Source organism: Anopheles cruzii, chromosome 3, assembly GCF_943734635.1.
Source record: "Anopheles cruzii chromosome 3, idAnoCruzAS_RS32_06, whole genome shotgun sequence".
Taxonomy (NCBI): domain Eukaryota; kingdom Metazoa; phylum Arthropoda; class Insecta; order Diptera; family Culicidae; genus Anopheles; species Anopheles cruzii.
In genome coordinates this window covers 14,324,921-14,443,590 of record NC_069145.1, presented here as the reverse complement: position 1 = coordinate 14,443,590, position 118,670 = coordinate 14,324,921, and the positions used below count along the sequence as shown (strand labels likewise).

General features: G+C 49.9%; 7 protein-coding genes across 10 annotated transcripts; 3 read left to right on the top strand and 4 right to left on the bottom strand.

Moving 5' to 3' along the window:
- The first annotated feature begins 6,006 nt into the window (after nucleotides 1–6,006).
- On the top strand, nucleotides 6,007–20,397 carry LOC128274570 (alpha-actinin, sarcomeric). Of its 2 annotated transcripts, none has more exons than XM_053012807.1 (11): nucleotides 6,007–6,082; nucleotides 7,229–7,718; nucleotides 11,380–11,541; nucleotides 14,862–15,116; nucleotides 15,207–15,360; nucleotides 16,714–16,799; nucleotides 17,248–17,340; nucleotides 17,417–17,946; nucleotides 18,021–18,825; nucleotides 18,900–19,229; nucleotides 19,307–20,397. In XM_053012807.1, exons 2-11 carry the CDS (start codon nucleotides 7,596–7,598, stop codon nucleotides 19,463–19,465), a joined length of 2,697 nt encoding a protein of 898 aa, XP_052868767.1. In that variant the 5' UTR covers nucleotides 6,007–6,082; nucleotides 7,229–7,595; the 3' UTR covers nucleotides 19,466–20,397. The 2 variants fall into 2 exon arrangements, with proteins under 2 accessions (XP_052868767.1, XP_052868766.1); XM_053012806.1 differs by lacking the exon at nucleotides 16,714–16,799 and adding an exon at nucleotides 15,509–15,594.
- Nucleotides 20,398–20,856: 459 nt separating this feature from the next.
- LOC128269903 (uncharacterized) lies at nucleotides 20,857–21,361 on the bottom strand. The gene is made up of 2 exons (XM_053007306.1): nucleotides 21,074–21,361; nucleotides 20,857–21,003 (listed from the first exon to the last, which is right to left on the bottom strand). Exons 1-2 carry the CDS (start codon nucleotides 21,359–21,361, stop codon nucleotides 20,857–20,859), a joined length of 435 nt encoding a protein of 144 aa, XP_052863266.1.
- A 1,533-nt stretch (nucleotides 21,362–22,894) lies between these two features.
- Nucleotides 22,895–28,411, bottom strand: LOC128275631 (uncharacterized). Of its 3 annotated transcripts, none has more exons than XM_053014197.1 (6): nucleotides 28,365–28,411; nucleotides 26,071–26,778; nucleotides 25,918–25,997; nucleotides 24,783–25,852; nucleotides 24,305–24,716; nucleotides 22,895–24,171 (listed from the first exon to the last, which is right to left on the bottom strand). In XM_053014197.1, the coding sequence occupies exons 2-6, from the start codon at nucleotides 26,744–26,746 to the stop codon at nucleotides 23,026–23,028; spliced, it is 3,384 nt and encodes a 1,127-aa protein (XP_052870157.1). In that variant the 5' UTR covers nucleotides 26,747–26,778; nucleotides 28,365–28,411; the 3' UTR covers nucleotides 22,895–23,025. The 3 variants fall into 3 exon arrangements, with proteins under 3 accessions (XP_052870157.1, XP_052870159.1, XP_052870158.1); XM_053014199.1 differs by having other exon boundaries at nucleotides 24,389–24,716; XM_053014198.1 differs by lacking the exon at nucleotides 28,365–28,411 and adding an exon at nucleotides 26,863–26,949.
- A 5,129-nt stretch (nucleotides 28,412–33,540) lies between these two features.
- On the bottom strand, nucleotides 33,541–93,793 carry LOC128272390 (homeobox protein unc-4-like). Its single transcript, XM_053010190.1, has 4 exons — nucleotides 93,418–93,793; nucleotides 53,233–53,411; nucleotides 35,914–36,053; nucleotides 33,541–33,889 (listed from the first exon to the last, which is right to left on the bottom strand). Exons 1-4 carry the CDS (start codon nucleotides 93,791–93,793, stop codon nucleotides 33,541–33,543), a joined length of 1,044 nt encoding a protein of 347 aa, XP_052866150.1.
- Nucleotides 93,794–100,629: 6,836 nt separating this feature from the next.
- On the bottom strand, nucleotides 100,630–103,286 carry LOC128272626 (lipid scramblase CLPTM1L). Its single transcript, XM_053010463.1, has 7 exons — nucleotides 103,009–103,286; nucleotides 102,755–102,947; nucleotides 102,330–102,686; nucleotides 102,205–102,273; nucleotides 101,730–102,139; nucleotides 101,416–101,667; nucleotides 100,630–101,352 (listed from the first exon to the last, which is right to left on the bottom strand). Exons 1-7 carry the CDS (start codon nucleotides 103,269–103,271, stop codon nucleotides 101,217–101,219), a joined length of 1,680 nt encoding a protein of 559 aa, XP_052866423.1. The 5' UTR covers nucleotides 103,272–103,286; the 3' UTR covers nucleotides 100,630–101,216.
- Nucleotides 103,287–103,781: 495 nt separating this feature from the next.
- LOC128272804 (leucine-rich repeat-containing protein 57) lies at nucleotides 103,782–104,850 on the top strand. Its single transcript, XM_053010682.1, has one exon. It carries the CDS (start codon nucleotides 103,873–103,875, stop codon nucleotides 104,587–104,589), a length of 717 nt encoding a protein of 238 aa, XP_052866642.1. The 5' UTR covers nucleotides 103,782–103,872; the 3' UTR covers nucleotides 104,590–104,850.
- Nucleotides 104,851–105,621: 771 nt separating this feature from the next.
- LOC128274417 (innexin inx2) lies at nucleotides 105,622–114,433 on the top strand. The gene is made up of 3 exons (XM_053012613.1): nucleotides 105,622–105,722; nucleotides 105,964–107,853; nucleotides 113,303–114,433. The coding sequence occupies exon 2, from the start codon at nucleotides 106,217–106,219 to the stop codon at nucleotides 107,291–107,293; it is 1,077 nt and encodes a 358-aa protein (XP_052868573.1). The 5' UTR covers nucleotides 105,622–105,722; nucleotides 105,964–106,216; the 3' UTR covers nucleotides 107,294–107,853; nucleotides 113,303–114,433.
- Nucleotides 114,434–118,670: the final 4,237 nt, after the last annotated feature.

Below are 118,670 nucleotides of genomic sequence, written 5' to 3'. Positions count from 1 at the left end.
CGCCAATGCGGAAGGACGAAAACCATCGTTGTTTTCTTTGCATGCAATTCAACATTTTATGTGTTAATTTAAAATTACCTGTGCCTTGCGCCACGTGCACCAATACACACCAACATCGTACATCGTGCAGCGATTGTTTCGCCAGTGATTGTTTCGATCGGAACGCCAGTTAACCCGAAGTGGACCACGCAAACCCGTTTTAGTCTTCGTGCATGTGTTTTCAACATAAAAAAATACAAAAATAACACTAAAATCGTCACTTTTTGAAGTTGGTTTATGAGCGCCTTTTCCCCATAGTGCATTGAATCGAATAGAGCCGTATAACAGTGAGAGAGTTCGCCGCAGCTGTAGCACAGTTAGCCGGCGCGCGGGCCAACTGTGCTACTAGTGCGGCGAAATAATTTAGCGTCAAAAAACCGGTTGTCATCGGTGTGTGCGTGCCGGGCCGTGTTTCCGTGAACCCGTTGACAGACGAGACGTTTTCGGTGGAAAGGTAAATAATTCCTCGCTTTGTGTTCAGTTCCGCCGTGGAAATCAAATCCGTCTCAACCGTCCGTAAGTTCGTGAGTGCGTGTGTCCGCAACTGGTGCCGAGCCTCGAGTGTAGGCTCTCGATCGGAAGCAGAGCCCCCCAAAGGCACCAGATACCGCCGCCGCCGCCGAGAGTGAGGTGAATAAATGGGTCACTTTATCGTGCAAAGTGCAGCGTGCCTAATGTGTGAATCATTCGCGAATTCTGGTGCGGCAGTGTCATCGGAAGCGCGGCCAACAGGGCGTTCCATGGGCAGTTGTGCGTAGTTTTTAGCAAGAAGCGCGAGTGCGGGCAAGTGGGCGGCCGTGGTGACCGAAAGTGCAGTTGCACCAGCTGCGAAAAGTAGGCGACGACGAAAGAGAAAATTATCCAGTTTTTGACATCCGTGCGCGGTCGTGTGCAGCTTCTATCGGACGCGGCGAGACACGGAATCTGGTGGCGGCGTCCGCAAAATTGGTCCGTCGAAAATGGCACGCTAATTGCGTTGCGAACGCGAGATTGTGTGGTGGCGGTTGGGATTGTTTTCGTAAATCATTTCGTATATCCTCATCGCCACCTCGGAACATCGTCAGCACACACCACCACCAAAAAACGTTGAATGCTCGGACTCTCGGGTTAAGTGGTGCGAAATTATTGTTTTGATGCCCGACGCGAAACACAACGAAAACGAAAACACAAACATCGCCGCCGTGGAATCTGATGACCGGTGGCGAATTTTAAATGATGTGTCGCGCATTGCGCACTTTGCGCGCCCCGCGATGTGTTTCTATAGCGACCCCAGTCTTTTGGGGGTCAGAGGGACGGGCGGACGGATGGACCGCGGTGCTGGACGTTATTCGCAACCGCCTTCGAAATTGACGCCATTTGCTTCCAATCAATCCCCTAGTGCGAAACAAAAAAAAATGGATAAATTGTGGGTTTTACAATAATTTACCGAACCATATTCGTAAAGGAATTCGCCAGCCCACTATGTCCCTACCATTTCCTAGCCTTTAGTTGCTTATCCTCATTGCTTGAAGTCCGTGTGGGTAACGGTTTGCTAATTGGCTCAAAAGTTGGCAAAAAAAATGGACCATCGAGTCCAGTCCGACGGTGTGATCTTGAACCAGTCTGTCCTGTTATTTTGTCTGTCCACTGCGCCGTTCGCGTTCCTGTGGCTCCCATTACCGCCGTCCGGGCGAGACTGGTTTGCCAGTGTCGTTCTTCACTGCGCTCCGTGTGTCTGTGGCATGTCATCCCAGTTTTCCTCGATTTTCCACTCGCAACCCAACGGCTTACGCCGCAACATCGTGTACACCGTTGCCGAGCGGTGGTGGCTTTGGGTTGACCTGCTGGGGCATTACAGTTGTTTTTACAATTTATGATAACCTTGGTCTCGTACCGTACTTTACTGTAAAGTGACCAGAGACTACTTTGTCTGTTTGCGACTTGTGCTCTATTGGCCTTGCTTCTGAGTTGGAGGATCTGCTGGGTTGAAAAGTGTCTGGCATATACTATTTGTCTTTAAGGTTTTTTTTGTTGGTCCATGGTCCATGGTTGGTTGGGTTCCATAGATATTTGTTTACCAATGTCCTTGTTTTTTCAACGCCCATTTTATCGAACCAAATCTCCACTACTCAGTAACATTTATTCTTCTACCATTTGTTACGGTATCCAGAAGTCAGCCGTTTCCTGCACACGGGGGTGTCATCGGCCCGAGATGTTTTGGTGGAATCGTTTTTATTGTTTTCTTTTTTAGCACTTTTTTGTTGCGATCCGTTTGTTTGCGTACGCCAATAACGGGGCGCGCTGTCCGCGCGCGCGTCCTATAAATAATCCCATAAAGTATCCACCGTGAGAAGATGATCTATTTTTGCGATCCTCTGCACAGGAAAAATCAGAACCCTAAAAATAGTGTTGGTTTAGTTTTGTTGGCCGACTGGCAGAGCATGAATTCATAATTTTTGCTTCTTTCGCCACACCGCATGTGCAGACCGCCCGAGCAGATGCGATGCTTCAATTCTCGCTAGGAAAATAACGGCCACAGCAAAAGTCACAATTTAGGAGGCAGACAAACAAACGGTGCCTCGGCTGGATTAGTCCGTCCGGAGTCGGGATAAAGTGAGGTCAAAATTCGAATGATTAAACAAATGGCTCTATTAATAATGTGTGGAAGTGGTATGAATCATTTAAGCTTTGACTCGGACTTTGCTTGACCACTAATTGGAAGCGCAGCGCCGCCGTTTGGGCTGTCAAGTAGGGGTTTTGGTATAGAAATAGGGCCAATGTCGGACAGAAATAAAAACTTGTCCATCGAAAACCGTCTTAAATATCCATGAAGATGCAAGGAGAATTATGACAGTACCGTCCCGGAGTCGAGGAGGTGGAGTCCGACCATATCACGACCGATCGTTGCACGATCTATTTTAGTCCGTGTCCCGCAGATTTGTGTCGATGTCCACGATGTCGGTTTTGCATGCTGTTTGGTAATCCACCTTAATAACGGGCCGCGGAGGGAACCTGATAGGTGGTGAGGTGGGGTTCTGTTGAACGGCTTGTCCTCGAAAAGAAGTGGTCCAAGCAAAAGTAAAAATATGCTCGAGAGTAAGAAAAAAAAGGCGAACGAATTTATTTTTACACAAATTTTGACTTGAGCGGCCATCTGAAAAAATAGTCCACCACAACAACGGGAAGGGTTGATGTGAGGAGCACAACACTCCATAAGAGTTGTTACATCTGTTGAGTCGTGTTGTACCTTTCTGGCATCGTTGGGGTGGTGCTCGCGAAGGAAAGTCCCCTGCCGAACGATTAGTCATTCAGTCCCGTTCATTCAACACCACCGGGCGCCAAATGAGACGCCCTTTTGGCTCAAAAACTACACACCAAGCAGATCAAAGCGATACAATTCTTTGCACCTTCATTATTGCTCGCACTTTCGAAGCGCATTCGGTGTACATAAATGGATGTTACATAATCCGTTGAACTTCGATTACACGCATCAACAGTCGAGAAATTGAATACAGCGCAATAGAATACGCTGCATGTGTGATAGAAAATGACTAATTACTTTTAATGAATAACCAATGAAACGATCACGTGAATTTTCATCCAGTTTAGCGTGAAACCCAAGGGCACCATTCGTGGAACACAACACCACAGGATCACGTTTCCTTTTGCGGTATGACGTGCATTTGCATTTGCGTTTCGATCGGCTCAGGTACGATCAGCCTTATCGTACACTATCTATGGGCACGATCACTGAGGGGTTGAATTTATTGCTATCACTTTGCTGATTGCAATAATTGTCACACTTCGAAGGTGTAAATAAACTTGAGTTTGAATAAATCATTGTCAAAAAATGGTATTCTTTACCAGGAACCAGCTGAGCTGGTTTCTTCTACTTTCTGTCGCTTTTGTTTGAAGTTTTGTTTTGATGACGCTACGATGCGATGACGCTGTTGAAATGTCTTAGCTTCCCTCGCTCGTGTGTGGAAGTGACTGAGAAATTGTGCGTGACACATATCTGGTTTGTCTTCTCCCTATTTGGCGCTCTGCCACCCGGGACAGTAATGTTTTTACCGGATGCGAAACTGTTGACGCACTATCACTGATTGTGCAATTTATGAATCGGTTGCGTGGTGTGACTCACGTTCGACAGTAATATTTCTTGATACTACAACATATTCCTTTTGGCGCCAATTGTAATCAGTTTTCGACATCGATCAAGTAAAATCGATTGCATTAATTGTCATTAAAATCAGTTTCGAAATGCTTCTATTTCCCTGGCCCAAGGTTCGATCCCCAGTGTTCAATCGTCTACTTATGAAGGCAATCCATTTTTCGCACCAAACAGATCGCGATCTGATGGCCAAGCATCCCAGCTACTTGATGCGATAAATGCCCTGCTGTTCTCTCTTTCTTTCACTCGCTCGGAATGTCGATTCGCTCTCTAATGATTTTTTTGTGACTTTCGATGAAGCCACCCGACGAAAGTGGGAGATTCGGTTAAACAATTCACTGGGCGCGGACTCCCGATGCTTATCAATCGTGTACGATTCCGTATCATTTGGTGGGACTGTAGCAAGTGCAATAAAAAGTAACCACAACACCACCACGAAGGTACAGTAGACGATACTAACCTGTGCTAAACGCGTAATAAATGGTTCTTTCTTTGTAGCTAAGGAACTTGCACAACCCGAAAAACCCTGCACCTGGTGCCTGCATATTGGCAGCAGCAGAAAATGGGAAGACCATTCTTGGCTGAACCGGTTGAACCGTTTCAGAGTTAGACGTCACTCGTCGCAATTTCACGCTCCAATGGCCTAATCTTGCCACTATGCTAATAGAAAAGGGAATACAAATTTGGCCACGGAATGTGCAGACGAGCAAACATGGATTGCGCTTACCATATCGCGGTCGCGTGGTACCCCCAACGGCAGAATGGTAGATTCCCGGACGCCTGTGTGTGTGTGGCATGCAAAACTATGGTTTTGTAACGACGGCGCACTGTTTGCTGAGATTGAACCGAACCGTAGCATAGCCGAATCGAATCCATCCATGCTCTGCCGCTGTCTGCCGGAAGGTTTAGAGGTTGCTCCCTCTTTTTTGGTTGGTTTGCGTATGTTACCGCACCATCCGCCAATTGGGTGTTGAAGGTTCTTCTCTTCTCATTTTAAAAATAGCACAACTGCGTGCGAGCGTGCGTGAGCGCTGAGCCGTCGCACCCGCCTGCATTTGCACGGACACACGAACTGCGTGTGTATCCAAAAGCTAATGTGCTAATGTGCTTCAACTCCCGCCACGGCGCGGACCGCAGCGGTACCAGCATGATTCTGTTACTTGATCTCACAGCAGCAGCAGTGGCGCTGCTGCCGCTGCGTGCATGTCTCGGGCTAATTGGTGTGTCTAATGTCAAGAATTCGGTTACCCCCCCGAGAGCGATGCGTATGTATGCTAATCGGTACTAGTCACCGTTTTGAATGGCCATCCCCCTTTTGTTGATTTTCCGCGTGCTATTTTTGAATCAATTTTCGGACAAACATAGTTAGCCATTAGGTGTTTGTTGATTGCGGACACGTTGTTCCGTTATGCTTTCGTTGAACCTCGCACTAATTTTCACCTGTACGCCATCCCTCGCGAACGCGACCTTCATTTGGTTCATGGGGCTATGCCTCTCTGCCAGAGACGGAGAGAGAACCTGCGCTCTCGCAATGATGTGTTGTTTATGCGCCAGCGCAGTGTCAGTTCCGCTCCAACGTTCGAATGCTGCGCCGCTGTTGCCACTAACCCTATAGAACCACCCGTTGTCTGCAGTTCCGAGCGCGCACTAATCTAACTTTACCTTCTGCGCATCCACACGGACTCTCGGTTCGAGAGAAAGGACTGCCGGTGAGGATATATGTAGCGCGAGCGCATCGACTGCGATTGCGCAAACTGTCAACCCCGAAGTCGTGCTGCCCGTGGCCAGCTGGTCGAGCTGTATGGTGGCGGGTCTTAGTTTTGGGTTTGCTTCCAACGCGAACAGTCCGCCGATCGAAAACTCATCTCCATTTCTCTCGTCCCTGAGCAGACCGTAAGGATCCTCTCTTCGTGTCCTTCGATCTCCCGTGCGTGTGTGTTCCAGGATGTGCATTGCTTGAAGGATGGAGAATCTTGTGCTTGCTCCTTGCTCTGAAGAGTCCGAACCGACAAAAATCTACCAAACATCAAACTCAGTGCTTGCAGTAGTGTGCTTTTCAAGTGATCGCCGATATCAACTAACGACACAGCTGTGTGGCAGTCAGCAGTTATGGCTAGAAATTGTTTTCTCTTAGCTTTTCGACACCATCCTTGGCTTTGTGCGGGGTTTTATGGTAGCGTGACGCTAATGCCAGTCAATAGGTGGCCCATAACTTCGGGTCTCTGAAAACTGTTCCTTTGGGCACCCACCTGCTCTAGATCATTTTAAGAACCTATAAAATGTTTTACATTGCATTTTAATAAGTTGCACTTTCTTACTATTGGTCTGTGCGGACGGCCGTTGGAGGAATTATCCTCAGAAAGTTTCTCTGAAACTAGCTTATGTAATGATGCGGTGGGTCCGTGGGCATCTTCATGGGTTCTACGTTCGTTAAAATCGCTTTTCCAACTGCCTTTCGGTACCATTGCCGAGCTTTGTGCGTGAGTGACTTCTGACGGACTCGGTGGAGTTGTTGCTCGTGGAACTTGTGGTAACTATCCACGACGACAAATGGCGAGATCCGACATTGGTGAGAAAAAAGGATAATAGCACAGCCTCGCCAGCTTCGAGTCGTTCGTCCATTGAGTACTTTCAAGTGCAAAGTGACACTTGGCAGTCGCTGGTGCTGAGATTACGTAGCGAAGATATGCTTATCGTGCGTCCAAACTGTGTAGGCAATACTGTACAAGTGGTTTTCATCGTTTCGCGCACGGCGAGGATCGTGCTTTATACGGCACGCGGCACGAAATACTAAGGATCCCGCCGTGCACGATCCGGACGGATATGGGAAATCGAGAGAAGATCGGCGAGAGAGAGAAAGTGTGCACGGGTGTCGGAAAATTCGGGAGTTGGTCGAAGTAGTGAGAGCAACAGACAGAGAGAGCAAGCGAGAGAGAGAGCTTTAAGCTCGTGTGTGTTCTGTGTGTGTGTGTGGGTAGGGTGTATTGTTGGCCGCGGCGAGAGTGAAGCATTTTTCTCATGTGTTATTTTTTCACGCAGGCAGCGAAGGAAAGGGTCGCGAAAAACCCTGAATCTCGTCTCCCGAGCCGAGGATCAGATCTCTCTCTCTCTGTCTCTTTCTTTCGTTCTTTCTCTCTCTGTCTCCCTGGCGCTCCGGTGAGAGAAAGCAACAAAGGAAAGCAGAGCAGCCGGTGGTAGAAGAAGAAAAGCAGGGAAAAGAGGCAGTAGAAGCAACCGCGCGGAAGCGATCGCGCGCGGTGCGATCGTGCGGGCCCCGTGTTGACGGGTTAGTTGCCTAGTGTGCGCGATAGCGAGTGCCAGTGCTAAGTAGTGTGCCTAGTGGTGCGCCGGTGTGCCATAGAAGAGCGAAGCGAAACGAGCGAACCGACGAGTCGACGGCGACGAGATGATGGAGAACGGTGGATACGACGCCGGGCAGTACGGCGGCGACGACGGCTACATGGAGCAGGAGGAGGAGTGGGAGCGGGAAGGACTGCTCGATCCGGCCTGGGAGAAGCAGCAGAAAAAGGTACGTATGAGCGGGCGGACCCGAGCGGACCACTCCAGCGGGAGTTCCAGGATCTCCTAGACGAGGTGATGACGAACGTGATGACACTGACGATGATGACGTAGCGGCCACTATCGGTGACGTTCGGTGGCAGCAAGGATGTATAAAAAAGGGAAGGGTTAGCTGTCTGCCCAGTCCATGCGTCATCGGTCCCAGATCCGGCACTGGACCGGACACGACAGGGCGGAGCCCGCCACCACCGACCTGCTGATCTCGACGATCTGCGGCGATCGGGTGTGATGTAACACGGTCGCGGCGCTTGCTTCGCATCTTTGTTGCCCCGCGAGAGAACGTTGCGCCCTGTGGGTAGAGCGGAGTGGATCTAGTAGTTCATGTGCTCAAGGTTGCGTGCTTGAAGAAAGCGGCCACTCGCTTGCGCGCGCGCACACGCCAGACAGTGTGAGAGAGAGAGAGAGCGGATGGGAAAATGCTCGAGAGTCATCTCCGGGAAATCGGTTCCACGAAACGGCTATGGAACGCATTGGCTCCAGATGTTGCTGTCGTTCAGTCATCTCGACCCGAGAAGTTGTAGAGAGTTGTGCTAGAAGAGGAAAGCGTCCGGCGCCGTAAATCAATCGACGGAACGTGCAGCAACGTGTGGACCCCGGACACCGTAGCCCGCCAGCGAGTCGATCCATTTTCGGGCGAGAATGTGACAGACTGACAATAAAATGTAGCTGAACTGGACACGCTCCCCGGGGCCGGCCGGATGATATGGCTGGCGACCGCCACTGTTGCGGCCCCATCGCTCACTCCCACGGATCCGTTCCGCTTTTCGGGGTGTGAAGGACTGATCTATTTTCGAAAACTGTTAACAGCGCGCATCGTCCGATGGCGGCGGGGCCGGTCTAGCTCGTTGCGACCGTCGTCGAAAGTCCTCCGAAAGTCCTACGTCGTTTCCTTGCGCCGGGTTTTTTTTTCCTTTTCTTTTCGGGGTCGGTTTGTTCAACATCTTTCTTTTCCGTGGCCCGTGGACTGTTGGCTGTATTTTTGCTTGCCAGCGTGCCACAGTCCCGCCAGCTAGTTTTTGAACGCCCCTCTAAACGAAAGCGCCCCTAATGATGATGCTTACGCGGCGTGTCGTGCACGCAAGCGCAACCAAGGCGCCAACCTAGTGCGACGAGAAGGACTGTGCGCCTCCATTTTTTCCTCTCTGCAGCGCCGGCAGCGTTGGGGAGACTCGACACCGAACCGTCAATGGGGGCGAGTTGACCGCAATTACTGTGGATCGTGGTAATTTACTTGTTAATAAAATAGTTTCGACGAAAAGTCCACCACGATGCGAAATATTGCCTGTTTATGCTTCCTAGGGTCTTTCAGCTTTTAAAGATTAACCGAACTGGACACGAACTGGCCCCGAATTTGACTTACCATCTCGAACTGGTGGTTTACAGTTCAAACGCCAAGGTTGCTACGATCAAAATCTGGCGATCTTTGATTCTGTTGCAATTTTATAGCATCTTCTATAGCAAGTTGTGTCATGGTCGTTTTTAGTACTAAACGTTGCCGAACTCAAAGCGGAGCAACGTTGACAGAAACGAACCGTGGAGTATAATAGAGACGCCACAAGTGATGCCTATTAGACGACAATTATCTCTTTCCGTCGGGAGTGGCAATTAAGATCGAGTAGCAGCAGTAGGTGCATCTCCGACAGTTCGTCGCCCAAATGTCGAGCGTCTTATCTCTAGGAGGGGGGTGCGCCGGGGGTGTAGTTTGAGGTCACAGTCGACGAGCAGAGGGCCGTCGAGCGAAAGAGGAACTTGTTGGATCGAACGCGCGCATATGTTGGCGCCTGCCCCACAACCTCGTTCTGCGCGGCATCGACGGGTTGCATTATTTGGCTCTAACGGCAGTTGCCGCTGTGCATATCGAATGCCCGCTGATGCTGGTGGTAGCATTAAGCCAGTATTATTGGCGAGGCCTGTCTGAGGGTGATGCTGTTGCGCCAAACAAACCAAACGCTCGTGTGCGGGTAACACAAAAATGAAAACCAGAGGAAAATGTGGTTAAGGACAACTAAATTTAGATTGTTAAGCACAGGAAAAAAGCCTCGCTTTCGTCTCTCGATCTCTCTCTTTCTTTCTCTCTTTCTCTCAGTCCTTCGATCTGTCTAACAAACGTGTGGGGTATCAACAGCGCGAGGGCCACAGATCGTCTTGTGCTGATCGATAGCCAACAAATGGCACTGAAGTTGCTAATTGTTTTGGTTGCGTCGGCGAGAGAATGCGTTTTCACGCTTTCTTCAGTCGTGTAAATGCGTCAATCAAAGGGAGATTTTGCTCGAAAATTGCTCGAAAATCACGCCGGGCCATGAACGCCGCGTGTCCTTTGCCGTGTCCGGCAGCAGACGGGGCTCCTGTTCCAAACCACACACCATACTAACAGCAACCTGATGCGCTGTGCGGGAAGCTTCAAGCATAAGGGAGAGCAGCGGGGCGCATGCGCACGTTTCGCGGGTTGCGTAGTGCTGCTATTTGCGTACCGCGCGCGGCTGCACACGCACGCACGCTGCGGCGCGGGAATGCGCGATTGCGCCTAAATATATCTCCGCCAATATCGAGTCCATTCGGAGTCGGTGGCCATCGTGTTTGGCCCACCACCGAAGTATCTCCCTGCTCCCCCCTGCTGCTCGGTTCGGATGGCAAGCTTCCTGCGGCTTCTAGGTCCGATCTTCCGATTCTGCCGCTGCTCAGGCGATCACTTTCTCTCCGGCGCAGCGAACAAATAAAACCATTATAAGAACGGCCGTTCTGACATTGAGAGCTATCTGAACGCCGGCGTCGGCCAGGTGTTCCCACACACGGCGTTTATGTTTATGGCGATGCTTCATTGCGATTCATTGCGAACGCACCGCACCCGAATGAGATTGAATAGCTTCCTGTTTGTGAGGCAAACATTATGGGCGAGTTCACTTTGGAGGAAAATTGGTGCTTCGGTTGAAAATTTGAAGGATTCTCAACGGATCCCCGAGCAAGGTGCGAGGTCTTTTGGGCCCACTACCTTGGCCAAGGGAGGGGGGGTGGAATGGACAGCAAAGCATCGTGGCAATGCCGCCCCCGAATTCATGAATAAACAGCACAGAAATTGTTTCGCACCCATCCATATCGCGCACCGTCCACCGAAAATCAGTGCGGGGCGGCCGTACCCGTATTTATAGAACTCGAAAGAAAAACTGTACCACCACCGGGGTGGCCTCCCGCGTCTTCCACGGAGCAGAATTTTCCCGTTCAACGGAGCGTTCATGCGGGGGGAAAAAATATGCCGTAATTTTCGGCCAACGTCCAACAACCGGGCCACCATTGCGGGGCCGCTGTCATCGTCATCGTTGTCCTTGCTGCACGTCACCGTCACTTGGCCGATGGGCGCCTCGCCTTGGTTCCGTTGGCTGGGTGTGGGTTGTTTCATGTCAACGCACCGCTTAAAAGGGGCTTTTGGGAGGGGTTCCTATACTGAAAACAACTATTGATTGTAAACACCGTACCCAACAACAGCGCGATGCGGGTGAAACCTGATAACGGACTAGATATTTGCTAGGTGACATCAGACATTCAAGCAACACTCAACGCTTGGTGGCAAATCGATTAAAGTTCCGTTTGTTTCTTTCCTTCTCCCCGCCAAACAGACCTTCACCGCGTGGTGTAACAGCCACCTGCGTAAAGCCGGTACCGCGATCGAGAACATCGAGGATGATTTTCGTAACGGACTCAAACTCATGCTCCTGCTGGAGGTCATCTCTGGCGAAACCCTACCGAAGCCCGACCGTGGCAAGATGCGGTTCCACAAGGTAAGTTGCCGTCGTCGTCATGAAGGAAAAACCTATATTTCATTCGGATTTTGTATGACTTATGATGTCGCGTGACAAATCCGCCATTGTAACACGCTCGGTACCCCAAAGCGGTGTCAGTATAAATATCTGTCAGATCGTTTTGGTCAGTGATAAATGTCGTGCCGTTCGCGAAGATCTTAAAGCCAAAATAAATGGCTCCTGGCGAGGACCCATCGTCGCAAGCACTAGAGGCATTTATCAAAAACGCTCGCGAATGATAAATAAGTGTGGCACATTTACGCAGGAATGCTGTGTCAAACAAGTATCACCGAGGAAATGAGAAGCATCGTGCTTAAAAATCGATTCTAACCACGCAGTAGACAGTGCACCGGCTTCCTGTCTTGGATCGATGGCTTCTTAGCTTTTTCCGTTAGTACAGCACAGAGATTTTTAGTACAGTTTAGTACACACTGCGGTCCAGTTCAATGAAAACGACGACACGTTCTTATCATCTAGAAAGGTCATAGCGTCAAGCAAATTGTTTTTCATCCTTGATTTGATGGTGGGGCCAAGGTTCTTTTCGCGTTCTGCGTCAACTATTCTACGATCAATGTCGTTTATTTTTGACCGGCGGAAAGTTTGTTGTTATCTTGAACAGCCACGAATCACCATGTAACTGTCTTATAAACGGTCCAAAAGGGTTCCATAGACCCGGTCCGACAGGGCGCTGGTCTTGACCACCTGGGAAAGTCATTTCAGTTTCACCCATCTGAACTAATATTGTTTTCCCAACGGCCCCAAGATGGATGGGTCAGGAACGCGTCCAAGGTCGCGTACCACCTGACACTGCGTCTAGTAACCCTGGCACACCCGAGCGGCGGGGGTCTCCCGGTCCACGGCGTTTCTCACACGTGCGGTTAGCGATACATATGAAACGACCTGTCACAACGCGCGCGCTGCTGTAGCTTGGGTTGGGCGCACTCGCAACGCCCTCAGATATTCTCTGTTGCAACTGGGAAGGGTATTCTCCCTAGAACAACACCTCATCTCATGCTGCTGCTGCTGCTGCTGCTGCAATCCCACGCGTTCCCAGCAACCGAAGGTCGTAAATGCTGTACTATGTGTGGCCAGCTGATGGCGGTGCGACGACACATTTTTGAACACCCCGATGTGTGGTGGACACACACGGCCTGTGCAATGGAGCGAAGGTGTTGTTTATTTAGGCCACATGCAACCCACTGTTTACGAGGCAGGCCGGTGATCGTGATCGTGACGGTGAGGTGATGTGGTCGATGAAGGTGAGGTGTTGTGCGGCCGCTCATTAGAAAGGACCCCCTTTCGATGTGGGGCGGTCAATGTTAAAACCTAATAAATCATTTGTGACTTGGAGTGCAGCCAATAAAGTCGGCGGTCCCTTCTTGGGCCGCCAAATGGCACTCAGAATCGCCGATGCGCCGATCGTGCTCCTCCTCATCGCCGTGACACGACGATGCTTCCGGCCCTCCCGGGGAGGGCTGCAGGTTTACGGTTACGAATTTTCTTCGCGCTGGATATTGGGTGCAAGTAATGAGCAATTTTGTTCATTGAAGAAAACATGACTCATTAGAGGTGGCCGCGTCAGGTGACACTTGGTCGTCTGTGTGGTAATCAACGACCGTAGTTTTCTCAGGTGCTACACACGGCTTGATTACGACGAAGGACAAGCGTTGGCTCGTGACATAGGGTTGGCTGTCTAGCAGGAAAAAATGTAATATTTTCACAGTTAAAAATAATATGAAGGTCTTCGTTGAGGTGCGATTGAAGCAAAGTTGGCCGCCAACTGGTCCAAACTGATTTCAGAAAATATCTTAACCGAAAGGTGGTTGTGTTTACTACCGAAATATCGAGCTTAAATGATGAAATAGTAGTTCTCGTTTTACTTATTTTGAGGGTCTTTCCCATATGTTGAAATCTAAGTGCATATAAATCTTATCCTGTACGGTTGCAAACGTTTATCGAACCAGCATTGTCAGCTTGCCCTCTGTGGATTCTGCTGACTGGCAACAGTTTATTGCACAAACTGCATCCAAAAGTAGTACTGAAACGATGACTAATTGGCTATCTTACCGAGAAGTAATGGTTTGGGTAAATATAAACTTATGATTCGTCAACATACATTTTAAATCCCCATAATACCGTTACCGAAAACACTGGCGCGTTAGTAAAGAGAGACAGAGAGAGCGCATCAGCTCGCGTGGGAACCATTGATTAAAAGTATAGCCGCACCGTTTCGCGACCGGCGGCGGCCATTAAGCACACAACGTAACAGCGAAAACGGTAGCGAATATTTTAAGACTTCTGAATCATCCACCTGTTTGTTGGTTTTCATGGCGGTACACCACACACTCGCACACGCAAGGCTGGCCACAGGACGTCTCGTTGTGGCCGGGAAATGGCCGGGAATGATTGTGTGTGGATTGGCGACGTGTTTTGTGTGAGTGTGTCCGCATGTAACGCTGGCCTTTCTTCGTGAGGAATGCGATTGGTTGGAGGGGAGCACCCGCAGTCGGGAGGGAGACATTTTTGGGTTCTGATTTCATCCCAAGAACTGTGTTCAAATTGTTTGTCTAACGCTAGAGCGCGCGCACACGACTCGACTACAACATCCCCGCTGGCGGACACGGTAGATACACGGTGCAATCCGATACCACCCCCGGGGACGACGCTCCCTCTAGACATTTATAAGGGGCCCCGCATTACCGCAGCAGATATTCAATATGGACATACGCTTTTATACGCGCCATGGCCACACCGCAGATGTCGCTGGCGTTTTCCGGTAAATTGAACGCACCGTGGTCGGATATGTCGGAACATACAGTCCGAAACGCACTACAGGAGTGGGACACCACTTCCCTGTATCGTACCCTCGAAAAGCTCACTCCACGATCGTGTCAGGGTGATCGCTCTCTCCAGGCGGAAAACCACAGCGTGTGCCCTTGCAGCAGTGCCATTTTGCGAAATGTGTAATCCAATAAGTGGCCGGAGGAGTGTTTCATCACTGCGGCCCAGATGATATGGTTGCAGTTCTGTGCAGGGCGCGGGACGAATCTATAGCAATCTGGTCCGCTCCGCGGCGAGCTCTTTCGTAATCGATGATGCTATTTTTGTTGCCCGCAGATCGACGATCGGTACAGGAAGTGGTCGATGTGGTTCGAGATGCTGGGGGCGACTGGGTGATTGGCATCCAAATATGTTGAACATTGAGGGTCTCCTAGAAAAGAGAGAGATAGAAATAAACGATAGTAAATTCGAAAGGGCGCCCAACCTGATCAATTCGTTCTTTTGCCACGCACCCACAGATTGCCAACGTAAACAAGGCACTGGACTTCATCGCATCGAAGGGTGTGAAGCTGGTGTCGATCGGCGCGGAGGAAATCGTCGACGGCAACCTGAAGATGACCCTCGGTATGATCTGGACCATTATCCTGCGCTTCGCCATCCAGGACATTTCGGTCGAGGAAATGACTGCCAAAGAAGGTCTGCTGCTGTGGTGTCAACGTAAGACCGCACCGTACAAGAACGTCAACGTGCAGAACTTCCATCTTAGCTTCAAGGTACGGCTCCGCGCACCCCTGGTTGCGACCCGCGATATTGGGAGAGGCCGATATACTAATCCAATTATTTTTGTATCTTCCTGCCCACAGGATGGTCTGGCATTCTGTGCTCTTATCCATCGCCATAGACCTGATCTGATCGACTACTCCAAACTGTCGAAGGACAACCCGCTGGAGAATCTCAACACGGCGTTCGATGTCGCTGAGAAGTATCTCGACATTCCAAGAATGCTTGATCCGGACGGTAAGTTGTGCCGGCAGCGAACTGGCATCGTCTCCCATGGGCAGAGTGCGTCTGCCCGTTTCGTCGTTTTCTTGCCGGCGTCCGGTTTTTGGTGATGGTTTAAATGGTTTTGTTGCAATCTTTCCAAACAACCACCGCCCGTGTCTAGATCTGATCAACACACCGAAGCCCGATGAGCGTGCCATCATGACGTACGTGTCGTGCTACTACCATGCCTTCCAAGGAGCACAGCAGGTTGGAAACGAATCCGCATCTCCCGACTGCCAGTAGCTTCTAACCGCTGCTAGAACGTGTTGTTTTATGGATTGCGCAATGTGTGGTTGTGATGTCCTAACGAATGTACCCCCGTTCGCGCGCCCCCTGTGGACAACTGTGTATCGTTGTGTTTTTGTGTTGTCGTTTGAATTAAAATCCCAAACTAACCCGTCATCGTCGTCGCCAGCGCTGTGTGTACGTGCGCGAAATTGTCCTTGTTTTTGTGCGGTGCTTTTGGTGCTGCCTTTTTGCTTTATGTTTCAACAGATCAACTTCATTGGAGCGATCATTTCTCCACATGAGTTTAATAGCTGGTCCGTAAATCGAGAAACCAATGTTAGATATTTAAAGACACCAAGAAACAGATCGAGTCAACATATTCCAAACCAACGGCTTTTGGGCAAACGTCACTCTGACGTAATGTTTGACATTCCCGAGCAAAACAATCACTCAACACAGTGAGCGTTGCTCCGGACGTACAAAGCAGGATTGCGCGATGGTCTCTGCCCTGTGTGGCAATGTTGTTTATCCTAACCGCTCATATTACGTATGTTTTGTCAATTGCGTGTTGTTTTCTTTTTTCCCTCTGGGCTTAACTCTATTTTTACAGCAACAGCGCGCAGCCAGCTGAAGAACGCCACCACAAAACGCCTGGTTTTTGCTGCTGTTGGATTTGAAATAACCGCCAAATGATTGGGAACGGATACGCATCCGTTGGGTTGGGGCTTGCTCTTGCTGGCCACGATAAATAACCCCGACGATGATAACCCCCGTGCGAACATAACACACACACGCTGTAAATGATTAAGGTTCACAAACTAACAGACCGTTGAATGAGTTAAGTAGCGCACCGCGGAACTGTGCACACTCGGAGAACGGTGCGCGTCAAAAACAATCATTGTGTTTCTCTAATGCTAATTTACAGCAAAACAATTTGTAAGCTATGTTTGTGAGTGTATTTTTCTTTTTTCTCTTTTTCTCTCTTTTTTCTATTGCGCTTCCTCGCTCGCTGTGCCTTGTCTAATTGTCTGCCAACACCACACCACACCCACGAACACGCAAACACATGGACCGAAAAAAAAAAATTATCGACAATAGACTTACAGAACACCGCCATGCCAGATGAGCGCGCCGTTATGACATACGTTTCATCTTACTATCATTGCTTCAGCGGGGCACAGAAGGTCTGTTGTTTTCTGTTTTCCGTTTTACCATTCACTACTGCGATGATCTATACTGTGGCCGCGCGAATGTACTTCCCAAATTCAAAATCTGTCAAACTGTCATATATGTTTTGCTCTTTGTTAATTGTTTGTTTTTTTTAATTTATGTTACCTCTTTTTGCTGCACACAAATTGTTTTTCCTGGGTTTTGTTCTTGTGTTTCTAGCCACGAAAAAGCGTTTGAAATTAAATTTTAATTTTTTCTGATCAGTGTTTATCAAATTTGCCTCGAAATGCTTTCTGTCCTGAACTTTTGTTTTCACGTTTCCCACCACGGACGAATGGCCTCACCGTTCGTCCGTGGCGAACCAGAATGGCTTCTTTATCCCGCAACCCAATACTTGGCGTGGGCTATCGGTTCAGAGAAAGAGACAGATATTTATTCAATTTTCCCCCAAAAACCAACCAGGCTGAAACCGCTGCCAACCGTATCTGTAAGGTACTGAAGGTCAACCAGGAGAATGAGCGGCTCATGGAGGAGTACGAGCGACTGGCTAGCGATGTAAGTAGAGGCGCGCTACTCGATTGGCGTCCTTCCCTGAGGCTTATGAAACGTACGGATGTTTTCTGCATTGCAGCTCCTGGAATGGATTCGTCGTACGATGCCGTGGCTCAACTCGAGACAATCGGACAGCACGCTGGCCGGTGTGCAGAAGAAGCTGGAGGAGTACAGAACGTACCGCCGCAAGCACAAGCCGCCACGTGTTGAGCAGAAGGCGAAGCTCGAGACGAACTTCAACACGCTGCAGACGAAGCTGCGTCTATCGAACCGCCCGGCCTATATGCCGACCGAGGGCAAGATGGTGTCGGACATCACCAACTCGTGGAAGGGCCTGGAGCACGCCGAGAAGGCGTTCGAGGAGTGGCTGCTGGCCGAAACGATGCGCCTCGAGCGTCTGGAGCATCTGGCCCAGAAGTTCAAGCACAAGGCCGACACGCACGAGGACTGGACCAAGGGCAAGGAGGAGATGCTGCAGTCGCAGGACTACCGCAACTGCAAGCTGAACGAGCTGAAGGCGCTGAAGAAGAAGCACGAGGCGTTCGAGTCCGACCTGGCCGCACATCAGGATCGCGTCGAGCAGATTGCCGCCATCGCTCAGGAGTTGAAGTGAGTGTTCACCGAATTCGGGGAAGCCCGCGGACCCTGGGAAGGCTAAAGCTTTTGTGCTTTCTATTTCTCAGCACTCTGGAGTACCACGATTGTGCTTCGGTCAATGCGCGTTGCCAGCGCATCTGCGATCAGTGGGATCGCCTCGGTGCGCTGACTCAGCGCCGCCGCCAGGGACTGGACGAAGCGGAACGCATCCTGGAGAAGATCGATCTGCTGCACCTGGAGTTTGCCAAGCGGGCGGCACCGTTCAACAACTGGCTGGACGGGGCCCGCGAGGATCTGGTGGACATGTTTATCGTGCACACGATGGAGGAAATCCAGGGCCTGATTCAGGCGCACGATCAGTTCAAGGCGACGCTCGGCGAGGCGGACAAGGAGTTTAACGTCATCATCGGGCTGGTGCGCGATGCCGAAGCGATCGTGAAGCAGGAACAGGTTCCGGGGGGTCTGGTGAACCCCTACACCACGCTCACGTCCGATCTGATCAGCCGGAAGTGGTCGGAGGTGCGTGCCCTGGTGCCGCAGCGTGACCAGACGCTGGCCAACGAGCTGCGCAAGCAGCAGAACAACGAGATGCTGCGTCGCCAGTTCGCCGAGAAGGCGAACGCCGTCGGACCGTGGATCGAGCGGCAGATGGACGCGGTCACGGCCATCGGCATGGGCATGTCGGGCTCGCTCGAGGAGCAGCTGCACCGTCTGAAGGAGTACGAGCAGGCGGTGTACGCGTACAAGCCGAACATCGAGGAACTGGAGAAGATCCACCAGGCCGTGCAGGAGTCGATGATCTTCGAGAATCGCTACACGCACTACACGATGGAAACGCTGCGCGTTGGCTGGGAGCAGCTCCTGACGTCGATCAACAGGAACATCAACGAGGTACGTCGCCCGCCGCCAAACGTACACCGCGAATGGAGTCACCAGATCACCAGCTATCCCGTGTTTTCTTTTAGGTGGAGAACCAAATTCTTACTCGCGACTCGAAGGGTATCACTCAGGAGCAGCTGACCGAGTTCCGCTCGAGCTTCAACCACTTCGACAAGAACCGAACCGGACGGTTGGCGCCGGAGGAGTTCAAATCGTGCCTCGTCTCGCTCGGCTACTCGATCGGCAAGGACAAGCAGGGCGATATGGACTTCCAGCGCATCCTGGCCGTCGTCGATCCGAACGCGTCCGGCTACGTGCAGTTCGATGCGTTCCTCGACTTCATGACGCGAGAAAGCACCGATACCGACACGGCAGAACAGGTTATCGACTCGTTCAGAATTTTGGCATCTGACAAGGTACGTACCGCGGTGGTTCCGCGCCGGCGAAGCGTATCGCGCTCTAATCACAATGTCCTTCTGTCACACCTTCGCAGCCTTACATTCTTCCCGATGAACTGCGCCGTGAGCTGCCCCCGGATCAAGCGGAGTACTGTATCCAAAGAATGCCACCGTACAAGGGCCCGAACGCCACGCCCGGAGCGCTGGACTACATGTCGTTCAGTACGGCGCTGTACGGCGAGAGCGACCTCTAAAGGATCGCGATCATATCGTCGTGTGCGTCGGGCGGGCCAATTCTGGCCAGCAGCCAGTTCGAGTTGCCATTGGCGTGCGGCGGCGTACAACAAAATGCACAGAACACTAACGGGACGGCACGGAGGAGGGACATGTGCGCCGCGCGCATGTGTCTGTTCGCAACGCGGCGGGGCGCCATCAACGGGAATTTCACCTCCACCGCGTCTATTATTGCTGTTTTTTAATATTATTATTTGGAGAGGGGTCGCGCAAACTGTCGGGAGTCGAAGGCCTGTGCCTGGTGTGGCGGCCATCCGGTTGGGTGTTTCCGGTGTTGTGTTTTGGTCGTGTTTAGTTTTTGTTCAAGATTCAAACGGTAAGATCGCGTGCTTGCGTCACGATCATGCGTTGCCAGTCGGTTTGCGAACGCGATTTCTAGATCTATTTCGATACGACACGCAAGCCAAACGCTACTTCGAACGACAAAATCCCCTGAGTACAGTCAATAAAAATGGAGCTCGGATTAAGCAAGCAAGCACCACCGGAAGCCGAAGACGAAGAAAGAGTCAGGGGTTGCACAGGTTCGACAGGATCAGGTGTGTTTTTTGGGTGGGTATAGGAAAGGGCAATGGAAGCGACAGAAAACACTCGGGCTTTGATGACGATGATGATGATGATGATGAAGGGCAACCATTTTATTTTATTGCATATTTATTACGATTATGATTACGCGAGATTATTGCTACTATTATTGTTATTATTATTTTCGGTTTTCTTCAACAAGATGATGATAATGATGATATGATAGTGATGATGATGCAGATGGAGAGATGATGGTGATCGTCGACAAACAAAAACAAACAGATCAATTAATGAACTCTTTGGAAATTTTATTTATATAATAAAAAGAAACACACACACTCAAAGGAACAACGCAAACAAAAAAATATATAAAACTACCGAAAACCCAAAACCGGTCGCTCTAACCGATTCTCCGTGAGGAGTGCCAATGTATCGGGCCAACGATCGACAAAGCGGGTGCACACTCGATGGTTCTTACCTATTTGGCTGCTTATTTGGACCGTTGTACCCCGCCCGGGAATGGAATTTCCTTCTTCCCCTAGCGAAGGTCCATCTGTCGCTTCGTTCTCGGATAACAAAAGACGGTTAGGTGAATTTTCATTGACGTGAGTTTTATTCTTGTGCCTTACTTATTCTACAAAATATTCAACAACGAATTAAATAGTGTACAATTCTGCTTAACCTAGCTCTAATATTGACAATTGTCTACGTCCCGAGTGAATACGGCCTCCTTCTTCTCCTTCGTGTGCTGGTGACGATCACATTACAACAACAATATTCAACAACATCTTCTGCGAACCGCGGACGCCAGGATGCGTGGCCTGCCGGTTCATGGTGCCACTGTTGGTGTTACTATTGTTGGAACACTCGGTCCCGGGCGAGGACTGCCAGCGGCGGCCAGCTTGTGCTTGTGCTCTCGGAAGAAGTCGCTGAAGAAGTTGGTGTAGTACATGCACGCCGTTTTGCATCCCGAATACTGGAGTGTGAAGAAAGGACGGATTAGAAAAATATTTCACTGGCTACTGCCGGTTTCGTAGAATACTTACACAAATCCCATCGCTGCACATCAGATCGCGAACGATGCGCTTCTCTTCGTGCAAAATTTTGCAATAATCCCAGCACATGAAACAGTTTGGCCGATCTGTGCACTCGTCCGTCACGACAACGTTGTTGATCGCGTCGTGCAGATGCTTTGCGAGGCAAATGGTACGACACTGGCGTACCGGTTCCGCCATCGGTTTATTGTAGTCACTGATGCGATGCACTACACGGCCCGCGCTTAGTCCGACACAGCAAATGATCAGTAGCGCCAGAGCGCTGACTACTGACGACATGGTTCGAGACTGCATTCTCACCAGACTGGACGTGGTTACTGTACAAATCACTGGAAATTCTTGCACGACACGCTCCGACGGCTGCCAGAAACGGAATGAGCCAGCTCGGTTGATGCCGCGACACTTTCTACCACTCGTAGGTAAGCTGTGGAAGCTGGTTGGTGAGCGTGGTGGACAGAGGTACACACGAGCTGGACATCTTTTAAACCTTCGTCAATGGACGTACAGTCCATTCATACAACACGCCCGAACGGGGTAGTGAGACAGTACATCGAAAGTACCGGAAATATACCGTGGTCCTTGCTGCTTTCAGCTGGACAGGTAGCACACGCCGGTGGACGAGAGTTCGAGCGAGATGGACGAGATTTTTCAAAAACTTTCCCATCCAGCGCCCCGGAAATTCGGTTGGGAAATTTGAATCTTCAACCCAGGAAGTGGTTTCGACAGGGTTTCCGGTTCGCGCCGGCCGTGGCTTAAGTGCACACCGACAGGATGTGGAACCCAGCACAGGAAATCGGAGGGATTTGGTTCAACTAGACGAGACGGACAGAGAAGTGTTCTACCAAGCCGAGGTTGGTTGAAGCCGAGAAACCGAGGCGTAATTAACGATTAAAAAACCGTTACCCTGCCCCGGTCCCCCGGTTACAATGGCCAGCTCTCGTCACTCACCCGGCGCGGGTAGCATTGGGCCATAAAAAAGAAGGGTTGAGACGCTCGCTACGGGCCAAATCAATGGACAGCGTGCGGGTATTTCCCGTTCATTGAAGAATGGTCCGGTGGCCCTGGTGTTCGGGTGTGGTGTAGGGCGTGCATCCGCAGGACGGAGGTTGTGTCTGGCCGACCGCATCTCGGACGAGCCCAACACCGTAGAGGTACATGAACCACATCTGGTTTTCCAACGCAGACAGGACAACGCCTTCCGTCGTCGTCGTCGTCCTGTGTAGGAGCGCATTATCGGTTCTCAAAACATAAACAAAAGCTGGCCGTGAGAGGGTCGTAAAATTACCCGACCCGTGCCCACGCCACTGATTGGCGACGGAGTGCACGGGTACCACGGGGTCCACTGCATTTCATTTCACGCACAGTGACGATCTTCGCCTGCCATTACCCGATTCACCGCAAAGCCCGAGGACACCGAGGAGCCCGGAACAGAGCAGCATCCCTTCTGCGGTGGTGCACTGACGATCGATTTGAGTCGATTGACCACAAGGCCCTTGGGTTTCTAGCGCCACTTTATGGCCCCCGCCGGATACGCTCTTTGTTGGTTGTTATTTTTTGAAGTGTTATTTTTGGGTCTGGTTTTGAGCGTTATTTTCTTAGCGGTCACCCAGCAACGTGCTCGAATCGTTTGGGAAGCGGAAACCCGGGCGGCCCGTCCAGCCGGGTTCAGTAGATCGTTTCTTTGCGCGAAAAGGACCCCCTTCGTTTCGAGCTACATAACCATCATACTTTTTTTTATTTAGCACGCCTTACGCCATCTATAATCTACGTGGACTTTCTGGCCCGTGCAGCGGCCACTACTTTTCTCATTTTAACCTACTCAACAACTTCGGGAGTATGTCGTCCTAAACGTCCTAGTCCCCTAGCTTAACACTACGATCGAGGAAACGCCTCGGCACAAGTAACAAATGAAGCCAAACAAGCAAATCCGACATCGGGCGCACTCAAAGTTTCAACAAAACACTGTCCGCCTTCGAGAACGAACTCCACTCTTTCCGCCGGCCATTATCGTAGACGTAGCGCAACGGCATCGGGTCGGCCGCCAGGGGCTGCTGCTGCGTCCCTGACACGGTCAGCTCGAACTGGTTGTCCTTGGCGAGGAGCGACGCGTTGTTGAGCGACGCGTAGTACGCCACCTCAGCCGGTGCCAGTATGGCGGCAAAGTGACCCCGCACGTGCCCGTTCAGTTCCGACTCGCCGTCGAACGCACTATCACAATATTCGCACAAAAAGATGGACCGGACCTGCGGAGGTCCGCGGCTGCTGATCGCCTGCTCGCCATCGCTTCGGAGCCGTTTGCTTTTGCGGCCACCAGAAACCGTCGCCGCTGGTTGGGTTGTGACCTCCGACGGCTGTGGGATCACTTTCACACTCCACACCTGTTCCCCGCCGCTCCGGACCCGCAGCGTCAGTGTGGGCCTCCGGTAGGTGGCGTGTTCGTCGAGGAAGAGCTGCAGATTCTCGGTACTCTTGTTGTACTGCGCCGTGTGGACCTCGGCGTGCCGCGCCAGCTCTTCATCGTTCGGCGTCCCGAACGAGCAGACCGTGCACCGTTTCGTACCGGCCCCGTGCCGTTCCAGGTGCTCCGTGATGTGGGCTTCACCGAAGAACCGCGCAGGACACCGCGGGCAGTAGTAGAGGCACGTCGGAACCGTCCCTTGGGCCAGTATATCAATGCTATCCTCGAGCGAGTCGACGTTAAACGCACCGTCGAGCGGACTGTCGGCCGTTGGATCCTCCGCCGACGGTGAGCCCAGCATACGGTCCAATCCGATCAGGTCCGTTGCGTCCTTGTCATTGATTTCTACGATCGGCTCCAGGGTGCTGCTGGCCGGGCACCCGGCGCCGGACAGCTCGTCGTGGATGGAGCCGAACGGAGCGAGTGGTGGCACCGTGGGCATCTCGGTGGTGGTCTGGACGCCCTCCTCAACGACGTAAAAGGAATGTTGGTTGGTGGGTTTGGTGCCACCGCCCCGCAGATAGTGGCCACCGCCGTCCCCTCCGTCTACTACCACCGTCGTCGTCGACTCGTCTGCGCTGGTGGTGAGCTCGATGAACACGTTTCCGTTGTGCTTTAGCCGGCAGTGTCTCTGCAAATGATACGAAACGGCTTAGGAACCGTGAGTCAGAGGAAACCGAACCGCCCCAAACCGACACCGGGACACTGTTAGAACGGGTGTTAGTACCAGATCGCGACAGGCGGTCGGTCCGATCGTTATATACCTGAATGACATGCTTCCAGTTAGAGACCTGATGACAGTGACCGCACCGGTACGGTGCGTTGTGTCGCCACGTGGGCATAGCTACCTTCTGGGTACTTCCACCAGCACCACCACCACCACCACCACTACTATCACCACCGTCCCCCAGTTCCAGCATCGGCTTGTCGCTCGCGGCGCCATCCCCGACTAGGGTGCCGTTAGTTGGGGAACGGTCGACGCACGGGTTAGTAGTTTGGCTACCGAACGAGGTGGATGGCGTACAGTTTTGCGGCTCGGCGGCGGGCCCCGGGTCCGGTGCGGCCACCGTGTCACTCTCGGTCGTGGTGTCGTCCAGCGGAATGGTCGGGATACCGGCCGGAAGCGTGATATGGACGTTGGTCATGTGCAGCACGAGCTCCTCTTTCGTTGACGCGCTAGAAAGGCAAAAGGGAGGGGCGCTAATTAGGAACCACACTACCAAGTGCTCCGGGGTCGCGTACCTGTGATCGCAAACTGGACACTTGATGTCTTCGCGTGTGGCCGAATCCTCCGGGTGCTTATCATCCTGCTGCTGCTGCTGGAGCAACAGTTTGAAGCCCGGCAGGCTAGTGATCGTCTGCAGATCGATGTTGTACGTACGGCAGGCCGTCATCAGGTCCGTCACGGCACCACCGACCAGGGACTTGGTGACCTGGTGGTTACTTGCGCCGCCGCCTGCGGCCGCATCTTTCGCGTTGTGGTCCGTGATTTGCATCAGCGTGATGTACTTGTTGTACTTGGTGTAGTTCCGGCGGCCCGTCTCGTCGTTCATCAGGACGCCCGCGTTCTTGTGGCTCGGATCACGGATCGTCTTCAGACGTATGTGTTTTGTGATGTCCCATCGCCAGTTTGAACGGTATGCGCACAGCGAGCACTCGAACGGCTTCTTGTTCAGGTGCCCGACGATGTGCACGTGAAAGCGGGACGCCGTCGAGGCCCAGAACGAGCAGTGCGGGCACTTGAACACCTTCTTCATCACACCGCCCCCCGCCGAGGGGCCTCCTGCGACCCCCGCGGCACCGCCGGCGGTGATCGTGTTGGTCACCTCACCGTACCCGGGCGCCGTCTCGATCCCGCAGTACGTTTCCGATTTGTTCTCCAATATTTCCACCTCGTCGTCGTTCGCGTCTGGTGTCTGCTTCCGGTCATCCGGCGCCCCGGTCGGTGCGCCTAAGCTCGATTCTAGTAGCGTTTTCCACACGTCGCTCGACGAGGATGTGCTGTCGTGTTCCGCGCTCGGAAGCAACACCACGGCACCCGGGCCCGAGTCGTCGATGGACTTTTGCAGCAGCGACGTAATGAGGTCCTCCTTGTGGGCCGCCGCGATGTGGTTGGCCAGCTCGACCGTGGACTCGTAGACCAACTCACAGAACGTGCACTTGGTCGTCGCAGTTTGGGCCGGCATCAGGGCGGACATTGGGACCGGCTTTAGGCCGGCTTCCTTCGCCGGGCGACCCCCGGCCAACGGGATTAGGTTCGGGATCGGTCTGTGTCGCTTCCGTGGGGATGACCGATCGTCGGCGAGTGGCGCCTGGGAACGGAATTTGGGATTGAAGCAGATCACACACATCCCGTGGTGGGCTTCGCGGTACTTACCTCATCCGATGCGGTCACCAAACTGGGTAGGCCATCCATTTCGAGTTTCAACGTCTTCTGCCCCAGACCGAAGTTGGTGTCTAAAAGGGAAAAAGGGTACGCGTTTGTATTAGGGGTTGGAAAGCAATCGGCAATTTTGTTGCGGGGCATTACCAGCGATGGTCCGGTTCCAGGACTGCTGTATCTCGAGCAGCAGATCCGACAGACCGGAAGCAACAAGTAGCTGCTGCTGCTGCGTGTTGCGTGCGCTTGGCGTAGATCCTTTCCTGGGGTGCTTCGGTGAGTCGGTGTGCGGTTGGCGTCTGTGCGGCCTAATAAGCTCCTGTTTCACCACGGTCCGCGGGGTTCGGGCAGAGTCCGAGTCCGGCCAGGGTTCACTGGCGGTGGGTCCAGCACCGTGTACCATCTTCATGTGGCGCACCAGCTTCTGGTGGTGGCGCGACGCGTACAGACATCGCGGGCACCCGTTGATGACAATTTTCTCACCGTGTGTATCCCGCAGATGGGTCAGATAGTGGCGCGGATTCTGCGTAAAGTATCGACAGTGGCCACACGAATAGTTTCGCTTCACCTTACACTGTGGAAGCACTTGCTCGGCCCTCGATAGGCGGTCGTCTTCGTCGTCGTCGTCGTATTCGTTGTCCTCGTCTTCGTCGTCGTCGTCGATAAGTGACGACCGACGATAACAGGGTTCCTGCCGCTCGTTGTCTGCTTCCTCTGCTGCTTCCGCCTTGATGTCGGGGCGGCTTAGAATCACTTGCTCACCACTCACCACTCGACGTACGATCAGTTTGTCCCCGGAACGCTGCACCATGGACGGTACGTCCATTGCTGGGGAGCGTTACACAAGCATAGGGTTTCCTGCAAAAAACAAGGAGCGCACACGGCACGGGAGCATAAACCGAAGGGGTCTCAATCTGAGCCACCGTGGGGGGGCAACCGTACCATCCTGTATGCTGTAGGGCCAATAACCTGGGACGGGAACGGTGTTTGGAACGAAATCGAAAGTCTAATGCCGATGGCACTTTCACCCCACAGTGCGAACTGATAAGGAAAATCGACTTATTTACACACACACACGGTTTTCCCTGCAGCACGTCGTCGGTCGGATTTGGTGGACGCGTTTGACATACCGAGCGCATGCGCTTTGCGCGGGTTTCACGGCGAACGCACGCACGAACTACCAACACCAACACCGCCACAAGGTGGTTTGGTTGCTACACTACCGTGCGTGAAGCCGTCAGCTGACCCGATGCTGTCAGTTTTGCAAGGAAAAAAACCAAAAAGGCCATGTGATTGTGTTTCAAAACGGTTCAAATGATAACCGTTGGCCCAACGTACGCATTTCTATTGTTTACATATCAGCAATTTTAGGTCTCATTGTGTACAAATAACAGCCCGATAGCTATTTGGCCTCCGTCAATATGGCGAGTGTTTCCTGAGCATAAATTGAAGTACATTAACGATAACGGGTGGACATGCTCCAGTGCTTAGATCGTGCCAGCCAATTGGTTTCGTTAATTTAAATGTGGTAATTTTGATTTAAGGAGACCCTGCAGCAATTGACCATCGTTTACAAGCCAAGGATGGTAATGTGCCGCTTCACAGGCCGTTTTAGGCTTTTTTGCAGGAAAACGATGTAGCCAAAACCTGACGAAACGCTGAATGAGGGTCGCTATCGACAACAAATGATCAGTTTGAATCATGCGGCCCCATCAGATAATCATCGCTTTGGACTGAGGCACAATCATTTGCATTTGTGGCACTTGGCCAATTATGCCAACGTGCCGCAAAATGGCTCGAAGAATGGTTTTTCACGAATTCCTAAATTGGGATCCATAATATGCTTATGAGATGGACCAAGTGTGTACAATCAAACGGCGATTACTTTGAATGGAACCATTAGGAGGTTCATACAAAAATGATCAGCTTTCTTTAACGAAAGGAGTCGCCAACTTGAAGACCAAAGTGGCGTACATTCAAACACTTTTCATGATTGTGTAAGCCTTGGACGGCGATTATTGAGAACGCATCTGCAGATGCCACGCAGACGACTAGCAGCGTGCGGCTGTCTAGTAACTCTCGGCAAAGTAATTACGGTTTTTGCAAACGACCCTCCGGTTGGCGTATAAATGGCGTAGAGTGTCGCTAACGCTCGGCCAAGGTTGCCATCGATCGCAGTCACGTGCTCCGCCTGTGTAGCTTGTGTTGAGCAGCGGAGAGCGGAGCTCTCTTGCGTGCGTGTTCTGGCGTATTGCGCCCGTACGCGGCCCATATGCTCTTCGCAGAACCCCAGCACGGAACGATGACGTCGAGATCATTCTCGGAAGATGTTTGAACAGATGAGCGCTGTGCGCTACCATTATTGTTCGTGTGTCTGTACATGTGTGTGATTCCAGGCGGATCATATTTCTATTACGAATGGCATTCCGCTGCCTGATACAGACCATGTGTGTCCTTCACTGCGCTGTTGCTGCTGCTGCTGGTGCTGCTGTTCCGTCAACGGGCTACGGTCTCTTGTCACCCAAAAAGGGCTTCCTATCGCTTCACTTTGGGCCACTTATCTACTGTCACTCGCTTCGTTTGTTAGTTTTCACATTCACTGATAAGGACGGACGGGCGCGGTCGACTCACGGGCAGCAGGTTGCGCGGATGGTTTAGTAGCGGACCCTCTAAAAATAACCCTCGCCGACTAGTTCCACCGCACTGACGTTTAGAACGTTCCGATCCGCGCTACTGTTGGTGGGTTGTGCTAGGATGGGTGCGCGCCGATGCGATGTGTCTGTCTGCGATCGGAAGCGGAAACACAACCCCCCACCCGGCCACGCAATGAGGCACGAAATGGAGCACACACACACACACTCCGCCACTGCCGCGCACTGCGAGATGATTAACGCTGCTGGAGTGCTGCTGGAGGACGGTTTTGCTCTTCTGCGCAGCAAACAGCGCCCGCGCACAACACTCGCGTTCTAATGCACTGCGCGCGAGATACTGCGCTCTGAGAACGTTAGAGAACGCCAGCGCACTAGCACACGGGCAGAGCATAAAAAAGGGCATCGGCGCGACACGCGGCCGCCACACATGCAACGCTTGATTACGCGATCGCGCGCATTCGGAGGCATACTATCTCTGGTTGGTAATTTCTTCCAAGTGTGCGCGACATCGTGCGTCGCGAGCGAGAGAAGATGATGTTTTGGTTTGGGGCTGGCCTGTCTGTGATGAGTTGTGTATTTGGATTCGGTTTAGTTTTGTGCTCCGGGCCTCTCACACACGTGCAGCGTGCGGTGCAGCAGCAGCACCGTTCTCCAATTCAATTCAATCAGCGCCAGTTAGTGGCAGCGCTGTCGTTTGCTTGCGCCGCGAAGGCCACCGAAGAGTTGTAAACGGTGGCGATCGGTCGAGGGCTGACACGCACAGCAGGCAGTGTAGTTCGGTGCCGTGCGGGACCCTTAGCGGAAGGACTCTGCGAAAGGATCTACACATTCTTTACTTTAGCATTTCTTTCAGAATGATTTTATTATCCGCTTAAACCTTAACTTTAAACAGTAAGTTAAAATCTCCAATTGCTCAACCTTTTCAGCTTCCAACGATACAGATATGTGATGAACAAACCAGAAAGATAAACATATAACTTTTGAAGATAATTTTTTTAAAACCCAAACAAAGGTCGTTTGCAAGCACGACCTTCTATTCAAATCTGCACACTGTATTGCAGATTGCATACATTTGGGCGTATTATGATCCACGCGAGAAAACTCCCAAACTTTGCGCCTAAAAGTATGCAATATGCAGTGCGCCCTACGATTCGAATGAGGCCGTTAGGTACAACTGTTGTCTAGCTGCCCTGGCTTTACATCGCAAGCGTACGAGTTCATTTTTAGAGACACGTAATTGCAACATTGGCATGCCCCTTGGATGTTTCAAACGCGCCGTCCCACGATCACGTTGAGCGCTCGCCACATTCTTACACACATTCCAACACCTTCTTCCCATCGCGGGGATGCGCTAATCAATGAGACGAGATTCATTGCCGAGCAGTTTAATTTAATTTATCAAGACACAACCGCAACGGCAACGTGGAGAGAACCGAAAGCGGAGAGAGTCCGCGGCCGTCCAGCCGTCGACTGGGAGACTGGGAACGAGGCCCCGCGGTGTCCCGCTGGGCGCTATGTACCGCATTTCATCCCACCGTGGCGACTCCCGGTCTGCATCAATCTCATTTACACTTGTTTATTATTTTCACCGAACCGTGCGCTCTGTTATTAAATATAATAAATCATGAAAGATCAGGTGATTTGAGGCGTTTGAGGGGCAACGTGTTCGTTTCTTTTTGTTGCGCCCATACCCGCGGGCTGTGGGCTCTTCTCCGTGTGCCGTGGACCCTGGCCCGTGGACCGCGGCTAGTCATTTGCGGACCTCATGCGGGCGATTGTTGGCCATGCTCGGTTTTGTGGCACTCTATTAGGCGGAAAAAGCGCGGTATGCTTAGGTTTCGTCTTGCGCAAAAGTGAGACCAACCAACACGATGTTTTGTTCCTGCGGTTAGAGGCTTGTGTTCTTCGAGCGCCCCAAAAACCGCACTGGCGCACTGATTAGGTCACACCAACAATAAGCACAGAAAATGTGCTGGCCCCAAACTGCCCTGCCCCATGTAATACGTACTTTACATTCGTCCGCTCTTCACGCCTGTCATACACACGTTCGTTAGAACCCCGGTTCCCCAAAAGGGGTTGCCCCTAAAGTGAAATCTCAACTCCGAAAGCGATCGGAGCCAGGGAATTATAAAATCATTAACCAACATCGGCCGGGGACGGTTCGTTCGCACCCCAGTTCAGGGGGGATGGTTTTGGGGCGTGAATCCGGGCGAAACTCGGGGCGCTGCCCCAACCCGACCATCGGAGAGGCAGATGAGACGAATTAGAGACGCGGCGGCGATAATTGAGCCGAGCGCTTGAATGGAACAACTTCAAGACAACAACTTAATTTGGAGCCGATTTCGGGAGAAAGACCGCGGACGCTGAAAGCCACCAAAAATTGCCCCGGGCGTGATGATCGTTAACCCTCCCTTTCGCGCCAGACGACGGGTGTGTCGAGGTGTGTATCCTTTGCTCGCAGCAGGGTACGCATTCGCCGCGGGTTCCCCGGTGAGGATCAACTTTGTTTGGTTAATTTCAGACCTTCGGCAAACCGGAGCCGCTGTCCGAAAAAGAAGACCTGTAGCCCAACCGCGATAAGCCGAGAGGCGAAATATCGTTCACACACGCACACGTTTGTACTTAAAAATTGGACAGTAATGGGATGTAGGTAACACTTCCGGCTGTCGGATAACGGATCTTTTGCTCCGTTTGGATCATAAGGGGTCTGAGGCTTTTTTGTTTTGGGCGGCAAGATCGGTCATAGGTTTCACATTCGCGGTTTGATTGAGACGCAGCGGCGGCTCTAACGGTTCCCGTTGTTCCGTCTGCGTTTGGAGAATGAACCATTTTCTTCTTCTCTGACCACCTTTTTGTTGTTGTTCGGAGTGAATGAAGACTAATCCTTGCGGATCGTAAACCATCTTTTGGGAGTGTCGATACACACACACACACAACCCGATCCGATTGTCAAAGGATTCGTTTCCAACATTACGGCGTTAGAACGTCAGCACTCTGCTCTGCATGATGCACGTTTGCGTGTTTCTGGGCAGTTTGTGGGTCAATCAGTTGCAACGGAGCAGATGGAAGTGATCAAACTTTTTTAAAAGGCTTTCGCTTTGCTCACGATCAGTCCGACACCGGAAAAAGGGACACCTTTTCGATTGCGATTCGCTTTATCGTCCACAAGCACGCGCCCATCGTTTGCGGCTGATGATTTCTTTCCACACAAAAGTCACACGGTGTGTTAGTACTTTTGATTGATTTATTCTTAAAAAGGAATCACATTTTGGAGTACGCTGGCGACATTAAAAGAAAATCCTGAACAAATGCCTGCTCTCACCAATCAGCCACCACGCGACACACGTTCGGTATTGCAATGTCTTCTCTTCCGTTGGCCACACGGCCAACCAGCCAACGCCAACCTCGAACTGCGAGCGGCGGTTGTCACGGTTGGACAGCGAGCAAGCGAGGAGATGTGTAGTAAAATATTAGTAAATGATATAACAAAAAATTACAATTATAGAATGCCTCTGTTCCTTAAAAGTATCAACTTGCTGCTGGTTATCTCAAACAAACAGTAGTACTCTCGCGTTAAATTACACGTTCCCCCAACGTGGGTGATTCTGTTTCATTAATTGCAGTTTTTTTGTTGTTCATTTCCACGTTTTTATTTTACCTTTTTTCTCTGTGTTTTGGGAGTTTTTTTTAACTTATTTCCACCACTTAGGATTTCATTTTCGGTCAGTTGCAGTTAGTCCATCTGTTTACTCTTTACAAGGGTTGTCTCTCTTCACAAATTGCTACGTATTAGTGTTTACCGTTTCTTGTTTTTGTTTTGCTCGCCTTTCATTCGCAAACTCGTGTCCTTTTCGAATTGATATTGCATCTCACACTGATCGATCGCGCATTTTGCGATGCATCGCGATGATTAGTAGTTAATTCAGTTGCACCGCGTCGTGCCAACTGCGATCGAGTTGCTTCTCGTGTGTGTTTGTTGGCCGCAACCGCAATGTTGATATCTTATGTTGGGTTGCTTTGATTTGGGGTTGCCTTACTACGGTCCGGTTATAACATTATACAGTGTTCTGGTTTCGGTTGCGTTATTATCTGATATATTCTGGGTTCCGCCGTGTTTAGGTTTGCATGTTTACTCATATTTTCCTTTACGCTCTTATAGGCCTCTTATTGTTTGCTGCTACAGTATTTACATCGCGCCTCCGTCCGACACTTCCGTTGATAGCCTGTTTCCTCGAACTAATAAAACACAACATAGTTCTAATGTACACTGGTATGTCCTATCGCTGCGCATCGCATGCCCCTTTTGTTAAAATGTGGCCAACAATCACACACACACACACACGGGAAAAATCTTTTCCGTTTTTGATCACTCCTGTTCTATTCTCCAGGTTTCTGTGCCCGTCTTTAGTAACTTTGTTGAGTTCTTTTACCACAAATAAAACCTTTTTTGCATTGGCGGGGTTTTCAAATGCCAGTTTTTTAAGTTGAAGGGCTCCCGGGGCGTGTGTGTGTGTGTGTGAGCGTTGTGTGCCGGTAAAATCAAAATCGCGTTCCGCGAAACGAACACCGACCGCAGCCGTGCGATGCCATTTGAATTAATCATAATTACAATTAAAATGTTAATTAAAATAAATAATTTATCGCATTGCATCTGCGTTTCCGGGGGCGGCAGGTTAAGCCCCGGTTTGTGGGGATGAACGAACGGGGACGCATTCGTTGTGCAATATTCATTCTACCTACTGGGTTCTGGTTTCGTGTGAGTGTGTGTTGTGTCGCTGGGAAAGGGGAATAAAAGAGATTGAAATGCATTTTCGGGTGCATCGGCTCGGGATGCACTCGCCCCCGTGCTCTCTCTCTCTTTCTCTCTGACTTTCGGCTCTAGGAACAGACTTGAGACTTGGCGTCTTACCACGTGGCCCTAGTGAGGGCGGTCCGCGGTCCGCGTTTCCGGTGCGTTGTCGGGCCTGTTTCACGTGTTGTTGTACAGCAAGGATTCTATGCTAAACGGGTTTGGCCTGATGCTGTTATGATGGCGTATCGGTGTGTCGCTGCTCTCGTCCAGGGCGTCGTCCACACTTTCCCGTCGCTGCATCGAGCAGTCTTCCGGCTCGTCGCCCGACTCTGCGCCCCCGACAACATCGATCGGATCCTCGTCGTCGTCGTTGTCGTCGTCCTCCTCGCTTTCGCTGCCGGAGTTGTTCCGGTGCTGCGATAGGTACTCCGCCTTCAGCGCTTCCAGATCGACCGCGATACCCTTGGCGCGCAGCTTCCGCGCCTGCCGTTCCAGCGCTTTCGCGATCTTCTTCCGGCGTCGGGCTCTGGCAAATGGACAGAACAAAAGCATTTGTAAAAAATGTAATAATCTATTCGTGCAATCGTCCAGCAATAAACTCCAGAATCACGAAAAAAGCCAGCCGCTACCGTTGCCATAAAAATTGCTCGCAGTGCGCGGCACCGACCGACAGATGGCGCTGCCGTAGCCGATTCGCGTAAAGTGTTGGATGGTGAATGTTGACGGCGCCTTCGGGGGGTCTACAAAAGGGCCTAAAGGACACCGGCATGAATCAGCAAGTTGTCCATCGTCCATTTTGCCGCTTCATTTGGGGCGAAGGTTATAATCAGGCCAACAAACTGCGCCGAAAGAGGTAGTTAAGCGTTCGACAATGGCGCTGGTCAATTGACCACTCATCGGTTCTGGTGGAAACCGCAGAAACCTTCAGCACCGCCATCGTTCGCCATTTTGGGTCCGGCCCTCGAGGGGGCGGAAAATCGTTTTACGATTCGGGGAAAAATATGGCCCCTTGGCGTGTCATCGGCCAGCGCTTCGGGGCCGGACACGCAAAGGCAGCGTACGCGCGCGCGCGCTCGCAACGGGAGCCATGGTTGCGCCCCTGTGCCTTCCGCAAATACAGGATGGAAATTGAAAACAATAACAGCCACACGACCGCCGACTGGCCGCCGATGGTGGGAAAACGATGCTCATTAGGTTCGTGCTCGCGAAAAGACTGTCATTACCGTTTATTGCTGCCGCCATATAAGTACTATTATGATCGATTCGCCGCTGCCCGAAGGTGGTTTGCCGCCGTACACCAAAGAGGCCGGCCACAGAGAGATGATGCACTCTGCCACTAGGCCGCCAGCAATAATTGAATGCAAATGCATCTTCATTGCGCAATAAAATGCGCCACATGTGTGGGTCGCTGCCGGTAGGCGGCTGGCAATCTTGCCATCCCGCGGCCACGGCTAGTGTACGGTTGGCTTTATTTCCTTTTGGGCCACAGCGTTTAAAATACGTGTGCTCCGAAACTTAATAGACCTCTGGTGAGGTGACGGGTTATTTTATGCCACAGCCGGGCGTAGAGTGTAAAATGGCACTACACTTTCTGGCTCGGGCACGGAATCCTGTACCGCTGCGTGCATAAACTACGCCCCAAACTACGGTCAATTTTTGGGGTTGGTTGTGTTACACACAAAAAATAAGCCCATCGATTTCGGTCGCTCCTGGGCGCGCCACGCACGAGCACGGATAATAAATTCGGGCACCAAATGGCATCCATTGCGACTGAAAGTGCTTGGAATAATGTCTGGAATTGGGCAGAACGCACAGCGTAAATGGGTTTCGATTGCCGCGTGACATATTATTATGTCGCCGAAGAGCCACTCGAAGGCTCTCCACATTTTATTCCGCCGGGAATCCGTCGGGATGGTTTGTTAGTTTCAAAATGCTTTCGGGCACAGCGATTAAAACAGTTTTTCGACGGAACAGTCCATTCACTGGCTTGTTTTAGATCCTGCGCACGATTTTGAATCGGTTTTCCGCTGAAGAATGTGGATGATTTCGACGAAGCCAACAGTTAACCAGAAGAGTTTAGTTGCATTAGTTCGCCCTTTTCTTTCCGATCAAAATGTTATAAAGTTTATTGGTAAACAATGGTAAAATTGAAGATGAGAATATTATGGAAGTCTTCAAATTAGTTTTATACAATACAGTTGGTTGAATTTGTCTAAAAGGACATAACTAAATTGCTGATCAAAAACCACTGTGAACAATAAAACAAGAGTGCAAGCAAACAATTGGTGAACTGGGGCTTCGAATACGACCATTATAATCTGCATTCTTGAAACTGCGTCATTTCGAACACTTCGAGCTTTATTTAGGCGATTTTTACAACCAAACGAATGGCAAAAACTCAAATATGAATGAAGAATGCACATCTAAAGTAAAATTCAACATTTTCTCAGACAAGTGACTGCTAGTGAAAACGAACTAAATATGACTTTTAGTTAATGAAAGAAAGAACCACGTTCGGAAAGAAAGGATCGGTCATCGGTCGTGACTTACTTTTCTCGGGCCTTCAGCTCGTTTAGCGGGATCGGTTCACCGGAGCAGGACTGCGGATGGGCGTTGTGTGCGGGTCTGCCGGGTCCTTTTTTCGTGTGCTCCTTTTTTCTCCACTTTGCCCTCCGATTTTGAAACCACACCTGGAAGCGGAACGAGAGAGAGAGAGAGAAAGAGAGATAGAGAAACCCAAATAGATCAAGCCGTATCGGTGAGAACTGTATTTTGTGTGAATGGTACAAAACTGATGTTGGGAAGAACGAAAATCTTGCAAGAGAAAACCGCTTGGGTGCAGGAAAGGACCTACGAAAGCCGCCACCACGGAACCGAAGACAGGTCCCCGACGGGGGTCCCCTGTTGGACGGATGAACAGTAAATATACGTATTAGCTCAACCATCAGCCATTAATTATTTTGTCCGGAGTCCTTCCCCGGGGTCCGCTCCGCTTGTGATCAGACGCCTTTTTTCGGTCGCAGGCGGCAGGATCGAACGGACAGAACGCCCGGAGAAGGAGCACGACGCAAAGACGCGAAGGATTAACGTGTGTAACACTTGACTTATGATTTGTTTTTATGACTGCAACTTGCGAGCCCGAAAGGCGAAGGCGAGAGAAAAAGACATTTTTTAGACCACGACTTCGGCCCGGCCACGAGGTGATGGCTCAATTTGTTCACCCAGCCACGGCAACCCGTGCCCGTGGAAAACGCGGAAGGTTCACGGGTGTTGGCGGGGGGGAAAGAATACCACGACCACGAGCGAGTGCCGTAAAAAGGTGGAAAAAATGAATTCCGTTTGTGTTTAATTTAGTCTTTCGTCTTTTGGCGGCCGACGCGCGGGGCCGCTTTAAAGGCCACGCCAGTTTCAGTTAAGTTTTCACTCCTCAAGAGCCCCATTTAGGGCGGAATTTATGCAGCAGGCGGCCCGTTTAGGCTCGTTGGGCGCACTCGGCTCGGGCTTCATTATGCGCACTTCCATTACCATCGGGGGTCCGAACGAGCCCTGAGTACTCTAACCAGTGCCCGGTGCCCGGGCCACGGTTGCACCTTGCCGGGTGTTAATCCTGGGGAATCGAATTTTAATACCAATATTAACAGGTTGCGCAACGGGTGAACCGGAGAATAAAAAGGCCGACTGAGGTGGACACTCCGAGCTCTCGATGAGCCATAAAATACCTCGGCACCAACCACAACAACCAACAACAAGTATTGATGCCCGGCGCGGTCTACATCCTGCCCTTGTTTTCGGCTCGGGAACATGTTTAAACACTTCGGTGTTTCCGCTCGTTCGGAAGTGCGTTTTCGTACACTTAACGGCCCCTGTCCGTCGAAAGCGCAGGCAACGAAGTCGACTCTCTCGTCTCGCTAACGGGAGCGTTAATCATTTTCTATTACAAGCCCGAAACGGGGTATGAAAACCTTTTTTTTCTGTGGTGTGGAAATTTTCACCCAACATCCGAGTATGTTGGAGAGCATGTTATTGGGTGACAATATTCGGCTCGGAAACACGGAGTGTCGCGGCCTCACGGGTACTAAAAAGTAATTGTTTGCCGGAACATAATAATTGTGCGCCGGAAAATGGTCGAGCCACACCGGTCGGTTTTATGGGTCTCGCAGTTTGCTGCACTCGCAAAAAGGACACAAGACGTGTAAAGTTACAGAAAGTATGCGGTTATCATTGCCCAGGTCACCGTGTTTTCATCGGCATCATTATCACCATCACCAGCTTCGGGCTTTTATGCAAATATACCTCGCCCTATCGCGATCATCTGGACTACATACGGGCTTCGTCACCTGCTGTCATGGGTGCAGAAGTAAATAAATAATGCCGTGCACATCGCTACTTTCTCACACATTTTTAAAGTTCGATTTGATTTAAAACATGTTCGCCGGCGCTGGCTGGCAAATATTGGCTTTGCGCAGATTGTTTGTGACTTTGATTTGCGCGAACCGCACGAACCCGTTAGCGTAGGGGACGAGTGCAGTGCACGGCAAATAAAGGGACACCAGTAATTCCGTTTAGCAAATCAAATATGAGACATATGGTGCATTGGTAGCGCGTGATGCGATAAAGACTATTGAATTTGCTAAAAATATGAATCGCAAAAGTAGTGCCCCGTTCGGCGTTATTTTCATTGCGTAAAATCCCTAACGCACCAGGTGTGAAGACTAAGTCCTTTCAGTTAAAGCAATTCCCTGCACCCAAACAGTTAAGTATTTGATGATTCTAACACTTATCTCTTCTAACAGCATCTAACACTTATCTCTTTGGTACAATATAGCAAAGCCTTTTCAGCCTTTTATTTGTGGGATTATTCAAAATCCAAGTTAAACGCTAGATAAGATCAAAAACAAAATAATTTATAATGTACTTTTTTAAGAAACAAATGCTTTCATTTTAAGTGGTCCATCCTGTAGCTAACTGAACAGTTCTTAAGAAAGTGGCAACGTAAGAGTTTCTCGGTAAGTGATAAATATGTTGACGAATCCATTTACAAACAAGCATAGGCTAAGCTTTCTGCGTTTGGATGTAATTTTTTATTTGAATGAGGTGAAAGCTAGGGCTCAACCCTTCACAAAAACTATGCTTAAATTACTGTTTAAGCCCACATCAAGCCAGACTACAGGTGTTGCTCAATTTTCGTCTGTCCTTCTCCCAAAAAACACGTAACATTAATCATTCATCCCGTTTTTATTGACGCTCCCCGTGCCTTTCTTTGGCCAATAAATCTCCCAATCCGTTGTTGGCCCATTGTTTGTCACGTCGCTCGGCAAATCCACCTCGGAACCAATGGCCAGCAATGCGGCATCCGAAAAAAGGGGCGAAAAAAAACAATCCCCGGAACGCCCGGCAGTTATTGTAAATAGTTTGTAGCACCTCGGGCAAGTAGTTTCGAGCTGGTCAATTGCGCGCTCCACACGCCGCCTTCATTGCCTTCATTAGCGCTAGTTACTGTCAAAGACGGCGTCGGCTTCCCGTTTCGGCCACTTCTCTCTTGTGTGTGTGCTTAAGAAGAGAAAAAAGTCAGCACGAAAATTGGCTCCTCGGGAGGTGGTCGCGGGTCGCCTAGGCCTGCGTCGCCTGCTAAGTCCTGGCTCCAATCGAATGGGGGGAGCGTAAAAAAATGAGCTGTCATTTGGTCCGGAAGCCCGCGGTTGGTGCGAGAGCAGCAGCAGCACACATTTCATCTTTTCCAGGTAACCAACGGGCGCCATTTGTTCCGAGTTCCGTGGCCGCGGGAAAATCTGGGCGCTAGCGCGGTCCACCGACCGTGAGGCAGACGGCGAGCAGCGAAGGCCGGACAGCGAAGGAAAATAAAGCAAATTTTCTCCACGGTACGCGGGGCCACTAGCCACTAGCGCTTAACGAGGCCTCTATTGGTTGCCGCTGCTTCTTGTTCGCTTATTCTCTGCCCGGTATCGGTAAATTACCGATAGGCCGGGCTGTGTTCTACAATGTGCATGAAATTTTACATTACGCGCAAGCGTAAAATAATTTCCCAAACAACACGTTCCGGCGAGCCGAGCGGCGGGGCCGTAGCTCGGAGCGGAGCGGCCACTGCTGCTGCTGGTTGTCTGGCCGCCAATAGGGGTTAACCATGACCAATAGAGTAATCGTCTTGATGAAACGACGACGAGGAGTGTTCCGCGGGCCCTGGAGCCCTGGGAGCGATCTGGGGATCCGTGGTGTAGTGATTAGTTGGGGCTCGGTTTAAAGCACAAACGCGTCGGCCATTAAAACCGGTGGTCAGTTCATGCGGTGCGGTGATCAATGGGGCTAAGTGCGCGCTACAGTGTTGCGGGCCCAATTAGAAACGAAAAATCCTATCGTAAAACTCTAATTAATCAATTTATATATTAAAGCCTTCGGTGCACCCCATTTAATTTAAATAGCAACCCCTCATTATCTCGAACACTCACACACTGCTTGGTTCACCCAATCCTAAGACGAAATAATAGAACCAACCAACCAAACGTTGGGTGGCTCTTGGGTAAGTAACCGACGCTGGCAAACAATGATTATTTAGTCTGGACAGCTTTTCGGTATCATTTTCACTCGCATCATGCGATACACTCTCCTGCGACGTCGTACCGAGAAGTACATTTTCACTTGCCGTGTGCGCGGTCCTTGATTGACTTTGCACCGGAAAAATATCGCCGAGCGACGCCGACGACAGCGCGGAGAGTTTGATTTATGACAATTTTGACGAAGCGCACGACACGGATTTGGACGCAGGCAGAAAAGGTGACGGACTCCGGGGCGCTCCGGAAGCAGAACGGAAATTTAATACTTCCTTCGAGTCGTTCGCGAAAGTGATGTGTCCTTCTTATTGTCGCCCCCTCGCGACACAGTAATCGGAACGTCGGGGGTCCCCTCATTGTTTGGCCTTGGAGTTGCTGAATGTTTGAACAACGTTTCGACCAGTGCGCCGAAAGTGCAGCTCGGAGTCATTATCCTGGCGGTACCAACGGCCAGCGTTTACCACGTTCTAATGATCCGCAATCATTCTTGTCCCCTTGTCGCGCGATTAAAGAGACCTCTCCATCGGACTCCCCTCAGCGGACAAGCGGACAGTAACAACCGAAGGACACTTCTAGTCCCACTTACCACCGGCAGGCACCAACCCGACGCAACGACGACGACGACGGGGCTATCGATGGGTTGCTGCTGCTGTTGCTGGTGCTGCTGAATGATTGATGGTGATTACATCCGGTGCGAGAGGAAACTAACGGACTCAACGGCGTAACGGGGCCCAAAATTGAACCTTTGGCATGCGTATTGTTTTTTTTTCTTGAATTATTTATTATAAGGCCCCCGGAGCGAAAGGACCATTGCAAGTGCCCCGGACACGTTGCTTCATGTACCACTAAATAGATTAGTATGTCACCGAGAAACCGTTTGGCGGCTATTGTCCAGTACGTGATTTTTGTTCGGACACCGTCCTACAATCACTTGATTACGTGGTTGCGAAAGGATGAAAAAACAAACCGAAAGGATACGCCTGAGAAACTAAGGACAACGAGTCGCTTTTATCAAATAATCAACTAATTTTACTAATTATACCAATTTAAATTTAATGCTTCCATTTTATGACTCAATTAATCAAATGCTGTTACTTGTGTCCTGGCGTAGGTTAGGATGGCGATTGTTGGGTTCTTTCCAAATCGTTTTCTAGTTTAGTTTCTTTCTTACTTGCCTGCAACCTTTGCCGAGTAATATGTTCCAGTTTGGGTTTTCGTTGTCCTAATAAATTGATTATTTAATTTTGTTGTCATAAGAATGCCGTTAAGGACCAATGTTATATGTTATCCGATTGGCTTGATTATTTAAACAATATTTCAAGGTTATCTAAAATGGGTTCGATATGCTAAGTGCTACAAAGACTCCAATCGAACAGTACAATCGGATTTCATACCATTAAGATTGTCGCGCCCCGATACTTCATGGCGTCAACGTAACACCAGCAGAGACTCGGTTTCGGGTCGATTAAGCGTCGTTGAATTATTCATGTGCGGCAGCCGAATTGAACCGATAGGTTCCGCTCCAAATCTGGCCAGCTGCCGCTGTTGCCGCTGCTCACACGGGGCCGCAATGGGGCAATCGGAGCATTTAGAGTGTAATTTTTATGCTCCGCAAATACGCCCACTTTTCTACGCGTCGGCTGCGACGGGCCGCCGCTCGAATCGGCTCATCTTTCACATCTGATTACTTCTTCACGGCGCGGAAAGTGCAGCACCCTGTCGCGGTGGCACAGGGAGCAGCCACCATTAATTTATGATTTAGCGCACTCCGGCCGACGTAACCACGAAACGAATCGAATTCTCCACCGCACATCTGTCACGCCGTGATTATCTCCCCATGGCCTGTCGCGATGTACGCTGGAGGACAACGGTGGCGGCCGGCTGGTCTTTAGGCCGGTGTTGTTAGTGACGTGTTGCCCTATTATTTTGCGAGCATCTGGGCGACTTTTGGTCGCACGACAGAATTATTCCACGATAAGGACCGACGTTGGACCGATTCGTGCATCTCGTCAATGTCTCGTTTAGATGTTGATCGATGCTGGGAAAAAAATCATTTTTTCGGAACAGAGTGCCTAAGGAATGAACAAACTACGAACCACAATCGAACCGTTCCATCGCCTAAAATAGACAATTCAAGATATATTCAAACACTTGGACCTAGGCGAAGGTTCAAGGCTATGCAGTGAACACGCCACTTCTGAGGCACCCGACATCAGATGGCGGAAGACGCTCGAAGGTATGCTGATGTGTGCCATCTGTGGAAATAATATCTGCATCATCAACATCATTATGCTTGCACCCCGCGGCGACCATCACAAAACGGCCATCGCTGGACGGCACGGAGAAGAATCCAGAAATCAATCGAAAATGTGCTGTAATCATCATCTTAATAATCTTTCTCCGATTTTCTATGGGTTCAATTCTTCACGCGCTTATACTCGAGGTACTCCCGACACACTTCCCGAACGCTTTCAAAATGGCCTAGGCGCTGTTTTAATAATTCCCAAGCCAAAACCACCTCAGAAATGCTCGGCGAGCTCCAAGTGTCCAGTCCAGCAGACACTGTGTCTTCCGTGTCGCCGAATCGCGCACCGCACCGTGTTGGCCTTTTCGGGTGGTGGAATGCGAGGATCCATCAACGGGCTGCCCTTTGCTCTCACTTTCTCGGAGGCTCGAGGTTTCGGTGTCAGCCAATCGGTTACAACTTTAAATCGACTTCCAAAATGATTTATTAAGTGTTTTAATTAATGAACGCCGGTGCGCAGCGTCGGCCTCGCCAGCACAGAAGCCGGGCCGACCCGAAAGGAGCTCTCCAAGGTGTGCCCCGGCGGGTGCTCCGGGGCCGAGGCGTCAAAAAACTTGTGGTGCGCTGATGTGATTAAAACTAGCCTTTTTCGGCGGTGGCTCCGGTCGAGCCGCCTGGCGTGGCTCCGGATCACGGTAATAACCTTCAGCCCGACAACATTATTATAACGCTGCGCTGAAACTATTTCCTCGGCCCGACCGCTGTTCGGGCCCGGTGGAGTAACCAAGGCGAATGAGGCCCCTTAAACCGGCAGAAGAAAAAAAAAACCCGGAGAGCCCATGCCAAGGAGAGTTCTTCGAGATGAAGTTGTTAAGCCTTCGGGACTCCGGGGGTTAGCGAAAACTTCGGACTTTGGGTGTATAAAAAATAGGTTTCACGCTCGTTTCGAGAGCCCCTGCGGGGCCGCGGCCTACACACACACACACACGGGGCACCGCCGGCCGAGGAGGCCCGAGCCAGCAGAACCCGCAAAGGTAATTAATTTTAATCAATTTTCTATACCCAAATGGAAACCAATGCACCAAGATTTTCGATTCGTCCGGCCCCGAGGGCGGCCCCAGACCGAGCGGACCGAAATACTTCATTAGTCACACACACACACGCACACAGGCCAAGGCCCGGGAGGTGAGAAAAAAGAGGCCCAATTCCGGCGCATCGGGTGCTTAGAGAACGGAGCACCAGATCGGTCCTAACAACCGACCGGAGCAGCATGTCCTGGGAAGATGGGAGTTGCTGGTGCACTCTGAGCTCTGGCCACATAAAAATCCACCAACTGCGCAGCCAGGCTCCCGACCGACGGGCCGCTCTGCCCTTAGGGCCTGCACACACACACACAACACACATTCAAATGTACCATCGTGTGGGCCAACCAGCAAGACAACAAGCTGGCCGACGACAATGGACAGCGAAGGAAAGAAGCCAATTTGTGGTACGCCTTTTCGGACCGTGGAGCGACTCCTCCCCGGACTTCTGGCCCGACTTCGGGCCGGACATCGCGCAAGGGCGAAACCCTTTGGGTTTCTGCAGGACACGGGGCGCAACACAAGGTGTGTAAAAAGGTGTGATGATATTGACGTTTGCGCGTAAATTTACTGCCCAACTTAACTGGCCCCGTGACTGGACTCACGCTCGGCGGGGTGCGATTGCCTCTGGCCTTCCGGCGAGCGGCCCTCCCCGCTGCACAGTTCCACGTTGCAGTTTCTCGTTGCGTACGGCTGATGATAATGATTATTTTGCTCGCCACTCGTCCGAAAGAGCTTTCGGCGGACTTCTTTCAGACATTCAGAAGTTCAGGCCCAACAGCAGCAGCAGCAGCAGCCACAGCAGGATAATAATAACGGATTGAGTGTGAACCGAAAGATGGCACGGAAAATTGTGGGCTCCTTGGCAGGAGAAGAAAAAAAACACCACCGAACCCGAAGAAAGTCGGACACAAAAACGGATACACCGGAATGACCCGGAGTGTGTTTGCGGAGTAATTATGCGCACATTTTAACGTTTTCCTTACGCTAATGTGACGTACGCAGCCAATCGAACAAAATGTAATGCCGCACGCCGCGGTCCTCTTTGCGGTCGCATTAACACCCTTCCCCGGCCTACGGACTCAGACTCGGGTCCTCGGGTAGGCTTGCGGCCACTTACAACGCAACCTACATGTAATTGCTAGTGTGGCCGGCCCCCTAAAAAGGAGTCGCGAGCTTTCGAGCCGAGGTCGCGCGACGGCTCACGGTGTAGCGTGGTTTTAGTGAAATGGGAGCAAGTGTCTTGTCGTTGATAAAATGAGAAACTTTTTTCCCGCAACACGACAAAAAATGTGAGCTGAAGGTCGCCGGTATGTTGTAACTTGGTCCTTTCGCTACAGCAGCATAATTACTATTGGTGGCCTGCACTCGGTGTTCGATAGCGAAAATTGTAGGCTACGTTAAATTAAGCAAATAAATTGAATGCCCAGTGACGCAAATGAGAATATTGATAAATAGCGTCAATAAATTACGGGCAGATGATTTTGGGTTGTGAAGGTGAGCAACGATTTTTCAATAAAAATGGGATACATTAATACATATTACAGTCCATTATAAGGTTGATGATGCCGAACCATCTTTAGGATAGATCGATGCGTTTAAATCCAACAAATGATTTCATTTGGCGCAAGCTTAACTATGTTATATTCAATTGAACAGGTGATTACATTTAGAAGAATATACTAACTAACGTATACTAACATTTTCGAAATGAAACGAAATGCAAGTTTGCAAGAACTTCAGTCATTTTTCTGATTAAATCTCGCTGATTCCAATGAAACTCGCGACCGATCTTCGGCGAGTTTGTAATGTTTGTCGATGGCTTCTTCGATCCGCTCGAAGATGAGTGTCAATTTCGGCAGTGTACCACTTTGACAGCTGATGTATCACTTGCCTATAACGCTCCATAGCAATAAAAATGTATTGTAAAGCATCTTCCATCGTTAAAATTAAATGATTTGAATACAATTCGCACAATAAAACACACAAAACAAACAATTCCCAATCGTGCAATTAGCGCTCTAAGAAACACCATCATCGCATTCCATTCTGTTCGCAACCGGTGACACCGGGCCGGTGTTATGACGTGCGGCCGCGCGATGGATCAAATATGTTGCCCGGTGAGAAAATCCTCACACCTCAGCATAAACCAAAGGCGTCGGCCCAATCATCCAATTGCTCCTATCCATTACCTAACGGAGGTTCCCAAATCCCAGGGCGCACAGCACACCTTCCTCAGCCGCCGCCGCGTCTTAGTTGATGACTTTATTCCCTTTTCTGTTCCACCTTCTTCGGTGGGGAGTTTATCAATTTCCTGCGCCTTTTCTCGCCCACAAAAATATATGCTCGAACCCTGGCCCGTGGTCCGACACCCGAGGGCCGATCAGCATGAGATCACGGGATGATATTATACGGTCACTGCCACAACCACTGGCCGCCGCCGCCGCCACCACCACCGCCGATGATGATGTTGGGGAGCGCAACGATGATGCCGCCGATGATGATGATGATGAAGAAGTTACGATCCCAAGACACAATGGCGCGCGCGATCCGTTCCGCCCGCGGGGCCGGGAAGCAGAGCCGTAGCCCCTTGGCTCCCTTCCCGCCGATTCCGATCGATAGCCCCGAAAAGTGGCTGGCCAGGGTGGAACCGGGCGGCCATTCTCGCAGCGGGAAGGGTGTGAACGTATAACAAGTCTATTAATATTGAGAAACTAATTTTTCCTGACGGGCCTTTCATAAGTTATACACGCCTTTTTCGGGGCCGGCTTTCCGGGGCCGGCAGCCTGGCTGGCTGGACCTGTTTTGCTTTGAAGATTGAATATTTTACACCTTCTCTCCGGGTAGCTCGGGCTGGCCGGTCACTTGGAATTGAAATCAATTTTAAATATTCAAAGCGTTCCTCGTTCCTCTTTTGCTTTCGTTAATTTAAAACTGTCTCCGCGTTTTTTTCTTGGCAGTGTGCAGATGAAGTATTGCGGAGTTACTTGACGCTTAATTGGTCCACATCCGATGCTTTTTTTCCGATCACTTACAACGGGGCATGATACATTGCGATGGCATCGCGAGCCAATAGCTTCCATGCCATTTCCGCAATCGATCGATCATAACTTTGGCCCGACGCTCGATCCGATCGCACGCGAAACACCTCAAGACCCGCGGCGCACCAACAACGGACAATAAAAAGAAACAATTTACGAACCCCCGAATCGGATGAAGACATCTTCGGCGGCTTCAACGGCAGCCGCGGCCGCGGGTGTAAATTGAGAAATTGAGGAGTGTGTGAGCCAAGAAAAGGTGGCAGCAAAAAATATGAAGCACCGACGGCACCGACAGCAGCGGCAGCAGCAGCATCGGCAGTAAATTGAGAGTTTGATTAATGGTTCAAAATATCTGTTAATACAAAATCTCATTTACATTTTTCTAACTTTGCCGCCCGTTTTGTTTTGTCCCTCTGTGCCGCTTCGCACCGCCCCGGGCGTCGTTCCCGCAACCCGGCACGGCCCGGCGTCTTATGCTGCGTTATTATTGCTATTATATTTATCATTATTCATATGAGAGTCTCGCTGGCACACACACACACGTTCTGCTTGAGGAGATATCAATGGGATGGAATCTTGGCCCGAGTGGTCCTCGGTCGCCACGGGGGTTGCAATATTAGGCGGCCAGGTGGTAAGGCCGCCGACAGCAGGAAGGTCGGGAAATTATCCGACGATGATTCCGCCCTATTCGAGAGCCCAAGCGTGTGTGTTTGGGTCCAGGCACAAATTGTTTTCTATTAGTTCCATTCTTGCCGCTCGGCTCGGTGCATGCCACAGGAGGTTGGATTGGTCCACAAAATAGATTATCACCTCGCGGCCAGCACGACTCTAACACCTTTAACGACGCCCGGTCGGCTCGGTCTTTCCCCTCGGCCGAGCCGAGCGGCTTCAGTAATGGGCAAAAGAGCGAAGACATATTTTTTGTTCGAAATTTTTATATTTTTTAATTTAAATCACTTTGCGTTGCGTGTAACATTTGTCGAACCTCGAACGGAAAGGAAGTCGATCGCCGATTGAATTCTGAATCGAACGGGGGTCCTATTTTACGAGGATTATGCGTGTCTAATATCTCGAACCAGAAAGATCGTCGCCGAGAACCATAAATCCAATATTTATGACCCCTTTCGGGTTGTTGCTTAAATACCCGCCCGGTCTGTGGTTTCGGAAATAGTTTCCTGTTTGACCCGGAGCTTCGACTTTTGGGCCTATTAAATCTCCGACCACATCACACACTTTACGGCCCTTGGTGATGGCGGGCAATTGTTTGATCACCGGTATCGCGCCGTGTCCTGTTTGTCCCTGTTCACCCACATACTATCGTGTGCGCTGATCAGTTTGAGATGCGTGTTGATCAATTTTTAATTTACCCGTTTCGGCCGAAGTTCCGGCCCATCGTCACATTCGGCCGCCGAAGGGGCGAACAGCGGTCCGAAGGCGAAATATGAATAAAAATGATTAAAAGTAGTGAACAGCGTAGAAAAAAACGGAATGATTAACTCAACTATTTACGCGATGACAACTGATCTTGATAAATAGAGGCAGAGTGCGGCCGATTCGGTCGTGGCGGCCAAAGTCGCCGTCCATTGTGAATTGAAGTGAACAAAACGAAGAAAGAAAAAAATGGGGAAAACATGGAAAACACAGCGGCCCCCACGGCATGGCGCATGTAATTGTGATGTTATTATGGCCGCCCGGCGACACCGCGGCACCGAAGGATTTGCGCGCGCGCGCGCGCGCCTGGCTGGGCTTTCAGGCTTGAGTAATGATGTTACAACTACGAGCTGCGAGCGAACCGAACCCCATTTTTTCTCTGTCGCCGTCCGCCGCCGCCGAAGACGCCATATTGTTGTGCTCCATTATTTCCGATTCGTCGGCAGGCCGCTCGGTGATCGGCCCGATTTTGTACAACAAGAATATTATTTGTTCGCAATGGCGTGGGCTGGGGCGATCCGACTGACGGATCGTCCCGAACGGGCTTTCGCACGGACGTTTCTCACGGGCCGTGCTACTAATCGGACCGCGCCGGGCCGGGCTCTCCCATATTGAAAACACTACTGGCACCATGATTAATGTGGCTGATTCGCTGTTAAAGAGCCGAGCCATTTATCTTTCGGGCACCAAACAAAACCACCGACATTGTAGCGTAAACGCGTAGCGCATGAAGCCGCGAAGTTGTTGCCGGGGAAATTAATTTATGCCAACACCAGCAACGCATTGTTTGCCTTTTTGCTAAACGTGCCGCGAAAGTGTTGTTCAAAATCGGATACACTTTTTCACTATCGTAAACAGCGGCACTGTTCGGCCAATCATTACTAAAAGTTTACGTCATACCAAGATTTTAAATGAGTTGTCGAATGTTTTCAAGCCAACACTTTAAGGTTCGATTGAAGATTCGATGGGAAATTTCCATACAGTTCATGTGAAAAAACTTGGAGGCACAGCTACGAAAATTAATCTCGGCTTTAAAGACGCTAGACAGACAGTTTGGCCGATCGTCGAGTAAAATGGCTATTGAGATAGCAACTTCTGTTGTTTCATTTTCAAAGCTGTCCCTATGTTTAGTGTGGAGAGCAGTGAAATCTGGGTTATCTGTCAATTGGTCGTCAAGGCTGTTGAAATCAATCTTAGAAGAACGGACCGGGCCGTATTTAAAAATAGTTGCACATTTTAAGTCCACAAATGAGTAGTTTACACAAAAATACTAAAGGAAGGTCATTGGGAGGAATTGTTGACCGAAGGGCTACGGACCCTGAATCCCTTCCACGCCAATGAATCACTTCAAATTCAATTTTCGGCTTAATTTGCTTTAAAACTTTTTCGAACAGAATTTTACACGCTTGAAGAGCGTAGAAGTGGCCTGGATGGCTCGGCCTTAATGGCTCCCAGGGTGTTACTTTAGATGTACCAAATCGAAAAAAAAAATCAGAAAAATCATCAGACCAAGCGCATACAACGTACAACGGATTCAATCAGCCACGGAGGAAGTGGTACCGGCCCTACATAAAACGGGCCACTGCCCTCCACCCGGGGTTTATTAATGCTACCGTCGTCGCTGCCGCTGCCGGCCTCTGTGCCGGCTCACTCCCAGAGGCAAAACAGGTTCTAATAAATCACCCCCGCGCAAACATAAATGTTCCAGATATTAAATTTAATTCGAACAGATTTTTAGCACATTACGATCCCTGATTCCCCGAATGCCCGACTCCCCCGAGTCGGTCCCCGAGAGGGGCTTCGCTCCGCAGTACGCGTTTCCATTCAATTCTCGTTATCCAATTTGGACGATTGATGACCACACGGAGGGGACTCTTTGCCGTTGCTGGTTTTCGCTTACCCAGAAACCGCAACGACGACCGCGCACCGCATCGGCCGGCCCACCGAAATGAGCCGTCTTCGGGGCGACTCCCGGGCATCAGAAGTCATTTGTCGACTGTCGACGGCGCGAACGAAGGCACAGTCAATGGGAAGGCAGTACGCCGATGTCGGCGATGCTGCCACACAACTCCCGCGGGTGCCATGATGAGGAGGGACTCTTGACGCGGGCCGACGATGACCAGGACGCAGGCCCGGCCCAGAGAGGGGAGCGAAAAGAAAATCGGAAAAATTGGAAGTAAAACAATCACCATCTGCGCGAAGCGAAGCGAAATGTCCTGCCTCCTGTCCTGGGTGCTGGGTGCTGGTGCTGAAGGGCTGGTGCTGAAGGGCTGGCCTGATGACAGCAAATGCATTGGAATTGGTCATCAAGCCGGAGTCCCATCTACACGTATTTGGCATGTTTATCTTCCCATCTCGGCCCCCGTTTCATAGTTCATAAAGCGGTCGGAGAGGTTTGGCTTTTTGCGGCTCCGGGTTGTGGTGATGTGACTATTCAGCAAGAACTAACGAGAGAGCATATCCACGGCTACGTGGAGGGCAATTTTGGCGTTCCGATTCAGTTTGCATAGTTACAGGCGCGTTTTTCGACAGCGACAAAATTCAGCTATATTAAAACATCGAAAAGATGCTAGTAACTGTTAACGATTATTTAAATAATTATTCGGATTAGCGTTTTAATTCCACTTTAACATCGCCGTGCGGGTTTAACAAGCTCTCCCTAGAATGGACGCAGAATCTCGTAGATCCCGTTTAATAATGTTTCCCAATTCTCCTCACAAGTGGTGCGTGCTTTGTTCGGATCCCCGCTCCCGCTGTTCGGAGCTAATGTAACGTCGCATGTTGACGTTGGTGTTGACTTCATCACCAACTCTTAACACGCCCCGTACGAATGTGTGCCCGAAAAGCAATCCACCCTCAAGAAGGGCCACCAAAAGTGAGCGGAGGGAGAAAGAGATCGCCAGACCACAAAGGACAGCGCCTGCCCTCTAGTGGCAGCTACCACGCAAACGAAACATTATGCGAAGGGAAGCTCCGTCCGCACCGTCAATAGGGATTTAAGTAATAATAATATTGTTGTTATGTTAGATTATTACAATTTTCCCTCACAACTGGGATGCTGGGCGGATGAAACTTTTTGATTTCCCGACCACCTCGACCGGGCACGTAATGTCTGCTGATTATGCTCCGCTGGTGCTGCACTTGTTCATTTCGCAGTCAATGCTCGGAAAGCGAAGAGCACCAGGTCCTTGGAGGGGACCGAGAACAGATTTTATTGTCGCCAGCGAGCGAGGACGAAGGGTGACAGCACGAACCGGCGAGGGGGAAAAGTTTGTCCCTCGCGACAACGCAAGGACGCAAGGACTCCCTACGGGTCATTCCTTCACACAGCAGGGTGCCGCCCGGTATGTCCTCGCCCAGGGGATTTGTTACGCAGCTCGTTCCCGTCGTCGTCGTTGTCATTGCCGGTGAATCGTTTGCGGAGATTTAATTTGATCCGAATTTGGTCGCCCGCCGGAAATGCCGGAGCAGCGCGGGAAGAGCGCGGAGAGTCCGTGCCGGACGCGGATCGCAACAACCACAAAGCGGTGTAAATTTGATTACTTTTTGTGTTAAACAAAATTGAGTGGCATCGTGTACACGGAGGCAGAAAAAAGGTGCGATACCATTCACGTTTTGTGCGAGCTTTTGCATCGCAATCGACACGATTGTCGGGAACTACTTCGGGTTTTATTGGCGCTCAAACTTTGCTTCGAACCGCGAGCGTCCGTTCGGAATGATTAAAAGTTCCAAAACCTCACACAAAATAAGCGAAAAGTCAAATGGCGACTCCGAAGAAAGGTTCGATAAAATCCAGCAAGAGAAACGCGGGTGAAAACAGTACAACCGAGCATGCGCTCGATGGGCTTCTCGGTACTCGGTTCCGCACCAAATGCCAACTGCTTCACAACCTGCTTTCGGAGGTTGTTGAATAATTTATAGCGCATTTGAGGTTAGCTCAAGCGCCGCAGCCTCCAAGGGGGCTCTCAAATTGAAATGATCCGCGTTCGCCGGGACTCGCCGGGAATATCGCATTCAAGTCGGGATGCCGAGCCGACAAACAGATTTATGAACAGCACACCCCCGAGGGAGGGTCCCCGTGGCACTCGGCTATTCCTACGGGGCAATTCCCACCCGCAACTGCCAAGTGCGGCAAGTGGGGGAAAAAGTCGGTGCGGCAGACACCGAACCGGGACGCACGCGAAAGCACCGACATCACGAGTTTTTCCGCACCAATTCCGAACCGGGATGATCGGGCTTGTTGCTGCCGGTGCTGGTAGTGAGATGGCCAGAGACCCGGCAGGGGAATCAGAAGAAAAGGACGGGCCCGGAGGGGACGACAAGGGCACGCCGTCGAAGGGCTTGTTCGAAATAATTGTGACAAACCTAATAATGATTGTTTTTATGTTTATCGCTCGCAGGGTGTGCCTTGAGGGGTTTGCCAAATGAACAGGAGCACATACATATCGCGGGTAATATGCTTGCCTATAGAAAAAGAAGGCCTACGGCAGATGCTGGCCTCTTGTAGTAAGATTAGTCTCATTAACAGCCGATCTTAACGTGCGTAGGAACGTTTGATTCTTACCTTAGCTTATCTATTTATCGTCTATTTATCGTATAATTAGTTATGTTTTGCACAGGATCCAATCTAGTAGGTGATGCGCCTACATGCAGGCAAATTGCCTGACTGGCGGTTTCAGGCGTTCAAGAAACACGCGCCTACAGGTATGCAATGCGAATTTGCAAAAAAAACATTTCTAAATGACTTAATTATTTGAATTCAATTCGACTCGAAGTTCTGTCGGCGTTTAAACGGTTCGGCCACTTCCAAATTCATTTCCCAAACGTACACAACCGAAGTATCGATTCCAACACTCGCAAAAGCGTCACGAACGCGCACCACCACGGAATTTCTAATCACGTTTTCTAGTGGCCAACCTCGTTCGCTTCCTTCTTTTTGCCCTCGACTCAGGTTGTGCGGTTTCGTGTACCATTTCCTATTCGACTCAATCAATATTTATGAGAGACAAAATTGAAATTAAATACGATGGCGCTCGCTCACTCGCCAGGCTCGCTCGTGTGCTCCTGCTCCGCAGTGGCTGCGCGGCGCGTCACGAAATCCTGTGGCCGGGCGAGCGTTATAAAGAATGAATTATGTCACAAAATGTCATCGTTTTTTATGCCCGATGCCGTGGCGCCGATATTATACTATACGGTTCGCCGATGAATTATTACTCCAATTGCCGGCCCCAAACCCGATACGATCGTTGCTGGCGCTACCACGCCGGCGATCAGCTGAATGGTGGTTCGCGAAATATAGTCGGCTTTTCGCCGTCACGAAAAGTTGTCGTCGTCGTCGTCGTCGTGATAGTTAAAATGATTTAGTGGCATACAGTCACTTCAAGATAGGGTCCGGAATAGGAACCGGAACCAATAACCGGAGATGCGCAATCCACTGCCGGGACGCGCCGTTGGCCGCCTCGCCGTGCCGTCGCCGTCGTGGTAATTGATTGTTTCGGACTTACCGCTACTCGGCTCTCTTTCAGATCTAACCGCATCGCCAGCGCTTCCCGCATAAACACGTCCGGATAGTGGCTCGCGGAGAAGGCTCGCTCCAGTTCCTCGAGCTGCCAGGAGTTGAAGTTGGTGCGGGAGCGTCTCCGCTTCGACGCGCTGCTCTCGTCGTCTCCGTCGGCGGCGGATCCTGTGTGCGGAGATAAGAACAATAAATTGAACGATACCATCAGAGGGCGATGTATGGCGCTTGTTTCTCGTTTTCGTAGCCGTCGCAATTTCTGCGAGCGGCGTCTTGATTGAATCTTCCCGTTTAGTGTGAACCTTCATTTACACACAATTTTAAGCAATTTTTCAACTACAAGTAGGTCCTACGAAAGTGTGTGCGTGTTTGTTGTATAAATAAAACGCGACCCCTGACTGTTTTGGTTCTTTTTTTGTGGATGGAATGGTTGATCCTCGACCTTACGCACCGATTCGGCACACCCGGCATACCGATTAGCGACGGTAACACTCTTTACAATGGCAGCGTAAATTGGATTGCGGATGGGTAAAATATGAGCCTCGTGCTCCGGCCTCGTTATGCTGGGACGTTCCGGGTTGGTGGACAATTTCCGTCAAAGGTAGTCAACACACACATACAAAACGGAGGATAAACGATTACTTTCTAAAATGGGTCCCCAAAACGAGTGACTCTAAGTGCAAGCGGACGAAGCAAATAATTGCTGATTCAATGTGACGAATCAGTTAGTAGACGTCGCTTTAAGACCTGCGCTGCCACGAAGGTCTTGAAAGGTTCTTGCGCCCGATGGTGTCTCACTGTTCCCAGACGTTGCCGTGGTTGATTACTGCGAACGGTTTTTACATTAACCCAAATCAATTGCGTGCTTAACTCGGGTCTTATCGTCACACTGAACGGCTCGTGATAACCATCCATTTACATTCTAGCGCCTTACTGGCCTTGTTAGCGGCCCAAGTCCCAACAGGTCCCGATCCCATCACGCACATCTCGTATCACCCGCTGCTGCGGGTGTCACTAAATCATGTCACATCCACCCCTCCGATAAGGTGGTAACCTTTTGCTGCGTTCGGTTAATCTTTTCCCGTCACTTTGCAGCAGTGAAAAGTTGTGAAAAAACCTGTGAAGATCACGCGAAGCGTAACAACGGTCCACCACTGACCCACCGAATGCGATAGTGTGAACCGAGATCGGTTCTACGGTAACGAATGTTCGTGGCCGTGGCTCACCGGATTCGTGCAAACACGGTCACGAACACTCACACACGCACAGGGAACGTTATCGAACACGCACGCGGTTGCGCGCACTTATCATGTAATTGGAAGCGACTAGTTAGTAAATTATCACTTATTTATTAATTACTATTATCGTCACGCTATGCACGCCGGCCGGCCGGGGCCGTGCAAGGTGGGATCGTGCTGCTGCCTGCGTCCGCGCAGGCGGCTCATCACCATCGACATTATCACCATCATCATCATCAGCAGCAGCAGCAGGAGCAGCGGCAGCAGTCGGGCGTAGAGATGGCCCACCGTTGGCCCGATGATGTTTGTACACTGTAATTGCCGGGGCTCACGGCGGCAATTTAATGTTGCCCGGTTTTTTTTGTCCGGGGCCCGAACCCGGGACCCGAACCATCAATAGAGATAAAATGGTAAACGACGCCTTTTCTTGCACGGCGCGCGATTAGTTTGATTAAGACCGATTCAGCGGGGCCAGTAATTTAAGTGAGCCCGCGCGGGCAGCAGTGTGGATCCGGGGCCAGGGCCATTAAGCACACGTGTGGAAGCCCCGCAATAGGTCGGACCAGGAATTGGGCAACGGAGTGTCACAAATCAAACAGCGTGTACAGGTGTCAATGGAAATGTAGGAATTCCGATAAAAAAAGCGTGTGGAGTACAATCTAACCGGTTGATAAGAGTGTGACCTCCAACCCACCAAATGTACACGCTAATGTACTTTTATGGGTCAATATGTTGCCGTCGGATAAGGTCGAGCACGCGCTTCATTTAGGTTTCAATTTCAGGGCTGGCCTTTATCAATTTGCCAAAACGAACCGAACTGTCGGCAGCAGGGACCGGATGTGGTCGCTGCTGCTGCTGCTGCTGGGAGAAATAAAGTCCCTAAATTGAGACTCCCATCCAGGCGGCACGCTAATTGTGATGATCGTGCATCAGTTTAAATATGGTTCCCAAAAAAGAAACCTGTCCGTGGGTTGGCCGAACGGACGCCGTACAGATTAATGGCGGAACTTGAGGCCATTGCCTCAACTCACAAATGACTCCATTTCAATCTACTTCTTAATCGCCCGACCCAACAATGGTCCTCACATAACGCCGACCCATTTCATTAGATTAACGTGCGCGTCGGTCTAGGAGCGGGAAGTTGACGCTGCTCGAATTCCAGTCCACCGACTGTGGGCCCTCTGGCTAATAACACATAATGATAGGCGGCACCGGTGGCCAACGGTGTTATTATAATCGTCTTCGGCGGCCCTAGTCGCCGCCGACGTATCCTGCAAATGAAATGCCCTCGATCGATGAATTAATATCTACGAGCGAGCGAATCCTTGGCTCCATGCCCGGAAGCATCCGTCGGAGCGGCCCCGTCTGTCTGGACCGGCTTGCATGTTCCGAACCGAACCTACGTCAAACCCGTGTCTCCGGACCCACGTCCCTGCAGCGAACCAGGGCTGGTTCGCTGGTTCGCTGGTCCTTCGCCAGGACCTCCTCGAGGTTCGCCAGGTTCCCTTGGTTGATTGATTTATTGTCAAACAATTTCAGTTTTCCGTTGATTTGCTTTCAACCTGCCTTTCCGAGAGACCGAGGCCCCTGCCTCCTCTGTCTGGTGCCCCTAGGAAGTTTGAGAGCTTGGCCGGGAATTTAGGAGCCGGCGCGCGGCTTGTTTCGGGCAGAGATTTGCGTGCCCAGATTGGACGGGGCGAATTCAATTTTCGTATCTTCGCCTCTCCTTGCGACTTCACAGAACTTAGTCAATCATCTCGGGGTGTTCCCGAAACTTTGATGTCTCACTGGCACGCACACACACACATACACACACACAAGGGCTGTGCTAATGGAATTCTGAAACAATCGACCGTCCCAGGGCCAGGGCCAGGACATCATAATTTGTTTCTCCACTGCGCGGCTGCGCTTGCAAATTGATGATGATGCCGGGCCAGCTGCTGCTGCCGCCGGTGCCGGGACGCGCTTTTGGGAAGCCGAACCTCGACGGGACGCGGCCCTACAAGGTATCAATTTTCTCGATTCTTGGTGCCCCACAAATTGGGTCGAGAGGAGAGGAGCGTCCGAGAATAAACAATGATCGGGTCCCGGAGATCGGGATCGGCACCGGGGAAGAATCCGCGCGGATGACCCTCTGCGCAGAGCCAGCAGCAGCAGCGAAGATTCAGGGCCATAAATTTAAACTGCCTCAAATTAAATTCAATTTTTATAATGACTTCATTTATTCCACTTTTTTGCCCCAAGTCCGGGGCCCGGGGGCCACCGTCCCAGGATTCACTTCCCAGATCCGCGCGCGATGCGCTCCACGACACGGCGAGAAGCGCGATTTTTGCGATCGATCGCCCCGGGGCCGCTGTGTCGGGGGATATTATAGGGTGGTGTGGTCAAAATTGATTGTGGGAGCGACGGTGGCGGCGGAGGTGGCGGCGTCGAGAACTTGGGCCACAGTTTTTTTGTTTTATCGACCCCAAAACATCTTGATTGGCTTTCGGGTTTTTGCGTGGCGGACAACAATCGCCCGACATGATGCATCCGGATCGGAAGGCGCCGATCGCCGGTGACGGTGTTGTGACGCAGCCGATCAATTGAATATGCTGTGGCCCCCCTCCCCTTTGCCAGCGCACGATCGATCAAGGTTTGGTCTTCGGCTTCTTCGCATAATCGCTCAATATTATTAGAACAATCAATTTTAAACGCCTCAACAGCGTTTATGGGCACACAGCGTTGTGTACATGTTATTAAAATGCCAGCCATCCCGTCCACGGTTCGCGGGCTTAATTGTTTAATTGATCCTTCGCTCCTCCGCACGTGTGTGTGTGTGCGGAACATTGTTGCATATTTACATCTCGGCGAAACATCGTAACAATTAAAATGCACCTAGCCGTAATGGGCCCGATCCGGATCTACACGGCCGCGGCACTAATTGCCCAACATCGGCCCATCGGGTCCCGATCGGGCCCGAGCATAGTTCGGTAATTGGGCCCATAAGGCGAATATTATTTTCATGTTTTGCAATTATTTCGTGGCCCCGGCCGACGGTGGGGCCGCACCGTCGCCGGGCGGCTTATTGAAATAATGGCCAAACGATGTCTCACAGCATGTCTCGGGGATGCGTTTTTTATCGATCAAAATTGGACGTAAACTGAAAACTAATAAATGTTAATGGTTACGCTCGCTACACCACCGCCATTACATGGGTCCTGGTCCAACCCGGGTCCGACGATGATGATGCTGGGCCACGGTGTACGATGCAAGATTGTGGGGAACGTACTTATTTCGCCTTTCGCGAAGTAATTGAAAGAGATGGGAGTTTTACTCTCATTGGCCGTTCTCACGAACGGCCGGTGGATTAGGATACTCCCTGCTGTCCCTGCCGCGGGGGCCGCCGAGACCGGGTCCGAGGCAAAGTGTGCAGGCGGCAGCATAAACACCCGAAACATTATGCCAAACCAAACGTGTGCGCGCTCGGCCACGTAGATGATGACCAGGCTGGGCTGATGGCGAGCACATTTACCGTAATAGCGAAATGACTCAATTGCCCACCAGCCCAGAGGGGCGAATCGATCGAAGCGAAAGGATGTGTTTGGCTGCGACTCGAAGGACCACAAGAGGCGCCCGGTCGAAGCGCAGAAAATGAAAGGTAAATTGTAGGTTTAGGCTGATGGGAAACAATAAGCGTAAATAAATATATGGCAAGCGAGAAAGATGGATGCAGGACAACGGACGGCAGCCGGCGACGTTGATGGCGTTTTTCCTGCCCCGCGGGCCCTTCGGGACCTTTATCCGGGACCACAGCACCCAGGACCGGGACCAAAAGGGCCACGATTGGCCACAGATCATTGTAGCACTTTCGTTGACGCCACGATCGAGAGCTGCAGCGACGATCAACACTTCATTTTCGCTCCGGCCGCCCGACCCGGCTGTCGCCAAATTGCTGCCGCCGTTGTCGATTGCCCCGTTCTGTACGCACGAATGTCACTAATCAATCGGTCGGTTACAATTTTTCCGCCGTATCCCCTTATTAACGGGGAAGGATGCCAGAATTCGTGGACGACGCAGCATTAATTTTGGGCCCCCATCTCTGTTGTTTTGGGTGCAATTTGGAGAAATGGCTCCTCTTACGCACTAACCTTTCACTTCGCGGACTCGGTACGATTCAATCGCCCCAGCCTTTCACCATTCACCCGCCGCCGCCGCGGCGGATTCGCGCATTTGGTAAATTAATTTAAACACACACACGCGCGCGAAATCGCGACCGAGCGCACGAGAAAGGATCCCCATTCGAACCGCGCCGGAACCGGAACGTTCCGGCAAGGCAGAGCGCAATGAGGCCAATAAGCGAAATTGATCATTTATCATCATGCTGGCTCACGGCGGGAACGGTCACTTTACAGCGTGCACCTGAAATCGAGAGCATCGAGAGACGCCGAAGCCTGTGACCTACCTGGAGCTGGCTCCAAGGGGAACGGATAGCGAACGGAACCCGCTAATCTGCAGCGCGTTTATGGAGCATTCACTTCTCGGCTCGGCTCGGCTCGGCTCGGACACCGACCGTCGAGCCTTATGCTGCCAAGATGGACTAATAAGCGGGCCCGAAACGGACAGCAAACGATTCATAATCGACTAATGTATGGCTTTAACGGCTGGGCTTATAATTTGGCGTGCCTTTTTCGGAAGGTAGGTTCTGTTCGTGATTTGCGTAGACTGGTGCAGCGGCACCGGTCCATTGCAGGTCTTAACTTTAATCCTGCCACTCTGTCCTCGATTGAAACAAACGGTTAAAACAATTTAAAGGTCAGCATTATGGAGTGTTAAGAGTGCTCAGGTCAAGCAGTTGTTAGGCTGAACATTTTAAAGTACTTTTAACTGACCTGTATAATCACACTTCGATTCCTGTTAGAAGAGGCATTTGTTTTGAGTAGTAGAAGTATGACGACTGTGGAGGTCTTCTGTTAATGAATGGGTAGTAAAATTTCTTGAATGCCCACTTGGAAAAGCCTTAACTGTTGCTAAAACTCACACTAGACGTCCAGTCATTGCCTAGGACGACAGCCATCGCAAATTCATCGAAGATTAGATTCAAAATAACCGGCTAATCATGGCGTATCACATATTAAATTGCAAATATCCATGGAACATTGAGAGAAATTTGTAACGCTTATCGGTGACTGTTGCGCTGGCTGGCGTTGAAAAATAAATACATGATTTTTAAGGTGAAGATTTGTACTTCGGTTTGCTTTTACCTAATCTTCCTTTATTTTTTGTTCGTTTTCTACAATCATTTATGCATTACTTATCAGCATGCCCACGTAGTTTTTTATGCAATTACTTTGCCCGATTTCAGTTTCTGTTTCGCTGCATATAGATTGTTGGCTTACATGCTTCTGGTTGCAAACCCTCATAGATTAATTCGCAGAGCTAGAGAGAGGCCAGACAGCCAGCAGACAGATCATTATTCTGGGAACCAGGCAAGGGATTGCCTAGTTGCTTGCTTTTCCAACCTATTTTCAGTGCTCGAATGTAGAATCGTACAAAATAGGCATTCAAACCCAAAAACGGGAAAAGAAAAATGGGACACTCGAAAATAAATCAAATTTATAATGGCACACGCGGCTTCTGCTCCTGATTGTGTTGTGTTCGTTTTTCCAATCCGCGCATGGGCTATTTCCGTGTTATCGTCGAAAATTGTCCTTTGGCAAGCAACTGTCGCGGGGACCGGGACTCGCCTCTTCCTCAATTTTGTAGCGAAACATAAATCACCCGCCGCAGTATCGCCGGACGCGAACTTTTCGCCTCGAACTCGCGCTCTCTATTCGCGCTTCCGCTCCGATGTGGAGTAAATTGAAAAATTATCAATTATTTTTCGGTTACTCGCTCAACCCCGGCCCGTGATGCTGGGTGTGATTTCGGTCGCTTCAGCTAGGGTGTCGGTGTCTCCCGGGTGGTCACGGTTTTGTGGGACACACGAACAAAAAAAAATATCAATACGGCCCGTCACATGCTCCCATCGGGAAAACAACGGTTCACCTAATCGCCCTCGGTTCTTAGTCTAATCACGACGGGCACACAGAGATGCCTCGAGTCGCGATGGACGAGCCAAAAGTGAATACGAACAAATGACAACCGTTGCAGGCCGGGACCGGGGGGATAACGAGGTTGGAGGTTGGAGCCCGACAGCATCGGATCGACCACCGGCGGAGACAGTGAGGTCGTTGTTTGTTGACTCTTATCAGGGCATCCGGTCGCTTATCGGGCCAAATAATTAGAAGCACTACAATCGCTTCCCTACGAATGCGTGATCCTATCCCTTTATTTGCTTATTGTTTATTCATGTTCGTTTATTCAATTTGGCGAAAGTAGCAGGAGAACATAGCCGACAAGAAGAAGAGCCAAGTAGCTATCCGTGTATATTCAAAGTTCCTAGAGCCTCGAGTTGGGCGTCGATTCTTCCCTCGAGCCCAAGATTATTGAGTGCCCCTAAAGATATGCACGATACGGAGAAACGACGTCCCGGACGTCCCAGTATGTTCTCCAGTTTCATAGATTGCGCCATCAAGGCCCGACCCACCCACCGGTGACAGTCGGTTGGCACCATAAATTCTTCAACCGAATCCCATCAACAACGGCGCAAAGCCGCCGCAAACGTCGCCGGTTCACGGGGCTTACGGGTGCGTCCGTCGCAATGGTCTTGAAATTAACGCAGATTTATCATCGCATCGACGACTATCGGTTCCCGCATCAAGGCGAATCCCTGGCGACCGTCGCACCGCAGATCCTTTGCGGACCGGATTTTCCACGGTGCTGGAGGGCCCCTCCAGGGTGTAAATCTTTCCAATTGGTCGCGCCTGATTTCGGGCGCACAATGAGTAATGGTTCCTGGAGGCCCTCTCTCTCTCTCGGGGGACTCGTCGGCAGAAGTGTGCCACAATCTGGCGTAATCCTTTAATGATGATCAACTGATTAAAAATATAGATCTAATTCCGAGATTGGGTTTTAAAACGAGTAACCCACAGCTTGCATTGGTGGAGACGTCAATGAGGTCCATAAAAATTAATCGATCGGAGGCCCTGTTTGCAGTTTGATTTAAAGTGCGGCTCACGGTTTTCGGGGGCTGACCTTTCCCCATTTTAATCGAAAAGAAAAACAATCAGAGGGCGACGCCCATTCGGGAGGGTGATAAATTTAACGAGACCAGAGGCAGTTGTAAAACTGTTTTGTCACGACAAAGTACGGCACTCGGGTTTGTAAATTAGCCTGCGTAATGGTGGCCACGGTGGCGGTGGCGGCAAGGACGACGGCGGCGGCATGACACGATGGATCACTGTATCAAATTGATATAAATATTTGCTCGACGAAAGTGGGAAAATTAAGTCCACGGTCACGTGCCACCGGCCGAAGCCGTGAAGAAGTCACGTGCCGCGCCAAGGCTCTCAGCGCAACGTGCACCACCACCGGCCCACCGGCCCACCGGCGCGCGGTGAGATGCTCTTTTATGATGTACCGCTGTTCAGTTGAACAGCAAGACAAACAACCCGGCGGGGTTGGCGAAAAGTGGCCAAACAAACCCCCGGGCGCGGATCGGTACCGTATGGATCGGATTAGGCTTTCCCGGGGGTCGCACGCGGACGGCACTTTGCACGCGGCCCTGGGAACTGTGGGCTTTACCATAGCACCCTTCCCGCAACGGAAAGGGCCAGTTCCCGATAAGCGGGCAAATGGTTGGTTCGACACCGGAACCACCAGTGCCGGAAGCGAGAGGCCCACCCTTACACGGCGCTGGTGCCAGAATAAACCCCCGAAACTGCCGGGGGTGTGCGTCTCACACGCGTAGATAATTTAACGGGATAAAGGCATTAAAAGCAAATAAATTTACTTCACCATCCGCGAGCTTTGTTGATGTTGTTTTTTTGTCGGTCTTCTGCTTTCGATTCGGTGTCCCATTTTCCGTCCAGTCCGGAGTTTTCCGAAAAGAAAGCAAACCGATTTGCTTGTGGTTGATTTTCGCGCAGACCCCGGAGGTGCTACTTCCGGTTCCAACCCTTGCCGCCTGTCGGGTGGCTACCGTGGTAAGCCTCCGCCGTACAGTGTATAATTACATCCTTGAGCAGCCTCTCGCTGTTTGACTTGTTGGGCCGTGTCTAGAGGACAGCGAGGACACCGAAAACCTGACAAGAGAGCCAGAAGATAACGTTTGTCTTGCTGCCATCGGGCACAGGAGCGCTAAAGGTGGCCGGTCGGGACGCTTGGGAATAGTCCTGCAGCGGCCGGCCCTGACACGGAACCCCGTGTCAGCCTGGCGAGCGGTGATGGTGATCTAAATACGTAATTCTTCTGCAGCGTGCCAGGGATTTGTTTTATCTTATCACTCGCTCCGACGGCCGCTACACCGGCGACCTAACAAATGCATTATGGGATTTCCATCGGTCTGTGGCATTTAACGATGTACAAGCAGATTAGATATGGAACTATCACTTTGTGGCCGCCACTGGACGCTCGCGACGCTTTGTTATTGCGTGTGAACGTTGAATCATGTTAGGATGATTGTTGGTTAATTTGTGTCTCTTTCACCATTTGAAGCCTGGCAGCCTGGCTAACGATTTAACTTGAAGTTGGATTCTTATCTGAGTTTTTACCATTTTTTTTGGTCAATAGTTTTACGATGTTGAGAAACTCCACAATCCAAAACTATACGAAGAAAGGTGAACCCTAATTGAGCATCGATTGGGAGAATCTGCATTATGTAAATTGAATAAAGCAATAATGGAATACCGGACAAACTTACAGGACTTGTTAGAATGATTCTCACTAACGTCACAAGCCAGATGAGGGTGAATGGCAAGATATCTGAACCGTTCGCTACCACCAAAGGTTTGCGTCAAGACACTATCTGCTTTAGGTTCAGCCAGATCCTCCTGGCCTATGCTGATGACTTAGACATTATAGGTCGAATGCTCTCCGATGTAGCTCAGGTTTACATGAGATAGACAGATAGATAGAGAAGCCGCTACAACAGCGTATACGGCTCGCCAGGCTCCGGTGTGCTGGACATGTCATAAGAATGGCGGACGAAGAATCAGCCCGCAAAATCTTCTTAGGCCGTCTGGATAGCAAACCTTTATTGAGGCATTCTTTGTTGCAGGCCGAGTTCCCTGCACAGGTGCGCCTTTAGGTATGCAATAGGCATTTTTTCCAATCTTGTACTCCTGTTAACTTTGAATCATGCATTGATCGCTCAAAAACACTGGATTGGTGCCATTCTGAATCGAATAGCCAGCCAGCAACATTTGGGAACGATCACGCAACTGCAAAACGGTAACAAGGAAAGCAGGTATCCGCTTGTAGGATCTGACTGCTACCGTCCTTAATGAATGTTTTCCCGAGTGCGCTCCATTTAGTTGCGTGTCTTCGCTTTTCTTTGCACGCATATCACACTCTACCGGGGCTCAAATAGACAATGGAGCGGGACAGAGAGAGGGCAATTGCGGTGGTCTAGGACCATAAACATAAGACGCACTCATTTCCGTGCGAACAAAGCGAAGCTGACGTCTGGCGTGTGTGATGATTGTGTTTTAAACCGAAATTAGAATAATGGCACCACCACCCCCGGTTTACATACGCTACGCGTCCACCCACCCAGGACCAGGAGGAGCCCGCGTGTAGCATAATGTCCCGTTTTATGTCCCGACTGCTCGGCTGTTGTGGCTACATTTTATTTGCCCGCTCTCGGCCCCGGGTCCTGGGACACCTTCCCGGCCGGGGTGATGACTTTCTCCTGCTACTGCTGCTGCTGCGCCGAAGGGAGAGGCCAATTATTGTAAAATGGCTAATTAAGAGTCCAATTGAACGGCTAAAGCTTAACGTCGGGAGTCCCGGGTTCGGGTCCCCGGGGGTTTTTGGATGGCGCGATGTTGGCGCTCCGGTGCCTTTATTTCTTAACCTCCAGAGAGAGAGAGAGAGATAGGTTCGCTTCATACGGGGCCAGATAAGCATCGGCCGAATTAAATTAAACTTACTACAGCCAGACTGCTTTTGCGTCATCGTAAGGTTGTGTGGAGCTTTTGAAGGCTTACGCGAAAGGTCTGTAGGCTTAGAGGGTTTGGCACCCTCCATTAGTCAGCGGCCATGATCGCGGAACGGGGTGGGGCGCCTTTCATGATCGCAGCCAGCCAGTTGCGCGCGGTCCACCATTGTAACCGGAAGTGAATATTAAAAGCCCAAACAAAGGAACCTAATTATTTGAGCCATTTAAAGCCATGCGCGTCGCAGCCAGAAAAAAAATGCCTCCACCACACACACTCATAATGCCTCGCCGTCGTAGCATAAAATGGCGCCCGGTGCCACGGACAATGGGCCGCGCATCACGTGTGCAACGAACCCGTGCACCGTGCGCGTATCCCCCAAAATCTAATTAAATGTACGCGAGATCCTCCTTCGCCGAATCAAAGTTGCCTTTCTGTAAGTAAACTCTGCACCAGCTGGTCGGTCGGCTGGTCTCGCCTCGCCGTATGGTCGCGCTCCTTTATCGGCACCCTTAAATCGCGACCGAGGCGCTCCACACCTTCCAATTAACGTTTAAAGTTATTAAAAGAAAATTACCTCCAAATGGCAGTTTGCTCTTCGACGCGACCGTGCAAAGAGATAAGCTAATTAATTGCAAAATATTCATAGTTTTATGTCGCTGGCCCGCGCCTGCCACGGCCACGGGGCTCGTGAGGTTGCGGTGTGTTGAGCGATGAACGATGTATCTTAGTGCGCGATAAAGTTTTCCATCAGGACGCGCCGGTTACTTGGATCGTTCACGGGCACCTCTAGCCCTTGCCGGAAGTTTGTGGTTATGTTTCTTGATTAATTTTCTCTTCGTTTTTTTGCTTTACTTTTCAAACTCCTTCACGCGTTTCGATTACTTTTTTGGTACTCTTCTTTTTTTTGTGTTTGCCGCCGACGCCGTACGAAAGTTGTTGAGTGTGAATGTGAAAAATAAACAATGGAACAACACGGGACCGACTTGTTAATTGTATATAAGCAACCACGCACCCTAACAAGCATCACGCACATAACATGAAATGAAAACGGGAAAACGAAACGCCAACTCCGATCGGGATGAAAAAGGAGGACCGCAAGAAGTGAAACAAAGCCATTAAGAGATACGTGGGCCGTGGGGATAACGGAGAAAGACGCGGGTGAAAAATGGAGGCGCCGGACAAACATGGAGCACCAAATTGAAACTATTCAACCGGAACACAGGGCACAGCAATGCATGGACGGGAAAACCTGTCCCGTGTCCTGTCCAGGCCACGATATGAAGCCGGAGAACCGCTTTTTACATACAATAATGGTGCCGAAGCTTGGGTGCTGGGGCCGGTTGACCATTTTTCTTGGCCATAATTACGCGCCCCATTTTCGGGCTTTCCACTGATCATTGCGGTGGGAGGGTTTGTACATAAAACAAAGCATAATGTTAATAACCCAGCCAGCCGACCACTTTATCCCGGTGACAACAAAGCTGCCGTCGCGCGCTGCGGCTGATCGATTGCGAGAGTGTGCGGTGGACCGGAGAGCTACATAATGCGCCCGCGCGCGCCGCTCCATTCCCCTTCATTCCACCGAGCCCCGAAGCCCACGTGAGCGGCCGACGGACGGCCCATGTGCACATTTTAATTTAATTTGCCGAATAAGTTAATTAATTTAATCAATTTGTTATCTGAAACGTTCATAAATAACACAACTCTATTATCGTCCGGTCGCAGGACCCGCTTGCCAGCTGGCGCGTTGGCGAGCACCAGCAGCATCGCTGCCGCATTATGCTGCCGCGCACATTCTCGGCCCCACGGTTCGGCGAGTGTTGAGTTTATTAATGATTTTTTTCGTTGTTGTTTGCAACTTTCTTTATGTTTTTTTTTACTCCATTCCCGGGTTGCCGCACCCACTGTTGAGTGTGTTGATATAATTTTGTTGAAAAGCACAATAGAAAAAAAGGTAACAATGCGAAACAGCTCCACCAACTTTTCCGGGAGGGGACAAAATAGTTTGCACCGTGTGCAGTGGGGCGCGCGATATTCGAGGGCAGACATTATGAATGTTCCGGTTTCGCTGTTTTTTTTTTTGTGTAGCCATTTTATGTTATCTGTTGGAGCATAAAGTATGGCCCCTTTTATGTGTGCCATATGCATATGCCTCCGTTCGGTTCGATTGAATGCGAATTGGATTATAATTGAAAATATAAAATTACACTTCGCTCTCGGAGCACGGAAGCTGTCATGCGGAAAGCGAATGTTTGAGACCCATTACGGGTCAGTGCATAATTTAAATAGGAGATTTTACAAAAAAAATTACTTGTAGAAACAAAATGAATAGCAATTGCATTTACAGTTCCCCTGTAGTTGATTGTTGGTGCTCTGACGCCCAAAAGAAGGCGCGTCTTCATGCAGGTGCCAACCGTAACCCTAATTGTTTAATCGGTACTTGCAGCTACAACTGTTTGAACAATGGCCCATTCTGTGGTACCATTACCTGCATTCCAACAATGCTCCATTACATTTTCGGCAAGTACACGTTTGATGGTGGCCATTTCAGCGATACATTCGCCCCGATAGCCACGGAAACTATTATGCTTCATAATATGGCCCCATCATTGCCCCATTGTGAGTCATTGTTTTTCGGGGGTTTCTCTCTCCAAAAGCAACATGGTGGCCGCTGCAGCTCACTATCATTTTATGTTGTACGCTGGATTAGCATAATACAGCGATTTCCATTCGCACCTAATAAACCGGAGGGCAATTATAATTCACTCAAATGGAATGGAGACCCGAGCGTATGGCCCGTTTGCTTTCTATCGTGTAATGAAGCTTACTTTACAACGCCCAGAATCCTCGAATGTTTTCTCACGAACCGAGTTTTGGTTTTCCTGGGAAACCGGGAACACGGAGCTCCAGGAGTGGCCGAAAAATGGCCGAAAATAAATGAACGCTTGACAACCACGCCGGCCACCGTCGACAGGGGGAAAAATGGACCTCCCCTCGCGCTCTCTCTCTCACTCTCTTCCCGATAAAGCATTCCCGCCCGGATAAGGTCCCCCGAGGAGAGTGGAGCCCCAAAAATAAATGGCCGAATCGGGGAAAGAATGAAGCCAGCGAAAGGTGGTCCATAAAATTCCAATTTAGCCACTAGCCAGCTATTTATTCGTGCCGATTACCACCACCACCACCACCAGTGCCACCGGTTCACACCGTTCCGAGCCGCACTCCCGTAGCTTTGGGGCCGGAAAATATGTGACTGGTGGGAAAATGGTGGCCACCGAAATGTTATTGCCTCGGCCAAATGGCGGTAAATAGTCCCGCGGCTACGTTTCGATCGGTAATCGATTGACCACATGTCGCAACGACACTTAAGGCTTACGCGCGGTGGCTACGTTTTTGTACATTAGCTCCGTCAGAACAATGCCGGCGCGGTGTGGTCGGGAGGACAACCGGGAGGACATTATCGATGCGTTTCCACCACAGCGCAGAGCCGAAGCGCACTCATTCAAACGAGAGCCACAACAATTATAGGGAAATTATTCTCGATGAAAGATTGTAGATCTATTAATGCGCTTTCGGGTGGACCGCGGCAGCGGGCGGCACACAACAAACTCGTGAAACAATCACGCACCAAACGTGCGTTGCCTACCGTTGAATAATTGATTGTACCTCATCATTACCATCAATGTGTTAATTGTATTTGACTGGCGGACTGCTGTGTGCGCAGGCTCCCGACACACACACACAAACGGTGGGATCATTAATTTCTAATAGAATTTCCATGAAAGGCCAATTAAAGGCGCACACAAACGCACACAGATAAAATGGCGCCTACGGCCGTGGTGCTGTTGGTTTATGTTCGAAAAACAATTTGTATTGTCGACTCGACCGAGAGAGGTTGTTGATGCTGCCGGTGCGCCATTATAAATTGATAGCGCCTCGAACGAACCTGGGAGCCGGAGCACATTTCATTCAATGTTTGCCGCCGTCCGATAAAAAGTCATGAAGAGAAAACATCCCACATCTCGCCGAAGATTCGCCGAAGCCACGCCACGGAGAAGAAATCAATAGACGAACGCCGCCGACGGAGCAGACTCCATCTTTTAATTCACTTAAAGCAATACCATTCCAGCACACCAACACACGCACACGCTCTCTCCCGCGGGCAAGACTCATGCGCAGCGATCCGAGGACATCGTCCTGGCGTTCGTTCTCGTCCTGGCGGAGAGCGAAACAAACACCATGATAAGGTCGTTGGGGGGCCCAGCTCGTTGTTGCCGGTTGCTGTCGATGGTATCAGGCCGTCGGAAAGGATGCTGTGTGCGCTGTGTGCTGTGGGACTGTTTATAAAATCAATATTTCCCGCTTGATGCTCGCTTTTCCGACCATTTTCTTCCGTTCTGTTCACCGTTCCCGGCGAAACTCGTTAAATGATAACAGCGTTGGGTGGTGAGATCAAACACCGAGCGCGCGCGCTGATTCCCCGATCCTGCGCAAAGCATCCTGCCGGGGGTGGTTGTTGTGAAACATAAATTCGCCCCATGTTTTCCGCGGGACGAGGAGGGTGCCCCACCATGGCAATGGCGAATCGGAGCGTTGGTGTGTTGGTGGTTTGGAGCTGGTCGCCGTCTTAAGGCCCCACACCAACACACCGACGGCGGCCACGCTGCGATAAAGTGCGATAATTTGCTTCGTTTACTGTCGCTCACACTTTCGTGTGCCTTTCACCGCCGACGACGAGACACGCGCAATTTTCCTCCGAAAAACTGGATTTTAGCTCGGCTGGTCCGTCTTCGCGCAACAGAATCACCCTGTGCCCGCAGGGAGGTGCCTTCGCACGCACCAACACATCTGGTCTGCTGCAGAGTTTATGCTGCGGTCGCACCACCACCAACGGGTTGCTGTTTTATGTTTTGCTATGTTGCGCACCGTTTCTTTTTCTTCTACTTCTTCTGCTTCTTCTTCGCCATCGTTGGGAGGGGCGTGTCGCATTATCACGCCTTTAAAAACAATTTCCACAACACACACTTATGCTCAGATTTACAATAGAAATTCTGTCAAATGATAATAACAACAACAACAAGAATATGCTCAGATTTACTTCATTTGCTGTTCTTTCGAGTTCATGTTTCAGATGTTATCGCACTATGTTTTGTTGCTTCTAATAAATAGTTTTCGATCGGCGCACTCTTGCGGTCCTGGCCAACGTTCCACAGTCCTGGCGTTATTGGCAATGATTAATCGTGCAGCAAACTGCGCGCTTCCATTGTCGCCCTCGTTTGACGTTTATGTTTGGCGGTTGGCGTAATTTTTGAATCTAGCAACCGATGCGCCTTCGTAACACTCCGACCCGGTGAATCGTAAGTTAATAAATTTATATTTCTTATCGACCCACCCCGAGTGTGTGAATTGTGACCCTTGCACCTAGTGTTACGGCGGCACCTGGGCTCGATGGGACGACGGTGTACCTGCGCTAGCCCAAAATTTATGCTCCAACATCACCAGTGCTAGGTCGGCGTTTCGGACGGGAGTTCTAGTGATTTATCCTAAGCAATTTATGCTCGCCGTCATACCGGTCGCCATTGTTCGGGCCACGGTTGCGACCGAAAAAGTGCCCTGTGCCCGGCCCGGCGAGTATTTATCGTCCTACGACAAATTGCGCAAAATCGCGCCATCCTTGCGCGATGTTCCCGGGCTCTAGCGACGGTGGAACGTGCCGTAAAGCATCCACGAATCCACCCCAAAAAGGTCCACCGGCATCCTGTCAAACGTCAAGCGTCAAACGTTCGCGTAGCGTTTTCCAATCCCGAGTCCGAAAGTGGGAAAGTCCCGGCTCGTCCGGACGAGGATCGGCGCATTGTCGTTCATCGATTGAAAATGAACAGAGCAGCAGAAATGGTCGGTGGTGGGGGAGAAGCGGAACCCGAACGTCACTCTCGTCGGAGTTGGTCGCCCTTTTTTCCACCTTCGGGGCGTCGGATGCTGCGCTGCGCGGTCCATGAGGACAATATTTATCTTCAATCAATTGCCGATTTCCGGCTGCATTGCTTTTTTGGGCCGCCGCTTTCTATTCTCATTCACTAGTTTATTGTGGAAGAAAATTGCTATTCTGACGTCGGCTGCCCGTGGGTGGTGTGCACGGTTTCCGAACAGCGGACACATTGTTCGGCCCGCGCTGAATGCGGAGAAAAATTAAAACAAACAAATGAAATGGCCTATCTAGCTTTTAATTGAGATCTAAATTGATACCCAGCCATAGCCATTGGAGGGAACTTTGGCAATGACGTTGGCAGCAGTACCATTCGATGCCAATAGACTTTTTGGGGTTTTAGAGCGGAACAGTGTTAGTTTGGATTTCTGTTTTTATTGGCTCACGAGTGCACAAGATATTAGGCAACTGAGCGAAGCACTGTTTTTTGTTTCGAATAATTGGAATTAGCATTCAAGGTAATATTAATAATAATATTAGGTTGAGGAAATAGAAATCCATTATTTTCTCGGTAGATGGCTGAAGTGATCGATATCTCGTAAAGTATCGATCAAACAATTTCAAGTTTATGGTCGTAACGGTAACCAAACCAGGACTAATGACCAACAAGATTCTACTGTGCATTTGGTGGGACTTGAAACGAATAATTTATTATAAGATGCTTTCGTATGGCCAAACAATAAATTGTGATCTCTACCGTCAATAAATAAGCCGTTTTAAGTAAGCGATTGACCAGAAACGAAACATGCGTTCCATCAGACCTTTGTTGGGAAATTTACATTCATCCACAGTATCGTCCGGACCTTGCACCAAGCGTTTATCACCTTTTTCACGAAAGAGACGAATGACAGGCATTAAGCTCAAAGTCTCTATAATACATGAAAAACAAAAAAAAACCTTTATCACGCATTGCAAAACTTCCTAAGTCATAAGAAATTGGGATCTAGTGAAGATTGTCAATCGATCGATTGCAAGAATTTTTCGCCATCAAGGACCCCGATTTCTGTGAGACAGGCATCATGAACAAATTATACAACAAAACGGTGCATATTTGACCAAGCTTGGACCATCGGATCATCTTAAATAATGTTTTGGATTCCTGCCAAAATAATGGATTTCTTTTTCGCCAAGCTTATATATGAATTGTCATTCTTGGCACAACTTAACTAATCATTGAGCTAGGTTCAAAATCCTTCATTTTAAAAGAGATAATTAAAAGAAGTAGCAGTTTAACGTCCTCTTCCGAGTTTGTCATCCGCAATGACAGTGTCTATTAGTTTTCATTCTACCGGCTAAGGCCAAGGGTTGGCTACAACATTCCTTTGTCCCAGCAAAACATCCAGGGACCAGGCGGCTCTAATGAGACCACAACATGCGTTCGAAGAAGAAGTTGACCGACCGAACGTTGGCCGGTTTTTCGGAAAGGAGATGACCGAACATTGGGCAGGTCTCCAATGAAAACAGATGTGTGAATTATAGCGCGTAAACGTTGCGACTCCCGGCCAACCGGCCCGCCGTACTCTGCTGGGGCCCATAAATCAACGGAAACTACGCGAAACTACGCCCGGGGGGAAATCGTCCGCCGCCGAGGAGAGCGACACAGGGAACAAGGTTCCGAAACAAGGCATCCGCAGCGCGCTGCAAGAAGGATCCCGGGATAGGGTGTGTTTACATCCCGGAAGCGGCAGAACTTTTCTCGGCTCGCCGTTTTGTACTCGGAGTCCTCGGACGAGAGAACTTTGCGGGACAATCTTGTAGACTAACCTCATCGATTCCACAGCCAACTTTAAGCGAAATCTCCAGCGCGTCTGTTTGCAAACGGTTATGTTTAACGTAACAGATTAAGCTTCCAGTAAAAATCGCCTTCAAAATCGTCATTATCCGATGTTTTGTTGTTCCGTTATGCTCCCGTGCACGTGGCACGCGCTGCGCGCAGGGTTTTGTCGGCCGGCCGGCCCATTTGCCGGCACATTTGCGTGCCGATGGGTGAAATTGAAAAAAGGGGCAAACGGAACTGCACTCAATGTGAGCAAAATAATTACCCGCCGTCCCGCCGTTGCACATAATTCGCATTCCGACACCGAACCGGCCGCAGACTCTGCTCCTGGCTGTTTGTCTGCCTGCCTGCGGTTCTACACCGGTGTCCCTCGTTTTTCCTCGTTTTTTCCGTACGGTCCGGCTAATAATTGCCGCTATTTATTAACTCACGTCCCCTGCGCCAGGACGAAATGATTTCGGGATCCTTTCTCTCCGTGTGTCCCGACGGTCCCGTTGGGACTGTGTCGGAAAGGATTAAGATGGACGGCCGGTTCTGGGTTACATCGCACGCACCGGCTCTTGTACTTTTTTTGCATTTGTTAATTAAAATGTAAATGTCAAACAACAACCCCAACGTGTTTTGGCCACTTTTCGGGGCGCACCGAATGGACGGAATCGGTGGAAAAAGTTTTCGTGTTAAAAATCGTTAGTCGAGATAAATTATTCCGGTCAAATTCGTAAATGATTGTGCATCAGCCACATGAGTGTAGTGCCATTCGGAGTTCTGTTTCCGCTCGCAAATGTTATGTTGACAGAGGCAGTCAAATTAAGCTGAGGAAATTAAATGAATATGTAAATTTTGGAATATTATGATAAGCTCATTTTAAAGTTCGAACGATGTACCGCACTCACTGTTTATAATGAAATATCGAAAACTTCGGCTGGAGTAATAGTTATTTTCCCTTGCACATTTGAAACACCATCCGACTGTTGGGTCATAAATTTGGGTGGCAAATGGCGGCACCCCAACTATGTCACATCGATTGCGCTTCCGAGTGGAACGAACCAAACGTGTCGTATACGAGTGGGTTGAAAAGTTTCCGTCCTAACAAAGATACAAGACGAAAGATTTTCGCCATTACAACCGATGAGGTGCTTTTCCATGTTTCAATGTTGATTTAATATGTGCCAAATACGTCCTTTGAAAATGTTCATAACTTCTGTTATTTCTTTGACTTAAATTTGACGAACTTTGATGATGTTTTCGCTGGTTTTTAGACGTCCCGAACGTTCATCGTCTCACAAGCTCTGATGGCAATGCTTAAATTTAACAACTCAATTTTTGTCCATTTTCACTAAAACATTGACATCAACTCACTCAAACGATTGTTACGCTGAGAGGCTGAGAAGACCTATCAGAAGATTGACAACCAAATTCACTAGTGCTGCTGTCATCTTCAAGCAGCGGTCGGAAACGAATCAGCCCACCATCGTACCCTTCCGGCTTTGAGTTATCCAAAAGCGTGCACACTGAACCCAGAAGATCGCAGCATGCAATCGCCTCCCAGTGAAACCCGTCGCCCCAACATAACGGCAAACATTGTCGTCTACGAGTCGGCAACCTTTTTGCCTTCTGGTGCGTGGCATAAAGTAACACGCTTGCGCCGGGTCTAGCAACCGAGAGCAGACGTCTAAAGAGGCCTAATTATTGGCCGATTGCGAGAATCTAAGCCGACACGCGGAGTCGGAACCCTTTGCCGCGCGCGGGAAAAAGGGGAAAATTAGATCCCGGGCCAGGGTCTTGCTTCGTGTTTCAATTTTTTACACACCACGTGTCGCACAGTCGCGACGGGGCGTTCGATTGGTTCGGAGGTTACATTGTAAGTGATTGCGCATTGATTGGCTGGCAAATTAGATTAACCGCCTCAATCAGCTGTAAATCGAAGTGTAATTTGGCCCTCCGGTTCCCAGGCTGACGGGCGATGGGTAATGTTCCGGGGGTAATCGAAATGGCGGCGATCGGTGATCGCCATTGATCGACGCGCTTCATGTTTTGTTTACAGTTTAAATTACAGCACTCGCGGGGAGCTTTTTAAATTCAGGTCACACCGCGTAATGGCATTGGCATTCGCTAATTCCCATCAACAAGTATCTCCCTCTCTCCCTCTCTTGCTTCCCGTAAGGGTAGCTCCGTATCAGGAGCAGCTGCCGAACCACCGTGGCGGCAAATCGTTTGATGATGAATGAGCGTGCACGAAATTTGTGATTCGAATTCTTTATTACAACCGCGCCACGGATTTCGGTGGCCGAACATATGCGGAACCGAATGCCGATGGCGTCGCGAGGTGTCGGAGAAAATTAATCAAATCGTAAAGTTAGCGGTACTGCGGCCGGAGACCGAAAGCGGCCTGAAGGCTCAATCGGCGCTCTGCGGGAGGCGGATTACCGAACCGACCGGGGCCGCCACTAACTTATCCGGCGCGGGATGGGTAACCAACCCGCGACTCAGCATTCCGCCGTGTGTGCCGTGGCGTGGTACGGTTCGTGATCACCGAGCACGGCGGCACGAGAAAAGAAGGAATAAAATAATTGATTTAAACCTAATGAACAACTTAATAATAATTATCATTTCAACTCGGCATTATGGACGGCCAAAGCGTAAACATGCGCGCGGCGAGGCAGCGCGTGGAGCAGGTTTCGCTCCACACGCATCTTATTAACCGAAGCCGGTCCCGCCACAGCCCGAGACCGAGGCAGGAACTCGAAAAAGGCCGTCGGACCCTGTCTTTAGCCTTTTTTCCACCAAATTCTGAAGTCGTGTACCGATCACGGCGCAGCAAGCTCCGCTGCTGATGAGACTAATCTGGAGGATCCGCTCGCGCACGGTTTCGGGCGTCCAAGTTTTGCTTTTCCAACGTGTTGCATATTGTATTAAGTGGCCGTAGGCTCCCCGGCCGTCTCGGTTTCGGTCCGTTTTTTCATGATTAACCGTCCAATCATAACGAGGGGGACTCGAGACGGGGGCCAAAGGATAGTTTTAAGTGCGCCCGGGCTCGGCCCGATCTTTTCGGGCTGCATTATTTAGCACCCCGTCCTAAGCACTCCCGGTAGTGCCCGGTCACGGTGTTAACAGTGCAAGAAGAAAGATCGCGACCAGCCCGAGACCGCGATCGAAGAAGGCAGCAAACCCAGGAGGCCGCCCCCGGGAGGGCGGTCGGAAGACAATCGGACCCATCTGTGGGGAGCTGTGGTCGCGCCAGTTAACATAAACATCTTTATGGGCGCGCTCTCGCTCTTACCGAAGGATGGTGATCATAAGGCTCGCGTGAAGCCGACGACTCCCCGGACCGTGCCGATTGTGAAATGAGGAAAACGGAAAGTATGTTTCGGAATGTTTAATCCCACTGATCCCCGGTGCCCGGCTGATAATCCGCGGCGCGCCGAGCGAGGAGAGAGCATCGGACCACTTTATTGCCCTCTCGCGGCGTTTAAAGTTCAATTTGATGTTTTACTACCTTCACGAGGCTTATGAGGATTCACACAAATAATGAGCCGTGTGTTGAAAAGTGAAAAGTGCGAGTGCCACGGTCAACCGAGTGGCCAACGCACCGCACCGTCGCGGCCGATGAAATGTATATCCGATAAACGGTTCCGGCGGAGAAATAACGAAATGGAGGGCGCGCACGTTGAGCGCCCAAAATGTTTCTTTAATCTAATTTTAAGCATCACCATTATCGCACCTTCTTTCCCGCCGGGGCCACGTTGGGCCGAGGTCCTATACGATCATTGGTGTTTCGGAACGGATCCACGGACCGTTCGCCTGGCCGTGCGCCGACGTGCGCACCCAACTTTTAACGCCCCTCGCCAGTGGCCGCGTGTGATATCAACATTAGCGTCTTGCGGGGTTTTCGAAAAATGGAAACCCCCATTTTAAGCGAGAGAGAGAGGTGCGAGAGGAAGGCGAACTATCATCAGCGGGGCCGCGTAGTGGCCGGGAAAGGAAATGGGGAAACGCGAACCACGAGAAGAAAGGGAGAGAAAAACAATGGCCCAACAATGGGAGGCACAGGATGAAAGGGTGGCCTCATCGGCGGCCGCCGGAGGTTGATTACAGAGTGATCGAACGCAGAGTGGTCCCGCGATGTCGAAACACGACCCCAAACCCGATCGGCGATCCGAACCCGGCGACACGAAACAGCGAAATGGCCGAGCAGCGCGCCGCTCATTTTCTATTCCGTCGCGCCGTCCTTTCGCGCCTCGCGTGGATCCACTTTCAACTAGCGCTCGTTACAACCACAAACAATCAATCTCCACTTATGAATCACTTTATTAGTGTGGCATCACCATCACCATCATCATCATCATCATCTGCCGGGACGGATGGTGTTGATGGCCGGTTTCGATATCTGGCTCGAGTAGTTTCCAATTTCCATTCCGTCGTCCGGTTCGTTTTCTCTGTTTTCTTCTCTGCGGTGCGCATAATTCTAGCTTTGGTTTCCCATTGCTTCTTCGTCGATTATCAACAACTAATGGTGCTCTATGTGGCGTTCCACATTGTAATGTTTGCAATGCATTTATTTAACAGACTTAGAATTAGTTTAGATAGTAATTTGTTCGTTTTCGGTTCGTTTGCCTCAACAGTTGAAGGTGTTTCGATTTTTGGCTCTCGTTTCCCTAATCGCACCTCATTAGCATTACTGTTAAAGACTAATAATAAAAGCATCAAAGGAGTCCTGTTTCAATCTTCCAAGAATGGTTTGAAAAATACTATTGTGATTTAAAGCTCATTCCAACATAATAAATCATTCATAAACACTTTAGTGGCATTGCTGGTTTGGATGAATTATATCGTCAGGACAACAAAACGTGGTTTTAGCTCAAGTGTAGTTCATCCACTCAATCGGTTTAGTTGATTGTTCTTATGCCGGCTTGTTGACAATTACACGTAATTTGGACGGTTACATCTTGGCACAGACCAAGTAAGAATTTGGACGATGGAGCACGTCCGCAAACATCGATGCTGGTCAAATCTGCACATTAGCAGACCTAGCTCTTTAGTTCAATGTTTGATAAAAAAATAATTGTTACATGTAAGACGAACCAAGGCAAACAGAAGATTGTGTTCTTTGTAACGAAAGTATGTTCTATAAAAAAACCATAGTTATATGTACATCGCATCCTTCCGTTATTACTTAAAAGTATGTATCACCATTGGTTTTCTTCGATAATTTATCTCACTAAAGTTGTGAAAAACAGAGCTACAATGAACTCGAAAGAACTCGTAATTGATGCCGCCAAAGAACGCTCGCCCGAAAAACAAAACAACGTAACAGGAGCATCGAAACAAACAGAGAACCTTCGGCACCTTCGGCGACGTTGGTCGCAAGTAGGCAGCATGTCGGAGCAGGCCCAAAGCCTTCCCAAACGAGATAATAAAACTGCTAAATTACAGGAAATCAGAATCAGAAACAAAAGCCGCGGCCGACGCATTAACAGAAACCCCGAAAACGGGACGAGCCAGCCGACAGGCCGCGAAAACGCGGGCCGCAACATAAAAAGAAAACTCCGCCAACGGAACGAAACAGACCGGGGGCGCGGACCGGGAAGGAACTCCCCGGGTTCACAGCCAAAACAACAACGACGACCGACCGACAACTGCACACTGAAAATCCACTTCAGGTTCGAAAATAATTCATTTGCCGACTATTCAATTACAAAACGTGTAAATAAAGACATTTTCTCACTTCCAATTTTATGCACGGTTTCGTGAACTGCTTCTCCGCGAAGTGCCTGGCCGATGGTGAGGGGTCCGCTTCGCGCCTTCGAGCGTCGAGGCTCCGAGAGATGGGGCCCCGCTTCCTTGGGCGGCTTTGGGTACGCCACAAAGCCGAGCCGCATGATGGCATAATAATAATCGTAATGGCGTGACGGGCCGACGGACGGACGGACGGACGGATGGACGGAGCTAACCGATACGGGGACGGCCGACCTTCCGTCGGCACACGAGAAGCGTGGCCCGACTCCGCAGCAGCAGCAGCAGCGGAAAAAAGGATAAGAACCCGAGGGCCGCCCGGGACCGGGCTTGTAAAAATGCCAACAAACGCAACGACTAAATTTTATGCTCCTCGCCGGTGCGGCCTTTCCGATTCGAAAAGGCCCCTCCGCGTGGTCCCGGAGGCGCGACCGCTGCTCCTTCGCAGCCCGATTGCACCGGGAACCGGGACGGGGCTGCGCGCGGGAATGAAGTCGTTCTCGAAGGTTGGTTAGAATTAATGAAGCTCCCCAGCGTTGATGAGCTGCGCCGGGATGGGAAGAGGGCGAACCAAAGAGTTGCCCGGTTCTCCGTGTTGACCTGGCCAACTGGCAGGATCCGCACCGACGCACCGAGAAACTACAGTGGGCTGCAAAAAACCGCACCAGTGTCAACTAGGCCCGTTGGCTAACGGACGTGGGGAAAGTATCGAAATCAATTTGTGGGCACACAACACGAAACAAAAACGGGACCATCGTGTTGATAATCGATTCATAAGCGACAAACTGCGGTGAAATGTCTGGCCTTTGGCAAAAACCCGAACCGAACGGCGCTATTCGTGGCCGGCCCTGTGCCACGTCGTTTGTCGCACCTACCGACAAATTGATCGCCTTTGGTTGCGCGGCACGCAGCACCACGGGGCACCGCCACGGTGGGGCTCGGCGTAGAAGGTGCTCCAAGGCGGCGGCCTCCTCCGCCACCGCCTCGAACGACCGACCTCAGGACGAAGTCGCGCGGCTCCCAGTGCTTATAATTGGTGGCCCTAACAACAGAAAAGCCAAACCAACAGCCAGGCAGCGCAAGGATGAAACCGAGGCCGACGCAAAAGCCAAAGCCCCGCGCGCACACACACGCACACACACACCATGCGAGCTATGCGGGGCCCCCGGGCCATAAATTGTGAAGAGATAATAAGAACGAACGTTAAAAGGATAGTAAAACCGAAAATTGAAAACAGCAGAAATAATTTCCAGATAATTTACCGACTGCGCGCTCGGGCCGCGGACCGCAGGATGGATGAACCTCCGACACAAACACACACACACGCGCGTGCGTTCATTTGGCCACTTTTTTGCGTTTTTGTGCTCACAGTTTTTGTTTGCCGCAAAGGGCAGACCGATCGAGTTATGGGCCCATTATTGGGTGCACCAACTTTTGGCCCTAATATCGCAATATAATTGAATAGCTTCGGGTAGTTAGCTTCAGCCAAACCAGGCGGAGTGCAGTTTCGGATGAATAATTCAATTTTTTTGTGTACTTTGGAGCTGTTGGGAAGGCGCAACAAAATAACCTTCCGTTTGCACTTCGTTATTCCCGTAACAGCGTAACATGTGGCTTGTTTGGCACCATGAAAAGCGCCCCAATAGGTGGCAGCGAGTGGATACGGTTTAGCGGCGCGCGGTATTTATTTGTTGAAACATTGTTTGATTATAGATTTTGGCCCCGATGGCAGATTGCCTCGATTAAGGGCCATCATTTGGGCTTTGAAGCTGTTCGAAGCACCTCACCTAAAACGCCCGAAAGTACGCAATATGCATTGCAAATGGGCGCACTGTCGGACCGGGTATGCTTCCCTGGTATATTTGCCACCGAAACGAGAGTCCGACAACGACCAACTTTATCTGTTTTACATACGCCGTATTTATTGCGCGGTTTAAGAACGCAAAACTTTACAAACCGTATTTCGAGCACACATTTGTCGCTCCTGTGTCGCCGAAAAAAAAAACGTAAAGCAGTCCATTTAAAACAAACAATGCCCGCGGGCCCGACGGTGGCGGCGTCGGTCAGGTGGGCTAATGAGCAAAAATTTTTCATCCATCTTCACGGCACGTTACGTGACCGGGGCGGGTACCTCGGACCGCACGTGTCTCCGCGACGTCGTCCCGTCGGTAAAATGCAGCATTTTTTGAAAAGCGAAAGCATCGGCGAAACATGCAAAACCACGGTTGGGTCGGGCCGCAGCCGGGACTGGACAACATCAGGCTCGAGCACCGCCGGCGGTGAGTGCGAATGGAAATTAATGTGTCACTTCCGGCAACAACACACCAACAGCCGAGCCAGCGCGCCCCCGGGCGGGGTGTAGATAAGATTTTATCGCCGTCCCGGATGATGGTCCCGGTTCCGACCCGTTGCCAACACTGCTCTTCGAACCGCAGCTTTTCGTCGGTGTGGTTCAAAGAAACTCACCACCAATCGTTCTGGAGCAGAAACTCACCACAAACGCTGAAGCGCACCGCAACCGCTTCAAATTTAGACCAAAAACAGCCTAGAATTGATTCCCGGCGACGTCCCCGAAGAGAGACGTCTTCATCGATGTGTTATTATGCTAATCTACATTCAATTTTCCTTCCACGAAAACACACCGGCCGCCGGGCTGCTTGCGTGCTTGCGGCGCACAATGGCGCGGGATTTTAATTTCACTGACCTCGGGCGAGCCGGGGCCGGCCGCTGGCCGCCGGCTTTCCAAATGATCGCCTTTTTCTATGCATTATTAATTTGGGTCAACCAATGAACCAACGCACCCCGGAGCAAGCCGCCCGCCAGCCAGCCAGCCAGCCAGCTCTATAATTACCGGTCGGAAAATTGAATTCTTTTTGGCGTCTCATTTGGGGCCGCCATTTTGAGTGCCGGTGCGGCCCGGCCACAGCACGGCAGCAATGGTAAGATTTTGATCGGGTGTACAAAACACTCGCGTACCGCACAAAACATCATAATTATTTTCGTTCGATGCTAATGAAGGTGTACGCGAAGGTGCGACGGTGGCCACCACGCACCACGAGCGCTCAACGGAGCGTGGTGCGAAATGGAAAGAAATTTAATGTTCCTACCAACGGCCAGCCCGAGACCTGCCAGAGAAGGCCGCCGGAGGATTCTTTCATCTTTTACCGCAGCTACGACTAGATTTGTGGAAAAATTGATTGTTTTCAAGGCTGACGTGGCACCGAAACTTACAGAAGACACACCGCTTTGGTACTTTTCGAACTCCACTTTAGATGGGTTTAAAATTTTGAACTGAGGTGAGTAAATAAATAAAAGCTCAAACTTGTGCTGCGTCCTAGACTGAGACCTGAGTTTCGAAATGGAAAAGAAAACCACCACAACCGCCACGGGCAACAAAATGCACAGTCTAACTCTTACAAACCCGGCGGTTGGGCTCGGGAAGATTAAGCCTTCCAATAAAAAGTTTAGAACATTTCACACGAAACACCGGAACAGCGAAACTTTCTCCAGGTCTGCAATGGCCGTGGCTGGGCAAGGCTTGGTACGAACCTCAACCTCATGGCCCAATTAAGGTGTCATTAATATATTTCGCTACCGCTGATTTGAGCACAGCTCAGTGTAGTAGTTGCCGGGTTAACGGTTGCAACGGAGCGCACCGAGCCAGTCAGAGTGTAGTGTCAAAAAGTTTGTTAGAAAAGTGCTGAAGCTTTTGCATACGTGACCACCGGTAGGACCAAGCAAGCCGTTTGCCAAGGTGTGGCCACAAAAGTGGAAAATTAGTAGCTTGCTGGCCGCGAGGTTTGAAACAATCGTAACCGGTGACAAGTTGATGAAAGTGTACTTGAAACAATGTTTCGCTACAATTTCGGTGTTTCGGCCTACAACTTTCTTTCCACGGGACAATCTGTTTCGCCGATTTTTGTTCAACTTAAATAGCACTGGGTGAATAGTACTTAGATCCAAGGAAAAACGTTGCCCGAGCTGGAATGTGGAGCGTATTGAAAGGTATACAAAAAGTTCAAGGTAAGTTATTTAATTTAATGTAAAACAATAAATTATTACATGATCTAAGTAAACAAATATTTGACACAATGGCACATAGAACAATCACAAGTTCTAAATAAATTGATGGTCTCTTCTTTAACGCAAAAGTTTGAATACATGTAAATCTGTCTGCACATAGCGAGTGCCTGCATATTTATGTACGCATTTTGCTCTGAGCACCACTCAAGCCCGATGGCCCAAGTCCAAAAAAATTGGAACTTCTCAATTACATTTTTGGCCTGAAACCCCCAAACGAAAAAGAAACAAGAAACTTCCACGCGTATTCCGTTCCAATTCCATTTCGACGACTCCGACAAATAATTCCGATTACATTGCGGAGTGCGGATTTGTTTTTATACCGATCCCCCACTTTGGCAACGCTTTTTCTCGACCGTCCGTCCCGTTAATAGAAAAACTTAAAACCGCAAACATTTTGATTGGCCTACGCCTAACTTTACGAGAGCAGAGCAGAGAGCGAGTGCGCCCTCGGATAATGTCACAAATAAAGACCGGCTCCGGCCCCGTAAATGGCCTCGCAACGACTCCAGGACGTCTTGTCGTGCGGCGTGCGTTTTAGATAGACCCCGTCCCGACGGCGGCATGTGAAGGGACGCCGTGAGAGTGGCGAGAGCGGCCAAATCGCCAGAGACGGGCCCGACGAGGGGCACCTCCAAATCCAATTTGGCATCCAATTAATCTAAATTTTCATATACAATCTATTTCTTTCATCTCCGCAGCGCCGCGCCGCGCGCACTCGTGGTTTATGGGGTTTCTGTGCGTTCTGCTTCGCTCCGTCGGGTGGCACGAGCCCCCGCACCCCCGGGTGGCCTTCCTTGCCCCAACTAGAAAGGGTGCTCCGGTGTCTTCCGGTTCTAGCGGCCTGCTGGGCCCGTGGGCCATGCACTCGGAACGTCTCCAGAGTGGAGCCCCATCCATCCGCCTGGCCTGGCCCGAAATCGACGTCCGGAACGAGCGGAGTGAAGAAATGTCAATCCGAGCGCAATCCGCATCCGGTCCCTCGTGGCAGTAATTGGTGGAATCTATTTCCGCCGCGTGATTTTCGGTGTGCCGTCAAGAGGCATCACCGATTCCGGGGCGTAATGTGGCCAACCATCACTCAGCCGAGGGTCGGCTCGGTCGGTTGTTGAAGGCAACGTTTGTTTACCACATTTTCACGGATCAAGTACCTTAAGAAGGACTTCAAAATCAAATCAAATCAAAAGGATAAGCGTGGTACCGAAAAACAAAAGGCTTATCCTATTCAAATGCCACTCGTTTGGTCACACCACGAAACAATAGAGCACCAATTGTAGGATTTGGTTGCCAGGATTGATAGGAACAAATCACCGTTGGTGTTGAAAGGACGCACAGAAGATGGTGCCCTTGCGACAAAAAAATCGAATCATGGTTGTGGAAGTCAATCTGCTTTTTTGCCCGATCCCAACCCTAGTTATTTCCCCTGAGGAGGCCCCACATCATTACGAGCCGAAGCTGTGATAAGTCACCGACAGAAGCATCTTTTCGGGCGAATAAAAATGCAAAAGCCTCTCGCACAATTCTCCCTGCACGCAGGAGATGAGGACCTCACAGGCCACAGGACGCCATCAGATGTCTCGGGTCTCAGGTGGTTTTATCTCAATGGCCCCGGGTACGGTGGTGGTGCCCGACGAACCCCGGGAAAGCCTGTGCAGCATACGCACCATAGGAAAAGTGATGAATAGCGAAATCGGGATCACTCTCGGCGACGTAACCGGTAGAACCCTAACCCTTTTTTTGATCCTGGCCCAGACGAACCACTTTACCGGTTGATTTTCCGTGACCCAAGCAGTGTCCTTCGGGGGAAGCGGTGGAAAGCGATCATCGGAGGGCACGGCGGAGGAACAGAGACCGAATCCAATCGTAATTGAATGGGCTCAAAACGGTTGCGGTGATGGTGATTATTTATGAGGTTTGAGAATTGCGCGACCCTTTTTGGCCTCCTGTTTTTTTTTTCGAAGGGGTCCGTTTCATTAGTTTCGCTTGTAAATAAATAATCTTTTTGTGAAATAGAAACAGAGAAAAGCATTCTGGGACAAGAAACTGTTTCTTCGAAACTCTTTCAAGTTTGTTCGTCCGAAAGATGAATCGTGGTAATGCAATTTCACCAGTCTATCGGTTTAAGATAAATTAGCCAAGAATTTATCACTTTCTGAGGTTTTTGTTCGCCTCTACCGAACTACTTTCTTAAAGGAATCATAATTATTTTTGTTGGCTTATTCTATGATCAATGAATTTCAATAGAAGCGCTGAAGTATTTCACTTAGTTTCACAATATTTCTTCATTGAAACAAACAAAAGTGCATGTAATCCGTCAAGGCCCATTGACTCAACTAGTACCAACCGGAGGTGACCTACAACAACCCGGCACGGACCGAACAAACGTAACAAATGATGACTATTTTTATAGGGCAATAGAAGTGTGGGTCCACAGTGATAAATGTTGGAAAATTTCTGCCCGAAATTACGTTACCTTCCCACACACCGGACCGGGGCGCAACGTTTAAGGACCAATTGGCGCACCGAGTGCGATCCTGGTGCGATAAATCGAATTAAAGATCGTAAATTGCTCTTCCTCGCCCTCTCTATCTCTCTCTCTCTTGGTTTTCCCGGCGAACTGTTCCTTGGCCGCAACTTTACCGACCTCGACGACGACGACGTCGAGAGGACATGCAGCGTACGTAACCTGGTTCCCTGGTTAAGGAGGCGAAAACCCAAAAAATCACCTCGACGTCGTGCGGTGCGTGCAACGTCCTTAACCCGAACCGTCCCGCCCGAGACACGACATGATGACGGTGCCATTTCGGGTACCATTTTATACGGCCCATGTAAAACCAAATCCAAAAATGGCCCCCCTCCCTCGGTCGGGGTCGCCGGGATTGGGACTTGATTTGAGCCACTTCCTGCTAACACCCGTAAAATGTGCGCCAAATAAACCAATTCGTATTCCGGAAGCGGGCCCGGGCCTGACAGTGGTGCGGTTTGCCCTCCCACGGGAACGGGGCTCCGGGGCCCGGGGCCACCCTAGGGCGGAATCCTTACTTACAGTTACCGAATCAGGGTTTCCCCACATTTTCGGTCGTAAACCTAAAGTGCGGTGAGCTTCCCAGTCTTTGTGTGTTTTTGTGGTTTTCCGTTTTTACACGGCTTATTAGACAAATGTGTATCGAATCGGATTCGAATCAGCACAATAGTCAACCCGGGCTTCCCCCAGTTTTTTTTTCCCTCCCGGCGGACGGTTTGGTCAAAAGGGATGATTTTCTTATTGGCTGGCGGTCGAGAGATTGGGATAAGATGTTTATCCCTTGCCGTTTTGTTGGCCAAAATGTTTGGCCAAACCGCACCCATAATCGAGTTTCGAGTGTTCGACGGGGTCATGGGCGAAGTCGAAGGCGACAATTCGGTATGCAAAAACCCACGTCCTGTGGCCAATCAAAGAATCGTGTGTGTGTGTGTGTGGGTGCGGTTGAAAGAATTACATAGATTGGGTTCGGGCCATTTTACACTTTGCTGAACCTGCAAAGGTGCCAAAAACCTTTTTTTGGATTGATTGGAGCAACAAAAAAAAGCTGCCAAGAGGGTGGACTTTCCTTTCACACCATTAAATCCATTCTCAGCCATGCACTCGACACATGGCTTCAGGTTAATTGGAAACGTAACACGGGAAAGTTTTAAAGGACAGTAAAAAAACGATGTAAAAGTTTAACATAAATTGTATTCATGTTACGTGGTAGCAAAAGGGTTTGTAGCAAATCAGTCATACATTGAGATGATAAATTGGTGTACTGGGGAAACCATTCTGAAAATATGCAACTTCCTATGTACTAAATAGTTATCAGATCGTGGTTTAACTCCTGGTGGTGGTTTACTATCTGTCTAATCTAATCTAATAAACAAGTGTCTAATAAAGTTAAGTTTCCAACAACTCCTTCGAATTGGTTCGGTCCGGTCCTGTCTGATTTAGTTTATTCTTCAATTAAAGTGAGCACCGCTCATGTTCATCATAACAGACGGTGCCTCCTATGTTGCAGATCAAGTCAAGTCAATTCAGGTGGCCCTGTCAGTTAGCAGCGTGTTCGATGACATCAAACGTTTTGTCGCGTTTCGGCACCATTCCATCAAAAATCACCCCCGGTAAGATCTGCCATTAAATATAAATTCATACCAAAACTTCTGTTCCCTGTTCGGCCGCAAAGTCCTGAGCTCCTCCAACGCTCCTTTGCCCCTTTTTCAGCGGCCCTGTGTTTGGGGTTGTTTGGTTGGGTTTTGAAATCATTTCACGGACCGATAAGCAGATGGTACGATTTTAGGCACAAAAGGGTTTCCTACAAATTCATATCCAACCAACTCGCGCGCTCGTGTGTGTGTGTGTCTATTTTGGAAGTGTTTAATTTCAGATTTCCCACTTCAGATAGTGCGGATGCGCGCCGCGAAATCAAGGGTTTTACCACTTTTATTCGCCCTCTCCCATCTCTCTCCAACGCTGACAGTTTTCCATTTCTATTTTCCCGTCACCAGCCACCGGCCACCGTGAGGAGTTATCTCCTGCCTTATCTGATGCCGAATTTCTCCGGTGGGGCCCTTTCGGCAACTCGGATGATGATCGTCCTGGCCGTGTGCTATAATTGGAAAAAATGCCACCCCGACCAACCGTTGGCCGAAGGGATGCTCACCTTCCACGGGGCGACGTGGCAATCTGTTCGGATTCCGGGGCACGCAAAAAAGGGCCCAGCCAGCAATTCACGGCGACACGCCGGGTGCGATTGTCGACCGGAATGAATTAAATTACATTCGTTACAAGTCATTACCGAGCCCTGGTCGCGGTTCTGGGATCGCTTCAAGTGCGGGATGGCGAAAATAGAATTAGAAGGGACCTGTCGGACCCGGCCTGGGACAACGGGGGTTTGAAGTGGGCAATTACAAGCCCACTGGAGGTAGTACAAGCTCTGCTGCCCGGAAGTCAACCGTGTGGCAATTCGGTGCCAACATTTTATAATAAGTTACGAATAATTGGCTCTCCGGTCGATGCAATGAGCCAACACTAACTTCGCGTCACTGTCCTAGTGCCTGTGCCCATGTGAATCCTTTTGCTGAAAAGACCAGTTTTCGGAAGTGCCCAGCGAGCAGCGCGAGCCATCCTTTTGCGCGGCCAATAACTATTCAACAATGCAATATGCACATTAAGTGTAATTTATCACACACTGGCCGAGCGCTAAACGTCCAACACGTACGCCTCATAAATCTTCATTTCGCGTGCTCACGGGTAATGGTTCGCCAACTTGTCTCCGTAAGTCCGCGTAGGACCCTGCCGCTATGATGCATGATCGCGGCGCACTTTTTTGCGTCCTCACGCTTCACTATTCGCGCGTGCAGTCACTGCGCCTGTCACTAAAAGTGTCCCCGATTGAGCTAAATTCGTATCAAGTATCGCCCATTACGGCTTTCGGGTTTTCTGTCTCTTCTCCATGGATCCTGTCCTACGGGCTATCAAGAATCCATTCCCAATGTTTATGTTTATCGATTCCGAAGCAATCATTCCCGGTGTTAAAAAGGAGCCAGGAACAAGGCTTCGGCCGCTCCAGGGGCCAGGGCTGGGCCGAAAGGAAACCACCCCGAAAAGCGACTGCCTCCGTCGACTGCCAATCGACCGGGACCGAAATCCGATCCGATCAGGGAGCGCAGAGCTCCCTGCGCGCATGATTATGATTATTATGCGATGGTGATGATCACGCCTTTCGGTGGTCGTTTACGTTTATTGAAAACCTATGGAAATGTATGTTAAGCGGCATAGTTTCGTTTTGATTCCGTTCGCTTCTCAAGGTTCGATTTTTGCGGTGCCGGGATCGATTGACTCAAACAGATCCCGACAGAGAGAGAGAGGGGGCAGTGGGAGGAGAATGGAATTTTAAAGATTTTCGGGGACTGGGGACACCACACCGGGCATCATCGATTAGGTTGCTCACCACAGCGCGACGCCCTCGGCATCTTTTATCATATTCTAATGGAATACGCACTGGAATAGTGTTGGCGTGGCTTTTTCGCGAACGGAACGCAAAAACGTTGGCTCCCCACGTGAAAGGTACTTAGCATAAATGGTTCCGAACTGTGGCACGGGTCCTTTGAATTCAAATCGCCCCCATGAGACACAGCCGAACGGCTGAGCGGGATCTCGTATGGAATGGTTTGACACAGGACTTGAAACGCCTGAACGACACACACGCGTACGTGTTCGACAATTCCTAAGGAATAGGCTCCGGTGTCGGTGAACAAAACAAACAGCATTCAATAAATGAAAGTTACGTGGCAAGAATACTCGCAGGAAAGGTTATTGTCTGGGGAGAAATCTTGGCCGCTTGCAGCGTGCCAATCTAATGTTTTACAAATGCGGTCACATTGAACGACAAACGCAAACGTTGAAACCACAAAGAGTGTTCCGCGAATGGCGATATGAATTTCTTCGGAAAGACATCAAAAGAATCAGCAAACTTTTGTTTTTCTTTAGTTTCAAAAAATAATCGACAGTTTTCTTGGTAATGAGGCTACACCGATGGTTTGACTCCCTCATTTTCTACTGCGCAGTGTGTAGCCATAAATTATTGGCTTCCTTTTCCAGGACCACGAGGCCACGAAACCTCGAACGGAAACGGCCAATCGGACATTAAAATGTGTCACTGTTAATCGTAATTAAATTCCCCTGATTACCGTCCGCTGCTAGATGCGATGCGACGCAATCGCTCAACCGACCGGCGCACAGAAGTTCCGTTCGCGCAGCACCGGGCACTGGTGGTGGCCACGGTGTGGGGCCACAGGTCAATCCAATCAACTTCCGGCGGCGCCGCCGAACGCAATCAGTGCGCGTACGAGTCCCATGGCCGAATGGGAAACAATAATGAGTTATTGAAACAAGAAATCAAACCGCGCAGTACCGAGAGAGGGACGCGACTGGCGCGCCTTCCAGGCTCCAAAGGCCGCCCGGCTCTGTGGGCCTCTTACTTTCGTGGGACCCTTTACGACGCGACCCATAGTTTTGTGATGAAGCTCCAGTACACACGCCGGCGCTGGACAATGGATCATAATTTATGTTATCAATCACTCGGGTGGTGTGGCGTTTGCTAGTTGGCGAGCCGTTGCTGGCGAGTTGATGATGTTTTTCAGTTTTTCATAAACATGTTTTGCAGCTGCTGCCCATTGTGGTTGTTTGTTTGCTTGTTTTCAACACTTTTAAAAGAGATGGCCATTAACATGGTACAGTTCCTACAGCCCAGCGCAATGATCGCAGTGAAAGGCTGTAATGTTTCGGTCCCAATGAAAAGGGCGACTCATTTATTTGACATAAAACTCCCCTTTCGCTTATTTTCTTCGAAATACAAGAAATTCAAGAGAAGTGATTAAAAACTATCAATTAGCCATCGCTATTTGTCGGACCGGTTGCGCGATTATTAGCCAGTTTGCTAATCACTTTTCTCACCTTTAAAATTATTTCAATTTCCTCATTAGTTTGCAGTGCGCAGACGTCAGAGAGTCGCGAACCGGAAGAGGTCCACTCAAAAGATGTATACGGTTGCTGCCTTCCTGAACCGCTCGAGGCCAGAGATGCGCCACTGATGCTCTTTAGCCAGCATTTCTCGAACTGCGGATCGCTAATTGCTGATGCAAGCAGTCAGAGTCTGCCGGAGAGTTAGTTTCCGTTTAGGGAAATAAACTCATGCATATTACAAACCAACCAGAAAAAAAACCCATCGCTTTATCGATGTCTCGCTAACGGTCTGGCTGCCATGGGATGAATGGCCCGAGGTGTAAAGTGGAATTTAATTCGTCCTTTGAAAAAAAGGAAGATTTATGACCACAATTTGTTCGTTTCAAGAGTCACGTTGAAAACTGCACGGACGCACGGAAAATCGTGTACGACGACTCTCGACGACATGATAGAAAAGAAGCCAAAACAAGTCTGTTATCAACTATTTCGATTCCAGGGAGCAAAAAAAACAAAACGGAGTGATGCTATAAACACAATTTTCCTGGAACTATTTCTATTTCACTCATCAATGCTAGTGAGTGGTTCAACAACAAACTAAATAGCGTAATTTAGTAAACATTAGCTAAACTCTCCAACGTATGACCGAATGTATGCGCAGCCGAATGAGCTTAAATAAGGATACCAAATTATATGCTTTGATATAAAAAACCCGTTTTGTCTGTGCCATGAAACAAGAACTGTTAATTGAACCAAAATCGTTTATTTTAACAAAGTAAAAATGAATTAACTCATTACAGAACGAGAGTTGAAAAATAAAGGTCCAGTGCACTCAAGCCAAGTTTCCTTAATTTTTAACAGCAACATCAAAGCAACATCTTGGCAATGGATGGAATTTTCAAACTAAATGGAGATATTCTAGAATATCATTTGAATGAAGAGCTCACGATCGCAGCATCCAAATTCATTCACATCGTACTAAGCAGGGAAAGTGGCTTCCCAATAGATCTTAGTAAACATTGGTAGCGCTTTTGCGGGAGCCTTGACGAGAAACAAATTGTCTTCAAATAAATGGATTGTTGTTGCCAATGTTAAGTATGGCCCAGCATGGCCACACGGTTGTAAACGGTTTTGGTTAATCCCCAGTGCCGAAAGTCCCACCACATGAAACGACGGTTTTTCGGTAAGGAACAAATGATTGAACCATCTCTTGTTAACTCACCGCACCAACCACCGTTTAGTGACGCGTACCGCTTTTGACGGTAAACCACAGCCAAGGGTGTACCAAGAACGGCCAAGCGCATAAAGGTTCGGAGGAACATAAACGCTGGCCGTTCGGTCGGTCGGCATCGGAAGGCCGCACTAAGCCTTAAACCGGCAAGCCACCAAATGAAGTCTTCCACTTTATGAAGTTGTTCAAAAATATGACACGATTATCGCTGCGAGCGAACGAACGAAAGGCGAGAATTAAATATTCTTCCGCCGTGTTCGCCGTGGCTCCTCCGTATTGCACCCATCGGCCGGGATGGGAAGGGATGGCCGGCAGCCGGCCATTCCATTATCCGATTAGTTATGATTATTATTACACCCGTTGACGAGATCTGGCCAGCGGGGTGTACCGGGCCGGTCCGAGGTTCGAGGAGCCGGAATCCGAGATGGGTTTCTTGCGCTGGCTTCGGGGAGCATCGGAATGGAGTTTCAATAATTTGACGATTGATTGTATGTAGCGATCCCCGGGGCTATGCAAATGAGTATCGATCGGCTCGGGTGAAGACATTAGTACGATATTCGATGATTTTATTGAAACGAGAAAACGGCCGGCAAACAGAAAGTGACACACGTTCGCTCCGGTGTGAGCATGGGTATCTGCGTCCGACGAGATTTAGTTTCCCCAAGTGTGTTTGGCCCAAATATTTAGAATTTATTTGATGGCTGTTTTTAATCAAAAATACTATTCTTTTGATGTGATAAATAAAAAAGGGACCCCAAACGGTAAGAGACACCACGGCCCTAAACCCCCGGCACGCTGAGTTGTTGGGGATCATCGGAAACCAATGGGAGTCGCGCTCCAATAAAACTGTTTGCCGGCACAAAACGTTTGAACACTGGGAAACGTGATAGTATTTTATTGCCCTGTGATTATTGTGCCGTTTTTAAGTCGGAATAGCTGATTATCAATAATGAAAGTGGCACGTACTGGGCATAATCCTGACGTTTGATCCTTCCGGCCGCAACGTTTTTTAATCGGCGACATGTGTGCCACTGGACCGAGTGACCGCCGGCAAATGTTTTACGAGCGTTCGGGCCGAATTATTTTGCCATTTTATGTCCAGGGATCATCAGCAGGACTCTCGATCCGGGCGCAATGTTCCAGGCCGCCAAGAGCGCCTAGTGAAAAAGGACTTTGGGATGGTGATAAATTTAATCCGAGCAAGAAATTCTTTCCCAAACCGAGTGGCGGGCACGAGAAAGGCCTCTCCGGAAAGGATAGGCAACGAGATGGTGCGGTGTGGTGGTAAAAATTATATTGACTACCGATTGCCACTTTTAAATGCTACCGGAACGGATCGGATCGAAGCCCTTGTTTTTTTTTTGGTTCTTGGTGTGTGCGTTTGTCGCTCCTCTTGTGGCTCCTTTTTCGACGATCCTTCGGGAGTTTCGGGACCGGTTCCGGGTCTTTATTATACTGCGCCTCGGAATGATACTATACATAAGCTGGTGCTGAGCGTCGAGAAAGACGATCCCGGCCGGCCCAGACTGAGGGCAATAATTGAGAAATTAAACCGTAAATCCATTACCACTTTATTGTATTGATTATTTTGCTTCCGTTATGCGGGGTTCCGAATGTGTACCCGTTGCGATCAACCTGTTAAAGTCCCATTGATATCAATAAAGTTAGCAATCGATACGCTGTTTTCCCTCATTATGACATTAAAGGATTGCGTTACATTCAGAATTTTGACAATCTAATTTCTCTTCCCACTGCTGCTGGCCACTGCTGCCACTCATCGTTAGCAATTAGAGCGCGTGTGATTAAAACTAAGCGAACCGATTGACATCCTCAGCAGACGCCATCCAATTACGCATTACGGCGCGCATCGTCACCGGCTAACGACGGCGATCGCAGATGATCGCGCATCAGCCCGGCCTCGGAGATGCACAGCGTCTGGAAGATTGATGCCGGTTTGCCTTTTTCTCCCCATTATAATTGAATTATAAATCCCACCCGTTAGGGGTTCATTATTGAATTTCAATCAAATGATAATAACACCACAGCCCGAAGGAAGTCGAGGCCTCGATCACGTGTACACTTGTGGGCCCGTGCGCTCGTGTGCCCATGTGTGTGCCTCCTGCCCGTTGGGTTTGTTGTTGCTGGCGTCGTCTGGTGCAGCTGCCGTAACAGCCGCCGTGGCCGTGTCCAAGATTGTGTCAAGCGGTTCGACGTTTTGACTGAATAATTGCCATCGCGCACTAGACAGAGTGCAGCGCAGTCGTTAATGCGGCGTTAATAAGGCTGCGTGCGAGGCACTGTTTTCGCTGCGCTCTATCGCTAGTTAGTTGTAAGCGAATGAAAACAATTACTCCTCGAGATTGCTCCGTGCTCCGTGCCGCAGTGCTATCGGCGCCAGGCCACCGCGCTCGGTGATGGGAGTTTTCATATTAGCACATCGAGCGATCGAGGCCTTTTCATCAAACAGATACTTTGTGCTGAATGTTTCTAATTAACGCCACGTTTTGCAGCGTTCTTAATGCTATACTATTACTACCGGTGCTTAGCTTTTTTCTTCTCCCAGCTTCACTTGGGAACGATGCAATTGAAGAAACGAAGCTGATTTAATAAAAAACCTCTCTCCCCACGTTACTCACCTCGATCATCGTTGGAATCCTCGCTCGGTGGTCCCTGCATGGCGCGGTGAGGTGATATGTTGGGATGTGAACCGCCGTTCACGAGCGATCCGGGCATGGGGCCGCTGCCGGGGCCACCACCGGCACCCGGACCGCCCCCGAGCGACGTCAGGTTCGGTGGCCCACCTCCGGGCGGCCCGAACCGGGGTCTCGTCAGGAAGTGTCCACCGAAAACGTTCGGCACACCGAACTGAAGAAACGGAGCCCATTGCGGGGGCACACTGTTGCGGTTCCGGGGCGCCAACTGGGCAGCCGCGGCCGCCGCGTACAGCTGCAGGGCTGGCTGCGAGCCGAGAGTTTGCAGATTCTGCAACATTCCCTGGTGCTCTAGAACCATCTCATCAAACAACAGCTCATCGACCTGCACCGCCCGGAACGATCATACGGACCGGCCACCAGTCACCACCAGTCCTTCGTCACGGAACCCACACTCGGTTTGTGTTTCGTATTTCACCACTCGACACTGTTTTATGGACTCTCCAACACTAACAATCCTCGGTGCACACCAGAAGCATCCTTTGCGCTTTGCGTTGATGCGAAAATTCTTCCTGTGCTACTAAAACATTTCTAAATCCCGCACCGGAACGGGTGGCAGCGCAACAATCCAATTTCACATATTTCTAACGTTTTTCATTATCTGAAAATTACAAAACAGGGGGTTAAAAGGGGGTCGTTAAGGCCACTGAAGAAAGGAATTTGAGGGCGCGCGCACTGCTCTCGGGCGCTTTGTCGGCAGCCGACGGCAAACGGTCCGTTGGCATTTTTACACACTTTTAACCAGCTGTTAATAGCTGCTAGTTACTTGCCGTGGCCGATCTTGTCCGGGTTGTCGCCGTTAATGGTTGCTTTTATAGCACTTTAGAAAAGCAATTACTAAACAATTACTTTTTGGGCCATCTTCGAATACTACAAACTCGGATGATTTTTTTTTGTAGCTTAATTTGCAACAAACAAACGTCGCTTCACTGCACTCGCTTGGTATAATGGGGCCATTAAGGGCTCCTTTGCTGCGATGTCCATGTTTCATATTTTAATTGCTGCTTAATACTGGAAAAGTGCTACAAAAATAGTGTCTTGTAGTGCGGCCTATTATCGGTTGTAACGAAGGTATGTAGGGACGTAGGTAGCTTCACTGCAGAGCACCGCATTAGCATACTACATTTTTGTTTATTTTAAACATTGCTCCACGGCCTTTCAGTTTTGACACTTTCTCTCCGCAGTTTTCTTCCTTTCTCGCTCGCTTCTTGGGCTATGTTTTTGGTGAACAATTACTGCACGATTATGAATAATTCACAACAAACTTGGGCAACGGAAACAAGCCTCAGGAACTGCTTTTATGAGTTCAACAACCTTTCCGCTGTGACATGTTCCGCTTGGCACGAATTTCACTCACGAGAAACTCTAATTAGCTTCATTTTTTTCATAACTCAAAAGGTGAAGCGCAATCACCAAATCAAAATTATTCAGAAATGTAGCAGAATTCACGTAACAGGGAGGAGCGCGGAACTGAATTGTTTGATTGCGAACATTTTCATAGTAATGCCCACATGACACGACGCAACACCGGATAGGCAGTAACTTGGGTCCTCAATTATCAATTCTGTATAATCAATTGTGCATCATTCGTTAACTTGCTGACGTGTGTCGATTTCAGGCTTCCGTTTGTTTACTCCCGTTGGTACCGTTTCGAATCGAGTGATGGCCCTCGCTGGGAACCACCGAAAAGACTAACGACAACAAACGGAACGAACTTTTCCACCACACGGACTAGCCTTTTTGAGGCTCCGGCCAGTTTGTTGTTTCGCAACACAAGTTCGTAAGCACCGTAGGGACACAAATACACTAGCAATTGAGCAGCAGTGCGTTCGGAAGTGCACTATCACACACACGCGGAGGGTCTGCAACGTTTGTCCTAGTTCCAATCCTTCCTGCACACACCTAGGCCTACGGAAGCACGGCAGCGGAAGGCATCATGTTTTGCTTTTTATTTGCATTTTATTAAATTGCAATCCTTGCTCACACACGCACACACCGAGAGTTTTGAATGGTGGAACTACCGTTGTTGCAGAGCATTTGTTGCGTTTGGCAATAATGTGCAGGGCAGAGAAAATAGAGAGAAAAGCGCAGAGAGCGTAACAAAAACAAACAGACACCAGGCAAAGGACACACACAAACTGCTGATCGGCTTGGACACGACACTCCCGACGGATGAACTAACTCTTTTCGATAGCAACTTTCGAACCATTACCACGCGAGGTCGAATGCCAATAGAATGGCACGGAAGCGGTGCACGGTCCTTTCGAATAGTCCACCAAAGGGCACACACGGTTGACCGATTTGTTTACAAAACACCGACGAATGAATTAAAAAATCATCAGCACCTGAGCCCTGCCGAGGGTCCCATTGGCGGCCTATCCTGGCTGTCAGTGCGTGGCTCTGTGGTGTGTCTGAAGTGTCTCGACAACTACAACCACACAATCGGCATTCACTTAACAACGACGGCGACGTGCGTTTGCTCCACAATCGATCGATCGAGATAGAGCGAGAGAGCGCGCGAGAGCGAGCAAGAGTGAGCATTGAAAAGTGTGAAGCAATAAAAACACCGGCTCGGGCACATGCACACACACGCACACACAATGACGCAAGCGATCCGACACGTTACCGTGGAAAGGAGCACCGGGAACGGGTTACGACCACTGCGGACACGTCCAACGTAAACACGGTATCGGAGCAGACCGTCGGAGCCAGAGCAGCAGCGAGACCGCCGTATGGCCGTGCGTTGTTGGCAGCGCGTTCGTGGCTGGAAAACTGACGAACCCGTTCGAGCGCGGAAAACGTCCATGCCGAGTCGGCCTTTTTCGTGGGGTTTCTTCCTCCTCCATTGGTTCGGCTGCTATGTGCTTCCTATGTGCTTCGTCGAATGCGTTTTCTTATCTTCTAATGTGTGTGAAGAGAAAACAATCAAACAGAAATGCGCGCTCACACACACACGCGCGCAGTGTTTCCCATTCGTCATTCGCGGTGTTTGTAGTGTGTGTTGAAGGACTTCAGCTGCGAAAAAGAACAAGACAACGACCGCGAGAGCGAGCGAAGGAGGAGCCATTAGAAAGCGGCCCGAATACGCACACACACAAACCCGGCCGTCATGGCCGACACACACCGTAAGCCACGCCCCTCGCGTCGGAACGTCAAGAAGTGTTTTCTTTCGCTTTTTCATTCAGGATAATTGGATTTATAGCACGTACAATTAGCTCCACCCACCCGGCAGCAGGACACCCGCAGGACATCCGACGATGATTGGCGTTCGCGCACACACACACACACAAGCGCGCGGCGGAGGCTAATAATAATGTTCGCACCCAGCTTCGGGGTACATAAATATCCTTTCCATTGCGAACCAGGACAGGGGCTGAATTATGCACGCGACCGGGAACCAAGCTCGGTTTCTGTGTTCGGGCGAGGGGCCACGAGCCACGGTTTCAATTTCGCTTCCGTGTGCATATGTGTACTGGGCCCCGTCCTCCACCCCATGCCCCTTGGCCCGTGTGTATGTGGCCCGAGTGCCGCGAAAGGTGCCAAGCGCACGATCGTTTTGCGTTTGACATATAATCGTGTAATGAAAGGAGCAAAAACGCCACGCCACGCCACGACGATGCCACTCTGATTAAATTTCCCTTCTGACATTCTACGGAATCGGTCTGTGTATTGAATTTAAGTAGATTGTACATAAGTTTTACTCCCCACCACTGGGCCGCCGCTGCCGCTGGCCACATAGCAAACGGGAAGTGTATATCATAATTTTTCATTTCGACGCTTTGTTCGACGCTCCATCCCGCCGGAGGCTGCATCCGGATGTCGGTGCGGCGGCGGTCGGAGGTGCGGTATTAATCCGCCGCGTCGGCCAGTGCGGGACAGGGACGCAGACAGTGCTAAATGGTTACGATGGCGTGGATCCTGGGCCTGGGCCCCATACATGGTGGGCCTCTCTGTCGTTCGCTCGTGATAAGAAACGCGGTGGGCGCGCCGGATACACACCGGGATTCCCCATATACGGGCGCTTCTTGAGCCGCTTCTTCGCTGGGTGTTTTAATTGAAAACTTTTATACTTCAAAATAATAACATCATCCCATCTTTAAATAATATCAATTTTAATTGAATAAATTTGTGTTCGTAGGCGGGAAGAAGATTGCGCTAGCTGTCGGCTGCCGGGGCATAAACACACCGAGCTCGTGCCGTCCATTCCATTCCATCCATCGTAGCATCAACACCTTCCAGCCACGTTTCCATATTTCACCACTTGGCGGACAATCGTCCACAATCGTCCTTTTCATTTCGCTAAATTACATGTGGTATTACGCATTCTGCGCACACCGTTCGTCACATTAAAAGGAATGTGCCCACAATGGGGCAAACGGACGCGGACGACGACACGAAATTATGCTGCGAACATATTTCAGCATTTCATTTGTTGCCCCCGTCGTCGTCGTCGTATGGTGGGCGTGTTGGGCGCTTTATGTAGGAAATCGGTTCCTTTCCTTCCTTTTTATTATTTATTTCATCTGCCTTCGCGCCTCGCCTCGGCCGCGAAGGTTCATCAAAGCACATTTTTTCGCAATATTTCACCGACCCCGCCACCCGAACCCCCCGGGTGGTAAGTGGTTACTCCCGCGTGTGCTGCACACGGGGGCGTGTATGTACGGCGTGCGGGGAGGCTAGCACATACCCTGGTCCCTGGGTGGAATCACCCACCGTCAGGGCCGCCCGTCGGTGAACCTTTGTCTCGTTATATTTTACCCTCCACACCACGCAACTTTCTTCTTGCGCAACACACAATCACGGGCCCCCGTCGCTACACAAGTGCTATCAATTGATCGAGGCAAACGAGAGAAATGATATAAATGTCACGTACGGTACTTAAGCGAAGCGATTCAAACTATAATAGATCTGTGGAACGCGGCGCCCATCATAAGCGAGCGGCGGCCGCCGAGTGCTGCCGCTGCCGCTAATCACGATTGATTAATTCTCTCTTCATCTCCGTCTCGTTTACGTCCTCATATTTCCGCGTATCTTGCGCTTTTAATGGGCTTCCTCTACGCCGCGTTTCCATTACTTCATCATAACCCCAAGCAAGCGAACCGAGGCTTTCCTTTGGGGCGACGTCTCTTTCTCTCTCTCTCTCTCTCTCTCTCTCTCCTGCTTATCGTGTTTGGCAAATCTCCGAAATTCAAACGCTTTGAAGCGATCTCCATTAATCGCACCTGAAAACAAGATGGTCCGCCGAAAGCAATCCTCAAGTTGCTAGCAGGCTCGGGGACAACACCGTGACGTGCCAACAACGTTCCAAAGCAGGCCCAACTGCTACGATTCGCTTGGCAAGAGGGGCGTCGTTTCTTGAACCCAAAGACGGCGACTATTAAATGGCTCACGTTTCGCGCGCCGGCAACAAATTAGCAACTTAATGAAGAGAAGTCGGGCAAAAGTAACGCCGCCGCGCAACAGCGCCAACAATTTTTGGGCACGTTCTTCGGGACGACCGGACTCGTCTCGTCCTCCGGATCGATTCAATTATCAATCGGGGTTGGTTCGGCAGAAAAATTTACATAATCAAATCGAAATTCAATCACACCTTCATAAACTTGGCAAACTGGGCGCCAGAGAGTCCGGCTAGAGTTACGGTCTGACATGTTTAACACACAATAAGTATCGTCACTCTACTAAATTGGTGTGACTCCTCTGGACGGTTAGTAGTGGGAGTAGTTGTCTGCCAAAGCAGTTTAAAATAATAGACACAGATGTTGTGCTGTCTGAATTGTTCTGGTGGTGTTTTATTCACACATGTGGCACACTTTCCGGAACTCCACCAGCCGACCACGGCTTAGGAGAGGGCTTTCGAACAGCTGGATCGAACAGAGCACCGAAACATTTATTGGTTTGCATCTGCCCATTAAGCCGCGCGTTGCCCACACTGCCCACTCTGCCATGAGCTCTCGGAGGCGGAAAGTGGAATCGAATTAGCGAGCAATTATGAGCTCAATGGTGGACACTAACGAACTGTTACGAACACACCCGATGCCTATCATAAATTACTTATGCAAACGCTATGACCGACACTCGGGTTGCCGCTGCAAAGTTGTGCTGTTGGCCAAATTCGGCCACCCATCCGCGACTTCCGCGGAACAACCGATGAACAATGAACCTACCTGGATTGAAATATTAGGTCCGGGCGGGCGATATAAAATCGATAAACTGGTGCGTCAATCGATGCGTAGCGGATTTGTTGTAAAACCCAGATATGGCCGTTGTTAATCTCTTCGTTTTCTGTTGATTTTTAACCCATCCCACACTCAACGGACGGACTTAATTGCAATTATTGCAGCTGATGGAACGCATTTCGATGCATTATTGCTTTCGCGAGAAGCAGTTTAAACACCGTCTACTGACGTGAACTTTGTCTGTTGAATATTAAAGTTTAATCATTAATTATTTACGTAATAGCGTGTAAACTTATACACAAACTGCTAACTACTTAATTTCGGAACGTAACTACCGAAACAGCAAAATTGTTTTAAATTCGAGCACATCAAAACCTCAAACCGTGCGCTCGGGTTTCGCAGCATAAAATTGCTCGCATGAACGCACGGAATTGCTTTATTTTTGGTACATAATTTTTCAATCGAAAACAAATGGGGTCCGCTTTCTTGAGGGAGAAAAGGCCGCACACACACACACACACACACACACAACCGTTTCGAACGGCGGGCCAAACGTAAGCAGAAATGCTCGCAAACACATTCCCGACAATCATCCGAACGAACGGATTGATGAATCGGATCAATTGGTTCGCTGCGTTTTGCCTGCGTCTGGTTAAAAACCCACGATCCGTTTCCTGTTCTTTGTCCAATTCTCTCCTATTTGGTATTCAACATGAGAATTACAATGTCTGATAAACGATCTGCGCCGTATAGATTGAAATGTAGTCCGGACGAGGAGCAACGAGAAACATTTACGTTTACATGAGTTCTGCATTTCATTGCAAAAGATTCACGAGGTGCTTTATTTAGTACAATTGCAAAACATTTTGTTATGAATTTGGTATACTTAACACTAAGCTGTTCACAATTCACAATTGGGCAACTATGCCAATTCTTTTGGAATAATTGATTTATTCAGTTATCTAAATTGTGCATAGCAGTATTTATTGAGGAAGAAATATAGCTTTTGGACGGTTCTGTAACTGAAGCATATTAAACAACTCATTAGTGAGACATTTCTCATTTTTCAGGGACAACGAATAAGGATGGAATGTATTATTAACAAAATACTGCCAAAAGGACTTTGCATTACCAAAAAAATCGGAAGACCTAAAAGATTCTATCGATTATTGTCTTGTACAGTTTTTCTTTCATCGACGGTAGTGTACAAACAATGCCATCGGTGTATAATAGCTTAGAAAGAACTGGTCACAGCTCACAGAATGGAATATAATCATTGGTAAAAAAGGTGTGTACACTATGAAATTTATGGAATTTAGAAAAGAATGATCATTATCAGGCTTGGCTCGAACTGCTTTAAACTACGATCACGAAATCACGAACATTCGCTCAATACATCAACAAAACTGATGATTACCATTTGTGGGTATGCGGTTAATGGAACTTTAACTGTCCTATCCCGTGCATCACAACGGATCATATTCTTAGAGTCCCTAACGCGTAGTATTGCAGAAAGTGTGGAACGTGATAAATGCTACAGTCGTAGGTTTAATTATCTTTTTTGCTATCACTGTCCCCAATCTTGTCGCTCTTTTGCTTCTCTTTGCTGGCCGCGTCTTGATCTTTGTCCAGCAGAGGCACTCGTTCGTCTTCATCGATGCGCGTCTTATCCACCGGATACAACCTAGCAAATGGAAAGGGGTGTTAAAGTGTGACATTCGCTCTGCTCCGCCCAAGGTGCACTTACCAGCGCTGGTAGAGATAGACCAGAAAGACGATATCGTCCCGGAAGCAGGCGAACCGGTGGGCCGTTGGCATTGGAATGATAAACGCGAACACATCGTCGATGAATGTGTTGAACGCTTTGTACATGAAAACACGCCACGGTAGTGCAGCGACCGACTTCAGTTTGTAGTTGATAAAGAGCTGCGGCAGCATAAATAGGAATCCAAACGCGTAAACGCCGTTCGCCATGGAACTGATGGTCCACGAGTACCAACTGTAAGCAAGCGGATTGAAAATGTAGTGTTTGCGCAAGAGACCGCAGCTGTACTGGCTTACCTCTTATGAGGAAGATACAGAAGCGAATAAATGGCTCCCGCAATGCACAGCGGATACAGCACGTAGCTCAGGTACTGCATCGCTTCCTTGTCCAACGCGAGAGTGTTGCGTTCTTCCGTTTTGATCGAGTTCGGCACATCGTTGCCATCGTGTCCCGATCGAACGCGAATGCCACCTCGGAAGCTAATTTCAAGCTTTAGGATCTTCTTGGCCTTCCACATCTCAATCAGGGTGCCGATGCCGGTCGGTATCAGGATTAGGAGCGACGTTTCTTCGTCCAACAGGTACAGGAAAATGATCACGTGGCTAAACGTACGCCAGAGCGTGCTCCGAAGCGAAAGCCCCGCATAGTGGCGTTTACGCTTCCAGAACAGAATATCGTTTTTAAACGACAGGAAATCAATCAGCAGCTAAAAACGAAATCATGTCGAATGTAATTAAAGCCGGATCTATTCGCGAAGAGCAATATCCTTACATGCACACTGCTAATGACGATCGTGCCGCAAAGCAGATACACGTTGGTGTCGGAAAAGATGGACTTTACCTGCAAACGAAACAACGTGAGGACACAGCACCAACAATGGGTTCCGTTCGACGTACCTCATCTATGTCTTTTTCGCTGAAACCCAGCGCTGTCAGGTCCGACATGGCGCGCTCGATTTGTGCCAACATTTTAATCTTTCCGGCCGAGCACGGTGCGTAGTGGATCGTGATGGTTGCCTCCTTCGTCGCCGGATCAATCTCCACCAGGTCGGCCAGCTTTTCCTTCGAGAAATCGCTCCGTATGATCGGCATCACCAGGTTGTCCGGTGTGATCCGGATATCGCGTGCCAACTCGGCCGGCATGTCTCGCGCCGAAACGGAGAAATCCTCCGTGATGATGTGCAGAAACACATTCTGCCGAATGTGAGCGATGCGCTTCTGGTTCACGAGCCTGTTCGGTTTTTTACTACCGACCTAAAAACAGATGGATGACAACCGGGTCAGCACCTTGGGAAGCACCAAATCTTTACGCCTTCCCGTACCTTATCGTTCAGCAGATTGATTGTCGCCGTCCTCGGTACCATGTAGTGCGTGAGGCCAAATTTCTTGATCACCGAGGTGCTCTGACTTCGAACCGCGTCCCATTCAAGCGACTTTGCCCCTTTCGTCAAGACGGCAAACATATACAGTGTCCCGTTGGAACGCGTTTCCTTCGGCAGCGCAAAAGTGTATGATCTAGAAAATGAAAAAACGGATTAACATGTGCTCTGATTGGGTCACCCGTTGACATAATTACCGCTCGAGTTCTACGAAAGGATCGAAGGGGTTAACGGTGCCAAGTTTAGCTACCTTGGCACCGTTTGGAGGATTTGCCGATGGCGATGTGTACAGCGAAAGCTGCAAAAACTTGCCCTTGGTCAGCTGCGACCGATAGCAGGGTGTTCCGGTGCCCGGTGTGCACTGTGGGGCCCGAAACAACGAAACCAATGTGTACGTGGAATGCAAAATATAGCACAGAAAAGCGATGCCGCATATCGATGTCAGCGATAGGAACCTCATCTTGAGGAGTGGCCACAGTGGGCTTATCGTTCCGTAATACGAGTGAAGTAGTGCGCTTTCGAAATGCTTTAATCACATGTTACTCCAAAGTGGCTAGCCATCAGGCCATTAACATTTTTCTTAATTTCCCAATCACCGGGAAATTCTTCTTCCAGCCACTTTTTGACAACAAACCAATGTTTGTTTACACGTCCTTCAAAATCTGACACGCCTTCAATGGCGCAGTGTTGCCAAAAGGGACATTTACGAAAGGGATATTTAGTGTTTTATCTAAAAACGCTGTTGTGCAGTATATTGCATTGCCATATTGAGATGTAAGCACATGATGAGATGTACATTTTTCCAAAACAATTGCTAATTAAATACCTTTCGCAAGTTAGTTCGTAACAAACAAAAGATTAATGTGGCATCGCTTTTGCCCGGTGTAAATTGTACGCTCTGTTTAACGCGTCACGTCATGACTGTCAAATGTCTTTTTTTTTTGTGTCAAATGCAATTTTTCACCAAAATCACAACAAACATGTTGCGTGCAGAATAAAAACCAAATTTTCTTCTCCGATTTGGCTAATTCCGGTACGAAAAAAGAAACGAGATCATCACGATGGGTAACAAGCAGGTGAAGCAACACTTTGAAACCGCGAAGAAAACGGGTGTGCTGAAAATATCGCTCCTGCGACTGGACGAATTCCCATCGGCATTGAAAACATTTCCAAACGTACTGCGAACGTTGGATATATCTGAAAATCGATTCACCGCTCTTCCGGAGGACATCGAAAAATTTACTATCCTCAAGCATCTGAATGCAAGCGGGAACAAGATCGCGGTCGTGCCAGATTGTATCGGAACGCTGGTCAAGCTGGAAACACTCAACATGATGAACAATCTGCTAACGAGCGTACCAAGGAGTCTTTCGAATTGTGTCCACCTGAAGCAGGTCATCCTGAGCAACAATCAGATCAACACGTTTCCAACCATGTTTTGCGATCTGAAGCATCTCGATTTGCTCGATCTGTCGAGGAACAAAATCACGGAAGTCCCACCGGAAGTGAGGGGTCTGCAGGTGACGGAGCTGAACCTGAACCAAAATCAAATCACCGTAGTGGCCGAAGCGATAGCTGACTGCGTGAAGCTGAAAACGTTGCGTTTGGAAGAAAACTGTCTCCAAATTTCGGCCATTCACTCTCGCATCCTCAGCGATTCGAAAGTGTGCAATCTGTGCGTGGACGGAAACCTGTTTAATTCGAAGCAGTTCAATGAGCTCCCGGGTTATGACGCATACGCGGAGCGCTACACGGCGGTTCGGAAAAAGATTTCCTAAGGAACCTGCGGATCGGAGCCATTTTGAATTCTAATATTCGCATAAATCAACCATTCATCGGTTCACACGCTGCGAAAGTCCAGGAGCACGCGTTTGCTTTAGCACGTTTAATTGTATTAAATTATTGCGTTCGAGTGGTTCCACAGTTTATTTTTATCGTTGCATCGAACGAATGAAAGCCAACGATAATCTTCATATACACCGTTAGATAATTCATAAAACTGAACTTGTTTTTAAAGACAATTCGAGCTAAATAAACACTTGTGAAGAAACGGTCGGCGGTCGATTCGATAGGCATCCGAAAATAGCAATAAGAAACAATTTGCCAATCTTTGTAGTTGAGGCATCGTAAACCCATGTTTATTGCAAGTAAAATCCAGCTTAGTGTTTTTACATTGACTTCCCGACTAAGGTACTCGTTTGCCTCGAAGGGATTGCAAAATGAAACGATCAAATATTCAGCCTGTTTTATCCTAACCAAAAGATAAAGAGAACACTTGCTGATGATCAAATGATAAAGAGAACACTTGGTCCACACGCAACGATTTGACTGCTACTTTGATCTGCGCAGATCAAAGTCGTTATCGGATCGTAGCCATCTGTGGAGCGTGTGGTTAAAAAGCAAAAAAATAGAACGTGCCAAGAGTACTTATCGGTTACAGTGGTCGAGGAAAAGCGAAGCAATTATTCTCACGACAAACTTTTGCCCTAAAAGCTTTTAAATCAACATGTCAAACCACCATCAACACACGCACACATGCATGGAAATTGGACAGATATTAATGCTCTTTTGCACCTAGATTTCCTAGATCTGCGTCGATGATCGAAAACGACCAAATCGGTGCAATTGCACTGTCCACACGTTACGATTTTGTCTGTGCGATGCGATTGCACAGACCGAAGTAGCAGTCAAATCGTTGCGTGTGGCCCGGCCTTTCGCACTTGGTCAGTTTCGGTTAAGAAAGGTCAGGTAAAAAAGTCAGGTTTGCATTTTACAGAGAGGTTCAGAGAAAGAGTTTTTTATTTCAAACATAAAAATTCAAGCGTGAGGTTGTGCGTCCCGCGGTATTTTCTGTGTTTCCTTCCTACCCCTTTATGTTGCACCTTTTTACTTAGTGGCGTTACTCGGTTCGGTTTGTATAGCATTATGTTTCCGCTCTACCCTTCCGGAGAGAGTTAATTCAACAAAACAAGCCAACTCCGTGCTTGTCGCGTCATCTGATGTCGCTTGCAGTGACATTTCATCATATCGACTCGCTCGTCGTTTAATGTTGCTGCAAAGGCTAAGAAAGTTTCGTGTGACCAACATAAACGTGCGTGCGAAAGACTGTGCGGCAGATCAATTAGTTAATTAACTGTTTCTGTGTTTTCCAGGGCGGCTCTGTGTGCCTTTCTTTTCCCGCGAGTGCGCTATTGATGGTGTGTTAGTGTGCGTGTGAAGACTCGGTCCAGAAAAGTGATTTGGCGTCGCTAACGACAGTGGTGTGTGACTGCGTGTGTTTGTGTGTACGCGCGCGGTTGTTATGCTGAGCGCGGTGCGTGGCTTGTGACGACGACGGCAATTTAAGCAACCGCAAGTACTTTTACCCCGTTTCCGAGTGTATCAGTTTGATTGTTCGCCGGCACCATGTTTGATGTGTTCGGATCCGTGAAGGGTCTGCTGAAGCTAGACCAGGTCTGCATTGACAACAACATATTCCGGCTGCACTATAAGGCCACGGTGGTCGTCCTGATCGCCTTCTCGCTGCTGGTCACCTCGCGCCAGTACATTGGCGATCCGATCGATTGCATCGTCGACGAGATTCCGCTGAACGTGATGGACACTTACTGCTGGATTTACTCGACGTTCACCATCCCGAACCGGTTGACCGGGATCGCCGGCAAGGACGTCGTGCAAGCGGGCGTTGGGAGCCACGTCGAAGGTCTCGACGAAGTCAAGTATCACAAGTACTACCAGTGGGTGTGCTTCGTGCTGTTCTTCCAGGCCATGCTCTTCTACGTGCCGCGCTATCTGTGGAAAACGTGGGAAGGTGGCCGCATCAAGATGCTGGTGCTTGACTTGAACATGCCGATCATGAACGAGGAGGCGAAGGAGCGCAAAAAGATCCTGGTCGACTACTTTGCGGATAACTTCAAGGGCCACAACTTCTACGCCTTTCGGTTCTTCTTCTGCGAGGCGCTCAACTTTGTCAACGTACTCGGCCAAATCTACTTCATGGACTTCTTCCTGGACGGCGAGTTTTCGACATACGGTAGCGATGTGGTGCGCTTCACGGAGATGGAACCGGAGGACCGCGGCGACCCGATGGCGCGCGTCTTTCCGAAGGTCACCAAGTGTACCTTCCACAAGTACGGTCCGTCCGGAAGCGTGCAAAAGTTCGACGGGCTGTGTGTGCTGCCGCTGAACATCGTCAACGAGAAGATCTACGTGTTCCTGTGGTTCTGGTTTATCCTGCTCACGATCCTGACCGGCATCTCGCTGATCTATCGCCTGGCCGTGATCATGATGCCGCGGCTGCGGCTGCTGATGCTGCGCGCCCGTTCCCGGCTGTCGGCCCACGAAGATGTCGAGCTGATAGCGTCCCGGTGTCAGCTGGGAGACTGGTTTATCCTGTACCAGCTGGGCAAAAACATTGATCCACTGATCTACAAGGAGATCATCTTCGATCTGGCACAGAAGGTGGAGGGCAAGGAGATTGTCTAGAACATTCAGCCCGTCCCCGCACAACCTGACGGGAGGAGGAACCGCAACGAAGCCCGCCATCGTATCGGATTTCCGTGTGAATCTTCCTCCAGTTTTCCTTCGCCTTCGCCACTCACCTTTTTAGCACCACCGACAAGCGCCGTGTAAAGCCTTCTCTGACCCCGCATTTCCTGTGCAGAAAACGTCTCATAAGCTGACCACATGAAGAAGAAAAAAACGAAAACGGATGCCGAATGAATCATTGAACCTGAATTTGCTCCCTCTCTCTTGCTGTCGATTCTGCATTCTGGCCCGCCCGTGCCAGCGGAACCCACAGACAGTGGGAGAAGAACTGGAAATCGTCCGCCCAGAAGAAGCAGCAACGGTTGCGATCCGCGCACATGGAAGATGTCGAAGATCGTTTCCACCGAGCTCATTTCAACGCGCTCTTTTCTCACCATATGCGCAGGCTCGGAAGGAAGGAATCATCTTCAGCATCGTCGGTTGCTCTGGCCGCTATCATTCTCTCGTTCTTTCCCTCGTTCCCGTAGCACCGGCGCAGGATAGGACTCGTCGCCCAGGTAAGTGATCGAGTAAAACAAACCACCCGAAGAGGAACAGCACACAAGTCGCGGGAAAGAAGTGCAGGAAATGACCGCGGTTGAGAAGCGCAGACAAGCGAAGGGAAAGCCAAAGAAGATTGGTGGGAACACGAGAACGGCCGCCCGAAAGCTGTTTGTTCTCCTGGGCCCTGGACCGATCGTGAAGTGCGTTTCGGAAAGGCTCGCGGCCGCGCGCGGATAGATGAGTTATTAGGTATTTCCTTTCGTCTTCGTTTGATTTTCGTTTTATCTCGAAGCACGCCTCGACACGTTTCTTCCTCTTGACTCGCTTCTCGCCGTTTTACACCTTTATTCGGCCGACTTTATTCATCAATCGATCGTTAAGTTTTAAAATATGCAAAGTCTCTTCTGCAGAGGAGCCTCTGATCCGTTCGTGAAATGGCTTTCGAAGTGATTCACGGCTCATCGTCGTTGAACGCATAAATTTCGAATCAACACGCCGTGAATCATTCGGCGGTAGCCAGAAGCGTGCTGAACGAAGTAGGCCGAACAGCCAGCAGCACAGCGCGTGACACATTCGCCGATGTTGGAGCATTATGAGTCGCAGTTAACATGCGGGGGGAGGCTTTTAAAACGCTGACATGGCAAAATTGCTTTGCGTTCCCCGTCAGAATAAAAAAAACTGTCGCCATACGGGCCATGCCAAACCGAAAAACGCATATCACACACGGTGCGGGTAAAGCGAAGCCATTCGCCAAGATACTGGCTCTTGTGTGATGGATGTCTATAAATTAAAATATCATTGCCCACTTAACAACAGGCTCATGATGAAGGCTATCGCTTTGCGGCACGAAAAAAAAACAGCCAGCCTACTACTGGCACTGCGCACAGCCCAGCGCAAATCGATCATCGTGTGAAGGGAAATGGCGTAGGGCCACGGTGCTGCGGTGGTGTTCCGCTTAAAAGGAGAAACCCAACGCTCCCGAGCCCGATTCGACCTGTCGCCGTCGCGGACAACTTTTGTCGTCAGCGAAACTGCACTTTTCCTCGCTCTCTTGCGTGATCGGATGATTTACCCTCTGTTGCGGGCTCCACATTAAGCCTTCCTTAAGAGTGGGGCCAACCCGGCCGGCCAGGGAGAACCGCCTGCCTGTGTCGCGCATTTGAATGCGTTGTTGCCGTCATTTGCCCGTTCCAAGTCACACGGTCTCGCAGCGATCGGTTTGCGGCTGGACCGGCCGCGAAGGCTGAAAGAAAACCTCAACGCGGACGGCAAGAGGAAGAAGAAACCGACGTCGTCGACGCATTCGACAGGCGCGACGCGGCGCGGTCGTCGTCTTTGCCTCACATTCGACATGTACCAACACACCGAAAGACCTTTCTCTGTGGTGGTCACGTTGAGATGTTTGTTCTCGATTGGGCCTCTAGAGAGAGATTGTGAGTCGAAGAACCTAGCCTGCTGCGTTCTTGTTGCCATCGTCAGCATGCCATTGCCTGCGATGGTTTCTTTCCGTCTTCCATTCTTTGCTGCCGTCGAGCGTATTCTGTGTGTATGTAACGCCTGCAGAAGATGCTTTAACGACGGTGCATGCCGGGAGGGAAAGAGATAGGACTGATGTTCTAATAAAAATAATAACAACACGCCACGGCAACGATCCATCGACGCGGACACTCTAGCACGCACGATTGAGGTGTGAAAAAAAGTTTCTTATGTAAGAAAAAAACAACAAAATATACGCTCACTGCGTTCCCAAGGAGAGCTCTTCACTTTGACGTTGATTCGTCTTCCAGGAGTGAGTGTTTACGTTAGCGAACATGAGCCAGCCATGATGATGTCCTTAAAGTGTAATTGATCCCTATTACGGCAAGCGAGTCGAGATTCGAATGGGGTACTTTGGCGAGCGCAAAATCGTCTAGTTCGGCGATTGAACCGGTGAAGATCGTTTTTAAATTCGCTTGATCACATGTTTCATTAGCTCGTGCCAGCGGAGCGTGTAAAGTGTCGTTCTTCTGGTGTGCTGTCAGTTGCTGTCAGTTACGGTGGCTGCGATTGCAGCCAACCAACCTTTTCCGATGGTAGCTTGGATTGTTGGAGAGAAGGTACTCATGGGTTTGGAATGCGCGTAAACCACAGCCATCGGTGGTACGTGTGTGTGTGCAGTGTTGAACGAAGGCCTTCACACCAACACTACTTCGCCCCGTTGAAGTCTCGTGTCTCACGTGCAGCGCTTTATGCTGCCACCCGACCGCCGCGGTCTATTGACTGATCTCCGCGGGTTCGGCAAGGCAATTCAATAAGCGCACACATAACCAAGTGCAGGTTTTATGCTCTCTCACTCTCTCGCTGTACGTGGCTCCCGTGTCCCCAATATTTCAACCCTGAGCCGTCCTCCATCACCATTATCAGCCTCGTCCGTCCCGGGGGGACCTGCTTGGGGACTAACATTGAATTGACCCCGCCGGTCAACGTCGTTGGCGTCGTTGTTGCCGCCGACGACCGGTGCGCTCTGGCGGGTTGTCGGGAGGAATTTATTTATCTGCTTCTAAATGGACGGAACGTGCACATAAACGGTGGACGCAGAGATCCGAACCCGGTGGCGGCGGTAGTGGATTGAATCGGTTTAAATTCGCATCCAACAACCACCAATTGTTGCTGTGGCCCTACTGCGTTGCTGCGGTTTAGTGCCGGTCCTGCCTACTTTGCATCTAATCTCGCACCAATTGCTAATGGGGGAATGGGACCCCAAAGAGTAGAAACGATCAGTCGCTCGAATGCAGATTACGTTCGATGTGTTCACGCCGATCGACTCCAAGCACCGCTCCAATCCGGTGCATAAAATATATGTGACAGAAGAGAGGAGGAAATCGGTGCACAAAAACCTTGCTTTGCGCACGAAGTCCGAGACCGGGGTCCGTGAAACCGGTTGAAACCCGTTTTGGTCGCCAACCTGGTTCTCCGACCAGCGATGCTGCTCTCCGATGGCTCTTTCGCATGCGCTACTCTCGCATATGCATAATTGGCCATTGCTACTGGCCCGGTTTGCTTGGTTGCTGCTGCTGGCGGCGGAGAGTAGATCGATCCGCCCGAACCGCGACCGATCGACCCGAGGGGTCGATTCTTTTGCCATTTTTGGGAGGATCGATAAATTTGCTGCTTCTCCGGCTACTTGCTACTGATTGGGGCGCGGTCGGTCGCAAGTTGGGCGATAAATTTGCTTTTACGATCCTTTGATCGATAGCCATCGGTTTTTTTGTTCGGGTTTTGAATTTATCACTCGCTAGCGTTCCCCATTCATGTTTGTGGGCAGACATTAAGTTGCTTTATTGAAATGCCACCAGCCACAAAAATGGCCTTTATCACACGGCCGCCCTGGTAGTCCCTGGCCACGAAGGAGAAAGTCTCACATTCGCAGCAAAATGGCCGCGCGAGTGCAAACTGGTTATGGATAGGTGACAAATTGTTGCATCTAGCCCCAAGGCTCGGAGTCTGTTGCAAATTAGTGCCCATTCGTGTGGGTTACGTGCCCTTTTTACCACGTATTAGCATACACGAAGCGAATTGACTCTAAATGGAACTTAAAAATCCGTTTCAGAAACACATTGCAGCAGAGACCTTTGCTTTAATCACGTGTAACACAAGGGTGGACAAACGTTTAGGGCATCGGTCGGTCGGTCGCAATAGATTCACATTCCATTCAATTGGTGTGTCAATTAAACACGGGTCCAGCACCGTGTGCGAAAGCTTGCCGTATTAATTACAATTGGAAGTCGTAAAGATGTGTTCCCGGTCATGTTCAATTCATCGTCGGGAGCTTGACAATTTCAATTCCGTTTCCTATTGCGCAATGACATTGTGTGCTGCGTCTGGGGCCCGGATGCGCTACACCAAGCCGTCTCGGTGGGTGGGTAGATCGGTCGAATTCTCAACAATAACAAAGATTTAGACACCAGACTCGTGGCTGCCACCGCGCGCCCAGCCCATTTGGCACGGGTCGAATGATTTGTTATGATTAAAAGATTTCTCCCCGCGACTGGCTTCTGGGAAGGGCAAATAGAGACCTTCGATTCGAGTTCGATGCTAAGGACGGCTAGCGGTGAGCGGGACCCACAGACGGGAATTGAATTCGTCGTCCACCGGCGGCGACCACAGAGAGGCGGTGGTAGCACACGGCGAGGTAGTGAATTATTGACCCACTTGAAGCATAACGACGTGGACAACCGACGACGACGACAACGAGAATGTTGCGACCATTACAACACAAACTCTCCGTTCTGGTAGGAACGAATCGTGTCTTAATTGACGCCTCCGTCCCGACTTCGAGCTACCGAACGACTTAAGCAGCTTTTGCAGGGCTCAGGTCATCGCTGGGAAGTTATCAATTATTTACAGTTCGTGTGCGGGCCGTCGTCCGTCTGCCTGGCGCGCTCGGTCGGCCGCTTGATTCCGCAAACTGTTTGTTTATTAACGTTTTTTTCTTCTCGTAACTTGGAACAAATTTTTTTTTCCATTAGTGCTCGCTGTGCATAAACCATGAGCAACCCGTTCAAAGTGGCCCCTTACGGAGCCGTGCTTTTTTGTTGCATATTTGAACAAAATAAGCTTATTGTTTGTGATTTGAAACAATAGAATATTTATGTCTCCAACGTCACGCATAAGGGGCAGGAAGAGGGCAACGCACGATCGGATGACGTTTCGTTTCGGTATCTCAATCCGGACAGGATTGGGAATGAAACGCCCAAAGCCAAACAAATCCTGCCACTCAATGGACCGCGATGTGCAAATATTTAAATCTGTTTTCTTATCGTAAAAAGAATCCCTCCCGAATGCGTACACGACGGGGTACGTGTTGCCAAAAACGGGATTTGAAATTGTAAATCTTTTCCGCCTTTTGAGGTGGCAGTGGTTGTAGCAAATACAGCTCACGCTGTGTTATTCTAGAGACCCATAAACGTTCCCCGGAGCGGGTTAAGCAATGCTACCCGAGTGGCTCGTGTGATGCATGGCCGTCGTCGCACGAGGTCATCCTTTATCATGTGTTGTGCCTTATGATGCAGTGTCGTCAGTGTGACACAAACCACCACATACCACCACACCGACTCGCACCCTTATCAGCATCTCTAAGACACTTACGACTCCAATCTTATCAGAAACCTAACCTCTTGAATCTCGTTATCGTGATGCCAATTGGTAGATGCGTTTGTATTCCTTGCCGCACGCAAAGATGACTTGATGACTTGACGTTGATGGTGTGTACAGTTACACTTTTTCATTACTCCCGAAAACACGACACGAATATTCCACGAATTTGTGCGGCAACCGGAAGATGACATGCCATTTGCTTTGGGGCCAATCGGCGTATTTTCAGGCATTTTATCTTCTTCCGTCGACTTGCAATTTGTTCTCGGGGTGTGCAATTTAACGTATCAAAAGAGTAAACTAATGTAATATTTGCTTGTTTCATTTTAGATAATCCAGATCGATCCAAACAACCAAACCAAGAGCAAAGTTTCCATGTTGTGCACCCAACCGAATTGAGAGAGAGAGAGAGAGAGAGCGAACAAATGATCGATGACTCCGACCGGCACCGTTTCGACGAAAAGATCGACATGGGCCTCATCTGCATCCATCTTGCGTCGTGTTTTAGTGCGCTGCTCCGTCAGCGAATCGATCGCCGTAACTCGATTTTAGGAAGAAAGTAACCCACAACAGTCCTCCGGGGGCGGAAACCGTTGTGCCCCAGAGATGAGCCCCACAAGACACACACGACGCTGTACTGTTTTGAAAGCAACACATTCCTACTGCAAACCTCACCAGACTGTATCGACGATGATAGATTTTATCGCTATTAGACTGTGTATCGACGGACGGCCGACATGGTTCTAGCTAAGGATCGAGAATAAGCGAAAATCATTTCTCCTTTTCGAATATGTCTTTACTGTAGAATAAGTACGACGCAAACGAAACGATAGAAAACTTACTCTCGCAAAGTAGCTTGCGCAATTACATTGGCAATTACACTCCATTCTAATTGTAGTTCTCTATTACGCTGGATTTCGTGATACTGCCATGATGCCATACGAAGAGCGCGGACCGGCGGCAGAGTGTGTTTTCCGGAAGGCCAATGTGTCGTATGCGTACAGACTTTGTAATTCGCTTCCGGCGGTGATGCTTTCAGAAGCACCAGACTAGCAGCAAGTCCACCAGAGACAGTTCAAGAGTCGCCTCTCGCGAAACGTATCGTGCAACGAGCACTGGCATAGATTTAGTAGCCATTCAAGCATGCATTCAACAATATTTATAAGCGTGTGGTCAGAGTGCGGCAAAGTGGAAGGGAACTTCCTCGGTTGATTCCGTTCCGGTTGCTGTTGGCCCGGCACGGGCAGCAGCAACCATGATAGATCTTTTCTTGTTTTAGTATGTAGCATCAGCGTGTATTCGGCGTGAAATTTCATTTTAATTCATTTTATTTTAATTTAACTCTCTCAAACCGAACCGAAATCCGGTGCTCCGGATTTGTTTTAATTGCGATAAGACCACTCGAAACGCGCGAGTGTGTGTAACTGGCGAATATTTATTGTTTATCGAGGGACGGCATCATTTCGGACAGACAAGACAGACAGTGCACGATGTGTGGCACAACATCTCGCTTGTGGCCTAAACGCCACACCGCGTGCAACACACTCTGTGCGAAGCGAAGAGAGGAGGCCTGCATTCAATTGGCATTTATTATCCTAATTATCTCGAGTATCAACTGAAATCCAGTAAGAAAGGCAACAAAAGTGTAAACCGCGTTCTGACGGCCCCCGGCGCATATTGGAAAATTCTGTCCGGCTGGGGTCGGACGTCCCGAAAAAGTAAGGTACGAGTAAGACACAGCACACATCGGAGTCTAATACTAAATTTTTATAAGTACGACGACGAAGCGAGTACGATGCGAGTTTCTTGTGATAAACGTATAAATTGTAATTTTTAATAGGTCAGCTGGTTTCCACGCCTACGCGCGGTGCATGCGAATGACGACCCAGCCGTAGTGTAACCCTTTGCGAGCCAAATTCTTCCTGAGAAATCCACGCAATTCCACTTATACACCGTCGACGAATGGATGACTAGAAATAGTAAGGCGCGCGCGGCCCACCGCGCTCATTTTCGGAATTAGGCTTTATCTTTTAAGTCCTGCGTCACAATACGCAATACACACACGATATGCTTAGTTGTCCACCTCCTTCCAATCAGATTCAATGGTTTCAATCGTCAAGATATTAATCAATGTTTTCCCCCGGAAAGTGGGCACTCCAAGCTCGGTACCGGGCACGTTCGAATAATGCTCACATATCAAGTCTCTGCACGCAGTGACGTGGCGCCGGGAGAGAGCACCTAGAGAGCAATGAGACGGCGAAGAGAGTAGTGTGTGTCGCGGCACAGGTGGAGAACTAGTAGTGGCCAACAACAAAGTGTGTATACTTCACGAAGAGTTGCACAAAGCACACTCGCCCCGACAGAGATATTCCATATATTTTGATAAACATTGCATATTACTGAGCCCGAGCGGTATTTTTTAGAGATCTAGATTTTATATCTACCACTTTAGCCACGAATCGAGAATCTTGCACAACTTTTGACCTGTAACCCGGAACTGGTAACGATAACTGGTCGTAAACAAGACAATCAATCAAAGACGAAGATGATCTTAGAGAGTTGCCCGGTGTCATTTACTAACACAATCGGCAGATGTAGCACTCACAGGCACTGTTCCGTGCGCGAACGGTAGCAACGGATCCGACCGTTCCGAACTACTACTACTACTACTACTACTCGTCTGTCACAGTGCCTTTGGAATTGGAGATAGATTTTTGCTTAAATAAAACTCACGTATGCTATTGCAAAATACACATTTTACTCTTGCGCAGCGATTACACTCTTTTCATTTATGCCTTTTGCAGGTACACCACGCAGCGATGGTTACGAATGAAGTTAGCAACTCGTAAAAGAAACCCCGCAAAGTCCAGAAAACTAGTGAAAATGTCGATGAAAGAAGCGTGTCGGATTCACTGGCAGTCCGCGATGTCGCAAATTCCGATGTTTCCAAGAACTTCCTTAAATTCCTTCCATATCCGAAGCCAAGTCTAATCGAACCCCAGCGGCTTTAAGTACTTTTAAAACAATTACATTGCGGCACACGGCGCACACGCGTGGTGATATATTTTCTTTGCTTGACAAATGGCCGCTCTGCCGTACGACAATCCGACAGAGACAGCTCACCTCAATGAGCACCAGGATTCAAATTTATAGTTTTAAGCGCGCAATGTACCGACGTTTGTCTTCGTTTCGTGTTTCCCACGGTTTTCCGGTGTTAACCAACAATCCGTTCGGTGTGCACTTGGTACCCACTGCCACTTTTGGATTCCTGTTTGGTGGTGGTGCGCCGGCCATAAAACCGAGTGCGCCGCACGCGGAGGCAGAGAGCGAGAGTAAAGCAGCTAATAAATTGAAGCGTTTTATTGCTGTTTGCTCATAACTTGCCGTTACTCGCCACGGACGAGAAGACGGATTGCGTTGATAAGCGCTGAGGCGGGTCAACATCAACCCAATTAGAAATAAATCCTTCCAAACAACGGCACCGGCGACGAGCGAGCGTCCTTAAAGTGGAAGAAATATGTACTTTGATACAATCGTGCTCAAAGGCAGCAAAGGCGTTGAGCAGAAAATTCGTCGCGGCCGCGGTCACGTCACGTGCCGCGTCCCCGTGCCGTGCCGTGCCGTGTCGTGGCCGATACGGAATCAGTAAAACAATCAACATTTTTACGTGTTTCGCGATAATTAGTTGCGACTTTTCCATTAGGCCGCTGCTGCTGCCGCTGGAATCTACTTTGCAAACCGATGTTTCTGTTAACAGCACTTTGTCGCCCTGCCCTTCCGGCAACAGCACACACCATGGCTCGGCGCGGCCCATTGTTTGTTTATTGTTTGAACCATCAAGTGGTATACAGAAAAGACACAGAACCCCCGGGCGCAACTTCCGTTTTTGTTCGGGCCCGGCCCCCGACGAGCGGCGGCATCTCAAGAGTCAATTTAAAGTACACTGACGATGAAATTTGGTACTTCCGGCGCGCGCGTTGGCAAGATGACACTCGTGTTTCGTTTCACTCCGCCCGTGGGAAAAAAGGCGGAAAACGACCAACCGACCGACCGACCGACCGACCGTTGTTGTCACAGTTAAGCGGGCATTACTGTTGGCCCGGGTGGGCCGGAGGCGGGAACCATTGTTCCTGCATCGTCGCCGCCGTCGTCGTCGTCGTCGGTCGGGTTGCTGCGCCGGTTCGGTGGTTGTCGTCGTTGTTCAGGTTGAACGACTTTTGAAAATATTGTACGACAAAGAAGGGTACGTCACGGTCCTTGACTATTCGTGGGTTAGTTTTCCACCGCTTCCATTTCACTTGCTCCCGCCTCTCTCCATCTCTTCCTCTCACCGTAGGCAGTTTACGCAGCACAAGGACCACCGCGCTACCGGGGCCGCGGCGCCTCGTAAAACGACAATTGACAATATAGTGTTCCGAAAACGCAAAAACTTCTTTTAAGCTGTGGCAGCGAGCAGAAAAACGATGGACAAAAAGTGTGCGCCGCGCTCCATAAAGAAATCAGCTTTATGCGCTCCGTTCTTCGCCACCCCCCGGGTCGCCATTTTTGTTTCGCCTTACTGCGCCATGGGCCGTTCTTTCTGTCGCCCACTTCTGTCGATTATCCTTGTCTCGATCGAACCCCTTCCGCTGGTGGTGCCCCACCAGCACTCCGGTTTGTAGTGTGCCCGGCGGGCGGTCTAGCGTGAAGTGTGTCAGTCTCGGGCCGCCCCCGGGCCGGGACCGTAGCGTTCCGCAGCGCTCTCCGTATTTTCTTGTCATCGCGAGTCAAGTGTCACCAGTGAGAAGGGTGCCGCGCCGGAACGGGGGCCACCGGACCGGGCTGGGGAGAGGCGGGACGGACCAGGATCCGGTGCGGGAGCCACACCGAGCGTAGCGCGCGCGCACACCCGAGACAAGTGGCGATTGTTGTGTTGGGTTGCTAATTTCATGCTGTCTCTGGCCAGGACGTCGGTCCCGGGTCCTGAGGGTGAAAATTATCCTATTTTATTTTTCCCGCTTTTCCGGCCAGCGCCCCCGAGGCCGGCGTACCGTTCGTTCGTAGTGCGTTCTTGCGCGCCAGAATCGCTGCAAGCACTGCACGTGACCCGGTCGTGTCCCGGTCGTGGTGCGACCATAGGAAACAATGGATGAGCTGCAAAACAAGTGACACGGATGAAACAAATTGTTCCGTCCCGGTTTTCTTTCCTTTTTCGCTTCCCTCCTGCCTTCATCCTGTTTGCCATTTCGACGTCTGCGATCGTGCCGTGGGACTTACACACACACGCACACGCACCGATGGCCGTTTAAGTGCTTGACGGAATGGCCACTCCGAGACGCTTACCTTTTTTGTGCACGGACCCGATTCATCCCTCTCTCTCTCTCTCCCCTTCGTTCTATTTATTGATCATCCCTCGCGGGATTGTTCCCGGGTTTTCTTGCGTTTTCTTTTTAATGGGGCATTTTCCTTCCGTCCGGCCGTTTTTCACTAACCCCGGGCGCCCGGGAATCCGTTTGATGGCGACGCTCCGGATGGAGAGGATGGTTTTGATTTTTATTTTATTCCGCGCCGTTTTTCTTTTTACATCCCGCGCTTCCAGTATAAATCATTTCGGATGAGTTCTCAAGTGCCCTAATGGTTGGGACGGTTGGTTTGACCTTTTTGCCCACCACCCCACTCGGCCGCCGCTACGTGACCCCGTGCTGTGTTACGAATGTCA

Coding starts and splice junctions, on each gene's coding strand:
- LOC128269903 (XM_053007306.1), bottom strand. CDS start 21,361: ATGTCGTCAGTAGTCAGCGCTCTGGCGCTACTGATCATTTGCTGTGTC. Junction 21,004..21,073: donor TGTGCAGCGATGGGATTTGT/GTAAGTATTCTA, acceptor TTCACACTCCAG/TATTCGGGATGCAAAACGGC.
- LOC128275631 (XM_053014197.1), bottom strand. CDS start 26,746: ATGGACGTACCGTCCATGGTGCAGCGTTCCGGGGACAAACTGATCGTA. Junction 25,853..25,917: donor TGGTGACCGCATCGGATGAG/GTAAGTACCGCG, acceptor TTCCGTTCCCAG/GCGCCACTCGCCGACGATCG. Junction 24,172..24,304: donor ACTGGAAGCATGTCATTCAG/GTATATAACGAT, acceptor TATCATTTGCAG/AGACACTGCCGGCTAAAGCA.
- LOC128272626 (XM_053010463.1), bottom strand. CDS start 103,271: ATGAGGTTCCTATCGCTGACATCGATATGCGGCATCGCTTTTCTGTGC. Junction 102,140..102,204: donor TCGTCATTAGCAGTGTGCAT/GTAAGGATATTG, acceptor TTTCGTTTTTAG/CTGCTGATTGATTTCCTGTC. Junction 101,353..101,415: donor GTCTATCTCTACCAGCGCTG/GTAAGTGCACCT, acceptor TCCATTTGCTAG/GTTGTATCCGGTGGATAAGA.
- LOC128272390 (XM_053010190.1), bottom strand. CDS start 93,793: ATGGTTCTAGAGCACCAGGGAATGTTGCAGAATCTGCAAACTCTCGGC. Junction 53,412..93,417: donor GGATTCCAACGATGATCGAG/GTGAGTAACGTG, acceptor CTCCGCACACAG/GATCCGCCGCCGACGGAGAC. Junction 36,054..53,232: donor TGAAAGAGAGCCGAGTAGCG/GTAAGTCCGAAA, acceptor TTCCGCTTCCAG/GTGTGGTTTCAAAATCGGAG.
- LOC128274417 (XM_053012613.1), top strand. CDS start 106,217: ATGTTTGATGTGTTCGGATCCGTGAAGGGTCTGCTGAAGCTAGACCAG.
- LOC128272804 (XM_053010682.1), top strand. CDS start 103,873: ATGGGTAACAAGCAGGTGAAGCAACACTTTGAAACCGCGAAGAAAACG.
- LOC128274570 (XM_053012807.1), top strand. CDS start 7,596: ATGATGGAGAACGGTGGATACGACGCCGGGCAGTACGGCGGCGACGAC. Junction 16,800..17,247: donor GCTTCAGCGGGGCACAGAAG/GTCTGTTGTTTT, acceptor AAAACCAACCAG/GCTGAAACCGCTGCCAACCG. Junction 17,341..17,416: donor ACGAGCGACTGGCTAGCGAT/GTAAGTAGAGGC, acceptor TCTGCATTGCAG/CTCCTGGAATGGATTCGTCG.